Raw genomic sequence first — 126321 nt, forward strand, 5'->3', positions numbered from 1 at the left:
TATAAAAGAAGAAAATTGCCGATCTGGAATACTTGGTTACAATGAGGAGTGAACTGTAGGTACCGAACTATGTCAATTAATCTTCATTAGTATTGCAGAAAAGTAAACAAACGACTTCGATCAAGATCAATACCTGACATAGCTCCGCCCATAAGTCACGTGAATTGGCCAAATCTGAACACCGATCTCGAGCACGTAGCACGCGCGAAATCTAATTAATATTCCAATCATTTGGTGCCAAACTGGTGTCAGTTTAACTCGGAAATTTACGCTTTTGGGGAAATTTTACCGTGAAAAAGACGAATTTCGGCAGTTGGAACGCTGTTGTGTACACAGGTAAGGTATCATTTCTGTAAAAAGATTGTGTTTTGAAAAAGTGTCGGCGTACCTATCACAGGAGTCACACACCCGAGTTCGGGTGTCCGGTGGGGGCCGGGGTTCACTTTCAGTTCGTTCAGATCGACTTAAAAAGTTATAGTTGTGGTATGCTAGATATCCGCTGTCATGTAGCTTGCTAAAAAAAATAAAAAAAAAAATAAAATAAAATAAAATACAGGAAAAAATCCTTTGTCCCTTAATTTACTTTATTTTGTTAATCATGAATTTAACAGTTGTTACTAATACTATATATTGACAGTAGGCAACGTTAGAGCTCTACCTGTAATAACAGGCTGTATGAAAAAGTTGGCTTTCCAAAAAGTCTCTAAAATAATTTCATTCTTATATAATGAATATAAAAAATTCTGTCCTCAGATTTGCAGTGCAGCAAGGATACTGGAAGGATCCCTACATCCAGCTGTTGGTAAAGAGTGGACAACGCCGGGCACCAGAAATTAACAGAGGTTCAGTATCAGACTTGTCCTTCATTCGTTTCCAGAACTGCAGAAAATTGTTGTCAAAATGTCCCAAATTTGGCGCAACAAATTTGTGCAATACATTTAGATAATTTAAAAAAATGGAATGAGATCAGAGGTAACCAATGCATAATCTGGCTGATAAATGCTGAAGGAGACATAAATTTGGAAACGCTTTGACACAAATGTACAACAGATGTTTTAATTACGGCAGTAGCTTGAATCGAATCCATCTTTAAATTTGATCCATGGACTAAACATGCGTGAAATTTTACACAGGCTCATATCAGCGTGTGTTCATTATTTGATATCTGTTGGCGAATACGACATGCATTTAAGCAGTAAGTTTGCATAATCCAGGGACTGAATTTACATCACTTGTAGCAAAGACATGGAGCAGGAAGTCTATAATGAGATAAACTTATTTGTAACATAATCCATCTAACTTTGTTAGTGACAAAATTTCATGTGGGATTATATTGCAGTGGAAGAGAGCTTTGTCTTTCTACAAAAGTGAACGACGAAGATGTTTGCCTCCGTAAACCTAGATGCCTATGAATCACTGTTTCCCTGTCTTTTTGGCCCACCTTGCAACAGGCTACTATGCCAGGACCCAGGGAATGCATACGCTGCTGGTAAAGTTCATCCAGCTTACCAACAAGGACTGCCAGGTCATCAACCTCGGTGCAGGCTTTGACACACTCTTCTGGAGGTTAAAGGTCAGGTTACATCAGCCCTTCATAAATTTCTTATTTACCCTTTCTGTGCTGTGCCTGACATTATGAACATCTTTTGACTTGCTGTGTTTGCTCTAAACCAACCTAGATGCCCTGAAATGATTAACTGGCAATGAGTGGAGAGTACTTAGAGGGATGGTATAGTTGGGTTGAGGCTTCAGGTTTCCAACTTTTGTGAGATAATGGGAAACCTCTTATGAAACATGAAAGCACATACAATTCTAAGAGGAATGGAAAGTTTATTTGGTAAAAATTGGTTGTGAAATGGCTGAGATATCTTTGAAATAGAGAGGTCCTAAAATAAAAGGTGGCACCCACCTTTTATAAGGACCGCTTTGTTTTACTTTGTTTTTGTTTTTTTTATCTCGGCCATTGCAAAACCAATTTTCATCAAGTAAACTTTAAATTTCTCTTAGAATTGCATGCTTTTTCATATTTTGATGAGTTGTTTCTGATCATCGTGCTAAAAGTTTAAATCTGAATTCCCCATCTCATCAAAAACTGCCCCATCCCTTTAAACCTGTAAATTTGTATTGTGTCTCATTGGTCTTCATGTGGGAGACTTTGACATTGCTACACCCCGAAGTCAAGGAGTGTAATCATTAGAGGTAGACTACCATTTTGAGCAAGTTTCAGGGGAATTATCTGAATTGACAACAAACCACAGAGCTGCCAAGTCTATGTGACTCTGCAGGAGGCTTCCTGAACACTGATACAATGTATATATTTTGAAGAGAAGACATACATGTATACAAGAATTTGGAAAAAGCATCTGCCTACTGAGGTGCATATCTGTAACACACCAGCACAACCCTGATTGTATTGCATCCCAAAATACACTTGCCCCCAGCTGTAAAAAGTCAGATTTCAGAAATAGTGTTGCATCTTTGGTACCAACAACACTTGGCTATCTTCTCTGGTGATGAATGTCCACATTGTAGTGTTAAGAAATTAGTTTTTCCTTTGTTCTTGGTGTGTTCCATGCAGGACGAGGACCTGCTGCCCAGTCTGTATGTTGAAGTGGACTTTCGGGCAGTCACTAGCCGGAAGTGTCAGACGGTGCGCATGAGATCCAAGCTGCTGGAGGGAATCCAGGCAACATGTCAGGGAAAGAGTGTTGTCATAGGTAGGAGAATCTCTCTCGGACTCTATTCCTGTCTTTCTGTCTGTCTGTCATCTGTTTGTGTGTAGACTGTCTGGGTGTGCATGCTTATCTTTTACCTTGGTACTCTCTGTTTACAGTAGGAAGGCTTTTCTGTGTTTGTGTAGTCTACAGATAAAATGTAATGCCTATTCAGATTGGGGGGGGGGGGGGGATTCGGATGATAGAGAGATCTGGATAAATGGAGGCCAGATAGGAGAAGTTGGACTGTATGTAACAACATCTCAGAGCAGTTGACTGTCAGAAGAGAAGTATGGTATATAGTATGGTATAAAGTAGTATGAGTATACTATGGCATTGCTTGTCTCATGCTCTTTGTGTTGTACACTTTTTGTATCCCTGATTTGACACATACTTTCCTGGAAATAAGCATCTTTCTGCAGCTATGAGTCTCATTAAAAGTAAGTTATGCTGTGAACATAAATTTGATGTCTGCTAGAAAAACAAACACTCAGGAGAACAAACAATACAAACAACAAACAAACCAATGTCAGTGGCGGATCCAGAGGGGCGCACACCGGTCGTGCGCCCCCTCTTTGTTTTTGTTGAAACAAAAGAACAAAATGGGGGGGGGGGGGGGGGGGCTTGCGCTCCACTTTAATTTTGTAAAGGCGCCTCCCCTTTACGGAATTCCTGGATCCGCCCCTGAATGTGGTTATGGATGGTCCACCTTCTGCAGAGAATGCTGAGTTACACTCACCTGGCTACCACATCGTGTGGGGAGACCTCAGGAACGTGGCAGAACTGGAGGAGAAGTTGACCAAGGCGGTTGGTGTAGATTTCAAGTGAGTGACGCTCTTGGCATTTGGAAGACTGGTACATGTATCATACTTCCACGCCCTAACCTGTCTATCACTCTATATGCGTTAGGTTGTGAAATTCTGATCAATGATAACACTTCACATTCCTCTTATTTCATAGTGAGCTTGTACACTGGTGTGGGTTGTAAGTGACAGATATAGTCGGCAGTAGAGAAACTGGTGTATTGATCTTAATACATTTTGTGATAGCATGTCGATTTAATCAATCACTATGACGTTCTACTGTGAACTCTCACACACTTGTTAGTGAAGGCGTTTTGAAACTACTTCTTCAAATGACAAAGCATGTTTGGCTTGATAAAAGTACTAGTAGCTGTTTCAATTTTCATGAAATTCATAGATTAAATCACTTTGCTGTAGGATAAGCTGTGGAAGCTGTTAAAGTTGACTTGTCAATCCTCATGCAAGTTCATTTCATGCAAGCCTTCTCTTTCTTTTATTCCTTTTCAAATAAGAGGCCGGTGCTCGCAAAATACATATTACACTCAGACTGAAGTTCTAGGGACAGAAGATCAGTTTGAACCAACTTCTCCATCCCCCTTTTCAGAAAGCCTACCTTCTTTATGTCCGAGTGCGTACTTGTCTACCTGCACCACGACAAGTCTGCTGCCCTGCTGAAGTGGATAGCGAGCAAGTTTCCCTCGTCCTTCCTGGCCAACTACGAGCAGGTCAACATGGGGGACAAGTTTGGCATGGTGATGGCCGAGAACCTGCGGGCCCGGGGGTGCACGCTGGAAGGAGTGGCCCCGTGTAAAGACCTGGAATCTCAGGTTTGTCTCTCTCTACGGATCTCTCTCTGATATTTGGTCCCTGTAGTTTATAGATGGGTCACGAGCTAGAAAACTTGAGATAATGAGTGTAATGACTTGTGAAGTTTCCCTCCAGAAATGCTGGCAACTCATATGCTATGGGCTCTATTTAGGTTGAAGTGTGGGATAAGGATTACAGCACCTTGTACAGTTCTACCTGGTATTAAAAGGATTCTGTTTAATAGTGAAGGTTGAGATCCAAATCCGCTGTGTTTTATTTTGAAATATTTGTTGTATTGATGGTATGATCACTCAGCTTATGAAGGTAGTCGAGGAAGTTTTGAAGTAAATTATGAGTAACTTTTTATTGTACACGAAGGGTTAGTTCTTTTGCATGAGGACACCTTATCATGAAGACAATGGTTTGTTCTGTCCTTTTCAGAGCACTCAAAAATAAGCATCTTAATGTACAGAATATTTTGGGTACAGAAAAAAAGAAAAAGAAGATGATAATAATAATTATAAAAAAAAAAAAACCTCTGTGAAAATGAAGCTATCTGAAACAATTCTGATAAATGAACATCAAACTGTGCCACAGAAATCCCGCTTCACGTCAGTGGGCTGGCAGGGCGCTCAGGCCGCAGACATGCAGACAGTCTATGCCAGTCTGTCTCGCGAGGACATCTACCGCATCGAGAGGCTGGAGTTTCTGGACGAGACCGAATTGCTGGACCAGCTCCTCACACACTACTGCATCTGCTGGGCCTGGAACGACGCCACAAATCTTGGTGAGCCCAAGTGACCATCGTCGTTCGCACTCTGCACACTGGTTAAGGCATAGGCTAAATGACACTACAGGGAAACCCTGATAAAACAAACCCATGTACAATGAGGTATCAGTTTTAATGAGGTGAATTAAGTGGTCCTGACCCTCAATTTACTTTATGTATACTTGCTAACTTTCCCTATTTTCACCCCAGGAAAAGAGAGAAAAATGAGCGATTTTATCATGTGTCCCTATTTTGAAAATCTAGATTAAGTAATGTATTGGAAATTTAGGAATGTCCCTATCTTTAGAGTTATTCCCCTCATTTGTCCCTATTTCTTAGGTTTCAGGGTTGGCAGGTATGTATATGTTATGAGCTGATCTCTTTTCTTATACGTTTACAAGATACTAGTTATGATGAGGTACATTCAGTAATACTGGCGACTTCGTCATGACAATCCAACAATATGCAATACCCTCTAGCACATACATCTCATTTGTGTCATTGCAATAATTACCTCCTTGACGTGAATGTGTGTTCTTTCATTATTGGGGTTAATAATTCCATTCAGCCTAATAACATTCTCGAAGAGACAGTAATTTAGTTTGGTATGAACGTTTAACTAGGCTCCTTGCTAAAATTAGTGTGAAACACAGGTGAAACTCCAGGGTTTAAATTCACAAAGGGGGTTGAAATCAAATCCATGATTGAAATTAGTCCTTGAACTGTAACAAGTGCAAAATAGGTGTAGATTACACAGTCTCACCATCCGTTCAGTGTTAAATGGCTGTTGGCATACTTGATATTTTGTGTGCATTTTCACAGCCCTAATTTTCATAATCCATAGACTACCTGGTAAATTTAAACCACCTTTGTGAATTCCTACCTAAATGTTTTTGGTATCATGTCTGCATCTTCTTTTGTTCTCTACGCAAACAGGCCTGTCATCCATAGGGATCGGAAGGTGAGAGCATCATTTGTCATTACCATAGCAACGATTGTTGCAGAATGATGTGCTGAAGGAGATGGTTCCCGACATGGTCTGCCATTGTGGGGAGAAGAAACTGTCATATCGTCGTGAAGTCTTACCTTTGGTTGATGTAGCAACGCATGGAGAGAGTGCCTACTGTGATGAACTTGACCGTAAAACCGTGACTTTGTTGATGAACAACAAACATACAAATGTATCTCTCATCGTAGGTGTGATGTGCAATGGACAAAATTTTGGCTACATTGAGATGTTGTTTTGACATATTTGTCATGCATGCAATAGAATAATCTGGTGGCACATCAGTTTTGTTTTGTTTTGTTTTTCCTGTGATGCTCAAATATTCTGCTTGTTTGTGTGTATGGCTGTCTGTGTTACAGAAAGGATGAAAATCTGAAATATGATCCATGTATGAGATGAATGTAAACACCATGACTGTTAAATAATCTGAGAGAAAAATCAATTACCAAAGAGTGTTGTGTCACAAGATTTAAGCAGTCAATGACTGCAAGACATGTTGTTTAAAACCAGATAACAGCACTGCTCATGGTTGGTGTACAAAATACAGTTGCTGCCATAAAGCCGAGTGAAATTGAAATATTGTGCAAAGTTTAACATATCAGTGCCATTTTCGTCTACAAGAAAAACACAAAAATATTGTTGAGTAAAAGTACTTTGAATAAAGTTTGAAAAAGAGAACACTCAAGAAGATTGCTTTTGTCATCAGAATGTTTCTGAAGTAAAAGTGATTAGACACATTGAACTCTTTGCAGAGTCGAAGTTACTGTTTGCCACGTCAGCTGTGATGTATTGACCATTTGATTATGTTGGAGTGGTAGTAAGAATCAATACACTTTACAGTTATCAGATTGTGTAAATGTGAAGGAATTTAAATGTATGCTGTGAACATTTTGACGCAATCGAACTGACATGTGGTGTCTCATTTTGAATTGACAAATTTGAAAGAGGCATTGAGATTCTCAACAATAGGCATGATCAGACTGGCAAAAGATCTACATAGATGTTTAAGATTGTGAAATCTTTGCGATCTTTTGTTGTCCAGTCACAATGGCAGCCAAAGTTCTCGATCTTTGGATCCAGAAGTTTGGTTCACTCGTGCGTGTGCGCTCAAAAGAAGAAAGAGTGTGTCGTCTGACAGCGAGTGATTGTGATGTAACGATGAATACCTGTACATCACAGTGATTGTGCGCTTTGCAGGCTCCCTCTGCAAAATTCGCATGACAAAGATTTCAAAGTTTCAGTTTCCAGCTGTCACACTGGCAAGACTGAGAAGTTTGGCGAGGGTGGGGGAAATATCCCTAGTTGGAGTGGGATGTTTTGCGAGAAATTTCACAGGGAGTTTGCCTTCTCTCTGGCAAAACTTCGAGATCTTAAAGATTAAGGTGTAGATCAGACCTGTATGCTTCATGAGCCACTTTACAAAAATTTGAGAGGCATAGCTAGCATTTCATATTGGGCAACTGACAACACAATAGCTTGTCTAACCTCCCGTACCATTTAATTTCTATCATTCACCCTGAAAAATTGAAGGGAGGGTGAAGAAAGTCATGTCAAACTCCGTGAGACCAGTGAAATTACTTTCGTATATATTTATGGTGTGACAGTGACGTTAGCTACATCACAAGTCCTTTATTGGTGCATGAAGAGTCGGGCATTAAGAATGTTCTTCATTACTGTGTGTATGATACATCACACATAACTCGACCTTGATACTGATCACAACTTGTTTTATATACTGTATTTACAATGTCAATGGGTTCTGAACTGTATCCATTGCAGAACCTTCTAGTTGATGTGTGTACCAGTACAGTGCACTCCCGTTATAACTAACACGGTTATAACGAAATTCCGGTTACAATGAAATAAAATTTAGGGCCGCAACATTATCAACTCTATGTATTTTTATTGTTTATTCATTCGGTTATAACGAAATTTCGTTATAACAAAAGAAAACTGCCGGTCTCGAGGACTTCGTTATTACGGGAGTCCACTGTAGTTACAGTGGCTCCTTTCTGTACCCTGGGCCTTTCTCCATTGTAGTTGTCATAGCAGATTTGTTCATCCTTTGGTACAGTACTTAAATGGCTTGAAGGAATAGACATGGGATATTACCTACCTATATTCTGTCTTGGCATCGAGTTAATTGCCAGTCATCATTGTCAAACCTTACAATCCCAGAAGAGGGACCCTTTAGCATCTATTCCATCCATTTTCTCTCCAAATCTGCACACGCACAGATATGAATCATCATTTACACACATCTTAACCTGTTGAAGACTAGTCCCGAGTATACTCGGGCAGGTGTCTACAGGAAATGGGTGTTGTAGCAAAATCAGCCCGTTCTCAACAGGTTTAAAAGGTTTCATTGTACAGGCGAGACATATTTACAGTCAAGTCCTTGGGAGTGGCAGTTTTCTTTCATTATCTTGAAATTTTGTTATAGCAGTACAATAAAGTATGATATAATGAAGATATGTCTAGACTAAAATTTTGGGACTTGGAATTTTTACTTCATTGTAATGAGAGTTTCATATCTGTGTTTGTTATAATGGGAGTGCACCTACATGTACTTCAATATTTCTGTTATGAGCATTTCACATATGCTGCCTATGAACAAAACCAAGTTTTGTTGTCGTGTTTTCCTTCAGCTGTTCAGGTATCTTCTTTTTTTTTTTTTCTCCACAGATGATCTGTATCAACAGATCATCTGAAGTGTCTTGTGATTTGTCCGATATAGTTCGACGTTTTAGCACTTATTTTATAGAATTGTACTTGAAAGGACTTCCACTTTGGAGTAATTCATCCAAATAAAAAGTGACAAATTGTATATCCTCTACCCCAGCCATGTGTGGATTTTTTTGGAAGTCCTCTCCACTTGTGTTGACAAGTAATCTCTGTAATGCATATTTGGGTCAATGAGGGTTGGGATATCAATGTTCATGATGATGGATAAAGACCATTATCATCAACATCAATCAATCATCATCATCCTCCTCCTCCTCCTCCTCATCCTCATCATCATCATCATCATCATCACCATCCTCACAACATATATTATATTTGGGTCAATGAGGGTTAGGATATCAATGTTCATGATGATGGATAAAGACCATTATCATCAACATCAATCAATCATCGTCATCCTCCTCCTCCTCCTCCTCATCCTCATCATCATCATCATCATCATCACCATCCTCACAACATATATTATATTTGGGTCAATGAGGGTTAGGATATCAATGTTCATGATGATGGATAAAGACCATTATCATCAACATCAATCAATCATCGTCATCCTCCTCCTCCTCCTCCTCCTCATCATCATCATCATCATTATCATCATCACCGTCATCACAACATATATTATTCTTGGGTCAATGAGGGTTAGGATATCTATGCTCATGATGATGAATAAAGACCATTATCATCAATCAATCAATCAATCATAATCATCATCATCATCATCATCATCATCATCATCACCACCATCATCACAACGTACAATTGTATATAATATGTCAGGCTGTGTGTGTGTGTGTGTGTGTGTGTGTATTGAATGAAACTTGAATAAAGAATATCATAAAACAAAAACAAAAAATGACCACAATAAATTCAGAAAGAGACAAGGAGCCCAAAGTCTTAGAAGATTGTTGCTCTGCATTTTAATTCAGAAACAGACTACAATATAAAATCTTGACATTCTACTGAATTTGTCACAATTCCTGTAGAAACGTACTTGCACAAGATTACAAATGCACAGGCAGAAATGCCGAAAGGTTAGTATTGACCATACACTAACATTGTTAGGCAGAGAGAAAGATTTAAATCCACACAGGAACAGGTGAATAGTTTCAGTACACTGCTATATACTACACAACATGGCAGTGCATCAGATAAATCAAATGTTACAAAAGCAGCGTCTTTCAGTAACAAAATATACAGACATTGACAAGGTAATATACACAAAGAGGGTACAATGCATATCAGATTTCATTGCACAAGATTTAAACAGCAGAATACTATAGCCTTCTGTTGGTGAAACAGACTGTATTTGCAGAAAGAGAAAGTGATTATCAGTTGCATGACACACAACCAAAAGTTCCTTTGACATCATAATGATAACGGGTACATTTGCTGTAAGTTTGCATGGATTTGAAATAAAATCACAAGACAGATCTAATGCACAGAGCTGCATTACTTAGGGTTTATAGCCCTAATTGTATGTACGTGTACCTTTAATTATAGCCCCAGTTACCTCCCCCCCCCAAAAAAAAAAAAAAACAACAAAAAAACAAAAACAAAAACAAAAACAAAACAAAACAAAACAAAACAAAACATCAGTGAATAAATTTGTGTCTATTGATGGTTGAAACAATTGTCTACCCAAAGCACTAAAACAAAACTTGAAATGTCCAAGTCTTGAGTGCCCTGGAACTGTGACTGACTGATAGAATTTCTATGAAATTAATGGATCAGGTGAAGAACCTGATATGTCCTGTGTAAACATCATGCAAAAATTGATACAAATCTGTTTTCTTATGCTTGGGAGATTGTTTATTCTTATTTTTTAAAGGGGGAATAGGGTATAAACTGTCATTCAACCAATCAGAATACGTGCTAATCCAAGGTTGACAAAGACTTATTTATTTGAACAATGCTCTGTTCAACTGGTCAGATATTTACACTCCTTTCTCAGATTTCACTTCAAATTTGGGATGTGTACCTCTGCATACTTGGGCTGAGCTTTCAACAAGATTGTATCTGTGATTTCTCTGCTACAAAGACTTTAAGTAAGCATGGGACTTGACACCTGAAAGTGCATTGAACTTAACATATAACATCCCTGTCCCATGTTTGGGCTTTCGTGCAAAATGGATAAGGGGACATCTCACAGTTCAGCGATATGAAACATAAAAAAGGACAGTTTCATTGAATAGCTTTGTCACTTACCCAGAAAATTGAGTAATGATTATAATTGCGACATACTATAGAGGAATATATTATGTCACTCCCATTACAGCACACACTGTATGAACTGGCTGTTATTATTCTTCCATAAGGTGATGTGTATGAGCAAATTAAAAGTAATTAGATGCAAGAAAGAAGGACTTGCTACACTCGAGTCCCTAACTCATACACAATTATTCATAAAATACAACATCGATGCCTTGCGTAAAGCTGCCTAATCCATAATGTATAAACTGCATATCCAGGGCTGATACAAATTTTGAATATTTATCAAGGTTTTTGAGTGAATTTGACAGAGGTAGAAAAGGAAATTGACATTTTATGAACACAAACTATTTAAATCTATAAATTTAGACAATGTCACACTAATCTACAATGTACTACACCACAAATGTACATTCTAATTTTTACAACAGTAACTTTTTTTTTAATAATTCAGTCTGTGTCAGCAAGTTACAATATGACATTTCATACAATGTTTACAATTTGAACTTGTAGTTGGGTTTCTGAGAAACAATCCAGTATGTGTCATTTCTGAGTCCTAAACACCTATTAGAATAGAAACATTTGAAACAAAATTAGTCAGAGAAGAAAAGGCTGGAAAGAATTACAGTTCCCATCTATCCCTGACTTGATATCACGTTTGATTGTCTTTCCACCTTTTTTTTTTTTTTGCCCCACTTTCTTTTTTGTGTGAAAGAGCCATACATATAGCACAACTTGATTACCTCCAACAAAACTAAAAGTTAGACCAGCAGCAAGTATTTAAAAATTATAACAAAATTCATACTTTACATGATAGACTGCAAAATGTTGCCAAGCACAGGAGAGAGATCGAAAAATGCTATGCAGTACCCATGCGGTTTATATGGTACGTTGCTATTTTTAAGTACAATTTAATTTGAAGAACTGACTGTACAATGTACCACATGGCACCTCTGACTAAGCAGAGCTTGCTACTGATAACTTGTCAAAAAATAAGTAAACTTTATCCACCTCTACGAGTGCAAGTATGAACTAGCATAGTAACAGCACAACTCAAAAAGTACACAAACATAGAAACAATATTGTGCCTGAGCTGATATAAAACATGAACGCTACCACTTGGGCTAGGAATTAAATAAAGGACTCTATGGAACAGTCATGATTTATCACCACAGTCTCATGATGCTACCATCATTCTACAGTCATCACAGGATTATCTGCTCCTACAGCAAGAGTCTGAAATCTAATAATCTTGAAGCCACACATCAAATCACACTGACAACAGTCAACATATGTTTGAAGACTTAGTGCCTATATTTCGGGGCAATGCCCTTTTTGCAAATTTTTGTATATCAAAGTAATCCATGGGTAACTTTTTGTACATATGGAACTTTGTGGGGAGGAAAGTGTACGGTAGCAAAATCACTATCAACACCACTGTGCCCGGGAGGCACTGTGGTACAGTGATTCAGTCACTGAATTTGTACACAGAGAGTGTCTTTGGTTCAAATCCTGTTAGGTGCGTTCATTCTTGGACATGATGTTTTACCTACAATGTCCCTCTCGACCCAGGAGTATAAATGGGTACCTGGCAATGCAAGGGTAATAATAATAGCAGGGTCCTCTGGTAGAGCAGTGTTAACACTGAAGAGGTTACCCTGGATGAATAACACCACATTATCATTAGTATAGGGGAACCTCGTTATAGCATGCTGCTTGGGACCAGTAAGATTTCCTTGTTATATCAGGTATCTCATTAATTATAACAAGCTGTTTGGGACCAGTAAGAGTTACTTGTTATATCGGGTATCTTGTTATATCAGGGATAAACACAGAAGAATGTCAAAGAAATTGTAACAGCAAAATTAAGTTATATCATGTATTTCACTATATCCGACCTCATTATAACAACTCTAGTCTCTCTTACCTTACTGAGCAATCACAACTTTACATAAATCAGCAGCTATTCAGACTCACAGTGCAGAAAACAACTAGAAAACAAAACTTTACCACTTGACTATTGGTGTACAGTACTTTCATCCTAAGTCTAATGCAAAATTATTGATATCTCCAAAAATAATCACTCTATGCATTTCATTATTTCCTCCAAAAAAAAAACAAAATGCCTGCAGACTGTACAAATTGCCATAAAGTCACACACACAGAAAACTCCCTAAAAGTGTTCACACTGATCCCTCATACATGTATGTACTTCCTCAAAATACAAAGATCGCCTACTAAATACCATGCCAAAGGTATCGGTATCAGCTACACAAAATTTTCACAAAATGTTAAAGACTAGTGTACATGAAAGAGCCCAGCTGTCTCTGAGATTACAATCTACTGGTGACATAGAATTGTAAAGCAACAAAACATTTGCATTCAGCTGTTGCTACAATGTAGTTGGTATAGTCCCAGTCACTTGCTTACTTCTAGTACAACCATATTAAAAATGTGTTTTACACAACAGGGCTCCATACATGCAACATTGCAACTTAGTACATGTATGTATTTACAAAAACACCTGAAATTTTTGCTGTGTAGAGTTTAATGCCCTTCTCTCCGATAAACACTGAAATTAAAAACCGGGTCCCAATTTCATGATACAGCCTTAAATGCTGATACTCAAAAAAAGGAAGATGTCTTGATGTGTAAATGCAAGGGACTAGACATGACGTGAGCTAGACGTAGATGAAGAAGAAATTTCTACTTACATTTGACACTAACAGCTAATAATAATGATAGCTAGTTTTTATATAGCACATTTCAGACTCATTCAGAATTTCAATGTGCTATTACACAGTCACTTAGTCAGCCTTACCCTAATCCTACATTTCCATAGATAGCAGATTTATTAACGACACAAATCTAAGGTGCACACCACACTCAGTCCCTGTAAGACTACCAGACTGACAATATTATGAATGGTATTGCATGTAATTTGAACATCTCTAATGACTACCAGTATAAAGCGTTTTTTATTGTTTGTGTGTGTAATTTGTTTTTTTTTTTGCTTGTAGTCGATAATTTACCCATACCTCAATATATCATTAATTATTAAGGATTTCATTTCCAGTGACTACCCTGCAGCACAAGTGATCTAGAGATGTAACTTGAGTGAGAGATAGAAAAAAAAAAACCACCCTCACGAAACATCCTGACACAACAATTCTACCATCACTATGTCTATTGTTTTGTCTTTACACAATGAAATATTTAGACAATAGACAGCTTTAGATCTGCGAGGCTAATTTTATGACGCACCTCCTCCCAGCTAGGTTGGACAATGTGAGCTCTCATGGAAACAGATGTATCACATATGTGCTACACAACATTCTTTCAATACCTGATAGGTGCATCATATCATTATAATAGCTCAGATCTAAAGTTATTTAATATTTAACAACAAAGGGCCAAACTAAACTGATAACACATTACTCAACAGAAAAAACTGTGTAATATTTGACCTCCATAAAATAATTCTAACATATTTGGTTGGTTTTTTTTTTCTGCCAAGACTATAAAAACAGAGGACACAATTCATTTATTCCTAACATGATTCATTGTCCAAACTTTGATATTAACTACGACTTGTTCTTTCGCACTTAACAAGGGAAATCTTTCCACACCGTAGAAACTTAACTTTTAGAATACCAAATCGTCATCATCGCTGTCCACGTCATCGTCTTTCTTACCGCGGTCACTCCCAAGGCTTGACCGCTTGCCGCTCAGGACTCTATCGAGTGGACTCTGTGAGAGACAATTTGTGGAAGGGTAAAGTCAACATCAACCACATGAAAATGCTTTGATAAACCTTTAAAAGCCATTCAAAATAAACAATCATGTTAGAAGAGCCATATGAAATTCATCAATGAACTTGCCCAAAAGTTAGTGAGAAACAGTTGAAACGACAGCGGCAAGTCAAGGTTCTTAATGACAAGTTGAGATACTGGCAGTACTTAGTTTGTAGGGGTATTTGTGATACAGCTGGGTGCATACCTTTTCTGAATTTTTTGTAAATCTTCAACAAAGTTAATACATGGCTAGGTCAAGACAGATTTCTCGCACAAAATGATGTCAAAAGTTGAGGAACATCCATGAAAACAGAGATGCAATTATCTGCTTGACAGACTATATATATTTTTTTTTCAGTACAATGCACATTTTGCATGCTCCAGAGAGAATCATTTCTATCGATAAAACCACTATTCCACTCACAAATTTTGTTATTAGTTTGCAGAATTTATGATACCTGCATACAACCTAATAACTGTGCATGTGACAATTAAAGTTAAGTAAATATATTTTGAAGCATTTTTAATTCTGTTTAATCATTATCTTTTTTTTCCAGGAAATCATGACATAAAAAGCAGAGCCTCACAGCAAACTGTTGCTTATAGTTTGTCTCAAATGGACCGAAAAAGACCAGATAAAATCTATCTCTAAACATTTCAACCACTGCAATATTTCCTGAAAGCCTGTCTGCAAATACATATCAGCTTTGAAATCATAATAATTCTGTTTATTTTCTAGGGTGGGTGGCTTAAACACTGCATGAATTGCAAGTCTCTAATATACCCCATTGAAAAAGACATTCACGATTTCAATGTTGTAAAAAAAAAAAATCCACAGTTTGTGAGTCAGTGATCTTTTCAAACATGTGACAAAAATGTTCCCAAAGTAAATTTATAATCTGAAATGCCGAGTGCCATATTTGACAGAGATATCTACTACTTCAACAGTCACCAGTGCAATGGCATGTGACATCTCTGCATGACTCAATTCAGATACACATAAAATTAAGCATGATTATGTGTATGGTATGAAAACAACAAGGTCAGATATGCTGCATGATGTTAATCATTAATTAGGATTGTCATGTTTTGTGGTTGTTAATAGGAATGAGCAGCAAGTCAATGGATGAGTACAATCAGGTGCGTGGATGTGAAATGCATAGAAGTTGCAGGTTTGTGCTTCACAGAATGTCAAGAATGAAAGTAGCATACTAAAAAAGATGTTACACAAATCGAATGAATTCATACTCTGCAGAAAAAAAAAAATGGGCTTTTTTTTTTGTTCTTTTTTTTTTGGTTTAGCTGGAGCTGCAAATGAACTAATTAATACATTGACAAACGTGGCAGATTGTACACTGAGAGATGTACAGACACGTACATTTTTCACATAAGTTAGGCGTTGCATCAAAATTATGACCAGCAGGACCCCTCAGGATCCTGATTCAAGCTGGATCCTGAGGGTTCCTGCTGGTCACAATTTTGATGCAATGCCTTAACAAAAACAGAGGTCGACTTGTGTGCTAACTGAACAATACCAAAGTTGACTGCTAACACTGATGTTGACATTTCTTCACTGCAATCTTGTGATTTGAAATAATGTCATTTGGAAACTTTTGTGTGTGTGTGTGGATAAATTGTAGTAACACATGTCTTTGCTATTTTACTACATTTGACTGCAGAGTACAGCTGTACAATCATTATGAATTTGGTTCCACTCACACATATCTGCGCAAGCACTTATTTTTTTAGCTTACAGGCTGGAATTACTCCCAAATTTTATGTGAATAGAATGATTAAATCTAGTGATCTAAGTGAAAAAAATATTGAACACATCAAATTTCTTTTCTTAAAGCTCTGAAGGAAAAGTCACATCCTTATTATCTCTACAATTGCAAAACACCCAATTAACTATTAACTGCAACAATAATGAAAATGAATTTGTTTAGATGACGTAATAGCACAAAGTATATCACATGTAGACACATCACTTGTATCTTTTATGGGAATCCGCTGAACTTCCACCAATTCACTATGACAAACAAGATCTGAATGGAGAATGAGAAAGAAGAAAGCCAAACATACATGTGACGAGAAGTGGAAATGGAGCACAGCATGGTTAGTGGCGAACGGCATTAGAAAAAGCCAAATCGCTTGGATTTCGCTTCACGCTTAGCAGAGGCCGGAGGGGCTCTCACGGTGACGACGATGTCGTCATCGTCGTCGTCATCGTCCTCGCTGCTGCCCTCCTCCAGGATGGTGGACGACAGGGAAGGTTGGAATGTGCGTGGATTGCTCTTGGTAGAAAAGGAGTTAGTCTTGGGATAGAGAGAACGTGGAATGGTAAGATAAAGGAACGGACAGAGAGAGACAGACAGACAGAAAGTGAGAGAGAGAGAGTGACAGTGTGAGGAATGGATAGAGTGGTGACAAGACATACAAGTTAAACAAGTTAAAGGGATGATATAGTTTCGGTTCAGATCGGGATTCAGGTTCTAACTCGTTGCCAGATGATTAGAAACCACTTATACCATATATTAAAGAGAATACAATTCTAGAGTACTTAAAAGTTTATTTGATTAAAATCGGTTTTGAAATGGCTGAGATATCCAAAATCAAAGTGTTCCTAATAAAAAGTGGGACCCACCTTTTATTAGGACCACTTTGTTTTATTTTGTTTTTGAATTCCTCTGAGAATTGTATGCTCTTTTATATTTCATATAAATGGTTTATAACTATCTGGCAAAGAGTTAAAACCTGAATCCTCATCTGAACCGAAACTATACCATCCCTTTAAAGCCCAAGTATACTTTTGGCACTGCAACAGTAAGGTAAACACTCAGTATAAAGGTCTTTGGGGCCGGGAAATTTTGTCTGCTATGTCAAGGCGCTTGTTAAATCAGGAGCCAAATACAACAACAGCACACACAAAACAGGTTAACAATGAATCTGTTGCATCAGGACCAAAAAAGACAGTTTTTGTACCAGGTATTTCATAACATCAGATCTCTTTCTACAGACTTTCTATGGTATATTCTATCGAGATCTACAAACATCTGTTCTCCTCGGTGGTTGATTACATCCTGCAAGCTTACTAACCATTAGGGGGACTAAAAAGAAGAAGAAAAAAATTAATAAAAGAATGACAAACTAAAAACTGTGGACTTGACAAATGGATTTGAATTGATATAGAAAAGTAAAAACTTTGATATTACGTGATATTTTTCTTCTTCCATGTCAGGTTTCTTTATACCTGTTATTTTATGATATCAAAGATCAGCAATTAACAGCAGTGTTTTACAACAATTTTGGGGTAGTTTTTAAAAAGCTATACTTGGGCTTTCATGACAAAATGTTAAAGAGACACTAATCTCAAAGGTACATGTACAGGGTTACTTTCATGTATATGAACACAGTGAATAATTCCTTTGAAGTGTTGCATTGTGGGAGTACAAGAGTGGCATGGACGTATAACATAAAAATGGCAAAAATCCCTCTCTTTGAGCCTTTGATGGCACTGCCTCTTTAATACCACATAGTCTGGAGTCAAAAGTACTCATGTGGTGATTTTTTTGTTTCTTGACAGAAAAACGTTGCTACTATATAAAACATTACCACATGAGTTTGAAGCAAAGATATAATCAAACAAACAGTAAAGGGTAGACGTTGTTACAAAAAAACAACAACAACAATTATGGTTATATATCTTAATCTAAGTCTTTGCTATGACAGACATGATACTATCAATACTATCATTGGTAATACAAGATGAATCTGATTGGAAACAAATGACATCAACCTGACAAAATTTTTGCAGATGATTAACTTGTACAAAATGTGTATCTTTTTTTTTACAACAGCCATTCACATTTGACCTTACCAAACATATCAATCAAGGCTACTGAATGTGATCTGCAAATTGGAGCCAACAATCTCAAAGCAGTTCAATGGAGAATGTAGCCGCAAGCTTTAGCACATTTCGATACACACTCAGCTTTGCAGGGGTAGTAGCAGAAAAGCTTGATATGAGGTAATTTTGTTGAGTAGCATTTAGGGAACCCAATAAAAGAGGCATTCTACTCCCTTATAGCCTACACGCTGCACACTGAATACATCAACACACTTCTTTTTTTTTCTTTTTTTCTTTTTTTCCTGCCTGTTGTCAGCTTCTTAATTTGAGTTGAGTATACATCGCATACACACAATCATATTATTGAAGTGGGGGTGAGTTGGACCCTTAAAGAAAGACATGATGACCACAGTGTTTAAGTTAGTGAAACTGTGTATTACACCTTGTGCATCTTTGAAAGCAGATGAAATGTGACAAAATAAACCGAGGCAAATTAGGTATACATGATTGGACGGGTAAAGCACGAATGCACAATTTCAAAGAAGATATGTATATGTTAGTTCAATGCATACCTGGAGAATTCCACAATAATAATGACTACTTTAACCAGCAGAAGAAATTGAAGAGAGTCAATAATACATAAATGAGGGACAGAGGATTTAAGCTCATGAGAACAATCACCACAAAACTAGGACACATAACTGCGCAATGTCAAAGTAAATTTTTGCAGCACTTTTCAAACAAAGTCTGAAATTCTCAACATCAACTAAAATCATGACATGACCACAAAGGAGCATTTACACTTATCTTCAGTGCTGTTAACACGAGTAGTCTCTGTTTGATTGTCATGGGGATGCCATGCAACGCTATGGCATCTAAATATCGGCATTATTGTATGCCATTCCCATCTATGACTTAATGTGGAGAGGCTCAATTACATTTCCACTGGCCCACACTAAGAAAGTGCTGACTGATGTTAATCAAACAGATTTCAATGAGACTGCTTTTTCCATGTTTTGTGGTGACAGTACACACAGGCCTTACATCAGCATCCTGGAGCCGAGTGTTTTGGGTGATTCAGTGGGTTCAATGTACTTACCCTTCTCCCTTTGTTTCCTGTAGTGAGCATAAATACAAACAATGGAAAAACAACATACTGTCAGGTAAAGTTCATTTTCGTATTATGCACAGTGTACATCATGCAAACTTAGCTTTAGTATGATTAACTTTTCAAAATACTTGCAGCGGACACGTGTTGTAAAGAAGAAACACAAAATATTGCGATACAGTAAATGGGCATGGATCACTGTCAAAATGACAAGAAAATGGATGCTAAATCTCTCATTGTGAGAGAACATGTATTCAATCTTCTACAAAGCCTTGAGGCTATCAATCTCTATACATATATTCCATACCTGCCAACCCTGAATATCAATGAGTACCTGGGAATAAATGAGATTCTGAAAAAAAAAGAATAAAAAAGGGAAAGAAATACTGCAAATATATAAAGTTTCACCTATCTCCCATACACCACTACAAGCAGGTGTTCACAAAAATAGGAATACACAGTGAAATAACCTTTCTCCCCCCCCCCCCAATTGGATTATTCTAATCAGACAGGAACAGTTAGCAGGTATGCTACTCAAACTAGGTGTTCATCAGGTTGCTCCACCAAGGACTAATACAAACAGAATCTCAATATCAGATGAGGTTCCTTATCCTGACATATCCCCAAAAACTCAGAGCCCATCTCAAGGGCCAAAAAGCCACAACACTGCAAAATCTGAATAAACACAACGGGATAGAGACTTTGTCCATCTAGTGACATTTAACCATTTCTGCGTCATTGACTTTGGACAGTGTACAGTGCTATGGGGTTTTGTGTGTCAATCGGCACTCAGTGCACACAAAGGGTTAAAGATAATATAAAGTTTTGGTACCTCAAAAGTTTCCCTGAATTTCCTTGTCTTAGTTTGTGTTTCAGGTTAAAGTACCTTTCATATAACTAACACTGTGAGACTTACTCGCCCCAAAATGCTCTCATGTCTTAGTAATCATGCAATTAACTGCGACCAGCAGCCCCATACGTATAGCGTAATGGGGCTTCGCATTGTAGCATTCAGGATCATGACAGATTTAGTGTCATCCAACAATTTCTACAATTTGAAGACTTACCAATTAAGTTGAAGTATTGAAAACAGGCTTCGGGCAACGTTTGGTTCTGCCAATAGTCCCTTTCTGTTCGAATTGATGACTGAATGTGACTCGGTCGAGAGGACCTTGGGAGAGCTACATACACTGAATACTACGGCCAGCGCATGCACATCACATGCGCACAAATTTCAAATCCATGAACGGATAAGATGTTTGTGTGCACATGCGCCGGCCGTAGTATTCAGTGTATGTAGCTCTCCCAAGGTCCTCTCGACCGAGTCACATTCAGTCATCAATTCGAACAGAAAGGGACTATTGGCAGAACCAAACATTGCCCGAAGCCTGTTTTCAATACTTCAACTTAACTGGTAAGTCTTCAAATTGAAGAAATTTTTGAAATTTAAGTTGATATTTACCCGCGATACTAAATCTGTCATGATCCTGAATGCTACAATGCGAAGTCCCATTACACTATGCATATGGGGCTGCACGCTGCTGGTCGCAGTTATCATGCAATAATGGTTTTGTACAATACGTGTACTACCTCGCCGCTGTATGGCGGCGGCTCTGGTACGAAACCATTATTGCATGATTACTCAGACATGACAGCACTTTGGGGCGAGTAAGTCTCACAGTGTTAGTTATATGAAAGGTACTTTAACCTGAAACACAAACTAAGACAAGGAAATTCAGGGAAACTTTTGAGGTACCAACACTTTATATTATCTTTAATCTCAAGAGATAGATAGAGTCCACAAAGAACAACATTTCTCACCTGACTTACTACTCTGCTTGGAGGTGACGCTCCTCTTAGAAGCTGATGACATCACCAGGGAGTCATCCGAGTCTTCGTCTGACTGCACAGCCTTCTTTGATGCTGGAAACCAGACAAATCAGGTCATTTAATCATTTTTTTTATGCGCACAAGAATATCTTATTGATAACTATCTAACAGTAACCATGGTAACACATTATTGCACAGAAAAAGGATTAGAAAAATAGTTTGTAACTACCTGAATTGCAAGGAGCCAGACTCGACTTGCATTCATGCTATTTTCTATTTCCTATTATCCTTGCTTTTCCCATGTGATTGCATATTTGTAAACATGTACAACGATTATTATTGCATTGAACAATAAATTCAAATTCATTCATTCATTCATTCATTCATTCATTCATTCATTCATTCATTCATTTATTTATTTCAGCATTGTCTCCATGATTACCATTTCAAAATACAAGATCTTGGTGTTGAGGTTTATGTAGCAGGCAGGCAAGTACCTGGCTAGAATTTGCTCTTTTTTTTTCTTTTTTTTTTTATTGACAGACATTGATACAAAGGTGAAATGCCATCTGATTTTATTCTGACTGATATACTTGTGTATTCCCTACCTTAATCAACATTAATGAAGCATCTGTACATGCTCATATTTTGTCAATACCATATTCTTGAAAAGACAAAAGTGGTACATGAAGACAATGGAGAATTTCCTTACCGGTGCCGCTGCGAGTTGATCCAGCTTTACTGGAGGCCGGTCTTGAGCTGGACATAAATCTGTCCAGTCCACTCTTTGTTGACCCGGCCTTGGAGGATCGGCCACTGTGGAATGATCTAGCTGACTCCGGCTCAGAATCTGACCGGTTGGTGCTAAAAACAAGAAAACAACAACACAAAGGCATGACAAAAGGTATGGTCACTCAAACAAAGAATGGAAGAATTTCAGATACTACATACATATCAAATACTGTGTGCTATCTCAAGTGAGAATTGCTAGTAGCCTACAGGTACCATTATTCCGTTTCTCTCTTTTTCCTTCCATCCATTTTCTTTCTGCTAAACACGCCATGTGTAGAATGTTAGGGGGAAAAAAAGGAAAAATGTAACTCATGATATGTACGTGAAGAAGAAGTGTGTTGATATATTCAGTGTGCAGACTGCAGATCAAAGAACTTTAAACTAACTCCTCAGCCTCTTTCACAGAGTGAACATCTCATCCAGTCAATGGGCCTGGTAAGGAGAGCGCAGGTGATGACAAAGAGCAGACTGAGATAGGGTATAGAATGTGGATAGGAGGGAAGAGACCTACTGGCTCCAGAAAATTGAATATTAAATTTCTTAGCTGCTGGGAGGAATCCATGAAGGAGACCCCGCAAGACATGGGAGGAAACAATCACAGAAGACAGGAGAGCATTTAACAGGTTATAGGGCAATTTCCTCCTGGGCAAATTACCCCAGATCCTTCCTCTGACCCTAACCCTACTCCTAATCCTAATCCTGAACCTAATCCCAACCCTAACCCAAACTCCAACCCTAAACCTAACCCTAACCCTAATCTTTACTCTAAGCTTATCATGAACCAGTATTTAGTCAAGGGGGGGGGGGGGGTGGGGTGTAATTGTCCTCAGGGGTTGACAGCCCTGATATGGTTTAACATTTCCCACATTGATCTAACTGACAGGACAGTATGAAGAAGAGTCATCATGGAGATGAACTGTCCAAACCCACAGAATGGGAAAAATGGACTTCAGACAATAATGATGTTGCATAGAGTACTACACAATACAACACTGTCGCAAATTCATGTAAAAGCAAAGCATCGCCCGAAGGAGGAGACTACGTACAATCTGCTGAGCTGCTCCTTGCGGGACCAGTGACCCCTGACAGCTGACTGGATCGTCATGGCAGCCTCATCCACATCACTATCATCCTCCTCCTCCCTGGCTCGGTCACTCGCTGCGTCAGTGGTCGATGGGGAGAAAGGCTCAGAGTTGAAGCGGTCTAGCAGATCCTTGCGGCTGTGGTGCCCGCGCATGGCGGCCTGGATGGTCGTCGCAGCCTGCAGAATGAAACAAACAAAAATATTACCACCTAGAGAAGCACTCTGAGAGCGCAGACCTCCGCCAAGCAGCTCATTTCCACCACTGATCTTGTTCTTCCTTAGAGATCAGTGATTTCTACCCATACGTATGCATGCTGAAAAATTGCCCGATTGCCATCCCAATATAGAAACCTTTTGTTACGTCATCAATGCCAGCTGTGCGACGCGCCTCACCCTGGACCAGAAACTAGAGCACTCTAGTGTGCATATGAAAACCTCAAAATATGCAGCTTGAACTCCCACAATTTATTGACCCTACCTGCCAAAATATCAAAAATCCTTCATAAAATCCATAAAAATTCCCAGATCACTACCAAAATTTAAACATCTGTTCCTTGTGTCATCCTCAACCTTTCCTGTAAGTTTCATCCAAATCTGTTCACAACTTATTGACTTATTAACAAACGGTAACAAAAACATAACCTCCTCCCTTGGCGGAGGTAAAAATACAACCCCATGACTGGACGTGACTAACAGTTCATCTCTTTTTTGAAAAATCAAAACTGGTATCCTGTGACGATCGTCCTCTAGTGAAATAAACTTTAAACTAGAAATGTCGCTTTGGCGACTGGTATGCCTCCGCCATAATGCATGATTTTCCCAATAGGTCTAGATAGTACATGTGGACAATGTGTGATTACATTTTCACAAAATTGGCAAAATATTGAAATGACAAGTTTGTCACAAATGTGTTGAATGTTCACCTTCCTTGACCTAGGTTTAATTGGATGAATAGGAGAGCATGTATCTAGGGATTTAAGGACTTTAAAGACCTAATAAAATGCTTGCAAAATTTTTTAATATGCAAAAGAAATGTAAAATATATGTCATGATTATCAATGTAAATATGTTGTCAGTGTCGTTCCGGTTTTTATCGCTTCTAGAAACTCCCCCAAATATCACATTTTTGGAGGACCCCGTTGCAGCTTTTGCGAAAAAGATAGTCACGTGACCAACACCCCTGAACCGATTGATGACGTATAAGCACGGAGTTGTGCTCAGTTAGCAGACGCCGCTCAGCACAAGCACTCAGATTACTAGCTTGGTACACGCGCGTACACGATAGCTAGCCCGGCCAGGCCCGGGCCCGCGGGATGTGCGCTCCCGGTCGACACACTGACTGTCGACATACGCATTACCACGTACATTATCACTAAGTTAGCTTGCACAGATACCTGGTACCTCGAGCATAATGTCTTCCCCTATATGGGTAAACTTCGACATTGATGATGATGATGAAGACTGCAGCTCTGACGATAGCGGAGAGGAAGAGGAGGCACATGAAGTTGAAGGGGAAGATGGGGAGGGAGAGGCAGCCGATGAACCAGAACGTTATCGTGGGGCTGCACCTTACCGATATGAACCAGCTGCATCTCCCCCGCTGCCAGTGCAAGAGCGTATGAACATGGCACCAAGCCCGAGAATAGACCTCACGGAAACGATCGCCTGGGAAATACAGAGTGGTATGTCTGGTATGCCCCCATATAGTTTAACGTTAGAAAGGATACACTGTATTCTACGTGACTCACATTGTAAGTTGTAACTGTCTAGTAAGTAGATTAGAAGAACAGGCCCAGCTCGCTCACAAAGTGAGCGGCTACTCCGGCCGCAGCAAGCAAGCGGGAACGTCCCGGCCGTGGCCTGGCCCGTCGGCCGGCGCTTACAAGTTAAACTACCAGTAGTAGTCGATCTAGTAGCAGTCTACTAGTAGTTATGATAGTCTACTAGTAGTAGTAGTCTACTAGTACTACTACTAGTAGTGTACTATTACCACTACGGCACTAGGTCTAGTAGACTAGTAAGTAGTAATAGCAGAATCTTTGGTAGTAGTACAGAGGCTACACTCTAACGCCTAACGGTTAGGGGGATATGTTGTTACAGGGTGGGTCGTGGCTAGCTAAAAAAAGAAAAAGAAAAGCCTAACCAGTTTCCCATAGTCAGTTTCTGCAATATGATCAGTAATTTAGATGCGTCATTTTCTCAGAAAAACGATACCAAGAATGATCGTCAATTTTGGTCGAGTAGTTTTTGTTTATGCTAAAAATCATGCTGTGGAAGGAAGCCCAAACGCCGTGCTTATCTACCGATGAATGCCATGGTGGGGGCTGGATTCACGAGTAGGTCTAGGCCTATAGTAAGCAGGCGAGTCGCTGTAGTATTAGTACAGACACGCAGTGGTGGTGGGGCTATCGTGAAATAGGCCCCACCGCAGTCACGCGTGCACCGTACCCGTGCGTTAGCAAGCAAGGGTAGGTCCTCCTAGGGTTTAGGGTTAGGTAGGGTTGTATTTATGGTTAAATTGGCCGTTAAATTAGTCGAGCCGAGGGCCATATTATGAAGTCATTTCGCCGCATTCACAAGTATTCACTGTGGAAGGCAGCCCCACCGCCGTGCTTACCTACCGAGATGAACGCCACACGGTGGGGCTGAAACAGGCGAGTCGCCGTAGTATTACTATTAGTAAAGACACGCAGTGGTAGGGCCTATTTCACGAGTTCGCCGAAAATAATGGATATCCAAGGGTACCACAGTTGTAATCTGTATTATTGGCAGTATCAAATCCGATACAGTTCATTAAATATTCTTTTGTCTAAAGGCTTAGCCAATGACAATAGTGCAGCGCAGCACCTGCTATGCGCTCGCTAGCTCGCTCCCCCGCCATACCAGCGCTAGCCAGTGCATGCAGCCGCCGGCCGCACGCCGGCTGTCGCTGCGCTGCGCTAGCATAGCCTTGCCAGCTCGCTGGCTACGGCTAGACTGGTCGTGAACGACTCCGTTCTTAGATGTCATCACAATTTAGAAGGGATAGTGCGCCGCATGCGGTGAAAGTATAGCAAGTTTTCCAAAACCGAGGAAATTGTATCCATTATGTTAACAAATATAGAACAAAATTCAGAACAGTAAAAAACCCCGCACAACCATAGAATTACTTAGAATTTAACATTTAATATTATTACATCATTGAGAAAAAAATGCCTAAACCATTTTATTAGGTCTTTAACTCGACTTTGACCCATTCATACATTTAGGCATTGAGTAATTTTCAAGGTACAGGTGTGGAGAAAAAGTGCAATTTCTGAATTGAATAGTAAATTGTTACCATTTTCATCTGGCCCTTGACCCTAAAATTCATAAGATAATCACTTTCAGGTAGAACATGCATAATATGTACTAAGTTTCAAGATAATTTGAGCCACTTCGAGATATGGAGGAAAAAGTTAGTTCAGCACTTTCACTTGATCTTTGACCTTTTGACCTTTGAGGCAAAAAAAAGAAGAAAAAAAAAACTTTCCAGAGAAATTCTATTAGGTTACACATGCATACACCAAGTGTAAAAAACTAATAACCCTGCTGGCATTGCATAAATATGAGGGAAATAGTAAAATTGTGAAGTGTTGCACTTGACCTTTGACCCCTGACCTTTGACCCCATGAACCCTACATTCTCTAGATAATCACTTCCAGTCAGTACATGTATATACTATGTTCCATGAAGATACCTTGAACAATTTTCCAAGGCACGGAGAAAAAAAAAAGAAGTTTTGATATTTTTACTTGACCTTTTGACCTTTGACCTTTGACCTCATGACCCAAACTTTCACCAGAGAATCTTAATTGGGTAATACATGTATACACTAAGTTTCAAGAAAATATCTTCAGGCATTCAATAGATATGGCGAAAATAGTGAAATTTCATGTATTTGACCCTGACCTTTTGACCTTTGACCTTTGACCTCATGACGCAAACTTTCACCAGAGAATCTTAATTGGGTAATACATGTATACACTAAGTTTCAAGAAAATATCTTCAGGCATTCAATAGATATGGTGGAAAAAGTGAAATTTTATGTATTTGACCTTGACCTTTTGACCTTTGACCTTGAGCATGTGCACCCAAAAGTTGATAGGCACAACTTCACCCCCTAATACACATACATGCCAAGTTTCATTAGGATACCTCAACAGGTTTTGATAGTTACCTTGTCCACAAAATTCATTACGGACGGACGGAAGGACGGACGGACGGACGGACGGACGGAAGGACGGACGGACGGACGGACGGACGGACAACCCGAAAACATAATGCCTCCGGCACCACTTCGTGGCGGAGGCATAAAAATAAGCAGTGTAAGACTACTGTGTGTCTTACGGGGAAAAATAAACTTACCTCATCCAAGTCACTACCGCGATCTTGTTCCTAGTGAAAATCAGAGGAAATACAGAAATACTGCTATCAGTAACAGTCAAAGCTAGAACACAAGGCAATCAAAGGACAATGAAAAAACAGCTCACAAAATTATTTTGTCTTTTTTGTCTTTTTTTTTTTTTAAGGGGGTGGGGGTCATTTATCATATCTTTTCAGGAGCATTTCATATTGTCATAGCCTGGCATTGAAATTTAGAGAGCACAAAATTTTATTTATCATTTTCAATGACTTCAGTATATTCAGCCGTATAACTTGTAAAATTGTGACACAAAATATCCACTGTAAATGAAAATGTGACCAACAGGCACAATGCACCACTGCATACTCCTAATTTGTTTGTTTGTTGTTGGTGGTGTTATTGTTTTTTGTTTTTTTGTTTGTATGTTTGTTTGTTTTTTTTTGGGGGGGGGGAAGGAGGGATACAGAGTAATTGTTATAATAAATTACTGTGTGGCAGCTTTCTTTTAATGATATCTATGGGCTACTTTTCAAAAAGCAGTAATTTACCCGCTGCTTGTGAGCTCTCCAGTTCTTCTGCAGAGTGCGTGCTGAGCGGTTCTGCCGCAGCTCTTCCAGTTTCCGCTCTCGCTCCCTCTGCTCTTCCTCCTCCCGGTGTTTTCTCCTCAGCGAGGCGGAGCTGCTCGCCCTGGACGCCTTCTTCTCGCTCCGGTCACTGAGTCTGTCACTGTATCTGTCGCTATGTCTGTCGCTATGTCTGTCGCTATGTCTGTCGCTATGTCTGTCACTGTGTCTATCACTGTGTCTATCGCTGTGTCTGTCACTGTGTTTGTCACTGTATCGGTCACTGTGTCTGTCGCTGTATCTGTCGCTTTTTCTCTCACTTCGTTTACTCTGCAGAGACTCGCTGCTGGGGTGTCGTCTGAGGTTTCCATTCTGCCGCGGAGTCATGGACTTCAGGCTCTCTTTCAACTCGAGAACCTGCTTTTCCAATGCCTTGTTCTCATCCCTGTGGTGTGATTAAGAGATCAAAGGCACGGAAACTCAACATGGGCAGGGGTTCACAAACATGTATATATACCAGGGAAAACTTAACATCCCTTTGTGTTTAGCCATGTAGTTGGGTGAATACTGCCCTTGGCTCCCAAACTTCTGGAATCAACTTTGAACTATGTTTTTCTGATGACACAGACATAATATACAGAGGATGACGGTCTTGATAAATCCTATATCATCCGCATAAGTGATAATTTATCATAGTCATTAATGATACAGCATCATTGTATATCACACAGTTTACCGTAAGAAACGGCATGAACAGCTTTGAAATACATAGCTCCAACATCAGCACGGCAAAAGGGCGCCAAATGAAATCGATTAGATTGATGTCAAATTTTCACTGCAGCCAACAAAGTGAGTGGGCTAGTGTGGGCTGCTGAAGATAGGATTTTTTGTGACACAAGAGGGTGACAGATGAATACAGATTGACCTTTGACACTTGGCACAAACTCACTCTAGCTGCTCCACTTTCTGCCTGAACTTGCTCTTGTCCTCCTTCAGCCGGCTGACATCTTTCTCTAGCCGGGCCTTCTCACCCAAGAGCTCTGTCTCACGTTTGTCCAGCTGGTCCAGGCGATCAGACAGCGAGCCGGAGAGGGGGATCTTTCCGGGGACGTCTCCCTCTGACCGCTGCCGATCATTGCGCAGACCCTTCCCTTCCAGACGGTCAACTTTCTGCAGGATGAAGGTAGGAGAACTTTCACCAGAGCGACAAATAAAGGGAGTGATTTCACTTCCCAGAATACACCATACTTATTAAAACTCTGCAGAAAAACAATTTTGGCAAACTAGAATAAAAATTGCATCATTCGTTATCTAAAGGTACTGCTGAATATGTCCTAAACAAACAGCCAGGTTAAGGCAGCAACACCTGACCACTACGGGTGACCACAAGAGAAGGGTCTTATAGGTCTGATAGCTAACAACGTATCTTTGATTTAGTATTTGCTATGTAACAGTACTCTTTCACCATCATTTCGCCCCTTCCTATGCATAGCGGAGCGTAGGTCATCAACGGCAACCCTCACCAGGCGCGATTATGGGCCGCCCTTTCTGTTTCTTTTCAGGTGATATCTCTCTCCTTCAGATGGAAGTGTGACACAGAGGCAGAACTGAATGACAGTACTCACTCTGGTCAAATGGCCTTTTAGTCTCTATTACTGACAAAGACTCCAAAAGATGATTTGCATATGTTCATGTGAACACATACATTTTAAAATCTACATACCTGCTGAATTTCAATGACAGCATTCAGAAGTTCTCGCCTGTTCATGTCCTCATAATCTGTTCAAACAACAGAAAAAAGTCAGATGAGCAAATTACAATTACTGTAAAAGTGGAAATTTTCATGGTGTCGAAATTTTTGCGCATTTCGCACAACTAGAAACTAGCATGAAAATAAAAGCACAGGAATTTTTTTGCTTGCCATATGTTCCTGTACTTGATGTCTTGATTCCGTGAATTAAAAACACACGAAAATCTTCTTACCGGGCCGAGCGCGAAAAATTAATCACGCGAAAATATCCACTTTAACAGTAAAAGAAATCAACTTACGCTTTGTAGAATTTTGATAGTACAAAATACTTAAGGTTTTTACTTTCATTCAAAGAGAGAGAAAATCACGATTAGGAACACTCATTAGAGCAACAAATTAGCTGACTCTGCTCAGACTACTGATGTGAAGTATTCCATACTGTTGTCTGGAAAAGTTAAAGTAACACATGATAAAGATGGTAAGTAGCCATCATTCACTTGGTACATTCATGAACATGAAGCCAGTGGCCTCTGATCAAACACAGAGAGAAAATGACTTTTTGTTGTAAAGAATGAAAGAAGAGGGGACAAACTGTAACATAAGCATGGGTGTAAGCAAAAAAAGGCATGAAGAGAATGAGAGAGGCAGTCCGTCTACAGATATGAGCAATATCTTCGGAGCTAGTGCCCAGATGATGAAAAATTAAAAGAACAATGGTTATACGATAAAATAATTGATCGAGCAGAGGACTAATGTAGTAACCATCTCGCTTACCTCTCATCTTCTTATCCCCTCTCGCAGGACCGTTGTAAGTGGAGCTCTCGTAGAGGGTCCGTTCCAGGTCCTGCTTCAGGAGTTTGTTCTCGCTCTGCAGCCTCTGTGTGCTCTCTGTCAGTCTCAGGATGGTCCCATTCAGGGCCTTGACCTTGGCAGTGGCATTGGTATCCTTCTCTGCAGTTCCTGGTCTAGATGCCCTTTTAGAAGAAACAGAAAAGTGTTGACTTTAGTTATTCTCAGCAATGCTTTTATACGAAAACATGGAGAAAATGCTACCAACAGACACTGTCAGCATCCTCAATTAAAGACCCTGTAGTGTGCTGAGACATGGGTGGCCCAAATGAATCTATTTTCATTTGCTGCAATGGCAGGTTAATGAGCCACATGTATCTAAGAGATATGAAGAAGACAATCAATGGGCATCAGTATGGTTTGTCCAGTGAATAGATACATAGATACATAGAACCTTGAAATTCACACCTAACATTTTCTAATGGGTTTCTGGAAAAGTGGAACATTTTTGCATTTCGCACAACCAGAAACTTGGATGAAAATACTTAAAAACATGTGTAACTCATATTACCCGACCGAGTGTGAAATATCATTCAAGCAAAAATATCCACTTTTACAGTAATAGGAGGTGATTGGGCTGAAATTACTCTGCTGTCCAGAATCACAGACATTGACCAATCATGAGGGTCGAAGATGGGGCTGCACTTTGCATGTTATGATAAGCAGGCGTACAGATACAGAGTTACACAAGATATTTGATACATACCAATGTGCATTCTGTACGTAGATTTCTATGCATACACTTGCACATTATTGTCATTTCATGATTCTCCAAGTATCAGTGAAAGAACAGTAAGAGCAATTTTCTACAAGCATGAAATTAATATGTCATATATTTCAATATTATAGTTTTGAATTAGTCGCTTACTTTCCCGTTTGATGTGTTTGTTGATATCGAAGTCGCTGAACCTGTGAAAAGGTAGAGTTTGTAAAACAAGGAAAAGTAGTTCTTTGTGAATATTGATCACCGTGTTACATTTTGACACAATCTATCAGTGTACTCATGCATTAAAAAAAAAAAATAAAAAAAAAAAATGGAATCTTTCTTCACATAGGACTTTTAACGAGGCAACTCCAAAGCTTGCATTAAGCATCTAAGATGCTTGTTTGACATAGCACAGAACTTATACGGGCAAAATACATCCCAGTCATAGACAGAGAATAATGTGAGGTAGATACAGTGAACAGCCTCGCAAGAGGCACTGTAACAAGTAAAAGCCAAGATATTGGATATTCCAGAAAGCTAGTCTGTTTCAATATGAGGGATGTTGACTGAGTTTCAAAAATTGGGTGGAGCTGCAGACAGAAATTTGAACTCAAACATTAAGATGATTGGTTCTGACTGGCAGACTGAAGTTGCACTTTATGGTTTTACTCCAAACAATCACATATTTCCATGCAATAAGGCAGAGAACTTTGTCTCTCAATCAACTCTCATAATATTCACATTTGCTATTAAGGATTCTGTGACGCTTTACAGCACTGCAGTCAGTGTCAAAACTCATGATCCCTCCCAAAGACCTGACCCCACAGTACAAAAGGGTCAAAGGTCACAAATGTCACTGACCTCCTGGTAGAAAGACTCCATGGCAACCTTCATCTCCTCCATCCTGGTTCCCTTCATGTCATTCTTCAGCTTCCTGGAGGCATGAACAGGTCATTAGATTAGGAAGAGTATTCAGGCAAATGTTTTCAGACTCTGAATCTGTTTTTCAATTACAGTCCGATCTCTCTTATCCAGTCTCGCTTTATCCTGATCTTTCTATTTTTCGGACCCAATCTCGCAGTGATTTTTTTTTTTCTTTACAATCTAATAATTACAGTGAAAAGGGAGATTTCAATCTGAAACAAAATTCCTACACAAACTGACATGGATTACATATTATTCCCAACATAATTAACATACATTCACATCAAATTTCCATCTAAATAACATGCATTCATACATTCACTACCCCCAAATCACCACAAGAACACGGAAAGAAAACTTTTTCATTAGATATGGGCACGGTACAGGCGATTGTTCATTGAGCAAATTATCAGAGAATTCTGAACACACAGACCAGCTGCTGAGGACATGACATGTTCATGCAAAATTGATGCTCCTCTCATTCTCATTCATACATTCCTCAATATTTCGGCAGGTAAATCATCCCAAGAGTTTGACAAAATATTGATTTAATTTTGGTTTTAAAAAAAAACCCTGATTATAATTTTGTGCTAATAGCAAAGAGTGAGTTTCAGTGTACCATATGTAATTTGCAATAGATTACATGTAGCTACCATTGGGTAGGCAGCTGCATGTTTTTAACATTTCCATGTATTCTCCCATATATGGCCAAATCCCTCATTAGAATGGGCGCCGCTCCTGACATGTCCAGACAAGACAGGTCGGACTGTAGTGCTTTTTAACATCATATCCTATTGGCATGGTGACTTGTTCAGTGTCCATAACAACAATCACTTGCCATATTTCAGTTTTAAAGATGCTAAACATTCAATTCAAAAGGTTGCATGCCATAACCTGTCTAGATGAAATATGACTACAAATGTGTTTTATTGCTACTCACATGAGCTCTGCTTCTTTATCTTTCAGTGTCATTTCAAGTTTCAGGTTCCTCTGCTTCAGGCTATTCAGTTTCTATATTGTAAAGGAAGTAAACAAGCATTTGGAATGATATGAGACATCACATTTTACATTCAAATTTCATTCAAAATAGCAACAAATGGGCTTGATCTAGTTGACTTTGGATGGAACGATGATGCTATATATATTCAGTAATGCACACAAGTCCAAAATGGAAAAGAAGGAGAAAAAAGTATACTTCGCAGTTATCAGAACCAGCTTCAAGTATTTCCAGATACAGTTCTCAAACACACTTTTGCTGCTATATGAAAAGAGATAAGTATGAGGTGTACCTCCGATAAGTAATACTTCCATAATTATTCACCTCTTGACTTCTTTTTCTTTTGCATTCTATACACAATCAAGTATTGGCTATTTTAGTCAGAATGTTGTATTCAGTTGAAATGATATGGAATTTAATGTGAACTTCTTACTGGACTGCAGTTTGAGTAAAATCACTTTGCAGAATTAAATTTGCACTGGTCATTCTGTGGGTTTTTTCAAAATTTATTGTGCCTGCAACTTTTGTAAAAAATGTTCCTCATTATAACTTTTTATGTCTTTAAGATTGTGTGCATGGCAACCACATACTGCTTATGCCACAATATTTCGCGGGATTTCTATTTCCTTGAATTTTGCGAGTCAGGCGCTATTCGCAATTCAACAACATACAAAAATATCAAGTCTGATTCCGAAATGAATGTGAAGGTGCAGGTATGCACTTCTCTGTTCATTGCTGTACTCCACAATTGTGAATTTAACCCCTTGCAAAATTGTCACTCGCTAAATGCATGGTGTACCGGTATACACTAGCTAGGAGTACACGGCGCCTTCAATACTCACTGCTGCAGAGTCTGGTTGTCGGCTGTTCAGTGTCATCCTGATATCACTCTGAAAGAACATCAAAATAGGACATCCATAAAATGTCATTCCCCATGTGGCACTAAAGCACATGAAGGGCTGTTACCATTTCTATTCACAGTTATTTTAGAAGAATCACATTCCATTACACCTTTTATAGACAGCATAAAAAAAAATATATAATAAATCCTAGGAATAAGCTTATTTCACAATATAGCCACCTGTATGCCCCCCCCCCCCCCAAAAAAAAAGACAAATCAATCACACATACACTTTTATATTCAGAAATACAAACAGCATTATTGTAATAAAAGTGGAAAAAAATGTGATAATGAAACAATATTTTACAGAAAACAAAGTCTATCCACACAATTTACATCTTTATAGGTAGGAGTATATGTCAACATTGTATGGTCTTTTGTACTAAATGACAAGAAGACTATGCCCAAGAAATGTCTCTAACCTTTGCTGGGTCCAGGAGCTGGTCAATCTGTTTCTCTTTCTTCATGACATCATCCTCCAGACGCTGATTCTTGGCCTTCACAAGATCATTTTCAGCTCTCAGGGCATTTATTTGCTGCAAACAAAGGCAAAACCACTCACAGACTCACACTTCATACCTCGGAAGATTCATTTTTACAATCTTTCACAAAAGAAATTTAAGGAGAACACTCAGTACATGGTAATGACAAACTACAGTAGCTCAAACATCAAAATCTTGCATATGGAATGTGCAATATGACAGGTTACCCCGTTTACTTTGTCAAGAGATGATGCATAACTTACCTCAAGCTATGCAATTAACATTTCCCAGGTTATTCATACAGCATAACAAATTTGACAGTTGGGTCAATCCACGTCAAATCATCCAATTTTCAGACAAGTTGTCACCCGACCCCCTCCGATTTTCTTTAAAATCGCACCAAATGTTCCCCAAAGTGTCTGACGGAAAATCCCAAAATATTTTGCCCCAAGGTCAATTGGTTGCTAAGATACAGCCTCACATAGCAACCGATGCGCATTCCAAAAAATTAGTTAAAAGAAAATTAGGCATTTTTGATTGACTGTTTTAGCTTGGATATTTATGCAAAAGTGTTCATTATCTGGAAATTGAGAGAACTTTATAGTCTTTGCAAGAAAAACTGACTGTGACGCGAAATTGACTTTTCGTTAACGTGCACGAGGTCACTGAAAATGGTGTTAAATGTTAATTTTGAAAATCTTAATGCATATTTAGAAGCTAATATCTTCCACATTTCATCACCTTAGGTTCTAAAATATTATGCTGTTGAAGGCTTTGACTTGCTCAGTAATTTTGAAAAAAATCGGCGCATTCATGATCACCGTTTTTACGGAGAGCGCCCTCAAAGTTGACAAAAATGAAAAATGTGCCAAATTCAAGGTCACGGATCACCCCTCATCCCACCTAGGAATAGCATCAATTTTTGTATATTGATAGACATTTACCTATATTATCTTGGGTTACCAAAGAAATTTTGCTCCCGAAATGTTCAATGGCAAATTCACCCCACTGAAAATGGTCGTAAACGGCCAAATTCCCATGTAATACCACATATTGGGTTTAGAGGACATTTCAAATGTCCACACTTTCAAGATGAAAAGCACTTGCTCTGTGATATTTGCAGTAGGGATAGTCTGTTATACATATTTTAGTAATATATACCACAAAACACTTTTATTACATAATAATGACCCTGAAATTTAATCCAAAATTTGATAAAAACAATAAATTGCTCCATTTTCCTCATTGCACTGCATGTGTTTTGAAAGACTTTTCACAGAGCAATATTTGAAGAATTATGAAAGCTGACAGCCTACAATATTAAGGTTCTGAAGTATTTGTGCTCTTCTTTCAGATTTTGTGTCAATTTGATCATGAATGTAATACCCTTGACCTTGAAGTACTTCTAAAAATAGCTGTAAATTTGTAAACTACAAAGTACACACACGACATGTGTTTTATGGCATGATACACTTGTTATTCTTCCACAAACACAAAAGCTTTTTACAGTGTAAATGTTATATACCGGAATTAATCTGTACATGCTTGCAAGATATGTTACAATCAATTGCTTTGTTCTGACAATGACCCTCAATTTATGACCTTCAAAATCATGAGAAATGCCTATTCTTCTCCATAAAGACCTGTATTAAAGTACGTAATAATAATTGATAATAAAATGACATTAAAAAATTCTTATTCTAGCCTGTGAAACGCACATTAAAAGGACTGAGAGTCTTCTTTTTCGGGGAATTTGTTCTGTACCTAATGAAAACTTTCAAAATCATTTCATTTCTTATGTATTTTCTTGTTTTTGGAATTTCTTATGTATTTCTTTGTTTTTTATTTTCTGCAGCATAACCATGTTTGGTTTTTTTTTATTGGAAATTGTCACAGCCCACTTTTCTACCATAACTAGAATAGAATTAACCAATCAAAGTGATAGATAGTAAAAATGGTCAAGTTTTTATGAGTTTCACCACAAAAAGCACTGTTTTCCATAGGAAATGCACACAAAATCACAAAATATTACCGTCCTCTTTTTTGATTGAAATTGAGGGTCATTGTCAGAACAGAGTAATTAATTGTAACATATCTCGCAAACACGTATAGATTAATTCCAGTATATGTCATTTACATCATAAAAAGCTTCTGTGTTTGTGGAAGAATAACAAGTATATCATGCCATAAAACACCTGTTGTGTGTGTAATTTGTAGTTAACAAATTTACAGCTATTTTTAGAAGCACTTCAAGGTCAAAGATATAACATTCATGATCAAATTGACACTAAATCTGAAAGATGAGCAGAAATAGTTTAGCACCCTAATATGGTAGAATGTCAGCTTTCATAATTCTTGAAATATTGCTCTGTGAAAAGTCTTTCAAAACACATTTACATGCAGTGCTATGAGGAAAATGGAGCGATTTATTGTTTTTTATCAAATTTTGGATTAAATTTCAAAGTCATTATTATGTAATAAAAGTGTTTTGTGGTATATATTACTAAAATATGTATAACAGACTATCCCTACTGCAAATATCACAGGGCTAGTGCTTTTCATCTTGAAAGCGTGGACATTTGAAATGTCCTCTAAACCCAATATGTGATATTACATGGGAATTTGGCCGTTTACGACCATTTTCGGTGGGGTAAATTTGCCATTGAACATTTCGGGAGCAAAATTTCTGTGGTAACCCAAGATAATATAGGTAAATGTCTATCAATATACAAAAATTGATGCTATTCCTAGGTGGGACGAAGGGTGATCCGTGACCTTGAATTTGGCACATTTTTCATTTTTGTCAACTTTGAGGGCGCTCTCCGTAAAAACGGTGATCATGAATGCGCCGATTTTTTTTCAAAATTACTGAGCAGGTCAAAGCCTTCAACAGCATAATATTTTAGAACCTAAGGTGATGAAATGTGGAAGATATTAGCTTCTAAATATGCATTAAAATTTTCAAAATTAACATTTAACACCATTTTCGGTGACCTCGTGCACGTTAACGAAAAGTCAATTTCGCGTCACAGTCAGTTTTTCTTGCAAAGACTATAAAGTTCTCTCAATTTCCAGATAATGAACACTTTTGCATAAATATCCAAGCTAAAACAGTCAATCAAAAATGCCTAATTTTCTTTTAACTAATTTTTTGGAATGCGCACCAGTTGCTATGTGAGGCTGTATCTTAGCAACCAATTGACCTTGGGGCAAAATATTTTGGGATTTTCCGTCAGACACTTTGGGGAACATTTGGTGCGATTTTTAAGAAAATCGGAGGGGGTCGGGTGACAAGCACTGGATGATTTGACATGGATTGACCCAGTTATCTCTTTCTCTCTCTATGAAAAAACAAACAAACAAACCATAAACCTCTTCTAATAAATGTTATCTGGAGTTATCAACTCAATCTGTTTCTCCTCCTAAATTTGCTCCATTCATTCACTTCCTGTAGTATTGATCTCTGCGTTCTATGAGCAATGATTGCAAAAGTTTATCTCTTTCTAGAACAGGCCAAGAGTCTGCTATAGAAATGTAATCAGCTTTAATTACCTTTTTCAGGTCAAGGATGTCATCATACATATCCTCCTGAGGTTTGTACGCTGGGACACCCTTCATATTCCTGTGGACAGGGTCTATGAGTCAGCAGCAACAGGTAATAGAGAGAAAATAGGAAACAAATGTAATGAATGTCACGAGCTCACAAACAAACATACAAAACACCATTTACATACAAATCAGCATTTTCAGAAAAAATGTTGCATACTGATACAGCAGTGCTGTTATCACAGAAAACCATTTGTTAGTGTCAGTATTACTATCATGGTTGTTTTGATGAGTTAGTGTACATAGAAGGTGATGAATTCCCCTGCCTGGTGTGATATCCACACAGTCCCTAGGTCTGGGTTCAGTTTAAGCTAACTCCAGACTTGACTTTTATGCCTAGAAGTTAGAACCTGCCTTGAATTGTGTTGGTGGCATTATAAATGGGACGCTATGAATGGAGGATGGGCGAGTGCAGATGAGGATTTCTGGAAGAAAGGACTTAGGAGATGACTGACCGCTGACCACTGCCTTGGGTTTGCCGGTCTTCCTTGGTGGCATGCTGAGCACCTTCTGCCTCAGGTAGTCACTGGTACTGGAGAATGCCTGAGACTTCTTGGGCACCCCGAGGTAGTTACTGCTCTTGGCGCAACCCGTTAGACCTGTGGGAAGGATAAGGTCCATATTTGATGAGCACATTTGGTCATCTGACTGACTTGTGCACCCTCGTGTTTGATCTGACCATTCACAATAATTATTAAACACTGTCATCTAAAGACACCACCCTGTTAACAAGAACTATGAAATTGGTCGGAATTCAAGTTTTGATGTTGTGTACAACATTATTATAGCATGTGTCAAGAATGTCTTAATGGTCTCAAGGTATCTGTTTGTGAATATGTTGGTGACAATTTTGCTGAATCTTCTAGTAACAGTAAATTTCATCATCAGGAATAAAAAAAAAAACAAACAAACAAATACATCACTTTTCTTTCAACAATACCACATAAACTTGGGAGTAATGAATCAAAAATAAAAACTTCAAATAGTTCAAAATAATTTCAAATAGTTCAAAATATTTTGGGAAGAAACATAAGGGCAAAGTTTCAGTAGTATAAATGTCAATGGCATGACAATAATCACTGTTAGTTACAATAACTGCAGTTGCCATGGCAAAAATTTAAAGCCAGATGATGGGCTGTTTCCTTGCTGCTGTGATGTCAAATCATTGTGAAGTTCCTCATGAAGTGGGCCCCATTCAAATACTGCAGCACACTACTGGAGTATTCAACTTTTCTCTATGTCTCCTGCAATAAATGTGACACATGTAGTTCTAGCAATCATGGGCAGAGCCTCTGCAAAACAAGTTACAGGTGATATGAGCATCTTTATTCATACACATGAGAGTAGTAAACTGAGACAGCTTGCTAAGTATAATTTGATTTTGTTTTATTCTGCTTTGTTGTTGTTTTTTTATTGCTGTTTTTATCGGTAAAGTAGCTGCTGATAGACTGTTATTAAACGGTAGAACTTAGGAGTCCAATTGTGCCAAGCAATAGTCATTTCTACCTGCCAACTAACAGGACATACGCTGGATGCTGAACATTTGAAATGCAATGAGCCTGCTGTGACTCTTAAATGCCTGACAAAGATATAGTTGAGAGACTGACCTCCTTTGCCACTCTTGAGACCGTCTAACCAGTACTCCCTGGCTGACTTTAGTCCCGGTGCACTCCCAGATCTGCTGGGTTTGTTCTTTGGCTTCCTTGTCCCCGCTGAGCCGAGATAAGGGGATGCTATAAGATAATTTGACAATCGAGCAAACAGTGTAAGTGAAGCATATGAGAGCTGGCTAATCTATAAGTGCCTTCATTCTTGATTGCATTTAGAACAAAAGCAAAGGGGAACAAAAAACACACACAACATAATCCACTGACTTCCTTTGATCACTGACCATTGATGATTGCCTTTGAATGTTTCTACAGATAAATGGTGCTCTAGAAATGATGTTTGATCATCATCATTCCTGGGTTTTCTATCTTATTTTACATTATGACATTGAGCATGTACTTCCAACGTCTGTTTGCATACTGTATGTGACAATACAACTGGTATTCACACAATGTCACTCAAATGACAAATGATCAATATCATGACATTACATTATAACTCATAATGCATGATCATCAACACAATTACATGGTAATGTGTCAGTGGACTTGCTGTGCATGTCTTAACTATGTATGAAGACGAAATCATAAACAATTAACAGATACAAGTAATTACTACAATTACAATGTCCTACAATTTAAAGGGTGTGTACAGTTCTGGTCGAGGTGAGGATTTAGCTTTTAACGTTTTGCGAGATATTCAGAAACCATTATATGAGATGTCAAAGAGCATGCAGTTCTAAGGGGTATCAAAAGTTTATTCGATGAAAATCGGTTTTGAAATGGCTGAGATATCCAAAAACAAGGTGAAACAAAGAGATCCTAATTAAGTTGTGGCATGTCGCCTTTTATTAATAGCAGTTTTTTGGATATCTCAACCATTTGAAAACCAATTTTCATCAAATAAACGCTGAATCCTTCTTAAACTTACATGCTCTTTCATATTTCATAAGAGGCTTTTCATTAGTATCTCACTTAGGAATGTTCAAAACATGAATCCCCACTTCAACCAGTACTGTACAGTCCCTTTAAAGAATGGAACACCTAGTCAGGATATGGTTTACAACTTGTGTTATTTGTTTGTAAGCATTCTATGCAGGCATGATAAAGCCTGCAAAAATTTTCAAAGATCTGTTCAGCAAAACATCAGTTGACACTGATATCATTTCATGCTCATGAATTCTTTCATAGTTTACAGCACTTTCCCATTGGGGGACCACAGATAACTACAGTGTGCAACATCTATTACCTTTTGCGATAGAGGGAGGGAATAGAGGACAGAGGGGAAGGAAAGATGGCCTCCAAAACAAAGAACACAAGTTAAATTTCAAGAAGAATAGAAATGCAAAACACAAAAATTATGTTATTATTAATTACATGTCAATTAAGAGGACATTACTAGAGTGTATTTTGAAATTACAAAAAGTTCTAGCAACCATTCATGGACACAATGAAATTTATCGGATCAAAACTTTTAATCTATATACGTATACATGACCGGATGGCACCTCATGTATTGTACTTCAAAATATTGCCGGAACTACAACATATTTTTGGCCTTTCAAAGAATCTACACGTATCAGTACATTGAGTATAACTGGAAGAAATAAATTTCTGAGGCAATACATCATCTTTTGAGGAACTTGTAGATCAAACTCTTCATTGTGATTTCACAGGACTCACTTTGAAGAACATATCAAAGCAAACAAACAAATGGACAGACACAAAAAACTTACGAGGTTTCTCCCTCTGAGCACTCCTCCTGCCCGACTTGGGCCGATGAGAGGGGGAAGCCCCCCTGCTACTTGGTGTTGGCGGCGCACTGACTTTCAGTTCTTCTTCACTAATATCAGAGTTGAATGAATCATCTGAAAAGCTGTAATCCTGAAAAGGGAAAAGAAAAGTGGACACAAGAAATGTTTACTGTCAATAAACAAACAAACTGAAAACATTCCCTAGAATTGAACGTAAAATCAGTAGTAATAAAATTATACACACAAAATGTTGTGAAAGGTGGGGTATAGTCTCAAATGATTTCTAAAATGCAGCTGTGATGGTGGCTCTTCTTCCTCTCTTTCTTCATCTTCTAGTCAGTTGAAAAAGATATACAACCAATCATAAAGATGAATTTGACTTGTATGCTTGTTTTGAGGAGAAATCTGGCCCTACAGTAACATGCAGCTTGGCTGATGTGAGATAAGAAGATCCGGAATCTTTTAAGGGAAATTCCTGGCGATTTTCATAGTTTCAAATCATGTAGTAGATCTACATAAATCTGCATCTCCATGTAATAGATTTGTGGACTTTTGTCCTTGAGCAGAGAAACCAATACTCTTAAAACACACACACACACAAACACACACACACACACACACACAAATTACACTGAAAAAGGTAGCAGCTTAATCATATGAATGCATGAGTGGGCTGGGGGGGGGGGGGGCTCACCAAAGGATTAAGAATGCATGTGCATGAGTAGGAGGTTCACATATTTTCAGAAATATACTGTGGCAATGCACAATTCCTTTACAATATCGCTCTTCCTTTACAATATCGCTTGGTTTACAAGGCTAACTGTGAAAAATCTATGCATTGCTTTCTTTTGTTCTGCTTCCTTGAGCCCTAATGGGCTACGATATAACTCGTGCATTCTTAATCTTTGCAAATTATGGTAAAGCTAGCTGCTGTCATCATCCTTGACCTTGAGTTGTTCACTATGATTTGTTACAAATTTTGAAAACGTTATTTCCTATCTCAAATTCTTATTATTCTTAATCTTAAACTCTGTTGATCTACCCAGTATAACCAATTTATAGGTTCTAGTTGTTCCAATGTAAAAGTTTGATAATCGTGATAATCAGCCAAAGTTCCCCTTTAACATTCAACAAGTTTCTGTTAAAGTGTTGTTGTTTTTTTCTAGTAAGTAGCAACAGACTCTATACATAGTATCAGATCATGATTGGTTAATAGTGAACAACGCATGATCATCAGACATTATTGTAAATTTAATATTTTTATTAAATTTTAAACATTTAGGTCTAATAAAAATATTAAATTTTAAATCCATATTTTGTCACTCACACATTAGAACCCACTTAACGTTACAAGCCCCAGGCAAGGCTCAGCTTGATAAATTGCATGTAAAATTAGTAAGCACTGCAGCAATTTTCTTCTTCCCGTTTCTACAATTAATACGTTTGTGAAAAATGGGACAAAGAAAACATAGCGACTTAGCGATAGATTTCTAGACAAGTTTAACAATATATGGGACTGAGGAATAAAGAGTGCAGAGGCCAGACAGAGCAGCACAGCTTCGCCCCAGGGTCGAGAAAGAGAAGGGCCAAACATGCCCAATAAGGTTTCCATGTAACTATTTACATGATTGTCAGTAAATCAATGCAGTTACAATTTCGATGACCTTCATGAAACAAAAACAAGTAACTTACTTCACAACAAGTAACTCACCTCAAAATCGTGTATTGTTGGCATGGTTACACTTTCGCTTCCATTTTCACACGGTACAGGCGTTGAAACGCCATTGCATTGCCCTGTGCCTGCCTAGCGCCTAGCCTGCTGCCTTATGCCTGCACTGCCACTGCCTGCTCGTCCAACCCACCACCACCTGCGCCTAGCGCCTGCTCGCTGTCACCACGGCGAAGGTACCTCCTGTCAAGTCAACTGGTTAAATGCTGCAACAGATTCAGTCTTCTGTCTTCTGTTACTCCACAGGTTGGACGGAAATTTACTATCCTTGCAGACGTTGTTGGGAGCCTTTACATCAGACAAAGATGCAAGCGTACTTAATTGAAAGTGAAGTAGGGTGAGCAGATAGCCCCGGAGACCGCGCCGCCAGGCGCGGTCCTGGCGGCTTCCCCGCAGTTTCGCTTATGTGAGCTCCCCTATTGCCACATGCGGCGACTTCACAAATAAACAATAACTAAATTTCGATAATGAACACAGTAACGATCAGAATTGAAGTATAGATTACTTCATTGGCTTGGTTCTTCTCACCAATTCATCTGGAAACTGCAAAATTTTCCACATTTTTTACGAGTAAGCGACCTGCCCCTTGCTGCCATTTTGAACGTGTATCCATTTGCACGCATCTACGCATGCGTAAATAATGACGTCATCGGTAGGGAAGCTCAAGGATATGAATAATGCATAATTACTCAGTGCATAATTACAAGGTGAAATGAATATGCATCAAACAGTTCATTTTCAACGTTTGCAATACTGTAGTACAGTACTGTATCATTTTGTATACAATTACACGGCTGGCTTAGTTACAACTACTAACAGTCTAGTTTATATAGAATTGTGATTTGAATCACAGCATCATGGATGCCATATTCAGTGAGATAGAGGAAGAGGTGGGGTTTCAGTTTTTCCTTGTTTTTTTTTCCCATCGGTCGCATCGTCGATGTACATAATACTAGTAACATTGTAAATGAATATTCATGAACTCAGTGTGCATGATCAAGACATTATTATTATTATTTTGTAAGCGATTCAAGCAGCATTACTGGAACACATTTCTTCGGCGTATTAAGGGTACGGAAAAAAAATGCCAGCAGCATGTTGTTGTTGTTATTTCATTTTTTTTTTTGGCGTGTATCATTCATTTATGAATATTTACGTCTGTAGCAAGTGATACGTAGCCTTTTGTCAAGGCCCTCTTGCTGTATGGTGTGGAGAGCCAGTCGAGTGGGGTAGCGCTGTGCGCTCGGATGGACTAGCTTCGCTCGTCCGTTCGCTCTTCAGTTACAGCGAGAGGGCCTTGACAAAAGGCTAGCAATACAGTTCAAGTATTCTGTGCGCTTGTGCAAGTGATTGTGAATTCTGTGAACATAGGTGAGCTGCTTATAAGACATCATTTTGTGCATCACAAGCAATGAAATGCATCAAACAGTCGCCGATGATAGTCATTTAGGTTTCATCGACCCATGTGAGTATTCCTAGTAGTTTCTGTTGAAAAATTAAGGAAATATAGCGCCGCAAAGGCACCCGTTTGTTCAACATGAAGATCTTGAATGGGACCACGGCGCAGCCGCCACACTCCGTGTGGCGGCTGTCGCAGTTAGGTGAGCAGATAGATAACGCTCAAAAGACAATCAGCGCTTGGATGCCGATGAAATATTTGCAAAAACGCCCTCTTGTGTTTCTTGTGTCAGCAAGTGCATTGCGATGTTCGGTTTTTCACGTTGAGGCTGACGACGACGACGAGGAGGAGGATGTGATGAGGAGGAGCTGGAGCAGGAGACACAGGAGGGGGCAGTGGAAAATGGAAATGGACAAAAAGCAAAATGAAATTGAAATAAAAAGAAAAATGGAAAAGAAGAAGAACAGATGGAAGAAAAAATAATGGAGAAGAGGGAGAGGAATATCTAGGAAGGAATGTACTAGATGTATACTCAGTAGGATGAAGAAGTATCACGGTTGAGCTTGAGGAAACATGTAAAGTTTGTACACAGGTCCTAATACTCTGAAGGCTCATCAGTTTACCATGCACGGTAGGCCAACTGGTTGTGTGTGACACCTGTCCTTCGCGAATGTGCATGCCAGCAGCTGCATTCATTAAAAAAATAAAAAATAAATAAATAAATAAATAAAAGGGGGGCGCAGTGCTCGTGGTTGACGTTAAAGGGACTGTACAGTACTGGTTGAGGTAGTGATTCATGTTTTGAACATTCCTATATAAGTGAGATAATGAGAAACCTCTTATGAAATATGAAAGAGCATGTAATTTTAAGAAGGATTCAACGTTTATTTGATGAAAATTGGTTTTCAAATGGCCGAGATATCCAAAAAAGTGATAATAATAAAAGACTACAGCCCACGCCTCTTATTAGGATCTCTTTGTTTCACTTTGTTTTTGGATATCTCAGCCATTTCAAAACCGATTTTCATCAAATAAACTTTTGATACCCCTAAGAATTGATGCTATTTGACATTTCATAGAGTGGTTTCTGAATTTCTCACAAAATGTTAAAAGCTAAATCCTCACCTCGATCAGAACTGTACACACCCTTTGAGCTTGAGGAAACATGTAAAGTTTGTACTACAGGTCCTAATACTCTGAAGGCTCATCAGTTTACCATGCACGGTAGGCCGACTGATTGTGTGTGACACCTGTCCTTCGCGAATGTGCATACCAGCAGCTGCATCCATTTATGAGAATGGGATCAGGCCTGAGCCGCTAAAAAAAAAAAAAAATAAATAAAAATACCGTAATCAAAAACAAAAAAAGGGGGGGGGGCGCAGTGCTCGTGGTTGACGTTATTGTGCCCCACCCTTCTTGGATCATTCTTTTCTTAACCAAAAGTGCCCCCACCACCAGCCCCAATATGGCAAAGGGGCAGGAAAAAAAAAGTCTAATCTGTGTTAACTTTACAACACAAAAGCGTATAGTCCTTTGAAATAAAAACAACAACAACAACAAAACATAACTGTCAAAGTTTCAACAAATTCGAGAGAGACAGTTTTCTGAAATGTTTTCACGAAACAATGATATCCACAGCAATCGCAATTACAAATTACATTAGGTAATGGCGTCATCTCAGAATTTCGTGATTAAGTATAAAACAATAAAGAAATCCCATCACTGGTATAGAAATACAATAACCTCCCGTGAAATATCTGATAATTTCAGTTCTCACTGTAATGTTGCATGGAAATGAAATATCATTTGCAGTGTATACTTGGGGAAGAGGTTATGCCAAGGCACTTTAAAGGGATGGTACAGTATTGGTGGAGATGAGAATTGGGCTTTTAACTTTTTGCGAGCTACCAATTAGAGAACACTTATGATACAGTACAGAGCATACCATTTTAAGAGGAATTCCAAGTTTATTTGATGAAAATCGGGTTTGGAATGACTGAAACATCCAAAAACAAAGTAAAACAAAGCGATCGTAATACATGGGTCCCACACTTAGAATCGCTCTTTTTGGGGATATCTCAGCCATTTCAAACCCAATCACATCTTCATGAAATAAACGTTGAATTCCTCATAGAATTACATGCTCTTTCATATTTCATAAGAGGTTTCTCATTATCTCACCAAACATATTAAAAACCTGAAATTAGGTCTCAACCAAAACTATTGTACGATCCCTTTAAAACCCCCACACTAACTGTCTACTTATTAAGTTGTATTTTGAACCAAGAACTGTTTTCTACCCCCTCCAAGTAACTTCCACATCACACCTCTGGAACCGCCGCCCCCCCCCCCCCAAAAAAAAAAAAAAAAAATCACAAACAAACAAAACAACAACAACAACAACAACAACAACAACAACAACAACAACAGAATAACATGAGAGACCTTTCTCTGGGTTAGCAATTTTATTATGTCACACAAGCTAACAGTGAAAAATATCAATTTATGAAATATTTGTATCAATACTTTAGGCTGTTAGTGTTGACATTAAAAGATGGAAACTATATGCCGGTTTCATAGAGCAGTACTTGAAAACCCTTAAAAGAACTTAATAGAGATACATTACGGAATTATGATATGAACAACATTCTAGACACACATACACACACACATTCACTCACACGCATACATACATACAATTATTGACGCAACTCACTCCAACATAAAGGGGTACGTGAAAGAGCTATAGACAACTTATTTTCCTCATAACCAAATGCAAACATTTTGTAAAGATAATACGGGTGTTTTGAATGTGAAAACAGCAATAATTTTGCACATTCTAAACGGGGAAAAAATGAGAAAAATATTACAACATCCATCAATGATTTCCAATTTCCAAAGATTCGGCCGTCCCTAGATCTAGATTCTTCCCGTCTACGAAGGGGGGGGGGGGGGGGGGGGGATACCATTGACCTTGACCCATCCCCCACCCCCACCCCACCCCACCCCCGACCCGGTCCCGCAGTCCCCACACATGGCCATGGAATGGGTGACATTGGTAAACCACGACTTGTGGAAGCTAAGCAGTGCGCGAGACAGGACTCTGCAGGAACTTGCAGAACTTGAAAAGTTTCATTGTTTTGGCAGTCAATCAAATAATCGCATAAGACTCATATACATTAGGACTGGTCTCGGTTCATCCTGACCTGGTGTTAGAAAGACCTATAGGCAGTGTCTTGTTATGCTTAAAGGGATCGTATAGTTTTGGTTGAGACTTTACATCAGGTTTTTATCATTTTTTTTTTGGTGAGATAGTGAGAAACCTCTTAGGAAATATGAAAGAGCATGCAATTCCAAGAGGGATTCAATGTCTATTTGATGATAATTGGTTTTGAAATGGCCGAGATATCCTAAACAGAGCGATCCTGATAAAGTGCGGGACCCACCTTTTATTACGATTGTTTTGTTTTACTTTGTGTTTGGATGTTTCAGCTATTCCAAACCCGATTTTTATCAAATAAACTTTGGATTCCTATTAAAATGGTATGCTCTGTACTATTTCATAAGTGTTTCCTTGGTATCTCGCAAAAAAATTAAAGCCCAATTTTCATCTCCACCAATACTGTATAAACCATCCCTTTAAAAGAATGATCACATTCAGAGCTGTGGGTTGAAATGACTGTGATAGATGGCCAGAAAAATACATCACAAACTATACGAGAGTATGTTCAAGGGGGAAGTATAGAAGTTTTGCAAAACGAATCATACATATGTTTTAGAGAACATGATCAGGCTGAAAAGAAATGCTGAAAACAACGGCGACACGAGCTCTCTTATTTCATAATAATTATGTTCCTATCTGAGTGATGTTTATTGACTTTATTGTACGTGCTCATTGTAACTGTCATCTTCTTTTTCTTCTTCTACTAATCATCGCCATCATCAGAAGGTCCTATTGGGAAGTCCACATCAGAGAGAGGAAGAAGCCACCCCCCTGCCCCCATGCACACCCTCAGGTGGTCATCCGTCTGTACCGTCATGCGCGTTCCCAATTTTTGGGAAAAGGGGGTCCCCTCCCCCTCCCCCTGTCAGGTGGTCATACCGGATGCGCATTTTGTCCCGATTTTTCGTAAAAGGTGTATATTTTAGGGGATCATGTCGGGGAAGAAACGAAAAATCTTTGAAATATAGCGGTCTTTTAGTATTTTCCCCCGAAATATTTTTCAATTTGGTGATTGCCCGATCTCCAGAATGTGCTGGATATTCAGGGGCGGATCCAGGAATTCCGTAAAGAGGGGGTGCAGTTACAAAAGTAACCCTTTAAAGCCCAAGCTATTTTGACCCTTCCCATGCAGGAGCAAGGGGGGGGGGGGGACATTGAGCCCCCTATAACTTTATTATTATTTAATGTATATATCATCGTCACATTTGGCACATGGGTAGAGCAATTCATACTCTCCATGACCGCACATTTGAATTTTCTCATAGTCACCCATAGAGGGCGCTATTTACCAAAATACAACCAAATACATAGGAAATATGCTAAAACATGATTTTCTGTGTAATTTCTTTATCTTCAGTATACAATGTCTTATTATAAATGAATTATTTTCATATTTGCCATAAATGAAGTACAGTACAAGTCGAATCTCATTATTTGTTATGGCTGAAATTTCTCAAGGTCACAACATCGGGGCGCTATTCATAACAACGTACAGATATACATTGTGAGACCTGTGATGCCGCATTGTTTGGGATAGGTACGTGTATAGTTATCACATTTCGTATTTCTATAATATTGGAATTTTAAGTTTGCAGATTGATAATATGATAAACAAATGATATTACAGGCATAGCTTGGGTGAAAGAATGAAAATGACACAAAATAGAAGGGCAATCTTTGGAAAATACTGTTGTTTTCAATGAATTCATATCATATATCTATTGTTTTAAGTCTTTGTCACATAAAAAAGGAAATAATAGAAAAAAACATTTCAGGGCCATAATTACTTCACATTTTGCTTCTTCAGCAAATTTCAGTCAAGAATTGCCCATTTCATACTCTATAATATTATTAATTGAAATTGGAACAGGGTAGTACGCAAAATCTGACTGACATGGTTGTCAGTTTATGGTTGCCATGGCAACCAGCAATACCAAATATAGCTAACTTATATATCAAAATGTTCGCAATAAAATGTTAGGAAAAGTCATCAAATTTTGTTGAAATTGGATAAGGGGATAAGGAGTGGCAAATGAAAGTCTGGTCTGTAGGGGACACACTGTGCCCCCGCCCCTTGGGCTTTATAGGGTTAAAGGGGGGAGGGGGAGGGCGCACGCACCCCTCCTTTTTTCCTTCTTTTTATTTCTTTTGTTTTAATAAAAAAAATAAAGGGGGGGGGGGGCGCCCGGTGCGGTCCGCCCTGAATCCGCCACTGTGATATTGATGTGCATATTTTGCTGCAAAGCGTGTCGGACCGGCCTTCTCTTCGTTAGGACATTTCGCCACATGCATGGCTGCACAAAATGATTTACGCCATGCTATAGTTAGGCTTATAGCTTCCCTATACCAAGACCTCGATAGGAGGTAATTTTCATGGCTTCCCATCCCAAAGAGCGTGTGAGGGTAAAAATCCTACTCCCGCCCCCCTCGGGGGGGGGGGGGGTATCCCTATGAATCTGGAGCAAGCATATAGGCCCTATGTGTATGGTTGACCGCTTGGGTGGGGGTGGGGCGGGACTACTATAGGGTCTGAATTCGGGAGAAAAGTCCCAAGCTTGAAATAGGGAGTCTTTTGCCATTTTCTCCAGAAATGTTTTAAATTAGGGATAGCTTCAAATCTTTCCGAACATAGGCCTACATGTAAAAGGGTCCAGGGCCCTATTTCATAAAAGATGTTAGAATGTCAACTTTTGCTGGAATGGCAACTTTCCGTAGCAACAGCCAATCAGGGAGCTGGATTCTTGTTGTTGCCATGACAATTGCCATTCAGGGCAAATTTCAGCCCCCCCCCCCCCCCCGAAAAAGAAACAGGGATAGTGCGGCTTCTTGGTGTTCACCCGAATGCATCGTATATGTTTTGCTGCAACATGTCGGGCTGGCCGCCTTTTCACTGGACATTTTGCCATTCTAGTACGCCGTACTACGTCACGCTGCTTGTAGGCCTACGTATGCTAGCAGGCTTCCCTTTAAAAAAATTACGCCTTCCCTTTCAAAAGCCTAAGATGATAAAGGGGTCAAAATCCTAAAACATGAGAATCTGGAACGAAGTGTCCATGTTCAATCAGATTCACGTATTTTTTTTTTTATTTTTTTTTTTGTACCGCCCGAGTAGCGGTACAAAAAAAAGAAAAGTTTGATCATGTATTTCATATATCTCTCAAATAATGTAGATTAGCGAATAAACCAACAATTTCAGCCAAGAAACGCCCTGTTTTTTTTTTTTTAATGCTGTCAAAAAACCTTTCAACATGTCGCGAAACCTGATCCGCGCGTTCGCGCCATGCGCCACACGTGAATACGCTAACTGGGACCGACTGAGGGCAGCATCACTGCACAAATGACAATAAAGTTTTGTTGTTCTTTTTTTTCACAAAAAAAACACGGAATTTTATGTGTGCATGTGTGTAGTAGTGTATCAAAGAGATTATACCACAAGAGGGCGTAGTCCAGTAGAGAGGCAGCCGCGCGAGGGAGCTGCCATTTTGCGTTGTGGGAGCCGCCATTGCACGGATCCTGTACAGTAGATGGCAGCGCACTGTTAAATGCGCTCGACTTGAATATTCGGCGCAGTGACCTTGCGTTGTTTTATTGTGACGTCACAATGGTCATGTTTAAGCGTCATAATGGTGCTGATGTTGTTTGATTTTATGGCGTGAGTGGGAATGTACGCGAAACAAACGGGAAGGACTGTATGGGCGCTGCTGCGACCCCGCGTCATTTGACGTCATTATGAATTATTCATTTCTGGTTTGCATGGGCTCACAGATCACGCGTAATGAACGACGCGCGATGACTGTACCATATGCCTTTCACGTACACCGTAGGCATGCATGGCCTTTCAGTTTTTCACGTACCTCGTATAAGTAGGCAAGGAGATGTGTGTACGTGTTAATGCTACGGGCGGGATCGGAGCGCATAATAACGTCCAGTACGCGAATTCAGGCCGGCCAAACGTACGTGAGTGACCTGCTTATTTTTACAAATTTTGCTTAAAAATACAACCTACATTTGCTGTTATAAGATACAGTTTACTGGCTGTCAATCATGGAGTTTTCAGGCGCTCTCGGCTGTCAATCATGGAGTGTCAGTAAAGCGCTCTCGGCTGTCAATCACGGAGCTTAGGCGCTCTCGACTGTCAATCATGGTCTACGCGCACGCATGCATACGCTTGCCTACCCCGCTTGCCCCGTCCCCGGGAGCTCCCCGCCGGAGCTCTCCCCACCTCAACTCGCCGAGTCCCGTCCCGTCCTAGCAAAGTAGCTGTTGTGTTACTAGTAACGTTATAGGCCTAAACGATAGGGGATTCGGAGCGGGATAGAACCGTCGGAGAAGTGCATTTTAACAGAATTAGAAATTAGATGTAACGTAATAGGCACAAGTGCTAAGTGATTGAGACCTTTCTCGAGATAAGTATGATCGGAAACTGAAAACTTGGTTTTCAATATGCCAGATAATGTTAGGAGTTTATCCTATTGCTATAGTCAGTAATATAGACACTTATTGTCTGGGTCTGTCTACACCACACTTTGAGTACGTTTTCTACTATAGTATAACACTATAAAACTGTGAAACCTTCAGTTATTGTTGTTTAAAAAGAAAGAGTGTAGTCTTGATTTACACAGGGACACCTTTCGTTTAAATATTTGTCATGAATAAAGACACATTGCCACAAATTTTCCGACATTTTCAAACCATAAATGAGGCGATACACTATAAGGATTCCCGACTACTAGAACCAATCTTACTTTTTATATATATATTTTTGTAGACTAATCGACTGTTTTCCATTCCCGTACAAGACTGTCCCGCTAAAGACCCCTGAAGTACTGTACCCGCCTTCACAAAAATACGTATATGTACTAGATTCTATACGTGATTATCACCGCCTGCGGCACGCGTTTGCAAAAAGTGGGGGGGGGGCACTTCCGGGTTGCTTGAGCTTACTACTACTACTACTACTACTACTACTACTACTACTACTACTACTACTACTACTACTAATGATAATAATGGTAATAATAATAATAATGATAATAATAATAATAACAATGATAATTATAATAATATTAGTAATAAAAAGGTCTACACGGCATTTCGTACCGGCTTCGAAAGGTTTCATTACATTTTCGTCCATTTCTATTCTGCTACTCTCGGGATATAAAAAAGGGGACACAAAGTGGTGACACCCTATGTATTCCTGTGAACAGGATTAAAAAAAAAATAAATAAAGAGAGAGAGAGAGAAAAGAAAAAAATGGGGGCCCGGCCCAGAGCACACCCCCAACCCCCGTTCCGTCGGCGATGATTATGTCCTTGTAAGTTGTCAGTGGTGAATATTATTCTGTATATAGGCACTATATGAGATTCTAACTTAGTACGCAGAATCTACGTGGTAGAGTTATTGTGAACAAATACTAGTAGGCCTATAAAGTATGATGAATGTTCCAGAACCTTGACCCTAATGTGTGTTTGATTGTTTTTAGTGTGCCCAACTATTAGTAACTATTATAATGAAATGGTGATCCCACTGCTATGATTTGATTGGAGTTGATTTATTTCTGCATTTTTACAAGGTATATACAACCTAACAATTTTCCAATACTATTCACTTTATATCCAACACAAAATGAATATATATCATATATATATATATATTTATGACATATACCAACAGTGAAATACGTATTGTATAGGTGAATTATAAATATGCAAAACAAATGGAAAATCAAAGGTTCAAGTCAATGGAATGAATACATACAAAATGTAGGAGACCGTCATCGTATAACCTGTAATTTGTGTTTGAGGGCGGCCCCTTGAAAAGCATAGTTAGTCTATGATAGCGAGTTCCCTTTGACCTTTGATGAGATTATCGGGGTAATTGTCCCTGAAACAACTCTTTCCGATCTAATCTGGGATGTATGGCATCTTTTTTTTTTAGTGTAAACGTTGAAGAAATTATCTTTTCCTACTTGGTGAATTTACAGGTTCTTTGTCTGATATTGCAACATTCTTTCGGTCCCATACTGATACACCTATACTGTGATGTTGTACTAATATGACTAATTTTGTGACTGTCGTATTTTTCTTTGCAATCCTTTTCTTGTGTATGATCTAATATGGCCTATAACCCAGGGCTTATCATCGGTCTCAGTCAGTTGATGGAGATGGAAACGTATCTAGAGGTATATAGGGTATATAATACTCGGTAGTCCTATAATTCTATAGACCTGCTGATGTGTAGACTATAGATGACGGTAATAAAAACGAAAGTAGCCCTTATTACCTTGTTATTAGTCTTTTCTGGAATCATCACATGCATTTCACTTACCAGCCATCCCCGTCGTGAGGCCTGAGTATATTATCAGAATATAATGTTACATCGGAAGGTGGATTTAATGTCACAATAAGGTCCTGTTTACCTTTGGTAAGCAGTGATTTTGAAAGTGTTCAAGAAATCACTTTTGATGCATACGTGTAGGTCATTTTTATCTCAAAACATCCTACCATATCAGTTTTGCAATAAATACTATTATGGAGATATCACTATTTTTCTCATTAAACCCTAACTGTAGACGGCTTACTCTTGAAACATTTTCATAACTATTGTTCACATTTGGCTACTTAACATAGATTATACTTTTTTAATTTTTGATTTTTTTTTCTATCACAGACGCAAATTTTAGAACTATTTTGTAGCACTAATGCTGGGTTTATGTTTCATCATCAAATGGTTAAATCATGCCTTAAAGAAGAACATATGAAAGAATAGAAGGGCTCACGCTATAAAGCAAAAACCAAATTAGCGATAAAAATAACTGATTGGCAGTTGGTCAAAACATATGTCAACTAAAGTTCCGCTAGCTTGTCGAATTTCAGTTCTATATTTGCAATTGTTCTTCTCAAGTCGGAAGGGCGATACCCCTTCAACATCCTTCCCCTTCATGCCCTTCTTTTCGGTTCACCTCTATTGCCCGAGAATATTCATTTTCATTATTTTTCATGTTGTACAGTTTCTAAATATGCAACCTGACGTGCACGAGATTGCTGGATTTTAGTTCTGAAAGGTGCTAAGGTTATAGCAGGGGAAAGAAGTGACAAACAGCATGCGAAATTTATTGCTTCTCTCTTAATGATGTGTTTTTATCGATTTTTCCTCAAATATGACAAAATATACGCTATATGCATCCATCGCAGCTGGATTTCGTTTGTGTGTGTGTGTGTGTGTGTGTGTGTGTATGTGTGTGTGTGTTCATGGAGTGGATATCTCCTCCACATCACCCTTTCTCTTATCATTGTCCACCCTCATTTTACCTTGAATAATCTTTTTCTTAAGAGTATACTTTCCTCCTTAAAAGATTCCAAATACGCTACCTAAGATTTGCACCATATTTCAATTCAAAAGATGCAAAAGTTCCCTACAGTGAAGGGGGGGGGGGGAAACACTCCCCTTACTTTTTGATTTACAATTTCCCAAATATTCCACGAAATCGTGTGCACCAGATCGTTGCTGGAATTTACTTCTAAAATTGCAAAATCTTCCTCGTGTGGGATGCTGATACTACACCCTCCCCTTTGGTCAATCTTCACAGACTGATCTAGTGATAGTATCCATATAGGCCCACATAGTGAAAACACACAAACTGCATGGAAAAGAGGTAACAGTTACAACATCAACCATTCACATTATCTTGAAGACTTCCTTTCTTATCATCAAAAAGGGGACTAGATCATTGGATTTCACCGGGAAAACGCAAAATCTCCCTTGCCCACCCTTAGAAAAGAGGGCCATGCACATACGGCCATGCTCCCTTTCTCCTTTTTTTTTTTTTTTAAACGGATTGACGTCCCTATCCCCCATTCATATTGGTAGTGGGCCCCCTCACTATTAGTGTTCCGCCGGCCTTGGCACTGACACTGTCCCTGAATATTCACGTTTTTTTTTTTTTTACTGTGTAGAATCAAGAAATTACAAGTTTTCAACTAAAAGTTTGCAAAATATTGTGGAATTTCTCTAAAATTGCAAAAGTATCCTCATGTGGCAGCCTCCTTCCCCCCCCCCCCCACTTGAATGACCGGTCCCCTCCTCTGTCCCTCCCCCTCCCCCTTGAATGATTACTACGTATGATCATTACATGCCATCTCACAGCAGGTTGCTATAATTATAGTTTCTCACCCGAGGGTATAAGCCAGTTCGTAATTAGCTTATGTACACCTTGGTACAAACGACCTTTCTTTTTTCTCAGTTGGTTAGGCACTTCACTCGTTTTCAAAGCGGTATAATGCATAAGCTTGCCCGACATAACAATTTGTGGAATTCATGTTCAAACAAAGAATGAGCTTTTGCTTAGACCAGGTGACCAGAATAGTCCGTCAGTTGACATTTTAGCAGGCATCTAATTTATTGTTTCGTATGGAATGTAATGACAACCTTTTTCTTTTGATATTGCAAATGCCAGGCTTGCTATCAGGTGGATGTGCTGGCAAGCACTAATCAGATAAGGATCACATGAATAATCATCACATCACAGATGCTCATTTCAGTGAAATGATAAACCAAAATTCCTGTTGGTACAAATGACCATTTTCTGCTCATGCGCAAAGTGGAATTACGAACTGGTCTATATTGCTGCATGTAGTCCGGCAACCTAACGGGTGGCTCAGGGGTTCAGCACCCCTGTGAAAAAAAAAAAAAAAAAAAGTTGCTCCCAGTTGCCTGGTCCTGTATGTAAGATTATGATACATGTCATGCAGACGGCATCTGTTTCTTTTGGTAGTATAACATATTTTGTCCTTCTTTATTTTTCCTTGTTTGTTATAAACATTCAAGGTATGGTGCAATTACAGCCCCCCCCCCCCCCCCCACACACACACAGATTTTATTATTGTAATTATGTCCATTGCAGGAAGGGACACATGTTTTCAGTTTCAGCTTTGTGAGCAAATAGTATTAAAAGGTTGGTATGCCTGCTAATACATGTGCATTCAGTCTGCATAATATATTGCCATTATTCACGGATATAAACATACCAGAGAGGGAGAGAGAGAGAAAGAGAGAAGGGGTCCCGACCGTGTACAGAATCAGTCTATCTATAGCTCCTTCATTACTTTTATTCTATACATGTACGTTGAACTAGCTACCTCGGGCCGGGAATGCTCTTATCTTCTCGCCCTTTATATATATATATATATATATATATAACTAATATAACTATATTCGCACCAAATTTTCGACAAAAAAATTTAATGTATCGTCGAAAATTTGGTGCGAATAAATAACACTGTTGGACTGTCGAAATGCATTCGGACTCTACTTCGTCATCTTTCCTATACTGTTACCAACACGCGGACTACAAGTATCATTATATTTATATAATATATAATCAAACTATATATATATATATATATATATATATATATATATATATATATATATATATATATATATATATTGTACACCATATCCAGCCATAACGGGCAATGCGAAAACAATCCCGATAATAATAATAATGATGTCCTATTTTGTATGCGTGCTTTATGACTCACCCTTGGTCACATCTTTCCAATGGCCTTGAATTATAGTTAATGATGACAAACTTTACTACTATAATTATATCTTTTACACAGTGTCAAATTGTCCCGGTGAAAGGTACTATACGTACTAGTCCACCATGGCCCAGCCATGGCAGGAAATGAAAACGTGGCACCACCTGCAAAGCAACACGAGCCATGATGTCGGATGGGTATCAACACTGGACGATGCTAACTGCATTCTAGAAATGTTTGAAGTCAGCAAGACCACTTCTTTCGTTGGAGACCAAAAATCCAAAGGGTTTGGACACCATCAACTACGCCAACTGGAAAACACATCTGCTGAAGCTGTAGTGACAGCAGGCAATGTGAATGATGAAAAGTCGGGTAATTATTACTTGAAATATAGGGTTTAAACATACAGGTCACGAGATACAATCATGTCATTCTTCGAGTACAGTTCAAATTTCTATTGTTCATAATGTCAGTGTGTATCTCACACACGTACATGAGTGGAACTGTACGTACTATACACTAAAACATGTATAATTGTATCTGGTGTAGGACACTTCCCCCGTCTTTTTTTTTTTTTTTTTTAATACAAGTGCAGGTCGAGATGGGTACTATATTCACGAGGGTCATTCCGAGAGATCGACATCCACGAGCCATACTCCCAAAGAGTTCTTTAGTTAAAAAAAACTCCAGGAGCACTAAAGCCTACATGGGTTCCATACTGACAGATGAAAACTGCCCATAGGAGTACGACATAATAACACGGGGCTAAAGTAAGTCTCGAGCATGTCGATGGCCTATAGTTTGCTTATTGTCGAAATCGTGCCTGTATATGACGGGTGGATTCTACATTTCGTAGGCTGTGTGACTCATGGGCTGTTTCATTCGTGGATTTAAAACTCGTAACTTGCACCCGTCTTCTGTTCGATCTGTTCGATATTCTTTTGTGTATATGTACACAATGTCTTTGTAGAGAAAAGGCCAACAAAGAGCTTTGTGCACTTCTAGATGTTAATTCAACCCAAACCATAAGAACCGAATCATATTTATTAAGTAACAACAGTTAATCAGAATATAGCTTTTATTGGTAAATTTCGTAACCTTGTCATTTACGTTCCTATTCCGAGCATTCAATAACGGATTCAATGCTCGCAGCACTCAATCAGCACTCCAATTCGAAATCCAGTCATTCGAATTCACTATCGGAGCAGTCCGAGCAGTCAATTGCTCATTTGCGTCATTCAATTTGAAAATATGTGGAGGCATTTCAACAAGAGGAATACAGCCAGTGACGAAATATCATCAGTCATTCACATTTGCCCCCCCCCTCAAAAAAAAAAAGAGAAAAAAAGAAAGAAACTACGTTCCAAAGAAAATGACTTATTGTAAAACATGTCTGGAAATTAGTTACCTGAAGGCCTTCGTATGTGTCATATTTTCTCTTACTTTCGAGTGGAATAGATTGGGCTCCATGATGAACATTACTTATTTTTCCGTGTAGGCCCTCCTGTTCATGCTGAAATTTGAAATTCACGAGTATTATGACATTACAATGGCAGCAATGTGCGGGCACATCAGACAGTCACTTGACAGTGTACAACGATGTACAATAGGGTAGATTGATGGACATCTTCCAGAAAAACAATTTCGACTCCATTTTGACCGATAAAATGAACACCCTATGGGCCTACCTCTTGTTTGTTATTTATCATTTCATTGATATCTTCTTTTTTTTTATCTTCTTTTCGAGGGATTAAGTATAAGATCATCCTGTGTCATGTTTTCTTTTTGATGCATCGTGTGATGTGATGTGTGATGTGTGTGTGTGTGTGTGTTGGGGGGTTGCCGTTTTTTAATGGGTGATGAGGTGTCATCGAAAGGAGAATGTTTAAGTAGGTAATTGTCTTTTGTCTTGTTTTCATGCACTACTGAGTGGACCCTATAATTCATTGTGTCTTGAAATGAAAAATCAAAAATACATGCACACGGAACAAAGCAGAAGAATTAAACATAAATGTATTAATCCTGGGTTGTAAACATCTTTCCTTGTTTTATACTTTCGCCCATTTCTTCCCATATCCTCACCCCATCATCCCATTGTTAAAATTTAAAGTTAAAATTAAAAATTTATTCTTTTACCTTCTATGACTTGATCGCACTGAGTATGAAATTGATCATCTGATAATAAGATTGAATGCCCCAAATAAGCTCATCAGCTTTCTCTGCTTCAAATCGAATAGTTGGCATTATTTAAGTAGTGGAATAAAGATAAAAAATAATAACATAGAATCAGTGCCGTTGACCTCTGCTTGCATGGCAGCATTGTTTTGTTAACAGCATTAATGCAAAAAAAAAAAAAAAAACTGTGTTTATGTGATGAATCGATCAACACGCGTTTCGTCTTTTTAGACATTTTACTAGCAATCACTATTCAAAAACAAGGCCGCATTTTCTTGTAAGGTTAACGTTTAGAATAAAGGATAAATATTATGATACAGATGAAGACTGGAAATTTAATTCCCTCCATTTGATTTCATATACGGCTTCAGAAACTGCGTTCTCATCGTACCTGATAAGGTTTAAGGAAGACTCCAACGGATTAGTGCCATACGATGGGGTTCCATTTGTGACGACCGGCAGATATTTCTTAAGCTGCATGTACGGCCGAAACAAGCACCAGTATGCTCAGGAGAAAAAGAAACAAGAGACCGAGCAGGAGATGCAGGTGACGGTTTGGGAGGTGCAAAATGATGCCACCCCACCCCAGAAACCAAAAACTGAGTTAATGTGATACATTATTATTTATTTTGTATTCATGCCAATCAAATAAAACGTTTTCCGTTTTTTTTTTTCATGTTCATGCTCGTCGTCCGTTACCAATGTTTGAACCTTCTACATTCAATTCAATTCAATTCAATTCATTTCAATTCATTTTATTTCCATACTTCTCATTTGTGGACATTATAACAGAAATCAAACAAGTTCTTTCACCTTGTAAACAATGTGCAAAACACAGCAATAAACATGGTGATAACACAGTAATTATATGTAATAACTGGTCAAATTCGAAATCGAGATGGGGTTGATCAAAGAAAAGTATGGCGGGACCTACATGAAAGCAAGCTTGTTTGGCTGTAAGCCCCGAGTAATCAGTGTTTGTGAAAAAGAAACGGAGAACGGATAGTAGATAAGACCAGATAATGTAAGAGTGCCAAATAAGAAAAAAAAAAAAAAACTACAAAAAACTAAAATGTGAACTATTACTGTGACCGACATATCATTGGTTTCAGGAGGACAACATGATTTGCATAATCATGAAACCTACTTAGGTATATACATAATGTACACTATAAACTGTTGTTGGATTAAAGTTATCGCCAGGATATGATCAGTAAGACACAAGAAGTAACATGTACAGCTATCAAGCCATTTGGTGTCCGCCGTCAAGCTCTGTATAGAAAGCTAGAGAGAGAAAGAGGGAAAGAGGAGGAGAGGGAAGCGAAGTAGAATGTGGAATTGATAATGATGAATTCCGAGAGCCTGACAGCAAGACCTAAAATGGAATCTGCAGCGTGTTGACAAGAATGTTTGATCGGACAATAACATACCACAATATTACATAAGACATTACAATTCAGTTTCTGCAAGATATGCACTCAATAAAGACTCTTTTAATTTGCGTTTAAAGGAATATAAAGACAAGCAGCTTGTTATTTCGGGGGAGAGGTCATTCCAATATCTGGGGCCCGCATACATTATCGTTTTTTAGCGAAATTTGTTCGAGTACGTGGAAGGTGAAATGCGTCACTTTGGCGGGTAGGATAATTATGAATCAAATAGTTTTTCCTGAACATGCGAGTGAAAACATCCGGTAACTCCTTGGCAGAAAATTTATACATAAATATGCCGACGTTGTAACTAAATAAATCTGATGTTTTCAGTATCTTATTTTTGAAAAATAGATCGTTCGTGTGAGACAAATATCCAACATGGTTGATATTTCTGATGGCGCGTTTTTGAACACGGAACAGTATGTCAAGAAGATTTCTAGGTGCATTCCCCCAAACAAGAATACCATAATTAAGGTACGGAGCAATCAAAGTAGAATAAAGATTAAGCAGGATTTGACTTGTAAAAACATTCTTCAGTTTATTAAGAACACCCGTATTTTTTGAAAGAATATTACTTAAGTAACTGACGTGGGATTTCCAAGACAAATCACTGTCAATAAAAAGCCCTAGAAATTTTATACTACTAACTTGATTTAATTCAATTTCATTAAACTTTATGTTACAAGGAAGGGTTTTAAGACTGTTGCTAAAAGCATACAATGAGTTTTATCGATATTAGGTGACAATTTATTGGCGTATATCCAAGATTGCACAGATTTAAGTTCTTTATTCATTGTGTTAACAAGAGTATGATGATCTCTGTGTGTAAAAAAACAGATTGGAGTCGTCAGCAAAACATTTAAAGGAAAGAATTGGCGTGGAACTAGGAAGATCGTTAATGTACAAAATAAACAATAGTGGGCCTAGTAAGGAGCCCTGTGGAACACCACATGAAATTAACTTTAACTGAGAATCATGACCATTTATACTCACAAATTGTTTTCTGTTTGATAAATAATCTCGAAACCAGTCCAAAGCCTTCCCACGTATACCATAATGTCGTAGCTTGTAAATCAGAATATCATGGTCAATTGTATCGAAGGCCTTTGAAAAATCAAGAAAAACTCCAATAGTGTGGGAGACATCATCTATAGCATGAGCAACTTTATGGATAAAAGTGAGTAAGGCATGGGTCGTACTGTGGTTTTTCCTAAAACCAAACTGGGAGTTACAAAAAACTTCACACTTTTCGAGAAATTTGTGTTTGCGCGTATATACCAACCTTTCAAGAAGTTTTGAAAAGGAAGTTAACAAAGAAATAGGGCGATAATTTATCACAGATTCTTTTTGTCCTTTTTTAAAAATTGGTACAACTTTAGCTATTTTCATTTTTTGTGGAACTATGCCAGTAGATAACGATAAATTAAAAATGTGTGTTAATGGTGTAACTACTTCATTAATGATGTTTTTAAGGAGGAAATTGGTGATTCCGTCACATCCAGAGCTTTTCTTATTGTTCAAATTTTGCACGATATCTTTGATTTCTTCTTCAATGACTGCTTCGAAAAAAAGAGACTGCTGATTCTGGTCCTTTAAAAAGTAATAAAAATCAGTGTTTGAGTGTGGAATACTGCTGGCAAGATTAGGTCCTATGCTTACAAAGTATTCATTGCATACTTCTGCCACATCAGCTTGATCTTCAATGTACTTATCATTATAGATAATATGCCTAGGGGGTTCAATGTTCTTTTTAGTGTTCAGCGCTTCATTTATCACCTTCCACGTACTCTTGATGTCATTTTTATACTTGATAAATTGCTTTGAAAATGCATTCTTTTGGCTAAACGTATGGATGATGTAAGAACGTTGCGATAATGCACATACCGAGACCGAGTTCGACTGTTAGGATCACTTCTGTATTTATAGAAAAGGGTATTTTTACGGTTAATAGACCTAAGGAGAGATTTTGTAATCCAAGGTTTTTGGGGAACTTTTTTACGGTTTGAACGAGTAAATGGCTCAACGGGTATACTGGAATCATATGCAGATGACAGTATTTGTGAAAAGTGTTCAAAAGCTAAGCCCAACTCCGCCGCCTTTTTTGCCTACCCTGTTGTTAGTCAAAAGTGTGAAGCCATCAATGGTAAATAGCGAAGAAGGTGATGTTTCCTTTAACCAGGTTTCACTGATTCCGATAACTTGACTATCAAATTTAACTTGATTCACGAACATACTGAATTGATCAAAATTTTTGTTTATGCTCCTTACGTTAAAGTATGAAATAAGAAATTGATTTGGATTTGAATGAGATAATGAAATTATATCGTCTTCGATGTGGTATTCTGTGGGTGGCATTTGAGGACTGGTGTCGTTTACATCAACGTCAAGTATCAGTTCGTGAGCTTGTGAGTTCAAAAAACTAATTATATCAGGGTTATCACCTTCTTCGCTATTTGTGGCATGTACAGGTACATCCTCTTTGTCTGGTGCGTAAGCAGACATAACAACAATTTTATTATTCATATCATTCACACTATTTGACTTAGCCATTGTGAAAAAGTATCATAACAGTGGGTATTACATAAACTTGTTGACACAAAATTCTGCTTTTGAACTTGTTTGCTGCTTGCTGTCTAGAGAGAAGAAGACATTCACCTGGTTGAGTTATGTAAGATGCTTGAATACCTGGCAAAGGAATGTCTGTACACAAAACATGATCAAGCATTATGCGTAGACCAAACTTGACGTTCGAGTACAATTTTTGTCTTGAGGTAGAAATTTCACGGAATGATTTACAAACAAAAATACCTGTGTTTGTGGGTACAAGCAGCAAGAGAACTGTATCAAAAGCAGGCAGAGACATTGGAATGACTAATTTTCCCTTTGAAAAAATGTGACACATTTGTAGCTACGTACGTACAGACATTGACAGCAAAAATGTCGGTTGAACGGTTACGACCAGAAAATAAGAAACACTTGACACATGTTAACAGCTTGTGTTCTCTGGGTGAGGAATAATGACAGGGGGTTTGAATTTGGCTACTAGAATATCTGCATACCAGAAAGAGAAGGATCAAGTTCACGTGGTCACAAATAAAAATTGTGTTTATACACTTAGTGCTATTATTATAAGCATTTAAAAGTGCAAGCTTGGCACATTTATAAAAGAAATAAGAAATCTTTGTGGAGCTTGCATTTGGCATTTCAACAAAATTACACCGTCCATAAAAAACAGAAAGAAAAAATGACGTTGAACATAATGTGCATAGATCAAAACTATCAAACAAGGTAAACGCAACTGTCTCAACCTTTGAGAACAGAAGCAGGAATACCATTAACACGAGAACTGAATTACACATTTCTTTAACCGATTCCAATAGAGACAATTTGTGGCCACCACTACTCCTCCCTAAACATGTGAACAGAATGACGAGCAGAGATGACATTTTCTTTTTTCCTTCGGTCAACCCTTTTCTATTGTAAACAATGAAAAAGAAGTATCAGTATGAGACAGATTCTGATCACAAAGTAGTGGTACAATGTACCCATGTTATTACTTTTTGGTTGTTGTTGAGAGAAAAAAAAACCAATAGCGATAAAAGCTGTAGGTAATGTATTAAAATCAATCAAGTTGGGTTTAATATAATCTACAGTTAAATTTTAAATGCAACAGGAATCATGTCAGGCCGCTTACGTACATACCAATGACCAATCCGTGAAATTGTGTAGAAAAACAAAATACATCATACCCGGTTCAAACATAATGATCTATAACAATAACGTCACAATCTTATGTTCGAAATAACTACTACGCTTTCTGTTTTAGTTGTTGATAAACAGCTCTTATAGTCTGAAGGCTTATAAAAATTAGTGTGCCTGATTCCAATTGACCGGACTTAATAGTATGCAGATGTGGGACCTATGACCCGCATTACATGACATTATTAGACCAATCCTGACATTATTAATCGGAGCTTATTGTACTTTCAATCAATTATTTGTCTCTTCTATTTTTGCCGTAAAATAACGACCAGAAAACCGTCTGTCGAATGACACGCCTGTGTGTTGCCCGTGGTTTCAAGAAAGCAACAATGCTCTGCAATAAAAGAAAGAAAAAGAAACAAATGATACTTAATAAATAAAAACAAATAACATAGAATCAGTGCCATTGGCCTCTGCTTGCATGGCAGCATTGTTTTGTTAACAGCATTAATGCAATATGTCAATCTGAGGAGAATCTTGGGTAAACATGGTAGCGTTGAAATACACGTTTAATCTTCCAAAAGACTGCCCCGACATAAACTGCCTATTTCGTATCGATTAATGAGTTTCCGCTGTCGTTTTCTGACCTTTTTTTCACAGTTTTGATACACTCCCGAAACCAAATTTGCGTTCTCACGTTTGTATGCAGAGCTACAGAGTTACGTCACGTGTTCACATGGGCATGTCAACGTGAATGGATTGTTTTAAAAGTGTTCATGTCTATAATCACTGGGGACAGAAATAAATGTGACATACTACATTTGTTTTCGGACTTTATTTTCATTGACTTCTATTTAATCAATGTCATTAGTGAATACAATTACAGATTATAATACTTGTTACAATGAAATACCGTACTTTAAAATATATAGAACTACATAAGACAGTTGTAAGAGAATGATGCCTTAAATGAAAATTCTTGCACATATAGCCTACCTAATTTTGCTAAATTTAAGTAAGTCATGTAGGTATGTAACTTATCTTTAATTCCAGTTTCTTTCTGATCATTCAATGACGAGATCTGGAATTAAAAGTCAATAATGAAAAGATAATGCGCCTACGCGCATTGAATATGTAATGTGCATATGCATTAATCAATAGTTCACATGGCTGTGATATCATAATTCAAACGTAAAATAATACAATTTGACAGTCACCACCTTCTGAACCGATGACTTTAGACAAGGACACATAACTAAAAAGAAAAAAAAAACACCAAAACCCTTGCAAAATGCAAATCTCATGCATTTTTAAGAATAATTTGGATATGAAAGGTAGTAACATGGAATTGACAATACATTTATGAAGGTTTAAAACATAATGAGCTATCATGTGTCCTAATGTGGTTGCAATCGGACGTAATCGCATAATTATTTTCAAGAATTATTTGGATATGAAAGGTAGTAACATAAAATTGACAATGCATTTATGACGGTTAAAGACATAATGAGCTATCATGTGTCCTAATGTGGTTGCAATCGGACAATTAACATCTAGGATCTTGTTGGGGGGGGGGGGGGGGTAGAGAAACAGGGAGGCGGGGAAGCCCCAACCTCATTTCCGTATACACTGTATATTTAAAAATCTCATAGTCTTTGAGGTTAAGATATGTCAGTATTGATATGCACATCTTGCTCTTCAAGATACTGGAGGATTATCAAAACAAGGAATTTAGTAGACTGTAGGTATGATGTCAGTCACAGAATCTATTGATGACACTTTTTGTTCTCAGTGAAGTTTATTACAGTTAATCAATTTCGGTCTTGTTCTTCATGTTTCTCCTCTTTCGAATCATTCGTCACGTTTTACTCAAATAAAAAAAAAATGATATAACACTAACGGAGTAGTCATATCTTTCCCCTTTTTCATACACGTCCCTCTGCAAGCTGTTTGCCATGTGATAGTACAGTTACTTAATGCATTTTTTTTTTTCATTTACATTAAAAAAATATATATATACAGACTGATCATCCCATACCGCGGAAGAGACGGCGAGTAATCCAAGGATCAAAGAAAAAAGGGTGCCCAGCCCGTGTTTTCATGAAGGAAGTCATCAGATTCCCCCATTTTCAGGTACGCAATGTGCAATGTTACTTGTTTGTTTGATAGTAGGGTCATTTCAGTATCACAAAAAATGGAAGCTATTATATATGATTTGATTTATTTTGTTTCGTTTTTAAAACACAGATATATGACACAATGTGCCTGGTTGACTCCTTTTCCTGGTATCGGGGGCGAAGCACGATGGGTGGGTTTAATTCGCCAGTTTTTGGTATTCCTTTCTTCTTTTTTTTTTTTATTTAAGTTGGTGGATAGAGAGACCACTACACCCAGTTAGCACCCTTGGTATTTTTTTTTTTTTCGATGAATGAATACAGACGGACCCTCCACGTGTCGTGGCCAATTCATTCACGGGTCCATGTGGAGCCGGGATTTGTACAAACTCCAGGAAATGTACCAATGTCTCGCTGGGAAAATGTACAATCTTGAAAGTTGTTTCAACAAGAAATGTGAAAACGTTTCGCCTGAAGATTTAATAACTTTAAATTTCAACTGGAAATGTACAAACACTGACGAGAAAAGTACGAAATGATTTTCACAAAACTTTGAAGAGAACATGTACACTGTATGGTGACTTCTCCTTTTGTTTACTTGAGCCCTCCCACCTGCCGCCTAAGGGAACTAGTTGGGATAGTAAGTCAGAACTCCTGAAAGACCAAACAGTTGATATTTTTTATCTCCTCATGTGTAATGGAAAAAGATACAGCTAAACAGTGACAAGAAATCATTAATGACTGAAGATTATGTAAGGGGATGAGGAGAATAAGAATGAGGTTGAAACGTCACATTATCAGCATGACTTAAAAAAAAAGCAATAACAAATTTTCTGGCCAAACGGGGAAATTTGCATCCGAACGATAATAAAATCCCTCTTTATTCCTAGGGGCAACAAGTCCAGGGAGGGGGGGGGGGGGGTGATGAGGAAATCGGGCAGGGATGGGTTTATCAAAAGCCAAAAATAAGTCATATTTACTAACGGAAAAATCAGACGTGTGCAATAATCACATATTCATAAATACATCACATGTATTATATATATATATATATATATATATATATATATATATACTACATAATATACACACAGAATGCAGCTTTCATTCCATAGTTATGATAATATGCAAATTAGAACATACATTATTATAAAAAGATAACATTATGAATCTCGGCTTCCCATTAGCCAATGTGGCAGATGTAAATGTATAAAATTTTATTTTTAAGGTCAATGAACACAATGGATGCCTTTGGAATTGACCATACAACAGAAAGTGTAAATTAGCAACTGTTCGAGAAGGCTTATAATTAACAACAATATATATGTGTAGACTCTGCACATGAGATACACTAACCCTTTTAAGCAAGCGTTGTTGTAATGGAATTGCAGATACATATCGGAAATAATAAGTGACATTAATGTGTTCATTCAATCGATGATCATTATTATACTGTAGTTTTCTATTTGGGAGAGTATTGGTTTACCTGCTCAAGAAGAGCAATAAATTCCAAAGATCTTTAGGTCTACGTGGAGCTGTAGATTTTATCTATACTACCCCATCTCAGGCTACATCAGCCAGCAAAAGAGCGAAAGATGATGCAAGCTGGGCCCTGCGCCATGCCGTTGCAACTGGCACGGCGGTGATGACAGAGCGCAGGATCTACATGACTCTGCCGTCTGATGAAAAACACGCGGGCACGCATCCAACGGGGACGGTAACCATACTTTTCATTATACCCCGGCCCATACAGCGTGTGAATATCATGACAATAACGATCATCGATTAATCGGTCTGTCTTTGAAAAGTGACAAATTGTTTTGATGCAACTACTCACTCAAAGGCGATTAAGTTTTGCAAATGCAAACGCAATCATAGAAAAGGTAGAAGAGACCTTTTGGAGATTGTTAGCATTTTGTTGTCGTTGTAAAGGAAACAAAAATCATGGAAATAATGAGAAATATCGCGTTGCAACTTATCTCTGACTTTTAAAGCAATGTTCTTCCAAGCTTGACAAATAAGATAATTGTGTTTTTCTTTTCAAGACGCTTTCTCTTGAATTAGACCTGTGTAAACGCTATAATCACATCTTTTTGTACAAAAAAAAAAAAAATCTTATGAAGCAATTAATGATCACTGACTTCCATTGTATAATTGACGGGCAAAGGTAAAATGAGTGCGTTGGCTAATTCTATTTGTTGCTAATGGTTCAGAAGGAAATTGGTAAGTTCTCATCTCTATGTCATTTTGAGCAGGTTAAATAATGCACACTTTAGTAACCGATTACACGTTTCCATGGTAACATCATTTTGAAACAATTTTACTTGAAATACACATGTTCTTAAATAGCTTGTAAATGATCATCAAGGTAATTCCCAAAAATTATAAATGTGGAAAAAGTGTCTACAGAACACTTATACAGAGAAAGTGTAAAGCAGGTGTATGCAGCTTTAAAAAAAAAAATGGAAATTTTGATATATTTAAAACTGAACACTAGTGACGTATTGTAATGCATATAACGCAGAATTGCTATTATTGCAGCGTTATTTTCTCTGAAAATTAACATTGCTGGCACATTCTCTTTAGTACCATTCACCTACTTATTCTTATGCTCTCCCGTTTATATAGCTAACTGGATTTTTCAACACTATTAATGTGAGCGTCAAGAACAAACTAGAAGAACTAGTTGGCCATGGTGTGACCACTGTTAGTGAGGCCAGGCGGCACCTAAAGGTGTATGTGGAAACGGTGCTTTTCCCAAACCCAAAGTCACGTCCAGTTTCTTCAGACACAGCATACTATCCAACTGACCGGGTTATTAGAAACCACATCTACGCGGCCCGTATGAAGTTGAGGTATGCTGTCATAACTTATGATGCAGACTGATGTATCAGCTCTTCATCTGTGCTTACCAGTATGCCATCATTATTACGTAGTTCGCAAAGGGCAGGTGTAATCAATCAGAGCTATATCATTTTTTTTTTATACCCGAAATAAGATTTTTGATTAGCTTATCGCAAACATGGGGACTTTTTGTTATAGGTTTCGCAGGAATAAGCTAGAATTTTCTTACAGCACATAAACTGCACCCAGCAAACCAACAACTGCTGATGTTTTGAAAAAATATGCATTCTTTATGACATGTACTTGATAAGTTCAATACTTTGAAAGATACATAATAATGTTATATCTGACACTATCAGCCTTATAATAACTTGGGCAGCTTACATGATATTCACTTGGAATTATCAGGTAAGTTTATAATTTTCAGCTTATTGAGTAACAGATTTGTCAAATTTTAATATTTCATGTCAAGAACATTTAATGTTGTAATGGTCATGTTCATTGCTTTGCAGAAACTTTCATTATTGTTTTTATTGTCTACACATGTTTCCAGTGATTATTACATTTTTTTTCTATACTCGTCTTATGTGGTTCCAGCACATGAAAGTACATGTTTCTTTCGAAGTTCTTCAACATTATAATACATGATAAGGAATGAGGCGATTGTCTTATTCAGTGTGAACGTTTACGCGGAATAATGATATATAATAAATAAGACTGATAATAATAACGTATTGATTGAATAATTACATCTTAGCCTCCACCTTCAGGTGTCTCCGGAGGCGTGATTTTTTTTTTTTTTTTTTTTTATGATGGAATTCCATCCATTTTCACGATTTTAAAGAGTGACGAAACTGGTGCACACTCGCATTCTAATCATTATCGTTTCTTCGAGCATTATCCAATGTGAATGTTAGTAGCTTGAAACTAGTGTACAGGTGGAATGTTACTTTCCAGAATTTTGTCCAAGAGACACATGACCACCGAAGTCGTGAGCAAGCACTCCTATAAGTAGAAGTAAACAAGCCACGTGTATGGGCACAATGCATGAAACAAGCAATTGCTTTAAGCAAAAGCACAAGTTCGTCAAGCAAAAGGTCTAACTCAAGCAATTGCTTAAATCTATAAACCTTTTGCTTGTGCTTGTACCTTCTGCTTGCCCTCCACAAGCAATTGCTTGCGTTTTAACAAAAGGGACGTCACGCCTGTGCGAACACAAGAACAAAGGCGGATGTGACAGCATATATTTTAAAGGGCATGTGTGCGCGGAAATATTTCCTGACATAGCAAAGGAGATATGAAATGGCACTCATAAATGCACACACAAACGTAAACATACATCTATACACACACACTAACTGGCTGATTCCCTTCTCTGCTGATTTTATCGTAGTGACCCGGATCTGCCTGATGGTAGGAATGTGGAGAGAGGTTCCTTGCTCTCCACCTATAAAGTCAGACATTACTCCTTTTTTTTTTTTTTTTTATAATATATCAATTTATAAAGCGCAAAACCTATAAACATATATTCTTCTGCGCTGCAAAAGCTTCTGATGTGCTTGATAATAATGAACAATTAAATGAAAAGATGTGTTTGGAGCCGTGATTTAAAGACAGCTACGGTTTGGCATTTCCGGACTTCTAATGGAAGATCATTCCAGAGTTTGGGAGCTGCACAGGCAAATGCTCTGTCTCCCAGTGTTACTTTTGTTTTTCATGTTGGAATTTGTAAAAGTAGAGTGTCCTTAGAACTGCGCAAATTGTGAGTGTGTCTATAAGATTTGAATACTAATGATTCGGATATGTACCTGGGGGCTTGACCGATGAGTGATCTATATACAATCAATAAAATCTTAAACAATACTCGTTAACGAATCGGAAGCCAGTGTAAGTCTTTCAGAAGAGAAGTAATCCTTGAAAACCTGGGTTTGTTACAGATAATCATTGCGCAGGAGTTTTGGAATCGCTGCGGGCGCCCAACTTGAGAATCAGGGAGTCCATATAATAACACGTTACAATAATCCAATTTACTGACAATGCATGCTTGTACGATCATTTTCATACTGTTCTCATCAAAATATGTCCTAATACGTCTGAGATTATATATCATATGGTATGATGATTTACACACACTTGTGATGTGTGCTTCCATGTTCAATATAGCTCTATGGTCAAAACACACTCCAAAGCCCTTTTTACACTTTTGTTTCTTAACCCCTTACTTTCTCTGACCCAGGACTATCGTTAGTCCGTATCAATTTTTTCAGCTTTTTACACTCGCCAATAAATCCGGTACTAGGCTCTTGTCCTGGGCTAAGGAGAAAACTGACCTGAGTGTAAAAAACAATTTTATTAAGATTTTGGGTAAATCAGTTATGTATGTATGTATGTAAGTAGGTATGAATGTATACAATGTATGTACTTACGTATGGATTGATTGATTGGCTGATTATTTGATTGATCCGTATATGCATGCATGCATGCGTGCATTCATTCATTCATTCATTCATTCATTCATTCATTCATTCATTCATTCATTCATTCATTCATTCATTCAATTGACTAGATATGCCAAACTGGATCAAGAAAACCTACAAAAACAAGTCGAGGAGTGGAGGACACAGAATCCAAGGGATAAGTACAAGCTTGTGCTTGCAACATCTGAACCGACAGCGGAAACAACTGCACAAGGTGCCTAATTTACACCCCCCCCCCTCCAAAAAAAAAAAAGAAGAAAGAACAAACCAACCAACCAACCAAACAAACCAAACAAACAAACAAACAAACAAACAAACAAACAAGTAAACAAACTAGCAATCACGAACAAAAACAAAAACAAAACAAATTGTGGTAAATTCCAAAATGTTAACATTGGTATAAAAAAGATGTGAGGGATGCCCTTTGAACGAGAGTGTTATTGACCGTCACCAAGTAATTACTTATTTATAACTTTTCAACCACAGTGCAAGTTTCAAGATGACTCAATTCCTGCAGCACGCCATTTTTAAATACAGACCTTATGTTTAACGTTTCTGGTACATGTATTATTCATATTCAATGTAATGGGAGGACTTAAATATGATATTGGTGTTTGGTGGGCTTGCAAAGGAAGTACTTCTGCATTGCATAAATTTGTAGTTTCCATTTAGTCATTGTCTGTAATTTGATTTGCATTTAAAGTACACCTATCTTCTCATTTTGTAGTATCTATATTCTGCATTACAGATGTTGAGCAGTCATTGAATGCTGACGACATGAATGACGAAGATGAAGTCCTTCCAATACCAAAGAAAGAAGAGAAAGCAACATTCTTCTTCTGCCACCAAACCGAGTATCAAAGACACCTTCTCCAAAGGTTATTTAATATCTGCATGTACAGATCCTGTTTAGATACTTACGCTATTGTTAAGTGATGGGAAATCACCACTCTGCAACTATGTCCTTCCTTGTTGATATTTATTCCAATGTATACAGTCCCTACTGCAATAAATTTCGTTCCTTCTCTATCGCAACAACGTTTTTCTTCATACATGGTTACCCGTTACTATATTCTTCAGTCCTTTGATGGATGCTGTTATAAATAATGTCGTGAACAATAATATTGATGAAGATTTTCATGCTTAGGGATTCAAAACTTAAATCACTGCACATGCAGGACATATTTCTATGTTTTGTTCTTCTCTCTCTCTCTATCTCTTTTTTTTTTCTAGGTCAATTATACCTTGGAGAATTACCCAAGACCCTTCAAAAAACCCTAACCCTAGTCTTAGAATCCTGAACCTAATCCTAAACTTTACCCAACATCAAGCCCTTATAGCCTTAACCTTATAACACTAATCTTTAGTACAACGTTGTCACTAACTATAAGTTTGGAGCCGGGGGTATTTTTCCCCCTATCTTAAGGGAGGGGGTGGGGATGATTAATAATTACCCTAATTCGTTTTTTTTTTTGTTACTTCTTGATTTTGTATATAGCTTTCTTTTTCTTGAAATTTATTATTAATTTCAAACAAAGCTATAGTGTGAAAACGTGTTTATTCCTATGCCCGTATCCCATTACTCCTAACAGCACAAAACATCGCAAAGTTGTCGTAATTAACATCTCCTTAATCATAGTAATTTCATAGGACTTTCAAATCGTACAATGCACTTAATTTCCTAGTACATAAAAGAAGGAAAAACACATTAATGCCTAATACATTACTGAAAGCGTCAATCATTTTTGGGTCAATGTAGCCAAATTTAATTCCACATGCTGGATTTATGATAGCCACGTTTTTTCTACCGTAAGTACCGTAAGTAGTATATCAACTTCAGATTTATATTTTCATCTTGTTTTTTAAACTTCATTTTGAACAAAATAAAAAATACATAGAATCCAAAGTAACCATGCATATTGAGTTTCATGATAGCCAATTTGAATTCAAATTTTATATTTTCTTAATGTTAGATACGGCAATACCCTTTGCCTTTTGGATGCCACATATAAGACAACGAGATACGAGCTTCCCATGTTCTTCTTGGCTGTGAAAACAAACTTTGGATATAGCGTTGCAGGACAATTCGTCGTCCAGTTCGAGACAGTTGCAGCCATTCAGGAGGGACTCCGAACTATTCAGCAGTGGATGCTGGAAGACGAAAGGCCTTGGACTCCGAGATATTTCATGACAGATTTCTCGGAACGGGAGATACGAGCAATTGAAGAGACCTTTCCAGGTAGAGTAGATAATGTAGATAACGTCGTTGCGGAAAATGTATAAATCCGTTATGGAACGTTCCAGTCATGTTAGAAGTTACTCTGATTTAAGATGTAGGATATTACGGTCTCTTTCGTGAGGTCGTCATGCAAAATTAATACTGCGTCTATTCACTTCGAGGGTTTTATCCATAACCGGTTCTTTTGTCATTCAAATACATTTTCAGTCAGTCGAACTTGTGTTCATATAAATCAAATTTAAAAAGTAGTCACTAAGATTGGTCGAAGAGAGGTTTGTTCCAACGTCATGAAGCGGTAATTCATTTCGCGAAAGAGGCGAAGGGGATTGCACATTGTCGCTATACCACCATACTTATAATCTTAGAGCAATTTCAAGGAAGCAAATCAGCACAATGGTGCTGATGTTCTATTACATAAGCACATGTTTTCATCCATTGCCCATGACCCTATGTTTCATATGTTTTAATGACTATGATGGTATACAGGATCATTCATTTGCTGTTAAGCTCCGTGAAACTAGTTGCACTCCAGCGTTACCATTTTCACTCATCCATTTAATTCAATTCAAAAGTTTTATTTTCAATTCTTTCAAGAGAATGCACAAAATTATAAATTCGACATGCGTTTGAACGAATGATACATAGACAGCAAAGGGAAACGTTTGTCAGTATGTCATTTCAAAATGAGGCATTTTTCATACTAACATATTTTTACATCCTGCAAAAAGTGGAGGTACCCACTCAAAAGACTATGCTTGTACAATTTGGGCACCTCACAGGAGAAAAAAATTAGGTGAAAACTTAACTACACATTTGCGGGATGAAAAAAAAAATATGGAAGTGGAAAGGGGGGGGGAACAGAAATAGAAGTAAAGAGACGACTAAAGAGACAATTAAAAACAAAAAGCCTAGATCAATCGATACATTCAAGATCAAATCAACAGAATCTATTAGCCATATCATTCAATCAATTCAATTCAATTTTTATTTTCCACTCATGGGGTGGAACACCCTCGTCAGCCAAAGGCTGGTTTTCAGAGGGGTCCACACATACAGGTTAAAAATGCAAACATTATACATACAGTACGACAAGGATATACATCACATAATATGCAAAGAACAAGAAACAAGGTATAAGCACCATGATAGCTTGTTTCAGACACAAAAGAAGAAAAAGGGAAAAAAATATCTACAGGGCCTTAGATTACGACATAAAAAAACAAAAAATAAGGGCATGTGACACTGAATTTCAAATACAGAAGAGAATCGGTATTGCTGAGATATTTTGACTGTGAATTGATGAGTGAAAAAAAAATGGTTTAAACTCCATCCGGTTACGCATCCTATATTCATAATTATTTTATATATTCATGTAGTTGTTTTTTGAATGTATCAAGGGAAATATCAGAAGAAATATGTCGAACTACATCATTCCATAAAGAAGCACCTTCATATACAAAACATCTTTTACCATAATCTGTTTCAGGGCGTGTAATGTTCAATTGCATGTCGCCCGACCTTGTGGCATAATGTGATTGACGTACTGTGAAGAGTTCATTCAGATATTGAGGGGCAGTATGATGAACACATCGATACATAACTTGAGCTAAATGCTTTGATCTGCGAATTTGCAATCGATCTAGTTTTAATGAGGAATACAATGATCTACTTGGGAATAACTGGTTCACCTTCAACACTGCCCTCAAGGATCGGTTTTGCAGAGATTGCAACTTATCTAAATTTGTTTTGTTGGTGTTTCCCCGCACCACAGAACAGTAATCAAAATGAGCTTGAATAACATATTTGTAAAATAATGCAGCTGTTTTCTGAGTAATGAAATATCGTATTCTTTTTAATAGATACAGATTATCATGAAGTGTAGAGCGCTGAAAGCGACGAGAAAGTGATATATTATACAATATAATTGTAAGGAATTGCTGATAGCAGAACATATCATCTGTTCTGTGAGATCACGTGTAATAATATACAAGTGTGCACCTAAATAAACAAGGGATGTGATGAGGAATGCCGCAAAAGACGCGACCTGACATACCTATGAAGAATCAATGGGATCATGGTGCTTACAAACCTACATGCTATCAAAATTAACAAACAAACTTAGTTTCTTTCTGTTACATCATAACACTTAGGGAGGAATGGTTTCAATATTTTTTTTTTTTAAACGAATACAAAGAAGGATCATTTTTTATGTCTGGACAAAGGGTGTTCCAGAATCTTGGACCTGTATGAATACATGTCTGGTGAGGTAACACAGTTCTAAGGAGGGTCAAATGAAATTCATTAGACTGTCTTGTTGGGTAACTATGGTATGTCAGGATACGAGGAAACATAACATCAAATAACGCGAAGACAATTGCTATTATAATTATACATAAATTGTCTTAAATGAAATAATAGCAAATCTTCATTTTCCAGAATCTTACTTTCAAAAAACAAAAGCTGTATGAGAGCAAGGAGCGGCATTACAAATGATTCGAAGTGCCTTCTTTTGTAACAATAAAACCCTATCTAATAATATTTGATGCGTGTTTCCTCATGCTGAAATTCCGTAATTCAAACAAGGTATAATATCAAAGACGAAAACAGTATAAGTAAAGAGTGTTGGGGAAGAAACAGTTTAAACCTATCAATGACGCCTATATTACGTTAAATAATTTTACAAACATGATCTACATGATCCATACAGATCCATAACCCTTCTTTTCCCGTACCCCCCCCCCCAAAAAAAAGGAAACGCATTTATATGATAATTGCATGTATATAGCATATGATTTTGTAATCATTTTTTTTTTTAGGTATGCATACAATAGGCAATAATGTCTAGTTGAGAAAAGAAAAAAAAAAAGAAATCATGCGTACCTTTTCTGTCTCATCAAGAAACTGCAGCAATGCACATCAATGACATTATAGCATATATTTTTGTGATAGGCCTATATGGGAATTTCATCTCACCAGACTTAGTAATCTATTTCCTCCTGATCAAGGCCTCTTGGGAGGTATGTCAGGGTGTCGATATCAAATGAATGTGTCTATACATAGTTTTGTGAAATGATGAGGGTCATTGTTTTGCCTTCAGGCATGATGTATATGACATATGCAACGTTTTCACATGAAAAAAAAAAGCGAAATTTCAAATCCTCGTAACGTCCGACGCGACGTTGCGAAACGTTTTGAATATTTAATGCAAATATAATATAATACAATGGTTACTGTTTGTGCTATCATATTTTAGTTTTCCAAATATCATTCGTATATCAGTGTACTCTATGAGAAGAGAGAAGTTATTTGATACTATCCTTATGCTGTAAAAAAAAAAATGTGTGATTTGCATTTTCCCACGTATACATCATGCTTTGTTAAAGGAGATGGCGAGTAACTGATCAGTATTTATCAGTGGGAATGCTGGGGGATGATTGTTCGAACTCTTGAAGGATTCGTTAAAGAGTATATTATATAATGTATTGTTGTGTGAAAATAATTTGCTTCAGAACGGTCGCGTGTTCAAGTAATAAGCAGTTTAATGTCCCGTCAGTGTACAGGCATGCTAGCCTGGAACCACTGAAGTGCACATTACTAGAATATGAGACCATTCTGAAGCAATTAATTATCACACAACAATAGACATAATGTACTCTAAAATGAATCAAACAAAGATTCGAACAATCATCCCCCAGCCTTCCCAGTGATTCCCACTGACCAGTTACTATAGGCACTCCCTTTAATATCACATGATTCAGTATTCAATATGACTAGTTGAAATAGTTGTAAAAATAGACATTGTTGTTGGCCCTACAGCACAAACTGTAACGACTCGTTTTTTCGTTGTCATCTCCTAACCGCAAAGTCCGTCTGCCTGAAAATTAAATACATACGAAGAAACGATCAGCAAGTGAATATGCGATGTGCTAACGTATATCGTTACATTCAGCAACAGCAAGATTTTTCAGATGCAGGTCTAATGTCAATAAGTGAAACATATTATTGTTACTATGTGTTTCAATCTTCAGGGTGTCATGTCTTTTTGTGTGACTTCCACCGAGAACAGAGTTGGGTCCGCTGGGTGGCGAAGTCATGTAATTGTGTTCCAGCAGCCTGCAAAGAGAATTTGCTTTCTATGTTGCGTAAATGTGCGCATGCTGTGACGCCTGCAGACTATGAAAGGGCCCTGGAATCCCTGAAGACATCGCAGATCTGGATGGATAACAAAAGGTTGCAGACCTGGTTTTCCAAGCAATGGATCCCACACAGTAGGGTGAGTATCATTCTGTAACTTAAACATTGTTTTTATTATAGGAAAAACAAAAGCAATAAAATCTAAGCAAGCATGCATAACCGCGTTCATGAAGAGCAATTATAATCATGTTTTTGATCTCTGTAATTTTGTTTGATGTTCTTTAATAAAAAAAAAAAAATTGAAAGATAAAAAAAGAGCAATTATGTTTTTCATATAGATGAACAGCACAATATTGGCGTTGATAGGCCCTTGTGGAGCCGGGAAATGTGCAAATACCGGGAAATGCGCAAACGCCGGGAAATGTGCAAACGCCAGGGAATGTGCAAACGTCTTGCCGGGAAATGTGCAATTCTCTAAATTTCATCAACGGGAAATGTGTAAACGTGACGCCGGTCAATGTGCAAATGTTCATTTCACCTATATTAAGTACAGATGGGACAGATACTCTCAATCAAACATGTGGATGAATCATTACTACCTTTATCCCATGTCTCAGCCACCACCGGTCTATAGCGACCATTTGTCCTTTATCTTAACATTTTCAACATTTCTTGTAAACCTCACAACGAATTTTCACCAGATTTGGCAGATAGCATCTTAACAGCGGGTCGTAATTTCTTAAAATGAGCCCCCCCCCCCCTCACACACACCATCACCGAAGGAGGAGGATGGGTTGAAGTCTCAAAGGCCCTGAACTATGGATTTTTCCCCTCTTCTTCTGCCGAACCGAAAAAAGATAGAGCAAAGTTAGTGCTTTGAAGAGATTAATGACTTAAATTTCATCTTTGATTATAGTGGATCGAGGAGTGCCCTGAATTGGGGGGGGGGGGGGGGGGTGACGCAGAGGAGAGGGATTGTCCACATTTTCAGCATCTTCATAAATCTCACTACAGATTATCACCAAACTTGGCAGAAAGCATGTTTACGGTGATATGATCCCTAAACTCTGGATTTTGTCTACTTCTGTCAAACCGGAAAAGATAAGAGTTAAGTCAGTGCTAATGAAGACGTTAGTGACTGAAATTTCACGTTTGATTATGGTGAATCCGGGGGAGGGGGAAATTAGAGGAAGAAGGGGGATTTTCCACATTTTCTGCATCTGTTTTATAAATCTTTGACGAATTTTCACCAAACGTGGTAGCATCTCTAGGGTAGTAGAATCCCACTTTGTTCGAAACGACAACAAGTTCAATTTGTTCCCTTTCCTCAGAGCGGGGGCTAAGACGAGGGCAGCCACCACGTGACGATTATAGCAGACATGAAATTTCATCAAATAATAATAATTATAAAACATTTTTCTAGAGCGCAAATTACATTCAAGTCTCTGAGTCTTTTAGAAATGAGAAAAGACAGATTATGCATGTAGCCCAGTGGCTACTAGCACACAAAATTTCCCCGTGACGCAAAAGTACACAGCCCTATACAGCCCCTTCTTTGAGTTTATGCAGTCAGTGAGGTCCTGGTGAAATCCTTTGTTTTGCTTCCTGCCAGACTTCCTTTGCTTAATTCCCCTTCCCAAGAGAAGAGTGATTGACGGCAGTTTATGAGTTTAGCAATTAACTCCCCCATAACAGGTCCATAATCCTCAGCACCAGAGCCCCACCCCAAATAACTGAACGTAACTAGTGTGAGGAGGCGCTTCACCCCCTAATTTTCATGTGCAATGATTCCGGTGTTAAGAAGTAGTCAAACAAATTAGAGACCATTGGTGAGCAATGTGGACACTGGCTCTTTGTCTCCTGCCCCTTGTTTGATATCGTTAATTATAATTATGAGGAAATTGACAGGAAACACTACAGCAGATTTTGCATAGGAAATAATGGTAGGAGCTGATGGGACATTTCACCAATGGGATTTTATTATTTTGTGGAGACACTCCCAAAGATCAAATTTAACCAATGAAATAATGGTAGGAAAAGAAAATGTGAATAGTTAATTAGGTATAAAAGAGCATGTTTGAGAGTTGTTTAAAAAAGTTGGTGAGTGTCAGACTTGGTGAATGACTGAGCTGAGAGGAGAGAAGTGGCAAGCAAAATTCGATCGAGCTCCTACACATTATGTAGAGAAGCAATTAAGAGCTGCAGAGTATTTTGGAACTTTGAGAGTTGTTTGAAGCTTGAGGAGACAGGAGCAGATTTTTGGTTGGAGACCACTGAATTGAGTTGGAAACCCCCTTCCTTCACCCATCATGTCCTCTCCAAATTAATTATTAACCTGCACTGACACTGTGTACCTCGCTGACATAGAACTGTGAGCGTCATTCCGATGATGTTAATCGGACTGTTCACATGATTTAATTCGGCTCACCCAAAGCCAGAGTGTAATGAACTCGAGCGACAACTGTTTGGTTGGCGTCATGGTCATGATGGTTGGAGCGTTCCATCCGACTGAGGCAAAGCATGGACTTATTGTTGTAGGTCCATGGGCAAAGTAAAGTGACAGCGACTGTGTTGATGCTGGACTCCCCACGCCCTTGGTGATGAACCGGTTTACAGGTTTGTGGTAGATGCAGATTTCCGACTGGACACCCCAGCTCATCGGCGATGACGACATCGACATGCGGAGGAGGTCTTCATGCGTCTACCAAAAAGACGTCGAGCTAAGTGGCCATACCCCTACTAATTTCATTTTCCCAAATAACCAAGGCCCTTCCCCTCCCGTAGAGTAAAATGGTCGTAAAGAGTCTCCTGTTAATGAGTATTAAAGAGATGAGTGCGAGAGAAAGGTTCAGTTATATTATGTATTATTGATTAGTGTTGCAAGGGTGACAAAATGTCGTTCCGTAGATATTTGCAAAAATGTGTCATGAGTTGACAAAAGGAAATTGTTTGTGAGCAATTCATTATTTCAGGCCTACGGGAAGGCCGGTGAATAAATATGCTGTTAGAAGCATTAGAGTTAAATATATAAACTGTACTCCTGATCATGTTTTGTCCTTACTCCTGTGGAGAAATATTAGGTCCCTTTTAAATTTTGGTATTGTAAATTTTATTATGATTGGTGTCTATGTGATTACCTAACCCCCGACCAGTACAGAGAGAAGCTAACAGACCAGACAATCCGCCTCTGTACAACATTGGTCGCCCCCTTGAGACAATTTGGGGTTTGGGGGGTTAGACTCAATATTATGTAAGAACACACACATATATATATATATATCAACTTAAACACATCATTCAACAATTTACAAAACAATAGAAGTTACTTTACAAACAAATGAGACTTCAATAAAGCCTTGAACTGATGTAATAATGAACATTCTCTGATATCATTGGGGAGTTGATTATTATATATTCAAATGATAGTTGACGGTCGTTGACCGTATGACTTAGTTGATACATTAACCGGTTTTTAATATTGTTTGGTGCTTGAGCGAAGTTGTCTGACAGGTTGATATTCTTGGAGGAGCTGTTGCAAGTAATGTGGAGCTAACTGATGTTGACATTTATGTGAAATTACAAGTAACTTGCAAACTAACCTGTCTTTGACTGGCAACCAGTGCAACATGTGTAATGTTGAAGAAATAGAGTCACATGTGTGAGTTCGGGTAACCAATCTTGCAGCTTAATTTTTAATTCGATGCAGTCTACCTAACATTGAATCTGACAAACCATATAACAATCCACAACAATGATCAATTCTACTCATTACAAAAGCATGTATAATATAATTGAAGCAATTCTTTGTAGTCCAAATGATGCTGTACAACATATACTGTTAATATGATCGGTCAAATGCAGTTGATCATCAAAAAGAACCCCTAACATGCCTAAATTGCGTGCACATGTAATAGGACGAAGAATAAACTCATTGAAAGTTATCGGAGGAAGCAAACTTCTTGTCCTGAAACGTGAACATATATGTAGTAATTCATTTTTTCTTTCATTGATTGAGAGGCTGCTTACTGAAGACAAATCAGCTATTGCACGTAAACATCAAAGGAGATCAACCTTCCCACTTTGTGATAAAATTGATTTCTGTTCATGTTAGTTTTACAGAAAATTTCTTCAAATTGGATTATGTATTCCTTTTGTCGTGCGTAGGGTTTTCAAGAAATACCTGAAATTCTGAATTTCACCCAGACGACCCCACCCTCTTGTCTCGGTCCCTACTGAGGGGATGAGATGGGGGTGGGGGGGGGGGCTCAAACTCCTCCCACCTTTGGGGTTGGGAAGGTGAAAATTTGTCAAAGATTTTTTCAAGAAGAGGGAGAAAATTTGGAAAATGTCCCTCATCCCTTCACCCGACCCATCTCCTATCAGAGCATCCCTAGCTGCACCCGCCATAATCAAACATGAGATTTCAGTCCTTAAGGTCTTCATAGCACTAAATTTGTTCTTTTTAAAATCTACAGTAGATAAATATAAAAATTAAGAGTTCAGGAACTGTGAGGCTTCAACTCACCCACCCCCAACTCCCCTCCTCTTCGGCGGGGAGGGGTGGGGGTGGGGAGGGAGGGGATAATTTTAACAACTCAACATCAAAGTACAGTGTAAGTGAAAATCCGTAGAGATTTTTAAAGAACAATGTGGAAAACACCCTCCCTCCTCCGCCTCACACCCCACCTCCCTATCAGGGCACCCCTGGATCCGCCATTATCACACCTGAACTTTCAGTAACACTGCATAGCATTAACGTAGTTCTATCGTTTTTGGTTCGACAGAAGAAGATTAAAAATTCAAGAGATCTAGGAATCTTAAGCTTCACCTCCCCGAATGGAGGCTACACGGGTAGGGAGAGGAGTTGAAGCCCCCCCCCCCCCCCACATGGACTCGTGCTCTGCATCTCTGGATTTGTCATTAAACTTGAACTACTGTCATCAATGTCTTTATAGTACCAACCAAGCTCTATCTTATTTGGTTATAGAATATAAGAAGAATTTCTGGGAAGAAGTGCAGGGTCTTTGAGGTTCCCCCCCCCCCCACCCATTTCTCGGGGGGGGGGGGGGTGGGAGGATGAATAGTCTAAATAAATTGAGGTGGCCCATTGCCATAATGGTGCTACCTGCCAATTTTGTTGAAAAATCTGTCAAGGATCTTATTAATGAAGTATTAATGGTGGAGGTTCATGCGCAATGTTGACATGGAGTTTGTCGATCATCTTTATACATAGTATTGCTAGAATAAATGATTTGCCCATTCCCGACTACATTTGCACATTTCCCCGCAAAACTGAACTTTTTTACATTTCCCGGCGTCGTGTTTGAACATCTCCCATCGATGAAATTTGCACATTTCCTGGCGAGATATTTGCACATTTCCCGGCGTGTGCACATTTGCCGGCAAGACGTTTGTACATTTCCCGGCGTTTGCACAATTCCCGGCGAGACGTTTGCACATCTCCCGGTGTTTGCACATTACCCGGCGTTTGCACATTTCCCGGCTCCACAGCCCTCCCATTTTCGACACTCTAAGCGAGCCATGATGAGTCAGCATCTTTCGCCAGTTTTCTTTCGTGGTGGATGAAGGTGGGGGAGGATCTTTGGAGCTTGGAATGTGCAAATGCCGGGAAATGCATGCAGGTTTCGCCTGGAAACATGCAAACGTCGGGAAATGTGCAAAGATGACCAAGGGAAACGTGTTAAATATGTAAAACAATTACATCACAAATATTGGATGTTAGATGGTAATTCACCAGTATTTGTGAGATGAATTATATCCATGCAAGAAAACATGACCAAAGATGGTTTACCATTAAAAAATGCAGTCAGAACTAGAGGATTACAGTAGTACACGCGAACACTTTTATTGTCTTTCATTCCTTTCTTTTTCTGTTTCTTTGTACTAATTTTACAGCGGTGGGTGTGGGCCTACAGGAACAATGAAGGCATCCAAGTAAACACCAACAACGGACTTGAAGCTCAGAACAAGGTATTCAAGTATGCCTTCCTGGAGAAAAGGAAAAATTCGAGCGTATGTGGCATGTTGCACTGCCTGCTGACGGAATATCTTCCAGCAATGATGCAAAAGTATGAGGAATAATTCATATGTTTTTCTTGTTTGTGAAAAGATGAATATTACGTTTGTTTACACCTTTTTCTCGTTTGTTTGGATTTTCTTTGCTTGCTTGTTTTTGTTAATCACGGGTCAGTGTATACTATCTAGGGAACTCCACGATTAATAGGTAATGTCTATAATAACAAGTGTAAATGTTCACTATTGAAGAAGTAGATAACAGAGAGAGAGAGAGAGAGAGAGAGAGAGTAAGTTCAAAGTGAAATTTGAGTGAATTTTTAGTGAAAATGTGTATTTTCACTAATTTTGAAGTGACCTCAGGAATCACTTGAAGATTATGTTTTGACGTGTATAACAATATCAACTTACTAACGAAAAAGAAATCACCACAAGTGTAAAACCAAATTCAATTTGATGATCTGAATGGATTTCACATAACCAACTTTAACTGTAATTCATGAAAAGAGAAACTGAGCCGAACTGAAAAGATTTGTAATCATTGCACCTATTCTACTGCAAGAAGATCTTTTAATGTATATGTATATATTTACTTCTGGACTTGAGTCTGTTCATATACGGGTGCTCAATTGTACTGCTATTCCCACCTTCCTCCTTCAAGCAATCCCAGTTCATACACATGAGTGATCTAATTTCCAATAACTGCAGTGCCTGCATACAGTCAAAATCTTGAAGGCATGTGTAGTATTGAAGCAGTTCTATGAGTTTATGCGGTTAATGTCCCAGTGAAAATGGCATTTCATATCACTAAATTTAGGGATTGCTGGGGGGGGGGGGGTGGACATTAACACGGACGTATTGACGTTCACATTCATTTTGCGATGAACTGAATCTGCAATCACTTCAATCAAATCTGAAACGTTGTCAATCAAATCCGTATAAAGTTTTCCAACTTCGCGAAGATGTCATTCAATATCGCCATAGACGCAACCTGTTTTTCTTGGGAGTAATGGAATAGGCTTGATATCAATTATAGTTTCACCCCACAATTTGTACGTAAATGATTATGTGTTTTACTTCATCGTTAACGCTTTAAAAAGTCGTGTGTATTATATTTTCATGTTTGTTTGTTTGTTTGTTTGTTGTTTTTTTTTTTGGGGGGGGGGGGGTTGTGTTTGCTTGTTGGTTGGTTCCTTGGTTGCTTGGTTGTTGTTGGTTTTCTTTTCTTTTCTTTTTTTTTTGGGGGGGGGGGGGATAGGTACATGCGTAATTATTCGTGAAATTACATTCCAGCCTGTTCATTTTCACTGCCATGGGGTGCAACACAGCATCATTGCCTTTGATGAGAATACCACACAGTACCTGATTTCTTTGTTATGACATGTCGCTGATGTTTGGTTCTTCCCAAATATGCCATGGGCTTTCTTTTTGGGAAAAGTGTAGACTATTGTGACACTTATAAGTTTGCTAAGCAAACTGGTATTTCAAATGAATAAAGGAGAGCAGATCTCAGCGCAGTTAGTGGTTTTATTCATTGGCAATCAGAACATGTGTCTGCACCGATATATATGATTTTCTTTTCTTTTTCTGTTTCTCTCTGTGAATTAGTAGATGTTACGCATTTTTGTGTGACATGCGCTCGCCATTTATCACGTCAACATCTTCTGCCGCTGGCAATCCGGCCGCTAACCTTTCAATCTAAACTTCAATGGATGAACTCGATTGGTAATTAAAGAGCTTGTATAGGTTTGGTTGAGACTTAACTTAAGGTTTCTATCATTTTTGTGTGTGTGTGAGAGAGATATTGAGAAACTTCTTACGAAATATGAAAGAGCATGTAATTCCATGAAGATTTCAACGTTTATTTGATGAAAATTGATTTTGAAATGGCAAAGATATCCAAAATAGAGCGATCCTAATAAAGTGTGGAACCCACATTACGATTGTTTTGTTATACTTTGTTTTTTGATGTTTCAGATATCTAAGATGAACTTTGAATTCCTCTTAAAATGGTATGTTCTGTACTGTTCTATTTGTGTTATCTTGGTATAAAGCCCAATTTTCATCTCCATCAATACTGTACCATCCCTTTAAATGTTCTTGTGAAGAGAAAATGGAAATTTGGATGCTCGTTTAAAAGCCGCTCCATCGCCTTCCAACGGAATTGAATACTCGCGGCGTGAATTGCTGACTCAAGTGTGAAAGTGAATGATCGCATAGCTTCTTTCGTGGAGATGTATTTTTGCCCAAATGTGAGTGGCCCCATTTTCAGTTTGTTTGGCAAACATTTGAGAGTAAATGCGTAAGCCTTCATTATGCTGGAAAATATTCTCTATCAATATTTTCAGTTTAATTGGAAATATTAGCATTGAAGTCTTCATAATAAGTATAATGTACCATTTGTGCTTTTGATCGCATTTCATATAATACAGATACATCAAGGAGAATGTGAGCGCAATGGGATGCCTGGGAAGAAGTTACAGTGAGGCAATACCAGAGTACCTGAAGGACAGACCAGCTGGCTTTATAAAGCACTGCATGAAGAAAGTGGAGATGGCAAACACCCTTGAAAAAGATGATGTTCTAAAGATATCAGACAATCATTATCAGGCATGTTTATCATGATTTGGGTGTATGTCTATGCATTGTTCTTTGTGTGCGTGAACATTCATGTCTTCTTTAATTCTGCGATAACTATAAATCGAAAATGAGTCAATTGCATAACTGTAGACCTGCTTATAGATACCTACAGAGACATCCTCCCTATCATTTCTTTGCACTTAGTTTATAATTATCTATATCGTGCACAGGACATTGGGGTCCTATTTCTTCTATTTCATTGTCTTTCATCTATACCGATTAGCACGCTCCATTGTCTTGTCCCAAGTGACATGGTGTAGCTGGTCCCAGCTCATTTCCATACTATATCATGTGAGAAATGTAGACTGTTCCAAAGGAAGTAGCAGATGGCATGTTCAAATCGTACCTGTTTCAATCATTTCTCTTAATCTCGAAAAATGCACACATACCATTGAATGTATAGTTTTCAGAGACTAATACCAAGAAACAATGTTCAAACATAATCTATATTTGCAATGAACGCATGAACAATGACGAATCTGAAGAAAACAAACAAACATGAAGACTGATGTGTATTTTGTGTGTGCAATGACTCTCATGATATTGCAGGTGAAGAGTGAGGTCTTCTCCAAAAAGAAGATGTATGATGTCTACCTGAAGACCGAGAGTGGGCTCCCGAGCTGTGCTTGCATGGATTGGTCGTGGTCACACCTTCCATGTAAGCATATGTTTGCCGTTCTTCTACATGGGCAAGGAGCAAATTGGTTGCAATTGCCTGAGATGTTCAGAGAGTCACCATTTTTCACCCTCGACAAGGAAGTAACATCTTACATTGGGATGACTCTTGAACCTGACGTGCATCGTGAGGTGCCTCCAGTCGATTCGCAGTGCTCACTAGAGCCGTTGGAAGGAAGGGTGGGCCGAAAATCAGCCACGAAGCGGATTGCTCTCAGATGCAGAGAGAAACTGGACCTTATCAAGGACATGTCGTACATGTGCGACAATGTAGGAATCCTGCAGTATGCAGATGATCATCTAACAGCACTCGTAATGACACTACAGGACATGATGAACACAGATGAAGGCTTAGTCCCTGCCCCTGTTGTGCACAGTGTCAGATTCAAAAGAAAGATCACCCAGAGCCAGAGTAAAAGGGTAAAGGCTGCACGAGATCTACCTTTGCGCAAGAAGAAATCACAAAGACGAGTTGGAATGGCAGCAGACCGGGCAAAAGTAAACAGAAAGATCGCTACTACCATTGCTTTCGTGCAGGAAGAGAAATGAATGCTATGTTTTCTTTGCAGTTGTACCAACAGATGAAGGACAACATTTGAGTAGGCATACATATCATATATTCACCCGATCTGGTAGGTCCTTTAAAAGAATGAAATGGTGTTAGACACAGCTCAGTGAAAATAAAACAGACATAACCAATGAGTTGTTAACAACCATTACCGAGACAATTTGTTTTTGGATACTAAAGTAGTATTGGATATATACATACAAATTCTTCATGTTTTCACATGTTTTGCATGCAACAAAGATATAACATGTTGATAACCGTGCGGGTTGAATCACAGATCCATTTCCAAAATGATGTTGTGGAACAGCTGATTTGTTTCTCTTTCATGCCTTTGCAAGTTTCAAGCATGAGAGTGTGGTACTATCATAATTTCAAGTGATATACCCGATATATTGTGCTAAACAACAAATACATTCAAAGCGCAAAGATGAATTATTGAACGCGAATGTACAATGTTCAACGTATATTGTTATACTGATGTTCGGCACACCAGCTGACATGAATATCTTTTCTATGTTTGTGTAATACTGTGTAATGTACTGTTATTACAGCTATTCACCTTTCACTTACAATGTATTTCACAAAGGATTTACTGCATGGTCGGCTTTAGTTTATTTCTGACCTATTTTCCAATAATGCCCAATCAAAAATATAACTCCTCTATAATTTCACAATAAATACACTAATTTTTACTTAGAAACACAGACTCATTATTCTTTTGTTTCATGAGAGTGATGGAAAACCGAAATCCACTTGCCAATCAGAATTTATTATGGCTACTGCATAGCAGTTAAGATGCAAATATCAATAAAAAAAATGCACACTGTATAATAACAATGCATGGTTTGGATTACACCAAATGTTACATGGCACTTGTAATTGCTGTGAATTTATCAGATTTTGTTTCATTTCATAACATACTTTCACGTAGTACAAGTAAATAGAATGATTTTGCAATACTGTTCATAATTTTGTTTAACGAATGAGGATTAGTAAGATCGAAATTTCTTTTGCTAAATGCAAATAAACTATGATGAAAAATTGTGTTTTAAAAGAGAAAAGTATAGGCAGACGATATTGAAAACGTTTCATATCACAATTACACTGCAACACATTGTGTTACAGCTTGCGTTTAAAAGAAAAAAAAATCAAAATGAGAATGTTTGCATGTAACTGAACTTTTATTGTGTTGAGGATGGAGTGTTGGGGGAACACTGTTGTATTTTGTTTGTTTTTGCTTCCTTTTTCTTTGGGGGGGGGGGGGAGGAGTATGTATCTAATGGAAAATAATTCAACATTTCATATTGCATGGTTAAAGGTATCATAGATCGATTTGGAGAAAAAAAAATATGTCAGGATAGTATGTAATCATGGCAATGGGTGTTGTACTTTAGTTCTGTCTGTGATGTGTGCGACCGAGAGATGTATTGTTACAGAAGAAAAGTAGCAGAAAATATTTCGCCGTCATTCAAATCCGATATGTTGAGTTTGTACATTTTCTACGCGACGATATCTGCAGATTTATATGTCCTTTCTTAAAGGCATTAGCCCACATTTGTAAACCTGCAGCAATTGGTGTCATAGTTAGCATGGAGTTTGGGTATGATTGCAGTAACACCTGTGCAAAATTTCGTTCCAATTAGTCCATTACTTTCATAAAAATAAATGAAAATGCACCGTAATCCGTATGCATGCGTATAACGCTCGCTAGCTCCGGTCCACGTACGTGTTACATGTACAATGTACGTAGATATAGCCCGCGCTCGTAATTCGATTTTGGGTCGGGTTGACCCGGTTTGAAAATTGATTTTAAAACGATGATTTTCTCTCTTTTATCGAATAGTATAGACAAAGAGCGACAGGTGAGGTATGTTACTGTTATAACTTGTACTTGAAGTCATATTGGACCTGTTTTATGCAGTTTTGATTTTCGTGGGTTTGCAAATGTGGGCTAGTACCTTTAAATGCGACCGACTATATTATACTTGAAATGAATTTGTCAAGTTTGCTGTTTACAGTGGCAAAAGATTCGGTAATGTCAGAGCAGACAAAATCTTAATTCAGTCTGAACGTGGTAGGCGTGTATTGAATAAATGTTCATTATATTGAACATGATCTGATATAACAACAAATTTGAACCACTGAAATACTTGACTGACAAAGGAAGAAAACATCAAGTTAATATGCAGTAAAGTATACCCTGTAAATTCTCCGTACTAGAAAGGAATATGAAAAATATATATCATATATATATATAATGTTTCCTCTATTTTGTATGCCTGCACTGCACTTTCTGATAAGTATCAAAGTTGAAAGTCCCACAATGCATATATATATAATATATATATATATATATATATATATATATATATATATATATATATTGTATATATACATACATACACACATATATGGTCGGCGGAACGGTGGGGGCCATGGGGGCCCGGGCCCCAACAATTTTTTTTTTTTTTTTTTTTGGGGGGGGGGGTGCACCATACAAAGGTAATTATGGTGTCATCAATTTCAGTCCCCACACATTTTTCTTTTTTTTTTTTTAACCATGAAGTACGTAAGTGACACTAAATAAAAATAGATAGAGCTTTTGAGGTGTGAGCATGGTAAGGTTATACTACGTTTTCGCACTGAAAACCTTTATCTCTTTTATTATTTCTTATTCTTTTTGTTTTGTATTTGTTTCTTTTTTTAACTTGTCAGCTATAAAAACCCGGAAATAGAAGAGGCCAACACTTTTTAAAACGCTCCGCAGGCCCTGTATGATATACATAATACATGCATACATACACATATACATACGTACGTACATGCTCATTGCAATTTGATGTGAATTGAACGGAGGGAAATCTACACATTTGTGTGTATTCGGAGTCCTTATAAATTTCGTGTTCCCTGCCCCCTCCCCTCTCCATTTCCATCTGTATGCATGCCTTTAAGTTACAAAAAGTCTGGGTTCCTTCACTCACCAATACATGCTTTTGATTTTAGTCCTGCATTGTACAAGTATAGGCACGGTATAAACTCACGAACCGCAGTATACAAATAGCGTCTGAAATAATTCAACAGCTAGACACATCAGTGCACAAAAAACAAAAAACAAAAACAAAAACCGAGAAACGTTATTTTCCTTACTAGAAATTAAAAGAAAATAACATTGTGTAGAATTATTTTGTCACATCCAGCTAATTTGTCTTATTGTGCTGCCGTTAATTGTGGGTGACATTAGGCCCTAAGGATTTAAGGAACATGCAAGTTTTGCTCGGTCTTCGGCAGGGTGCATTCAAATGTATTTTGTTAGTCATATTACAGTGTAGTACTTTAGCAATGATTGACTTATTATGATGTCATAACCAGCATCTTTTCTTTAATGTTTTTATTGAACAAAGCACTGAAAAATAAAACATAAAAAAGTGACAAGAGAGAAAAAAAGAAAAAAAAAATGTAGTCACAGTTAAGTAAAAAATATGCTGACCCGTGGATATCCACTATGATGTATCGCATTAATTTCAGCGAACTATCAGTATTCGGGCCTATAACCAGAATCTTGGCTTGGAAGGTTGTTGTTGTTGTTGTTGTTGTTGTTGTTGTTGTTGCTTTGTTTTGTTTTTTGTCTTCTTTTTTTTTTTTTTTTTTGCTTTTCCAACTAATCTGAATATAAAAAGAAGGAATATTGTTGAAAATATGTATTGAATTCCGTCACTCTACACGGTATCGCCACGGAGGTGTTAGTACTAATCTCTCGATCACCATAAAAGCGCGGATTGGGCGCGGGTTCAGCTTGGGCAAAGCTGGCTGGAGGCCGAAAAAAAGTCAAGTAATATTTTTCGACATGCATGTTCATCATAATCATATGCACAATTTACACATTTTTATCACATTAATTCAATTGTCTGCATGCGCGAAATAGTTATCATGGGCAAAAGTAACAAACCTTCATGTCACTTGGCGATCCCAGCATCAAAGAAACAGTATGGCTTTGGCTTACTGAAGATGTTAGAGCGCTGCGCGGCATTCCGACAGTACACTTTACACTATTGTTTTAGGGAGATACCCATTGTAATGGACGTAAAAAAAAAATTACTGAATACGTGTCCACGTGTTTTCCGTGCGCTGCATGCCCCGCCCCCAAGGAATCTCCCAAAATTATAAATATTCATGAATGACGTCAAATGACGCGGGGTCGGATCCGTGCCCATACAGTCCTACCCGAAACAAACGTCATAGTGCTCAACTACTGTCTAGTCTACACCCAAGTTCCCACTGTTAATTTTGCGAACAGCAAAAAGGTCTGGACTCTACTAAATGGTTCAAATGATATGGTATCATCGCAGAAACTAATATTTAAACAATTAACCACATTGCGATTCTGAAAATGAAAATGTGTAATGAAGAATAACATATCACTCCAGATATGATATGAGAAGATATGACTTGAACGTAGACTTAGATCCAGTGCCAGGAGCTGAGTGTGCGCTCCCTCTTCAATTTTGGACGCACTATTTGTACGCACGCGTATGGCGACTACTTACTCTATAGGTATAATCTCTTTGTAGTGTATTTACTTGCGTGCGTGCATGCATGCACTCAATGTAAAGGATGTGCGATACACACTGTATTGTATTATTATGCACGCTTGCGGCGTAGGCATCACCTCCAGGTAGTGGAAAGTTTCCCGTAAATCTCTCTCAAAATGGGACGAAAGAAGAAGAAGCCAATGCGGCCATGGTGCTGGTATCCTTTGTAGTACTGTTACACATGCATGTGAGAGTGATTTTCAAGTAATGTATGCTTTTATATCAAGTATGAACATCGTTTCGCTAGGTTACGTTGTCGAGTGCTTCTACTCGTCTAGGCCTACGTCAATTCTACGCGTACATGTTGCACTTTATTGTAGTAGAAGCTCAGTAGTAGGAACCTAGGCCTACTCAGCTATACAGTGTAGTGTATGTACTGTAGTGACTAGTGTCGTCGCGGCGTGGCCTCGCATCACAGACACATGCATACAAAGTAGGCCTAAATTATAAATTTACTTGAGTGACCCGCTCCTCATCATCCTCGTAGTTAATGTTTATGCATGTTTAAATCATTAATACTAGGTGTTACCTACATCACTGAAATTCTATGAAATCCCATCCCACTCGCCGTGATCGCGTAAAGAAAAAAAAAAAAAAAATGCTGAAGATTCAACAAATGGAACTATTTTTAGATCTATAGGAATCGTACTGTAACTGTTTGGAGTGGCTAGATTAGTAACGTTAGATAGTTCTAGAGTAAAATATCCCATTTGTGGCAGTTTTAAGGTAGGGTGACTGAAGCATTTTTGTAACTTGAAATTCTCTGAAAAACGAATTGTGAACTATTTTAATATGAAAGAGAATTACATCATTAAGACACATTTCAAATTTCATGGCGAAATGATGTTTCTATCGAGAGAAATTTAACTTTCAAATCACAGCAATATTACCCCCTTTTTTGATGAGCACGTTCGAAAATGTGTCCGAATCATTACCCGAAAAGTTGCATTCGCATGTGGATCTGAAGTAGCGACCGGATAATGAGCGTACAGCGGTTAGAAAATATGCGTAACAAGCGCAGAAGCCACTCCCCCACAATGTCGTCACACCGCTTGTGGTGTTTGTATGTGTGTGTGTGTGTGTGTGTGTACGTACGTGCTCGCTACGCATACCACACGGCGCAGTTGTTTACATTGCAGACCCACGCAACCCCACCGTCGCGATGAAGCTAGCGCGAAAGCATGCATGTGCTCTGAAACTTGTCAGCTCTGTTTGCCAGCATGCGAGCGAAGAATGATATGCGCTAGCCCGACCAGACGCTGTTAATACGCTACGCGAATACAGCGTCTGACCAACGAGCGGGCACCTACAAAGTGGGGAACCACAACACAACTACAAAACTTATGAAAATTCATACGTTCTTTATAAACAATGTACACGTTACCAAACGTTACTCACCTTAAGTGCATGCTTGTATTACAGAAGGTTCGTAAGTCCATTGAGGGCCCTCGTAATAAGTCCGTGGAACCAAAAAATGATACTTTCTGGCGGATTCCCTAACACCGTCGGGGTTCATCGTTGCAGAAAGTGGCGCCTTGATCTCTGCGGAAATCTTTTGCGTGCGTGCGATGCGCTGCTTGAGTGTTGGTGTAGCAGCACGGTCGACAGCGCGACCTTTTGAAAGGGCATTCAGATCATTGTGACCTCCCGGATATTGGAAATGGCCTGGCGTGAAAGACGATGTGCCGTTCGTGAACCGTTCACACATGCTGCATATAACCATCATTTTAGGTAAGTTATTAAATCTAAATTTCAATATTCATAGCATAGATATGAAGTCTCATTATCATTTTGTTCGTCAGATGAGTTTGAAGTGACAAAAAAATGATCTAAAGTATCAAAATTCAATCCGATCGCATGCGATCGTTGGACCCTCTTCGTGTTTGGAGCTTCGTTGGTACAGCCCTGTCGCGCTACGTATGTACAGCGGCGACTGGGCTGTGTATAGTTAGATATGCGCCAGCCGATCGTGCCCATGCCTTTACTACAGCGCGCGCAGTGCTAGTATGCTGCCTCCAGCAGCTAGCCTCGCCATCGTGCGCCAGTATCGGTACATTTCAGCAGCAGTCTAATCTCACCAGCTAGCACAGGAAGCATATCGTCCAGCAGCCACTTGCATGAAAATGATGCCAAATTACCACCATTCATTCAAGCATTTATGACAAAAGAGCCTAGGCTGTAGCAATCTTTTGAAAATAACCTCGTTTTGAAGTTCAGTAACAAACATCGGCATTTGCAGTAGGTCTACTCGATTGTACTCACAGTTTCCTGTTCAATCGTATCTTCCACACGTAGGCCTGTGTGGCTCTACGTACAACTTGTTTGTTTGCGTGGATAACTCGTGTGATAACGGCCACATCGGCTGTCTGAGAAAAGCGAGAGTCAATGCTATCAGTAATGTTTTGTTTGTGACTGTGGTTGTATGTATAGAGTCTACACGCGAAGGCACATGGCATTTAGTGGAATCGGTGTGTATATCAAACATCGTGCTGTCGACCGGGGTAGCGTTGCATCACAAGCGGTTGACAGCGCTTGCCCTGGCTGTGCATGGCAGCGAGTAGCACACGCACACGGCAACAGACGCGGCCGTATGTATAAGTACAGTACACACACACACACACACAGCATGCACACGCAATCCAGCTTCGCGCCGCGAATGCCATGTGGCTGCGTTGCGTGTTGAATTTAGATATACATGGCCCCAGTACGCGAAAGTTACCATGGATCCTTGCATACGAAGCCACGCCTTAAACGTTCGCTGTAGCCGAAAAATTATTGCAAGGGGTGCTTTCAAGGCAAAATCCACAGTCGAATACGTGGAGCTAGCGAAAAACTAATTGCACTGCATCGGATTCAGCGGATCCTAAACTACTCGCATGCTACATACTGGTGCAAGTACCGAAGCAGATGCTGAGATATGAGGATAAACGTGTTTCTAACAACATTTACACCAAGTTATTGGCGGATTCACATACCAGCGCTCTAATACAATATGGAGGCAAACTTCTTCTTTCATATGATACCAAATTTGTTAGGATTTGATTTCGGCATCGACTGTGGAAAATGCAGTAAAGGCAAAATCCGGCTCAAAATCGCTTGCCAAAATCGGCACACCTCGCATTTGCACGGCGTCCTATGGGAGTTGCGTGTTGTGAGATAGGGCACGCAATGGTCCAAAGGTAGGAAGGGCGTGATCCGACACTCTTTTTAAGGGTTTTTCCACACTGGAAACAAATCGTGCAAATTATTTTCAACCACTTCATATATTAAACAGAGACAAGATTATTGCCTATTTATAAACGCTATTGTTATCATAAAAAATATGAACAATGACAAACGCAGTGGTCTACAAATTGTAGATTGACCAGGGCAAAACCCGGCAAGAGTTTTCGCCGATATGCGCCTTTAATACTGGTACAATGCCAATGTAGCTCGGCTTGCGGCACGATGTACAAATCTATTCCTATGCAATACGCGCATGCTCCGCGATCTTCAGCCGAATACCTTCACATGGCTCGCGAACATTGCGTGAGCGCCAATTCCTGTTGCGAAAACACGTGAAAATAGTTGGCGCACTTGCGCCGGCTGCAAACAAGGATCGCAATTCTGGCGGTGTTGTTGATGTCTCGTGTTTTTCTGATTTTTTTTTAATCATAACATCCACTTCCAGAAAAATGGTGGCCCACATCGGCTTGCGAAAGTTCTATTATAGGTGAGGACATATTTTCAAAATCCATGAATATCGGGAAAACAACAAAAAATCCAGTTTCTTAGACCCTTGTTTCTTAACTGTGATGTTAATAGGGCCCCTGACGAGGTGCGGGTACTTTACTGGTGGGATGCGGATGTAGACTGTGCTGTGAGTAGGACACTGTTGTGGCCTTGTGGCCTCACCTTGGACTTAGTGAAATCGACCGAATAAGTGATAATCCAAAGCCCGCAAAGCAAACGTTTAGATTTGATTGCCAAGTTGTGACGGCTTTCACAGCCCAATGAAAATCGCACAAAGAAATCACACAGTTAATGATTCCCTACTAGCTTGCTACTGCCTGATATGAATGTACGTACACCTAGCCATGCTACAAAATCTGTAGCATATGCACATCATCTGAAATTATCCAGCCACTCTGATGGAAAACTGGCATCTATCTACAGGTTATGCTCCTAGGCCTGCATTTACAAATGTAAATGTGACTCCCCCATATCATACCCAACTGTAAGTTTAAAACGTAAGTCCGCTGCTGAAAGTACAAGTTCGCATTTGATCTCATCCAAATCCGTTCACAACTTTTTGAGTTATTTTACATACAGACAAACAAACAAACAAATAAACCAACGCCATTGAAAACATAACCTCCTCCCTTGGTGGAGGTAATAAGCATTGCAGAATGATTGGGCAGTGACGGTACTCAGAATGATAGAATAAGAAATGATAACTTTACTGATTGTTTTTTCTTTGTAGACTCTAATATTGGTATTATGTAAATCAGAATATTTGACTGTCTTGAATATTTCACATATGATTCATAGACATGTACTGCTGCTATACTTTAACGTTATGGTGGATTATAAAATGATGCATCTATTTTTAAAAGGCTTATTTATCATGTGACTGTATGAGTCGAGAGAATATTTCTTAACCAGACTCGACTTACCAGGTATTGCAACAGAGACTTTGATGATGAGAAGATCCTCATTCAGCACCAGAAAGCAAAACATTTCAAATGCCATATATGTCACAAGAAACTCTACACAGGACCTGGGCTGGTTATACATTGCATGCAGGTAAGAATACAGTGTTCTGCAGGGCATAATGCATTACATTGGGCACTTGCATATGATATGCAAATATCTACTATCATCCTACAAGTGTTATTGTGTGTGTTGTTTCCCACCCCCAAATGTGTGTTTCAGCACATGTTAACATGGACTTAAAGTACACTCTCTAGAACTGGTAAAGTGTATATTGCAGTTCCTCCAAATGGACTACAGTGCACTCCCATTGTAGTGAACTCGGTAATAACGAAAATCGGGTTTAAAACGACAAAATAAAATTCCAGGTCGTAAAATTATCGGCTCTCTGTTTTTCTATTGTTTATATGTTCTGTTATATTCAATGAAATTTCAATATAACAAAAGAAAACTACCGGTCCTGAGGACCTCGTTATTATGGGAGTCCACTGTACATTCATATCACTAGTTATTTTTTATTTGTTGGTTTATTAGGGTTTGTATCAATCTGTAAGCTAAGGTTTTGTTCCTCATAGTTTCATCATGAATGAAACAAATTACATCTTTCAAAAACAGAAGGATAGGCATTGATTAATAGTGTCTCTCACTTGTGTCAGTTTGAATCAGTTATACCATGCCTGTTGGTGGGGATGGGTGTGTGCAATGCATAGGGATCTGTGAAAGTGAAATTTGTCTTACATTTGGGCATATCGTTGGATGTCAGACTTTAATTAGCATTGATGAAGAAAGCATGGTTTGATTCTATTCGTTTTCCTTCCACAAGCTTGAAAATATGATTTCCTCTTCATGCAACTCTAAATGCTAGACTTGCTCGTGATTTGTCTTTAAACTTTCATTTTGGCTGTTCAAAGCCACCTTGTAACAAGTAAATATCACACTTATAACACTTATGCTGGCTAGTCGATCTGTATAGATTTAATAATTTTCAACTTTTTTTTTTGTATTGAAATAATTTTGACCAAGGAAGCTGTAAAATGATTAACAATTCTTATTTTGATTTTCAGTGTGGAAAATACAAGGCATTACAACAAGGGATATATTGTTCCATTTTTCCTATTTCTGTTTGTCACGCTTGTAACATTGTCCTCTCTTTTTAAATCAACAGGTTCATAAAGAAAATATAGATAAGATTCCCAATGCACTACCTCATAGGCAAGATACAGAAGTTGAGATCTACGGGATGGAGGGGATCCCGGAGAAAGACTTGCTAGAACATCAAAGACAAGTCGGTAAGTGGAGCTGACAAGTTGATGAAGAAACTTTCCAGAAAAAGAAGTGTAAAAAAAAAAAAAAAAATCACTAGAGAAAAAGAAATCAGTTTAATGACTATTGAGATTGCACACTTTCATATACAGCTTGTAATTATGATTTATTGCTTTGTCATTGTCCTTGATTGTTAAAGACTAGTCACTGGGATTATTTCAGAGTTACTTTAGAGTCTTGATTCTTGTCTTCAAATTAGTTTCTTGTCAATCTTTCATGTGTGTGCACTTTTATGTGTTGTCTTCTTCAAGTGTTGGAAGAAAAGTAAAGTTTCAAAGTTCTCTCACTGATGTGCTAAAGATATACTCGGTTTCCATAAAAATAATGTCATGAGAGATATTACATTGATGATATTCTGCACTATCAAAACAGTCTGTTTTCGATTTCTCAATGTGGGTAAAGTGTATGCCTAACATTGCAGAGAAAATCTGATAGTAGAGATTGAGGATGTGTGTGATGTGACGAGATCACTTGAGAGCAATTGTATTCTCTCTTAACAGCACAACAAGCCAACAAACCGGCATCATCAGGAGGTGGAGGTGGCGGTGGAGGGGAAAAGGCTGGCCCCAGCAGCTCCAACACTCAGCCCCAAGAGGCAGCTGCAGCAGTGTCCAGCCACGGGAACGCCCTCATGCCGGGACTGGCTGGGATGCCCGCCATGCCCGGTATGCCGCCCGTCCCGAGGGGCCCGATGGGTCTCCCGGGTTTGCCCGAGATGCCCCCTCCACCGATGCCACCAGCAGGATTCCCGGCCCTGCCTCCCATGCCAGGAATGCCTCCATTTGTGCCGCCTGGAATGCCAATGGGATTCCAAGGGTAAGTCACTCATTACTGTATCAGAAAGACTGTGGTTGCCAGGAACTTGACATTTCCTAAGCTGTATCTTGTCGTTTGTTTTTGGCATGTGTTTGTTTTCGAAGTTCATTTGGAGTGATATCAGCCACAGTTATTGAGCAATTGTCATGCTCATTCCTGCAGATTCTTGGCAAAATTGTACCTTCTCATTAGAAATAGCCACATGATTACATATACTCTCAGAGTCTGAAGTATTCTGAGAAGAAAGATTAGCTTTCTCTGTCAATCACTTTTTTTTTTTAATGATGCAATTGATGACATTGTTTTACGAGATCATTGGTGTTGGAGCTGGGCCCCGTTGCAAGAAAGTTGCAATCAATTGCAAATAATTGCTAATTTTTAAACAACCATTCTGATTGGCTCAGGGTCTGCCCTATTAACAAGACATGCATGCAACAATGATTTTGACTGGCCAGTGACAATCAGTTGCAAGTTGCGTTTAAACGCAAAGTTTCTAGCAACGGGGCCCTGATCTTGTAAAGTTTCCAAGGTACCTTGGTCTCTACAGCGGTCAGTAATTCTAATCACATCTGTAAGGTTTGGTAAGCAAGATGCACATTCTGATGCTCATGCATTGCTCTGTTACATGCTATTGTAAAATGTGTCATATTTTCTTTGTTTGAATTGACTTATAATGGAACACAAGCCCTGTGATTTATTTTTTTTTCTCTCTGAATTAGCCTACCGATGCCTCCCATGCCCCCTCATTCCATGATGTCCATGGTTCCCGGTCAGCCGAGCTCCCAGGCGGCCATGTCCACCGCTGCAGCCCAGGTGCCCAGTGTGCCTGGCCTGATGACAAGGCCGGGAGCCCCGGGGATGGCGATGGGTGTGCCAGCTGGGCCAACGATGCCACCAGCAGCCACCGCGGCACCCCCAGCTCCGGCAGCACCGGCTCCTGCACCACCGGCTGCCAAACCCCTCTTCCCTAGTGCTGCTGCTGTGAGTAGTCTGCAATCACATGGACTTGCTCTCATATGAAATATTTTTACAGTACATGTTGTACCATGTACCATTTAACTTCATAGATTGATGTGGAGCCCATTTAAAATTTACTTTTCTCTCTGCCATATAGTTGTATTTATTTCTAACTTTTGTTGTGTAAAACTAGCCACAATAAATCAGTTTGAGAGGACAGTCTGTATCTTTATTTTGCTGTCATATTCACAGGCAGTTTTCTTCCTACCTGAGGCCTTCAGATTTTATTTAATTTCCAATGGCTTGTTTGCTGGGACACTGGATCCATGGTGTGACCAAGTTTGAATTTTACTATAAATTCATGTGATCACTGTCATTGTCTTTCACAGACTGCAACCTCAGTGGCGAGCTCTCCCGGCAGTACCAGCTCAAAGCCAGACCTAGCGGCCCCGCCCACGGCTCCACCCAAACCAACATTCCCAGCGGCGATGGCGGCAGCTGCCCCGCCCAGACCAGCCCCGGCAGCGACCTCCTCCCCAGTCATGCCCACAGTGGAGGCCAAGCCCACCTCTCAGCCCACCGCCCAGCGACAGTCCCCCTCGCAGTCGGCCGCCAGCAGCGGAAGCGGAGGCAGCAGCAAGCCCAAGTCCAGCACCATCAACACAAGTTCAAATAGTAATATTATTCATCCCGATGATGAGCGCTCCTTGGTAAGTACCAGTCAGCTGTGAGGGGAAAATCCATGTTGGTCTGAATTTCAGCCCTGAGGTTTGTCAGTTTTCGAATCTACTTGCACACATGTAATAAGATGCAGTGAAGAATAGTAAATGTGAATATGAAGATATTATACTGCTCTTTTGTATTGTGTGTGGTCGAACAACGCAGGCATTTGTTCCAATCCAATAAAAGTTTGAGATGGTGTATGCTTCACTCTTAGTTCAGGACTTGAATGTATTCATTGGTGCTAGAGCCCAGCTGTTAAAACGTGACAGACTGTCCAGTTCAAAATTGGTGCATCGAATGCATTGCTGTGGCATTTCAATTTGTTGTTGATGATTTGCAGGTATGAAGAGTTGTAAGTCATTGTGTCAGTCAGCTTCATTACTGGTGGCCGAAATGCAAAAGTTTGGAAAGGAAGAGCAATTAAGAACTCATTTTAAGTTCACTATGAGGTGATAGCAATTGAATCATGTCACATTTACTGCCAGGTAGCTTTAATATTACACAGATACGTTTCATCATGGTGTAATGGATGCTCTAGTGGGTGTGAACTCTGCAGAGTTGTTCATCTCGGTGTTTGTCTTTCGTACGTAGGAGGAGATCCGTGCCACCAACCCCAAGTACAAGAAGACCAAACCCCCAGCCCCGCCGATATCGACCCCGCAGTCTCTCATTCCACCGGTGTCCTCGGCCCCGCCCGCCTCCATGCCAACTCCTCCCCGGCCCCCTGTCCCGCCCCAGCCTAGTATGGCAGGTAACATGATGGGCCAGATGCCCCCATCAATGAGGGGCCCTATGCCAATGCCACCTCAAGGTAAGGACCCCACCCCCTTTTGCTTCATACTGCACCACAAGCTTCTGGTGCTTTCCTTTCTCTTCCCCTCAGTCAGCAAAGGTAGAGTAGCAAGATTTCTTACATATACTTAACTCTTGTTGCTATGCAGCATGAACAATCTTCAAAAAAAAAAAGAAAGAAAAGAAACTCATGATTGCATCAGCTTATTCAAAATTTGAAAGTTTATGGGAAGAATTGGAAAAGCAGTGTCTTATCATTGTGACTGTTGAGCCTACTAAGTTGAATTTAAACCGGTGCTCATTCAGTATTTGTGCTTTTCCTCCTCAATTGTAAAGACTAGTGAGTAAGTGGATGTTGGGTGCCTCAGTACCTGGATGTTACTGTTAACAGAGCCAAAAGACTAATGTAGGGAACATGTGTGAGAAGGATTGTAAATGATAAGTCTCCCTTTCTACTCCTTTTTGGTGTGTATTCTCACTTGGTTTGCATAGATCTTGGAAGCATATATTCATGTTTTGCTGCCCTTTGCTCTATGTGAGTGAACACTTTTTGAGAAAAACACCCTATGCTGATACTGACACGCCTATCTTATCTCCTGCTGAGACATAGGCTATTTATGTTAACTTGAGGAGCATTCAGTTTGCATTGTAGCAAGTCATGAGTTATTGGTTTTGAGATAATTGAAAGGTTAAAGTGCGGATTAGGCAGGCTATTTGTTGCTTTTATAGCAAATATTTAGTGAATGTAAACTCTTTGAGTGATTTGGTCGAAAGTGAAGCTCACAGTGTCTTGTTTTCTTCTTTCTTTTGCCTGTTCAGGTGGGATGGGTATGCCCCCTCAGCGAATGATGCCAATGGAACATCCAGGTAATGGATTATGCAATTCTCCATGTTTTCTGTGTTGTTGCAATGAATGGAAGAGGATTAGGGTACTCTTTACCAGAGAGTGTGCACATTACATCAATCTATGGAACTTTGTTTTAAATCATTTCTATAACTTTGTTCATAATTATCTTTATGTTTGGTTTGTCTGTGTGTATGCCATTGCTAGGATTACAAAGACATTTTTGTGATTTGACTGTGAGTCATAACACTGTTAATGTGGTTCCTCCCTCTGCCTTTTAATAGTTTTACTGAATGTTAATTATACTTCAACTTGTGTTTGTTTTCTTGCAGGCGGGGTCCCTGGTGGTATGCCTCCAATGCCTCAGAACATGCCCCCGATGTCACGCTTCATGCCCCCCGGCCCTTTCCCAGGCGCTCCCCAGGACATGCGGGGCATGAACGGGGGAATGCCAGGAGCGATGCCTGGGGGACGCCCTCCTAACGTGCCCCCCAACCTACCCCCTCACATGATGCCCGGCGGAGGAAGAATGTACTGAGAGCCAGCAGTCGGCAGAAGGCGCCCTCGGTGTCTGGAGAAGTGTCTGCTAGAAGGTTGGACTTATTCTACACATAGCAGTAATCCACTCCCACTTCCCTCCCATGTTAGAGCTTGCTGTGTGATCTCAAATGTGCATGGCCCTGTTGCATAGCAGACTTGTCCTGATGGTCATTGGCAGAAGTACAGAAGTACCAGCTACCGTGACAACGAGCAAAATTTCCTTTAGACTTATTTCCTCTTTCTATGACAGCGTCTGTTTAAGCTAACTTGCACTCATGATAAGTCTCATTTTACACAGGGCTGTTGTGTTAAAAGGAGATTAAACTCTAACCAGACAAGTTCTTTTTTTTTTTTTTTTCAAAGGATGCTCGGATATGGATGGATCAGGACTCCGTTACAAAATAAGTAATGTTTAAAGTCAAACATAAACACCAATGCAGCGTGTATTGCCATATTCTGAGGTGTTCAGAGTCACATGATATTTCCTTTGTGTGTTTTGTGTGTGTATGTGTTTTTGTGCGTTTGAATTTAAACATTACTTTTGTGTAACTGAGTCCTTTGCTGCATCAAACACAGTTGAATTGGTGTTCTCTATTGTCTCCTGTTTCTTAAATTTGCATAGCTCAGGTGTGAAGTAATATAGGTGTTTGACCCCTTATTCCACCTTGATATGATATGATATGAAAATTTTACATTTGTACAGTGTGTCGTGTATGCAACAAAATTAAGGAATGACCTTCAGAAATCTTTTGTGCAGGTTGACTCGTCAGAGTAACAATCACATGTAAGTACAAATTTGTGCACTTACCGTGTGCTGGTGCGCAAGTTGCAGTTTTATTTAGCATTGTAAGTTTCATACATGCTCACACATCACAAATAACAATGTCGTTTTGACTGCCAGTAATTCAATAGTGTTCACATACGTTTAAGTTTAGTCATTGTCAGTAGCACCATATTATGTATTTAAGGAACACTTCTATGCCTAGCATCTGCTAAGAAAGACAAGTTCATTTTTTCCAATTCGTTACATGTTTTTTTTTAAAGTCAATTGTGCATCAAACAACCTGGATACCTTGTTCCTCATTTTCATCTGGCGTGTACTGTAAGTACCCTTGTTGCAAGTAGGAGTCAGCTTTTGTAGCTGTGGTGTACAGTATACCCCTTCCTCCAAAGGCCACCCTTCTTAAGGACTGCTATAAAATGATCCTACATTTCTGCTGTCTCTCACATTCTTTGCATGCTTTTAAGGAAGCCTGCAGAGGACAAAATGTAACATGGAGAATTTGGAAATTTGACTGTCATTTTATTGTGAGAGCATCCAATCTGCTCACCTGGGGGGGGGGGGGGGGGGGAGGGGAGGGGGGGGGGGAGGGGGGGGGAGGGAGAGGAACATGTTTATTACAATCCAGAGAATGGGTATGTGATTCAATGGCACAACAATGTCAATGTGAAAATTCCTTGTCTAGGGGTAAACTTTTGTGCTCCATGGCCTTGATGCCCCCCCCCCCCCCCCATTTCATGGCATTCTATAAAGTGATCCAGACTGAGTAGTTGGAACGGGGGAGTGTTACACCACAGCTCACAGGTAGTTTTCAGGGTTTATGCATCTATAGTATGAGTGGAACGATTTGTCGTCGTAAACTGCCATCACTTTTCCTGAATGATTGCCTGTCATTTCGAAGGAGATGTTCTCCTAAAAGGCACTTGTTGTCTTTGACGAAATGATTCACACATCTTTTTTTTTTTTTTTAAAGAAATACCTGTAGTAATGTAATACTTCATTGACCTTGTTCATTTGCACAATAATGGCAACATTGGTATGGTGATAGCAGGCATCATATTGCATGAAAGCGACATAAATACCTCAGAATTGAAAGTGAGTAGATAGATTATTCTGTGTTAGAAAGTATTTAGGAAAGACAATATGAGTTCGAGCCAAACCTTGATTATTTCAAGCCATACTATATTGTGGCCTTTCTATCCATATATTTTGTTTCATTTTGTTCTAAAGGTATTCCCCAAGTTCTTGAAAGTTTGTTATCAACCTTTTCAAAGGCCAGATTGCCCAATTTCTAAACTTGTAGATATGATGCCTACTGTCCTCTCAATGTCCAGATAATTTACCTTGTGTACTTTCGTGCCAGTCTGTAGTTGTAGGGATTGAACAACAAGCCAACTAATGGTAAGTAGCTCCAGCAAAAGGTAGGGTTGTAAAGTGATGTCACAGTTCAAAGGTTGAGCTCATGAGATGCTTGGATTATGATGCAGTGAAGTGTTCACAGAGAAAGAGATAAGGAAAAGTAAATGTAAATGTGGCAAAAGGGATAAAGGTTTGTACAAGATGTGTCGCTTTGCAGATAGAGTGCCAAATCAAAATGGTAAGCACACTTCCCTAGTTTCTGGGATCAGCAACATGAACCCGGTAGCAGAAGAAGATAGGATAGACAGAAAGGGAGAAGAAGATAAGATGGAAGAAAAGGGATATTTTCCTTTGTAAAATGTCTTGTAAAAATATTTCATTTATATGTATTTGTGAGAGAGATACATTATGATTACTCTTCTTTTTTTTTTTTTTTTGAGAATATGTGTGGTAAACTTTCCACAGACAATCATTGATGTGTCATGCTGTTTTCTTGATTTGCTCTTAAAACTTCTTATGTCAGTGAAACTCTTCAAAATCACAAACCCTTTCAGCCATGAATGGTGACTATAAATGAATTATGTCAGCCTATTATTATTTCCACGCATGCTTGTCAAACTTTGTATGTTTTAAACAAAACAAGATTGAAATAGCCGGATGACTTATTATATAGTAATTTTTGTACTCATTATACTAGTTGGAATGTTTTAGAATAACTTACAGGGTTTTTTTTTTTTTTCTTATGGTCTTGTTTTGTTGTTTTGTTTGTGTTTTTGTCATTCAGAGACCACATGTATAAATCACCAAACAGATATCCACACTAAAAATGAAAACACAATATTTTAGCATGCAACACTATATTTCTCCACATTTAACATGTGCGCATAGACTGGAGTATTCGTATTTCCTTATTTTGCTATGGTATGGCAAAAAAATTTTACTCAACCCCCAACACCTTCCCTGAAAATTACTCTTCACTGGTACACAGGAGTTTGTTCTCACGTGAGTATGCTGTATATAGTAATAATTGTCTGCAAATAATGTTGGATAAAGTTGTTATTGTGAATTTATTGGCAATTTACCCAAGTTGGTTTGTCCAGTGATGTTAAAACTCTTTCATCTCGTCTGCAATGGAATGCCTGGATTTTCCCCCCAATACATCAGGTTTGATGCTTTCTCTTTGAATATTTGTATTGTACATTAAGCAGTTTATCCAATTATGTTTCTTTGCAGAGATGTTGCTTGTATTATGGAGAATTGTGAATAAATCCATTCATTTGAACTGATAATGTGATTGATTTATTTGATATGTGAAAGAGAGAAAGTATATGTGTTGAGAATATGTGTTTTCATATATGATGTTTAATAGTTTGAGTTATAAAAAGAAAGAAAGTTATCAGAAAGAATATACCCAAATTTGAAAACAAAAGGGAAGAAAGAGAATTTCCTCATTTCATTTTTATTTTGATCATTATGATTTGGTCAGCCATCTCTATTTTTCGGTGGATGTGATTATTATTTAAAGTTACCATTACTTCTATTTTTAGATGTGTGAGTAATGGTAACCACATTTTTTGCCAAATTCACACAATAACTCTGCTGCTCTGAGGCTAACATTGCATGATGACTGTGCAAATTTCTATTTGCCTGGAAACTGTGTCTTTGCAGTGTGAGTACTTCAATTGGTGTGACTTGTCTCTTACTTTCCTATTGCATTTCCAGATCCGGGTTTAAACAGATTTTGCTGATCACTTGTGTTTCCAAAAGGCAAGTCACTTGTGAGCATAAAAGAAAATCTGTATATCATTTACTAGTTATTTCTTAAGTGTTAATATTAATGATCGTTATAATTTTCCCCCATTTTTTTATTTTGCAATAGTAGTTTGAACAAAAAAAAACCATACTCATATTGAAGTAGTAATTGTGTCCTGTATTTTCTGGGAGTTCAATGTTGAAACTAAACTATGAAGATACAATGCTGTGCAGCTCATTTGTTGCATAACATTTTTTCCTCCCTCCATACGTAATTGTGTGTCCTGTAGAGCGTATAAAGTAACATGTGAACACAATTTGGATTTTAGAAATCAAACTGCATACTAGAAGGAATCAAAATGTGGACAGTAGATAGCAGTCCAGAGGATTATTTGCTCATTACCAGAAAAACGAAAAGACAGAGATTTCGATTGCAAGATTTGATTTGTATCTATGGGTCAGAACACAAGAAGATGACAACCATTAGCATTATTATTATTATTATTTATTTTGTTTATCTATTTATTTTTTTGCTGCATAATTGAGCAGGGAATTATGACACTTGTAACAAAAATTGAGGTAATGTAGCTGAGGTTTCTTTGATGATGTGTAGATATTAATGATAGACTCAACACTGGTGGAAACAAATCACTTGTAGATGTACTGGGAGATCTGTGGTAGACTCGTACCATCCGTTGGATTATAGAATTGATGTACAGTAGATCAGATATACAGAAGAATCACTCTTTACAGCCAGGTAATTCTGTTGGGATATACACAGCTGAGCCATATACAACAAGTCTAGATGTCTCATGGAATTAAAAATAAAAAATTAAAAAAACACTTGTTTTGTGAGGCAGTTTCCCTATGAAGCATTTTACATGAGGTGCATCTTAATGGAAAAGTAGTCTGTACGGGCCACTGTTTTTTGTTTCCCGTGGTGGTTTTACAAATAAGTAAAACTTGTGTTGGATACCTCTTCAAAAATAAATCATTCAGCACTGATTGTAATTAGAAGAATTGTATCTTGAAAGCCCATCATTCAAAAGAATTGTATCCTAGTTAAGCTGGTTTCTAATGAATAGCCACTGTAACATTACCACTCAATGCCATGCTGAACACTGCTTTGTATTAACCCTTTTGGATGGAATTGTTCAATTGACTTATCAAAAATGGTGTTCAGTCATGTTTTGAGTTGACATGAATGCACATGCACACTTGTGATCACAAAATGTTATATTCTCATTTTGACTGTGAATCAAATTATTTTGTTTGATGAACGTTTGAAGTTGTTGGGTTTTTTTTTTTTCAGTGAAAAGTGTATTGGCTCTCTTTCTTTACCAATCTTCAAAAATATTTGGTTACATGCTGAATATGGTATCTCACTGACAAAACTGATGCAAAGAAGGTGTTTTGGCATTATTGGAAAATCAAGATTAAGACATGGATAAAATTAGCATGTTTGATGGGTGATTAGGAATTGTTTGCTCCTCTGGTGAAAGAAGACCTCAAACTTTCCACACACAAAAGAGGAGTTTTTAGTTCATTATAGTGCTTGAGTGAAAAAAAAAGAACAACAGTAGATAGAAAGTTTTCTTACTGCTGTTTTGAATTTCCACTGTTCACCATTTCAGATGGTATGGTAAACAAGTTACATGACCAAGACTTTAATTTGTGCCATTGGACTACATTGAAACTAAGGGCCTTTTACACTGCTTTGATTCTGTCAATTTTTGTTGTTGAGATAATGCAAATAATGCAAAGGAAATTGCCAGAGTGCAATATCAAATTATTGGTTGAAAGTCCATGTTTTTCTTTTTTGCTAATGGACTCATTCTGTTCATATCAGAAACCTTTAGTTCCCATTGTTCAGAATGTTACTTTTTTTTCTGACTTTGTTTGTCCTCTGTAAGACGTTATGGACCTCCTCTTGAAGTCGAGCCATCTTTCTCTTTGTTCCAGTCCTGTCTTTTAGTAGCCTCACACACCAGTCCCCGGAGGATTTTCTGGTGGGCTGGTAAGAAGGAATGGGCAGTTGGTTCAAAGCAAACCTGCTCTTCTAAGGCAAGTCCCGTCACGCATGTGCTCAGTTTTAGTAGAACTTCTTTCACAGCATATCTTACTGCTGTTGGATGGCACATGCTGTCCCCAACACACACTCTTTTTCGTGATGTGTTTGGCGAAACTCTGTAGTTGTTTTTTTCTCTGTCCTTGGATCAGTGGCATCTTGTAGCCAATGTCACTTTTCTCAGAAACACAAAGGAAAAAACAAAAACAAAACCCCATAATAGACAATGAAAGCAAAATAAAATGGAAAGCAGCTGGTATGTTGATGGCATTATTAAGAACTTGCCAAACATAGTAACGATGAAAGACTGTAATTTGTTCACATAATTCATTTAAAAGCAGCGATAATTTCATGTTTTGTGAAAAATAAGCCATCATGAGGGCTATTGCTTGTTTAAATTCTTTTGTGAAACAAACCTTAATGGGGAGGTTGAACTTTTCCTTCCCCTTACAAATCTGACTGGGTTTTGCTATTGTTTCAAGCATACTCCTGTCCTTATGAAGGTGGAGATGGATCGATTATGATTTTGATTTGAAGAAGGGCAACTTGGCAGAAAAAGTGACTTGGGCTACAGGATTCCACACTAATCGGATATGGCTTTCCATTAGATCTTTTCTGGTGAAAGTTCTAAGGCCCGTGTGGATTTTGAGAAGGGAGAAAAGTAAGATAATTTGTACGACATCAATGCAGTAAAAACAGAGTGTACTTTATCAAAGTCGGTAGCCACCATGAAGTCAACATCAGCTTTGATCTGGAGTGTAGAATATATAGGTTGAATTAAGACAACTACAGTATTGTAGTGAATTAGTAACAATGTAACAACACTGTTATAATGTCAACATTACCAAACAAATAAGTCTGGAGTGTAGAATATATAGGTTGAATTAAGACAACTACAGTATTGTAGTGAATTAGTAACAATGTAACAACACTGTTATAATGTCAACATTACCAAACAAATAAGTCTGGAGTGTAGAATATATAGGTTGAATTAAGACAACTACAGTATTGTAGTGAATTAGTAACAATGTAACAACACTGTTATAATGTCAACATTACCAAACAAATATGTCCTGTTTTATATCAGTGTTCATAAGTGTTGATGTGTCTGATATTTCTTATTTCTTAGCAGTCCTGGAAGTGTGATTACTTTGTTGGAATTGAGGGATGCAAGTTTTACATGTTTTTCATGATTTACATTTTTTTTCTTGCATAGGAAATGGATATTTTTCTTATTATCTGTCCATCTATCTGTCTGTCTGTCTGTCTTTAGACATTTACTCTGGAACATAAAAGATTAAAAAAAAAAAAAAACTGACAGAGAAGACTAAAAAAGCCCTTGAATAATCATTAAGGAATCTGTGAATTTCAACCCTTTATGCTGGCACAATTCTGTTCAATCTGGCTACCAAGTCTAGGCAAAATTTTTATGAAAAGTCGGGACGCATAGTATTCTGGCACTTGTGGGTACATATTTGTAAAGTGGAACTTGTTGGAAATTTGAAAGACTGTCTTGAGGGCTGGTATGTTCAGCATGTGTTACTAAAACTTCATGATGATCTGATATCAGATTATAATTAGTAATGTGGGACCGCTGTTTCTGTTAATGATTGGAAAGTGGCAGGTTTGTAAATGAGCAAAATTGAATTCAAACTAATGAATGACAGTTACCCAGGCAAATTGTGAAGAGGCAAACATATTCTTTTAAGTACAATCTATCTAAATTGTGAGCTGTTGGGCTGTTTTGATTTTTTTTTGTTTTTTTTTTTGTTACCAAGTAGTTGCATTTCTCTATTTACTTCAGAGAACAATGGTAGTGTCTAACTTAGTGAAATATGTCTTGTATTCAACTCTTCAGAATCTAGGCATGATAAATTTACATCATTACTCTGAATCTATCAGGCTAAAGATCTTATGATAGCACCATAGGAATTTGAAGGCTTGTTTCACTAGTTGGGGCTCTTTCTATTGGGGAAATTGTGGGACTTTTTTCATTATGGCACTGAAGAAAACCACTTTTTTCTTTATGGCACTTTAGAAAAACACTTTTTTTTTTAGCATTAGTGATGGCATAGAAGTGTTTTCAAATGTCAGGTGCTACACATTGTGTGTGTGTGTCTGAGTGTGTGCTTAGTTTGTTTACTCTTTCATAGAACAACTTAAATGACAGAGCACATTATAAAAGGATAAAAAACAAACAAACCCTAAGAATATTATTTTTTCATCACTGAACTGGATGAAGTTTAAGCAAAACATAGTGCAGTGTACACATGAATTCATACTTTTTTCGAACTTACGAATGTGCTAAAGTAACACCTAAATGTGTAAAATCTTCTGCAATATTTGGCACACGTACGTGAAGGTACAATGTTATATTGAATCAGAAGCAATACCTTTGTAGAACCAAGAGAGGTTTAATGATGTATAGAGATATAGAGAGATAAATATATATAGGAAGGAGACAGAGACAGGGAGAGAAAGAGAGAGAGAGAGAGAGAGAGAGAGAGAGAGAGAAATGTAATAGCAGGGGTAGAGTTCAGGAATGAAAAAGACACCTAAAAAATAATAATAATTCCATTAGATTAGTAGAGGCAAGAATTTAATATAGCTTTTGAACAATCTGATAGTATAAAAGAAAACAAGCAATCAAGCAAACTGCTAGAAGACTAGAAGAGAAAAATATATGAAAATAAGTGTAGGACAGATGCTTCATGTGTATTATGTCTTTTTCCCGATCTTACTCCAGCCCTCGATTATTATTATCAGGGGGAAATCTGGGAGCAAACTGCTTCACTCTCTAAAATTCCACCAGTCCGCTGGCGTTCGTCAAAGGCAAGTCCCCAGAAACTGCTCTGTGATATTGCATGTAATGCAGTTATCCAAAAATTTCACAGTACAGTCCCCGTCGGGGTGGCTGTACTGTTGGACTTTTTTTTCTTTAGTCGAGAAAAAGTCCCCAACATGCACCGAACAAAGATGTGTGTTTGGCGAAATGTTGCGTAGTGTAAATATTTGTATCCGTGTTGCTGTGCCGCTGTAATTTGAACCAGTGTTGTGCCTGTTGCCTGTTTTAACAATGTTTACCTCTACTTATGTCATCATATGTGATATGAACAAACGAATGATAATTTCACCTTGATGGTGATGAACAAAAAAAAGGGAATTGATATTTACTAAAGGGTAAGTAATTTTTGTTTTTCTGGTCACTACATTATAGACTGCAAAATGGGCTACCATTGCAGTTGGCTGTTTATAACACTTTGCATTGCTGTCTACAAAATTTGGCAGTCCTATTTTGAACATTTCATTTCAAATAAACACCATGCAACTGTCTATTGGATATTTCCTTACAGTCACATGCAATTCAAGATAAACCTGTAGATTTTAAGTTCTTAACACAATCACAATCAATCATCTATGGTTCTACAACCTCATGGATACTTTCCTAGTAACTCTTTCCTTTGACTTGGTTTTGAATGGCTCATATTTCTGGGGTCATTCCACTAGACCGACACCCATGAGTCATACAGTCCACAAGTTCGGCATTGAAAACAGGTCCACGAGTCATACAGCTCACGAGTCATACAGCCCACGAGTTCGACACTAGGCAAATAAAGCCCATGAGATGGACACTTGGTCAAAACAGCCCACAAGTTCGACAGATACAACACGGGGCTTAATGTGTCAGTCTCGTGGGCCTTGTTAGCTTAGTGTCGAACTCATGGGCTTTATGACTCGTGAACTGTATAATCATAGGCTGTATGACGTGAGCTGTAGAACTCGTGGGATGTATGACTTGTGGGTGTCGGTCTCGTGACGTGCACCCATATTTCTTTCATCTCTTCTTCGATGACATATAAATGTACATGTATCACCAAACACGTAAATAACACTCCTTTGATAATTGTATTGCATCCACATTTAATCATAATGATTACCAATTCTTTACTTCCACCATGGACTAAGAATAAGGTGAAACAACTAAAGTAATTGTGAATTGTTTCTGTGGTGAAAGACCACACAATCCTTTTCTTTTGAATAATGATAATCATTCACATTAGAAAGTTAGTGATAATGTACTAGATGCGTGAATGATATTTTCATTGTGAAAAAGTTGTAGGAGGATGTAAGTTTGTGTAACAAACAAAAACAAACTGAAAAGAGCAATATGAATCCCAAATTTATCTACCTTCTGTTACATTATGTTGGTGTTTTTATAAGGGTTTGTGGTTGCAGCATGTGTTTCTTTTTTTGTTTTAAATTTTCCATTTTTCCATTGTATGTGATTATGATTTGACATTTGACAATGATGTCAGCCATTCAGATCAAATGAAAGGTATTCATTCTGAAAAGTGAAAACTCCATAACCAAACACTTGACATAGGATTTAAAGGGGATGGCTAGTAACCGATCAGTGGGAATCAATGGGAATGCTGAGGGATGATTGTTCCAATCCTTGTGGGATTCGTTTAAGAGTACATTATATATCTACTGTTGTGTGAAAATTATTTGCTTCAGAACGGTCTCATATTCAAGTAATGTGCAGATTAATGCCCCATCACTGACCAGGCACGCTAATCTGGAAACATTAAACTGCACATTACTTGAATATGAGACCATTCTGAAGCAAATAATTTTCACACAACAATAGATATATAATGTACTCTTAAATGAATCCCACAAGGATTGGAATAATAATCCTCCAGCATTCCCAGTGTACGATGATTCCCACTGATCAGTTACTGGCCATCCCCTTTAAGGTATCCAGTCACCTAAACATATGCACTAGATCATGTGGTTGTCCATCACCTCATGGGTAAAAAGTGATGCATTGTGCTAATAAAATGCGGATGCCCAAGACATGCGTAGTCCTTCAGCATTCCGAGGGTCAGAAGGGACCAAGGAGTCAAGACGACACGTGAAGAAGAGGACCGGCAAATCGCTGTTTGTGCGGAGTGATGAAGAGCTACAAAGCGTCTACAGCCCTCAATTTTCCTTCTACCACATAACCGCTCTCTCTTCTGACATCTTCCTTAGCTTTTTAAAGATGTTGAATTTGCATGCAGTCAATCTTGCCTACTAAAGTCAAATCTATTTGGACTGAAGAAATAGCTTCAACTAACAGAAAATTTGACTTATGAGGGATTAAAATCAATAGAATATAAAGAGAAGAGGACTTGAAGAGACCTTCGACTTTGGCAACTATTTTGGCAACTTTTGCGAGGTTGACTTAAGCAAGGTTGACTGTATTTTATTAGTGTAAAAGTGAACATTCTGCCCCAGAGGATGGGTTGTTGTAACGCAATGAATGATGTAGGAAATGCCACTTAGATAACATTTGACTGAGATATAATATACTGTAAAAGTGGATATTTTGGCACGATTAATTTTTTCATGCTCGGCCGGGCAAGAAGAGTTTAACTTTTTGCGTGTTTTAAATTCCACGGAATCAAAACATCAACTACTGGAACATATGGGCAGCAAAAATATTTGCATGCTTTTCTTTTCGCGCTAGTTTCTGGTTATGTGAAATGCGCAAAAATTTCAACACCGCGAAAATGTCCACTTTTACAGTAGAATGAAATGTGTCATTTTGGCTGGAGTGAACCAAGTTTTTTGGAATGCATTCAAATCATCTTACAGGATATACAGACCTCTTTCCTCATTGTATCATAAACAGTCATGAAGAACCTTTAGAAACTATTGGTCGAAGAAAGATCAGTGACACCATTCACAAAGAGCACTGCAGAGTCATGACTAAAGTTTACGGTTTCAGGGTCCCTAGGCTTTTCTGTATGATGATCAGTTCTTCACGACTGTTTATAATACATTATACATCAAGGAAACATGTCTGCATACCCTGTAAGACGATTTGAATATGCGTTCCAAACAGCTAGGCACACTCCAGCCAAAATCTTACTCTGTATCTCAGTCAAAAGTGAGTTATCACCATTTGAATGAGTATTACTAAGGTTCGATTAAAGAAATGGTATGTTTATGCAGCTACTCTTAATGTCCAATACATGGATAGCTTGGGGATGTAGTGCTTTAGTAAGTGCAACTTAGTGTGTGAAGATTGAGATTTTATGCAACTCTATCTTAAATCCGTAGAGAGGGACTTTACTTTGTTTTCAAGTCGATTTTGACAAAGAAGAGTTGCATCAAATAAGCAGTGATGAAAGTTTTAGTAGAATTTGACAAATATGAAGAAAGTTACAGAATATTTGAGTTTCACTTTATTCAAGGAGGAACAGAAAGGAAAGGTAAAAGAGGGTCTATGATTAATTATGTCAGTAGATGTGGTCCCAGTTTAGTGTTAGATGAAGTATTACAATGCAACCTGTCAATCTAGCTTTGTATAGTACAGTTATACGTCAACTGCACAACATTTGGTGAGGAAGAATGTACTTGTTTAGTAATCAATTGTTATATGATATGTGTAAACATTGACAGGGAACCTTGTTAACAAAAATACATAGGCAAACTTTGGCTATGATAACGAACTTCCAGATAATATCACACTTAAAAAAAAAAAATAAAGTGGCAAAACAGAATAGAAAGAAATGAAAGACAGTACTGTTAAAAAGAGCTTAATTGACAGCAAAATGACTCCTGGCTGGTTTGGTTTGCCATAATGTACAAACTGTGCTAGTGTTTTCAACTCAATCATGTGGAATATGTCATGTGATAAGAGAAGATATGAGCACAGGAAATGCTGTGCAATAATGATAGAATACCAGCCTTGAATTCTTTGTACATGCATTGCATCATATACACTGTAGGACCTATTATTATACCATTCATCATTATATTAATGTAAATATCACAGCTTTCTTCATTCGATCTTACACTGTCAGTCAACGCAGTTATCAGAATGATTTCCATTTTATCAGACGAAATTTGGAGTCATGAACTTAGATATTGGAGAAAACATCAAGAACAATTGAGAGTGATATGACATGAATCATTTCTTATGACAGAAATGACAAATACACTGTAAGGGGATAAAAGTGATCCAAATCAAACCCAAAGGGTGCTAAAATTTAAAATGTCTGTTCAAGGAAAATACAAGTATGAGATTTTAAAAATTCATAGATATACAGTGTATCAATAATATTTTATTATGTACAATATACATGTATAAAAATGTCTGCATACTAAACCTGAGTAGTGTACAAGCAAAAGTAAATCAATTTGAAAGGAATTCCTAGTAAACTTAAAGATGAATAAAATGCATTGTACATTGTATTTCACCTTGACCTTTGACCTCTAGCCATTAGGCTGTGTTCACTTTTGACTTTGTTTTTAACCAGAATAAAGACAACATGATCCAAGAGCAGGAAAAGTCATGTCATATGTGTATTTATATGATGTCAGTTGTATATTGTCGCTGGGGCGACAAGACCTCGTATCTACAAAATGTCAAATGATCAGGAGAGCAAAAAAGCATGGCAGCCAAAGCACTGTATCCAATGGGATAGACATTCCTTTGACATGCTGTGGTGGCTTAATTTTTGGGGTAAGACATCTAGGATTTGCACAGGACATCACTTAATTGATTAAATGACCATTAATCCAAAAAAGTCATTTTCGCCAAAATTGCAGATACAAGGTCTTGTCACCCCAGCGACGAATGTCATTGTGTTGTGTGCGTATGGATTTAAAAAAAAAAAAAAATCATGGAGAGTATTGATGAAATATGGAGCAATGCAATTATACCAGTTCAGAATGATACAAAGGTAAAAAAAGATTTGTGGAAGAGTTCAAAAATATATCATGTTCAATACACACATTAGCCAAAAAAAAAAAAAAAAAAATAGAAAAAGGAAAAAAAGATGAGCTTACATCTATACTTCCCATGAAATGTAGTGAATAAACAAACTACCAGTCTCAGTAGAGCAGTTTATTAACATATTCAAATCGTATGCATGCCGTGATTTCTAACAGTGGTTCTTTCTTGACAACTGAAAAGTTTACCCAAATTTTATCCCATGGAGTAGCAATATATGTTAACCTGATTTCAAGTATAAAAAGAGTTTTGTGAGAGACTACATGTTGATAGAATAGCTCCTCCTATGTTGGGACGAAAGAAAGATCCATAAATTTGAATATGTTAATAAACCTGTCTATTCTAATACATACGTGTACTGTGTGTGTGTGTGTGTGTGTGTGTGTTTGATCATGTTGTAGGGTGTTTGGGCCTGCAGTTGTGTATTATGGAATAATTGTACAGTATTTTGCTGCTTGGACTATTGTTTGCATCTATATAAATCTTAATGAATGAATGATTGTACAAAATATGTATATGTACAACTGTATTTAAAACAAACTGGTAATGCATTTTTGGCCGATAAAATACATGTATATGTTTGTTTGACTCAAAATTTTTGGCATCCTACACCTTCAGGAGTCTTTTTATTGGCCTATTAAAAATGTACCAATTTCTTTTTTTTTTGTGGAGCCAATACGTTAAATCTCAACACACACACACACACACACACACACACACACACACACGCACACACACTCACACATATATGTATATATATATATATATATATATATATATATACACACAGATATGAATTTGATTTTATGGTCCACATGTTGGTATCAATACAGAAGAAATGACAATGTAGAAAACTAATGCTTCTTCAGGGTTGTCATTAATCTATGACAAACAAGACAACTATTCTCTATTTACAAAACAAAGAGTAGAATAATCTTGTTTGTTTTGCTTAGTCCTCTCATACAATTATGTATACTGTATACTGAATATTATACCCCATTTCCAGCATTTTCATATTCTCAAAAATGTTTTGCAAACTTACAATTTCGTTTATTGCAAAATTAATGTTAATTTGCGCACTCAATTTCTGTAAAAAAGAAAAAAGTTACTGTTGGAAATGGAAAAAAGAATGAATGAATAATTGAATATACAACCTTACATGTATACTGTATGTATGTAAATATATAATATGTGTGCATATGTGTGTGTGTGTGCCTGTGTGTATGTGTTTGTGTCTGTATGTATTTCTTTCTCCTCTCTCTGGTCTCTCAATTTGAATTGATGCACTGCACCCATGATTGTCAACCTGAGTTACGCAGTTGAGCAGAAACTGATGCTGAATGCTGAGTGAATATTTGTGAAAGGTGGTTACATTTATCATTTCATACGATGCCTCATAAAATGGTACACAGTACAAGCTGTTCATATATATCCACACACACACACACACACACACACACACACACACACACACACACATTTACATATACCCCGCATTTCTAGCATTTTTTTATATTCTAAAAAAAGTAAACCAAATTGGTCAAAAAAAAAAAGATGGATCCCACCTTTTATGAGGACCTCTGTTTTTGGATGTCTCTGCTATTTCAAAAGAAATTTTCATCAAACAAACTTTCAATTCCTCTTAGAATTGCATGCTCTTTCATATTCCATAAGAGGTTTCTCATGGTGTGAGTTTTTCTTCAATTTTTCTCCCTCTACAAATGAAATTTGTAAGATCACAGCTGCTGATCTATTATCTTAACAAACAAACAAAAAACAAGAAAAATAAATACTAGTAATAATCTCTTGCTTTTAGGTTTCTCATTATCTCGCAAAAGCGTTGGAAACCTGAAGCTCCATCTCGACCAAAAGTATGTCATCCCATTATGTAAAGGGATGGTACAGTTTTGGTTTAGATGGGGAATGAGGTTTCCAACATTTTTATGCCTCCGCCACGAAGTGGTGCCGGAGGCATTATGTTTTTCGGGTTGTCCGTCCGTCCGTCCGTCCTTCCGTCCGTCCGTAATGAATTTTGTGGACAAGGTAACTATCAAAACCTGTTGAGGTATCCTAATGAAACTTGGCATGTATGTGTATTATGGGGTGAAGTTGTGCCTATCAACTTTTGGGTGCACAAAGGTCAAAAGGTCAAGGTCAAGGTCAAATACATAAAATTTCACTATTTCCACCATATCTATTGAATGCCTGAAGATATTTTCTTGAAACTGAGTGTTTACATGTATTACCCAATTAAGATTCTCTGGTGAAAGTTTGGGTCATGAGGTCAAAGGTCAAAGGTCAAAAGGTCAGGGTCAAATACATAAAATTTCACTATTTCCACCATATCTATTGAATGCCTGAAGATATTTTCTTGAAACTTAATGTATACATGTATTACCCAATTAAGATTCTCTGGTGAAAGTTTGGGTCATGAGGTCAAAGGTCAAAAGGTCAAGTAAAATATCAAATCTTCTTTTTTTTCTCCATACCTTGGAAAATTGTTCAAGGTATCTTCATGGAACATAGTATATACATATACTGACTGGAAGTGATTATCTAGAGAATGTAGGGTTCATGGGGTCAAAGGTCAGGGGTCAAAGGTCAAGTGCAACACTTCAAAATTTTACTATTTCCCTCCTATCATGCAATGCCAGCAGGGTTATTTTTTTTACACTTGGTGTATGCATACATGTGTAACCTAATAGAAATTCTCTGGAAAGGTTTTTTTTTCTTCTTTTTTTTTTTGCCTCAAAGGTCAAAAGGTCAAAGATCAAGTGAAAGTGCTGAACTAACTTTTTCCTCCATATCTCGGAAGTGGCTCAAGTTATCTTGAAACTTAGTACATATTATGCATGTTCTACCTGAAAGTGATTATCTTATGAATTTTAGGGTCAAGGGCCAGATGAAAATGGTAACAATTTACTATTCAATTCAGAAATTGCACTTTTTCTCCACACCTGTACCTTGAAAATTACTCAATGCGTGTATGAATGGGTTAAAGTCGAGTTAAAGTCCTTAAATCCCTAGATACATGCTCTCCTATTCATCCAATTAAACCTAGGTCAAGGAAGGTGAACATTCAACACATTTGTGACAAACTTGTCATTTCAATATTTTGCCAATTTTGTGAAAATGTAATCACACATTGTCCACATGTACTATCTAGACCTATTGGGAAAATCATGCATTATGGCGGAGGCATACCAGTCGCCAAAGCGACATTTCTAGTTTATGATGTCTTTTTTTTTCAGATAATGAAAAACTTGAAATATGAAAGGGCATATAATTCTAAGGGGAATTCAAAGTTTATTTGACGAAAATTGGTTTTGATATCGCTGAGATATCCAAAACAAAGCAACCCAATAAAACGAGGGACCCACGTTTTGTTAGGAGCGCTTTTTTACTCTGTTTTTGGATATCTCATTGAGCCATTTCAAAACCGATTTTCATCAAATAAACTTTTTTTTTAAAAATCATAGAAGTGTATTCACTATAATTTATAACTTTTCCTAAAGTGGTTTCTTATATCTCACATTCTCACCTCGACCAATACTATACCATCCTTTAAACAGTAGAAATATGCATAGGTCGACAAACTTTCACGTTCGGGTCGGCCAACTACTACGATACTAGAAGCTCTAGTTAGTATCTATGCAAAAACAGATCGCTTGATAAATCCGCTTGAGGGTTCAATGTCGAAGTTTTGGTGCCCATGACACCGACGACTCTACCAGCGCCGATGTACGGCAATGACGTCATCTATCACTTTTGGTCATTGTGTAAACAGTAGTATGCATCGCATGCATCAGGTGACCAGTGGCTCTGCAACGAAAGGACTTACGCAAACCCTACGCACACCGCACCGCCTCCTGGCTTCGCGTGTTGATGCAGCAAAGCACCGGCGCGATTGAGCGAGCAGCGAGCTGAAACGTCGCACAACTTGCGGTACGGTACGTGGGACTACTATACTGTGTACTGCCACCCACTGTCGTGGTCGTGCTCTTCCGATATCGATGCTGTTACTCCGTGTTTTTGTAAGTAGACATGGCATATCTATTATTTGATGACGCTACAACTGGCTCGGGTGTTTAGATCTGCTAATTTGTACACTCTAAAATGGTGGTATGATTTGCTCATCTTGATTATGAGTAGCAACTGACGACTTTTGACACGTTCGCGTTCGAACAGGTCAAGTTCTCACTCTCGGTGTTTTATTCTAGACTTTGAGAAGCGTGTTCACGATGCAGTAGTGTCATTCATAGACAGAAAAATATGTTTGTTTGGAGGAGTTGTAGGTACAATACTACAAGGCTGCTCAACTTGCGTTAGAATGCTACATAGCGGAATAATAGTAGAATCTACACGTAGGCACAAACTCAAACTAGGGAAAAATATGTTGCTGTGACCTGTGTCATCTTGCATCATTCATAGACATAATCATGATCATCAGCAGATCATCATCGACATCGTCATCACCATCATCCCCACCATCGTCATCAACATCACCATTTACCATCTTCATCAGATCTGTACGGGAGGAAAGGGCAATCTGCAGTCCTGTAGATTTTCTGGTCAAATCTGCATTGCTGAGTGAAAGCTTTCCACAATTCACAATGTGTTGTGCATGGATATCACTCAGTCGAAAATGTGAAATGTTTGTGTGCCTAACCCAAAAATTATCCAAACCATTTTGAAAATGGCTAAACCGAAACTTATGTGAAAGCAGCGCCATTGACTAAAGACTCTGCAGACTAGTTCTACTCCAGGCATGAACATGCTTTCAAAGAGAATGTTTGCTATTAAAAACAAAACAAAACAAAAAAACAGAAACAAAAAAACTACTTCTGAGATTTAGCTGGCAATGGCTGAAGAGCATCATGGGATGTCCACGGGCCGGGAGGATCTAGATTCTGTGCTGATGCTGATACAGGTGGTTTTCTTGAAAGAGTACTTCATGTCTATTTGTCCATGCTATCTTGTTTATATGTAGCCCGACCAGACGCTGTTAATACGCTACGCGAATACAGCGTCTGACCAACGAGCGGGCACCTACAAAGTGGGGAACCACAACACAACTACAAAACTTATGAAAATTCATACGTTCTTTATAAACAATGTACACGTTACCAAATGTTACTCACCTTAAGTGCATGCTTGTATTACAGAAGGTTCGTAAGTCCATTGAGAGCCCTCGTGGTAAGTCCGTGGAACCAAAAAATGATACTTTCTGGCGGATTCCCTAACACCGTCAGGGTTCATCGTTGCAGAATTCAAAATGGCGCCTTGATCTCTGCGGAAATCTTTTGCGTGCGTGCGATGCGCTGCTTGAGTGTTGGTGTAGCAGTACGGTCGACAGCGCGACCTTTTGAAAGGGCATTCAGATCATGTGACCTCCCGGATATTGGAAATGGCCGGCGTGAAAGACGATGTACCGTTCGTGAACCGTTCACACATGCTGCATATAACCATCATTTTAGTAAGTTATTAAATCTAAATTTCAATATTCATAGCATAGATATGAAGTCTCATTATCATTTTGTTCGTCAGATGAGTTTGAAGTGACAAAAAGATGATCTAAAGTATCAAAATTCAATCCGATCGCATGCGATCGTTGGACCCTCTTCGTGTTTGGAGCTTCGTTGGTACAGCCCTGTCGCGCTACGTATGTACAGCGGCGACTGGGCTGTGTATAGTTAGTTTATATGCTGAACAGCCTACATACTATGTAGCTCAATCCAGGGAGGTGCTAGAGAAGGAGAGGCAACTATAGCTCTCCTTTGAAGTCATGCGCGGCACCGCCGAGAAGTTAAAAGCGTTCAACTACAGAGTACAGGTGTTACCCATGTGCTTTGAAAAAAGAGAGCATCAATAATCGGGACTAGTGCTCTCACATCTAGAAATATTTGCTCCTACTGCAATTCGCTCTCTCTTTCAATGTGATGGCAACAATGAATTTGTGTACCTTGAATTGGAGCAGCAAATCAAAATGCAGTGTAAAACTCACAATTTTAACAGCAAATAGTTTAAAACACGCTGGAACACGCTTTAACGGAGTACTTTATTTGAAAGATCAAAATATCCCCTTATTAACAGATAAAAAATTAACATGCCGAAATGTGCGCATTATAGAAAAAATTAGGTTTTTGAGAGGGCCTAATTTTCATTTCCTTTCGATTTGCGAATTACGAAGAAACTAGAAATACATGTTAATAATATTGAATTCTTTCCTAAATTATTCTAAATCAATTCGAGTATTTCATTTAAAATTTTGCGGTGAAATAAAGCTTGTAATTCAACGAAAGGTGAAATGCATTCTTCGTGACCTCCGAACTTCGTCTTGCAACTAGAGCGGTGCCGAGCATGACTTCAAAGCGTAATGGAATGCTAGACATCCCATTGTAACGCCTTGAACCCAAACATGTGTTTGCATGAATTACGAAGAGTTGCCACTCCATCTCTGTAACACCTCCCTGCTCAATCTTGCAGCCCTCGTCAGTTAAAAATCTGGGACATGAAAATATTGCAGTTACTCAAGATGAGGACATACAAATAGCATTTTGTATGATGCTAGAAATGTAACGGAATTTGTTGATAAGATTAATTTGCTTGATACCTACACACAATCTGGTTAGGTTTTTGTATTGTAGCTGCAATATGTCTATGAAAGAAAGATCTCTGTATAAATGCTCTCAGATCTCTTTCACTAATGACATATGGTCTGTCATGTTGATAGATATTCCAAGATTGGCAGTTCATTTTCTTATGTATTCATACTACAACTCGTCTCCCCGGACTAATGGTTTCATTAGTAGTCTAATCGTCAAAGCCATAAATGGTTATAGCCTAATGATTTCAAGTGTGGAAATTGTTTGGGAGATGTTATGGTTTAGCAATATGTATATTATAATGCATTAATTATGTCTAGATGTTTCTAACTTGCACAATGTACAATACCATTAACCTTCACCATCACATTTTCAAAATGATTGGTTGGGTCACAGCAAAGAGATATGCCCACAATGATGGTAATTGAACTGAAAAGACATGATGTCTGTCTTCCTGTATGTACATACTCTAATTGCGATTCATTCTTTATTTATTTATTCATTTATTATTATTTATTATTATTATTATTATTTTTTTTTTAAATTATTTTATTATTATTATTATTATTATTATTTTATTATTATTTTTTTTTGGGGGGGGGGTATACGGTATTGAGCCAAACAATAATGCAGATCAGGGCCCCGTTTCATAAAACTTGTTATCAGTGACAACTGCCACATATCTATACAAATTTGCTCTCAGCCAATCAGATGCAAGGATTTCAGTAGCTTGTCACAACTATGACAACTTGTCACTGCTAACAAGTTTTATGAAATGGGACCCTGATTTCATTGGGAAGGATACATCTAGGGGTCAATCCATGTCAAATCAACCACAACATTTGTAAACACACTTATGGATACTGAAAATTGACCGATCTATTTTGTTGTTGTGATTTTCAGCTAAACTCTAAAATAGCAAATTTTATTTATACTTGTTTGTTCGACCTCACATTGGTTGCTAATGGAGACCATATCTTAGCAACTTTTTGACCTTGGGGCAAAATATTACAGAATTTTTAAGTCAGACACTTGGGGGAACATTTACTGTGAGTTTAAAGAAAATTGAAGGGAGTTAGGTTGCATATTGTCTGGAAATTGGTTGATTTGACATGGATTGACCCATAGACATTGAGGATGTATTCTAGAATGTGACAAGATGGGTGCAGATATTGTTCCCAAATGGCTTAGTGAAACAGTTCCTAACTTCTGAGAACTGATTGATCTCAGATTGTTTCTAGGATGAGCTGAATCAGGGAGGTGGGAAGAGACAGTCCCACCTCCCTGGTTGAATCTAGAACTTAATAAAATGGGTCTTTGGTGGTTTCTATTTATAGCCATCTTTTTTCCTTTTCATTTTTGTTTTTGCAATGGAATCATTTTCTAATGGTGTGTATTGGGCCATCAAAATGGTCATTACTCATTGTGGACATTGGCCCATTAGGTCCCAGAAATCATGTTTGGTGGTATGGTGTTATCTTTTTTTTTTTAATGGTTTTTGCTATCTTTGTCAAATTTTCATACAGTAAAGTACAGTATACTGTGTCTACCATGAGAGCCATTTGATGTTTGCAATGAAAAAGTTGTTTGCCCTGGTTGCAAGAAAATCATAAGGTCGGATGATTTCATAACTTTTATATTAGTGACACATCTTAGAAAATTAGATTCTTCTTTCTCAAATTTGCAAGTTTCTGTCTGGTTTTGTCTGTAGATGGATTTGATGCAATTCAAGCA

At 38.3% G+C, this 126321-nt stretch overlaps 4 protein-coding genes and 1 long non-coding RNA gene across 6 annotated transcripts in view; 4 read left to right on the forward strand and 1 right to left on the reverse strand.

Moving 5' to 3' along the window:
* The window catches only part of LOC140232390 (leucine carboxyl methyltransferase 1-like), a 19227-nt gene extending 10315 nt beyond the window's left edge, over positions 1-8912 (forward strand). For both annotated transcript variants that reach the window (XM_072312517.1, XM_072312518.1), the window contains exons 2-8: positions 754-842; positions 1452-1573; positions 2579-2717; positions 3433-3538; positions 4122-4344; positions 4922-5111; positions 6030-8912. In XM_072312517.1, coding sequence (XP_072168618.1) covers positions 754-842; positions 1452-1573; positions 2579-2717; positions 3433-3538; positions 4122-4344; positions 4922-5111; positions 6030-6058 — 898 coding nt within the window. In that variant the 3' untranslated portion in view covers positions 6059-8912. The remainder of the gene's footprint in view (positions 1-753; positions 843-1451; positions 1574-2578; positions 2718-3432; positions 3539-4121; positions 4345-4921; positions 5112-6029) is intronic.
* Positions 8913-14553: 5641 nt separating this feature from the next.
* LOC140231854 (uncharacterized) lies at positions 14554-43777 on the reverse strand. The gene is made up of 21 exons (XM_072312005.1): positions 43742-43777; positions 42013-42160; positions 40277-40402; positions 39125-39268; positions 38616-38698; positions 35004-35117; positions 34523-34570; positions 33624-33694; positions 32621-32693; positions 31922-31962; positions 30979-31178; positions 30178-30233; positions 29404-29624; positions 28440-28899; positions 27894-27923; positions 23470-23684; positions 22326-22495; positions 21623-21724; positions 19793-19809; positions 16929-17161; positions 14554-14802 (listed from the first exon to the last, which is right to left on the reverse strand). The coding sequence occupies exons 1-20, from the start codon at positions 43763-43765 to the stop codon at positions 16979-16981; spliced, it is 2526 nt and encodes an 841-aa protein (XP_072168106.1). The 5' UTR covers positions 43766-43777; the 3' UTR covers positions 14554-14802; positions 16929-16978.
* Positions 43778-58048: 14271 nt separating this feature from the next.
* On the forward strand, positions 58049-90202 carry LOC140232085 (uncharacterized). Its single transcript, XM_072312237.1, has 12 exons — positions 58049-58295; positions 60470-60651; positions 67256-67366; positions 68915-69064; positions 69976-70202; positions 72758-72882; positions 73417-73546; positions 74642-74907; positions 78936-79180; positions 84958-85130; positions 87507-87684; positions 88264-90202. Exons 1-12 carry the CDS (start codon positions 58049-58051, stop codon positions 88936-88938), a joined length of 2709 nt encoding a protein of 902 aa, XP_072168338.1. The 3' UTR covers positions 88939-90202.
* A 3409-nt stretch (positions 90203-93611) lies between these two features.
* On the forward strand, positions 93612-104644 carry LOC140231919 (uncharacterized). The gene is made up of 9 exons (XM_072312066.1): positions 93612-93703; positions 98205-98331; positions 99404-99527; positions 100062-100377; positions 101097-101358; positions 101724-102044; positions 102649-102868; positions 103669-103716; positions 104026-104644. The coding sequence occupies exons 1-9, from the start codon at positions 93663-93665 to the stop codon at positions 104229-104231; spliced, it is 1665 nt and encodes a 554-aa protein (XP_072168167.1). The 5' UTR covers positions 93612-93662; the 3' UTR covers positions 104232-104644.
* Positions 104645-105753: 1109 nt separating this feature from the next.
* On the forward strand, positions 105754-113306 carry LOC140231440 (uncharacterized). Its single transcript, XR_011901440.1, has 3 exons — positions 105754-108140; positions 110088-110189; positions 112940-113306. It is a non-coding gene; the product is annotated as an uncharacterized lncRNA (long non-coding RNA).
* The last annotated feature ends 13015 nt before the right edge of the window (positions 113307-126321 follow it).

Source organism: Diadema setosum, chromosome 8 (assembly GCF_964275005.1).
Source record: "Diadema setosum chromosome 8, eeDiaSeto1, whole genome shotgun sequence".
In the NCBI taxonomy this organism is placed as follows: Eukaryota; Metazoa; Echinodermata; class Echinoidea; order Diadematoida; family Diadematidae; genus Diadema; species Diadema setosum.

Excerpts from the sequence above, each read along its gene's own strand:
- LOC140231854 (XM_072312005.1), bottom strand. The coding sequence starts at position 43,765 with ATGCCAACAATACACGATTTTGAG. Across the intron at positions 33,695-34,522 it reads GACAACCAGACTCTGCAGCA|AAACTGAATAGCCTGAAGCA; the intron begins GTGAGTATTGAA and ends TTTACAATATAG. Across the intron at positions 22,496-23,469 it reads AAGGAGCAGCTCAGCAGATT|CACCAACCGGTCAGATTCTG; the intron begins GTACGTAGTCTC and ends TCTTGTTTTTAG.
- LOC140232085 (XM_072312237.1), top strand. The coding sequence starts at position 58,049 with ATGGCCCAGCCATGGCAGGAAATGAAAACGTGGCACCACCTGCAAAGC. Across the intron at positions 67,367-68,914 it reads TCAGATTCCCCCATTTTCAG|GCTACATCAGCCAGCAAAAG; the intron begins GTACGCAATGTG and ends ACCCCATCTCAG. Across the intron at positions 69,065-69,975 it reads GCACGCATCCAACGGGGACG|CTAACTGGATTTTTCAACAC; the intron begins GTAACCATACTT and ends CCGTTTATATAG.
- LOC140231919 (XM_072312066.1), top strand. The coding sequence starts at position 93,663 with ATGGGACGAAAGAAGAAGAAGCCAATGCGGCCATGGTGCTG. Across the intron at positions 101,359-101,723 it reads TCTTCCCTAGTGCTGCTGCT|ACTGCAACCTCAGTGGCGAG; the intron begins GTGAGTAGTCTG and ends TGTCTTTCACAG. Across the intron at positions 102,869-103,668 it reads TATGCCAATGCCACCTCAAG|GTGGGATGGGTATGCCCCCT; the intron begins GTAAGGACCCCA and ends TTGCCTGTTCAG.